Raw genomic sequence first — 144,179 nt, forward strand, 5'->3', positions numbered from 1 at the left:
CAGAATGAACACTGTGAAAACAAACAAAAGTCACACCAAAATACATTTCTTATCACACGGGACATTTTCATTGTGGTGCTTCTGAAGCTGTGCTCTCTCTCTATGGGTCTGTACAGATGGAGCCTGTTCGCTCCAAGCAGAGACCCAGTTTATTTTTTACTGATCAGGGACAGTGAAGCAGCTGCCCTCTAGTGGCAATCCTCTTGCCCTGCTGCTGAGGATTGTGGGTAAATTCCCCTCCAATTCGCGCCCACACAGACCAGCAGCCACTTCAGCTGCTTTATTGAATATCACAAGCTTTTAAGGCGCTCATCTTACAATGGAAGAATTGGACACACAATCAAACGAATTAGGGACAGATGAAGGAGATTCAGCCTCTTGAGCCGGTTACCCATGGCTGACCTGATTATTCCACATTCTTGCCTCACTCTGATAGATTTTTGATCAGCAATGGCTATCTACTTCTTCACTACAAACATTCAGTGGTTTCATTTCTATGTTTGACGAAGAGTTCCAAAGATCTATGACTTTATGCAAGAAGAAAACAACCCTGCTTATCTTGGTCTTAAATGAGTGAATTTGTTTTAGTTTTATATTCTCCCTGAAAAGGAAGCATTCTTTTCACATCCACGCTGTATTCTATGTTCATGTTGATATGGCATCTGCTTTAATCAGCTGCTCTCTCATGAGAACAGCTGCCTATTCTTCCAACTTCAGTGACTGATGCTCATAAACATCCAGGTCCTACTGCCCCTTCACCCACCCATACTTGTACCCTTTAGCTTGTTTTGTCTCTCCACGTTTTCCTTCCAAAATGATTCAGTGACATCTCTTTCCATTAAATTGTATCTGCAAACATCTGCTCATTCCATTAACTTACCAACATGCTTTTTGAAGTTCGACACTAACTTCTTCATGAGCCATAATACATCCAAGCTTCATATCATCAGCAAATTTTGAAATTATGCCTCGTGCACTCAGGTTAACATAGATTTAACTATTTTAGATATTTTAAAAAAATAAACAATTTTATAAATTATTTTAAATCAAGCCTAAAATTTATTGCCCAACTCTAGTTGCTCGGGCTGAGTTCTGAGCCAGATGATGGGGCCCTGAAGAATGTATCATGTCACTGTGGGACTGGAGTCACAGACCGGGTGATGACTGGGTTCCCTTGTCCAAACTACATTCATGAACATGACATTGAGTTTCATGGGGTTTTTTTTGTTCAGATCCCAGCGCCTTCCTTCCCAGATATTACATGGCTCACCACCGCCCTCTCCAGGACAATTACGGATGGGCAACAAATAACAGCCACTTTTGTGCCCGTCCATCCCAGGAGAAATCAAAATAATTGAGATACACTTCAAATGATCAAACGGGAGAAGCTTGAATTCATCTCTTTGAAAGACTGGAGGCTTGGCTAGAAGTAGAGCCATGACATGGGTGAACCTGGTTTGTCAGACTGAAAGGTGGAGTGTCCTTCGGATTGTCACTCGGACCAGGTACAAAATGAATTCCACTCAAAGACCGAACAAACGGTTATCAAACTGCAGAGAACAGTAATTTATCCAGGGGAACTCAACAGGCATCAGTGGGTGTAAGAGCATTAGGCAGGCAAGTGTCAGATATTGTTGAATGCACCAGAAACACAGTCACACATTAGGAGAAACTATTGGGATAGAGCATGGAAACGGGAATAATTGAAATCTCTGCTGAGAGATGGAAGGGGTTTTCTCGGTTGCAACGCCTCTGAGAACGAGAAAGCTTGAAGGGCCGTTTATATTATAGACAACATTGCAGCGCGGTGAACTGCTGCCTTCCTGAACCCGCTGCAGCCATGTGCTGTAGGTAGATCCAGAATGCCCTGAGGGAGAGAATTCCTGATTTTAACACAGTGACAGTGAAGAAACAGGGATTTATATCTAAGTCATAATGATGAATGGTTTGTGAGAAATCTTGCAGATGGAAGTGTTCCCATGTGTGTACTATTTTAAAAGGGGTTTAATAACCTGAAAAAGAGGAATAATAAAGGGAAAGTAATGCTAGAAAGCATTCAACTGGATGTTGATGGATTAATTATTTCGGTGGCCTTTTTGGGCAGAGTTGGCTGTTCTTGTCCAGCAGCAACATTCTCCATGGTAACGCTTCATTGTGTTCCAAAAGAATACGTTTAAAATTCAAAGCTCTGACCTGAAACAAAGACAGTGTTAATTATTGACAGGTTTTACGACTTTTTAAAAAGTTTCAGCCTTGGCTAAGTTGGTAGAACTCCTTCCATGGAATCAGAAAGGTTTGGGTTCAGTCCACTCTAAGGTGGGTCAACAACGATCTCACCCATCAGTGACAGAACTGCTGGGGAGCTCCTTCTGGTTCATGGGGAGGGCCCCAGTTCGAAACGAGCAGAGCAATGCTTGTTGGAGGCAGGGCTCTCACTGGAGACCTTGGCTTATTATGGAATCCCAGACCAAATGCAACTAAAGGCAGGTGTGGGTCATGGGAGAGGTGACAGTTTAACATGAGGACACCATCTGAAGCAAGGTCCCTTGATTGGACACATTGTGGGAAAGCCAAGCTGATTTAATCCCTGAGCTGCCATTAAATCAGGATAGTTTCAGGAATTTAGGGGATAATTTACTCATCAGTCTAGTTGATATCGTCTGATGGTGGCTGGGAATTCCAGTTCACTACTTCTGTCCTAATATTCATTGGGAGAACTTTTAGCTGCATTGGGGATATTGAAATGGTCTACTTGAGCGATTAAATGTGCCTGGAGTCATGTTTCCAACTGTATTAAATCTAGCTTAAAGCGTAAACATCAAACCTGATGTTTCATTTGCAAAACTGAGAGAAGATGTGCAGGTGAGGTGGTTGGCTGTGCTAAATTACTCTTTATGTCCAGAGGATGTGCAGGATAGCAAATGGAAAATGCATAGTTACAGGGAGAGGGTAGGGGAGGTGTGGGTCCGGGTGGAATGGTCTTCAAAGTGTCGATGTGGACTTGATTTGCTGAATGGCCTCCTTCCACACTGAGGAAAACCCTCGATTCTATGATTCTATGAAGGCCAGAACAGGACCTCGACAGTCGAGGGAGGGAATTGTGATGTTCAAAAATTCCTAAACAAAGAAACACAGTAACTGTAGATTTACCAGCAAGGCTGACAAACTGAAAGGCAAATTGACACATTCTCCAGTCATATACCAGGTAGAGAAAGGAGATCAGGAAAAATATTTTGATGCAGTTATTGGAATTTAATGATTATAGACTGAGTGCATTGTTCAAAAAAGGACAGAATTACATTTTAGAAGTTCAACAGGTCTGAGGCAAAAGAGCAAATCAGGATCAAATAGTCTGTTCAGAAGACAGAATTTGAGTAAGACAAAACCCTTCTTGTGAAAGCGTTTCATTTTGCCTTGCTTTCTCTCCATGGATGCTGCCTGACCCACTGGGATCTCCAGTCTACATGGCATTTGCCTTTGCTGTGCTATTTCTTTCAGATTGTCCTGATGTGTGCAAGACAGAATTTTTGACAAAATTTCCCTTTTATTAGCAACACTCAAATTCAGATCAGTTTGGAGAGAAAGCAGGGCCATGGAATCATCTTTCCCTGAAGGGAGGGAGGGAGGGAGTGTGGAATCTCCCATGGGCAGGGTTCTCCTGGCTGTCACCACATCAGGAAGGCTGGAGCTTGATGATCGAGCTGAATGGACAGGGCTCACTCTCACAGTCCTCAGAGCCATGGAGCCTCTTGTGATGGGAGCATCTGCTCGGTGTCAGGACTGACAATGACATTGCAGTGGGATTGGAAATGGGACAACCCGACACTGGATGCTGCACAATGGCTGCACTGCTTCTTCCTCTCTGCATGATTCCCTTCAGGAGTGAACGTGGATGTACAGAATGCCTTGAGACCTTGGTATTTGAAGAAGGCATGTGCAATGTAGAACTTTTCTCCAGCTGACACTCACCAGCTTGGTGCTGGTAAAGGTTCCTTTATCCATTGAGCTTAGAGCCTTGCTCCTCACCCAGCAGATTGGTGTTGAATGGAGTTTCAGGAGATAAAGAGAGACAGATAATGGAGTGAATGTGCAAGTGAATAAATCTCCTTCTCAATCTTCCCAGCAACATTTAGAGCTCAGGGTTAAGACATGAAGGAGGAAGGGTGGAGAGTTGAAGATTTTTTTTCTCACAGACAGTGTGCATGATTGGGTACAAAAGAAAGAACATTCAATTGGTTTGAACTTACAAATCAGAGACTGAATTAGGCAATTCCATCATTCAAGACTTCTCTACCTTTCAGTAGGACCATGGCTGATGTGTTTGTGTCTCCAATTCCACGATCCCATCCATAGAGTCATAGAGATGTACAGGATGGAAACAGACCCTTTGGTACAACCTGTCCACGCTGAGCAGATATCCCAACCCAATCTACTCCCACCTGCCAGCAATTGGCACATATCCCTCCAAGCCCTTCCTATTCATATACCCATCCAAATGCCTCCTAAATATTGTAATTGTACCAGCCTCCACCACTTCCTCTGGCAGCTCATTCCATACACATACCACACTTTGCATGAAAAGGTTGCCCCTTAGGTCTCTTTTATATCATTACCATCTCACCCTAAACCTATGCCCTCCAGTATGGACTCCCCGAAACCCAAGCAAAAAACTTTGTCTATTTATCCTATCCATGCCCCTCATAATTTTGTAAACCTCTATAAGGTTACCCCTCAGCCTCCGAAACTCCAGGAAAAACAGCCCCAGCCTGTTCAGCCTCTCCCTATAGCTCAAATCCTCCAACCCTGGCAACATCCTTGTAAATCTTTTCTGAAACCTTTCAAGTTTTACAACATCTTTCTGATGGGAAGGAGACCAGAATTGCATGCAATATTCCAACAGTGGCGTAACCAATGTCCTGTACAGCTGCAAAATGACCTCCCAACTCCTGTACTCGATACTTTGACCAATAAAGAAAAGCATCCCAAATGCCTTCTTCACTATCTTATCTATCAGAGACTCCACGTTCAAGGAGGTATGAACCTGCAACCCAACGTCTCTTTGTTCAGCAACACTCCCTAGGACCTTACCATTAAGTGTATAAGGCCTACTAAAAGTTCATTTCCCAAAATGCAGCACCTCGCATTTATCTGAATTAAACTCCATGTGCCACATCTCAGCACACTGGCCCATCTGGTCCAGATCCTGTTGTAATCTGAGGTAACCCTCTTCACTGTGCACTACACCTCCAATTTTGGTGTCAATTGCAAACTTACGACCTGTACCTCTTATGCTCGCATCCAAATCATTTATGTAAATGACAAAAAGTAGAAGACCCTAGTCAGTCCTTGACTTTCCAAATACATGGACATCCTGTCCCTCAGAATTCCGTCCAACAATTTGCCCACTACTGAGATCAGGCTCACCTGTCTATAGTTCCCTGGCTTGAGTTTATGGCAATTCTTAAACAGTGGCACCACGTTAGTCAACCTCCAGTCTTCTGGCACCTCACCTGTGACTATCGATGATACAAATATCTCAGCAAGAAGCCCAGCAAACACTTCTCTAGCTTTCCGCAGAGTTTTCGGGTACACCTGATCAGATCCTGGGGATTTATCCACGTTTACCCGTTTCAAGACATCCAGCACTTCCTCCTCTGTAATCTGGATATTTTGCAAGATGTCACCATCTATTTCCTTATAGTCTGTATCTTCCATATCCTTTCCCACAGTAAATACTGATGCAAAATATTCATTTAGTATCTCACGCATTTTCTGTGGCTCCACAAAAAGGCTGCCTTGCTGATCTTTAACTCTTGAAATTTTGTGCAATAAAAGTCTGCTACCTCCACTTTTAAAATATTCAAATTGTTGAACTTTTGAACCAGTTCTCTCTGAAGGAAATATCCTTTAGAAAGACTGGCAGCCCAGCAGGAAACAGGATCCTGAGAGAAGCCCTTTCGGGTTGCCTGCATGTGCTTAGTGTATCCCATAGCGCTCAATACTGGGTCCACAGCTGTCAATTTCTCTCACTGGCTTCAGTGAGGGAATAAATGGCATGGGGGCAATACTTACAGAGTGTTCAGAGAAAAGGAGGAAAGCATGTTGTTAAGATGACATGACAGGAGACAGACCAATAGGGCTCGGTTCACTGGGGAGACAGAAATCAAGCAGATGGTGTATAATTTGGGAATATGTGAAGTTGTTCACTTTGACAGGAAGAATCAAAATTTTGTGTATTATTGCAGTGGAGAATGATTGAGGACTTACACACATAGTGATGTATGAGTAATTACTGGACCTTGGTGAGACCAAATCTCAAACACTGTATGCAGTTATGGTCTCCTTCTTGAAAGGAGAATATAAATGTATTGGAGGTGCTTCAGAGGAGTTTTACCCAATTGCTGCCTGGAATGTTTGGGCTGTGTGATGAGGAAAGGGTGGAAAGGCTGGCCTTGTACTCACTGAAGTAGAGAACAGAGAGGGGTTCAAGGTTGGTACATCAGGTGCTGGTTGTCATGGTTGTTGGTGTGTTCGCCGAGCTGGAAAGTTGAATTGCAGACGTTTCATCTCCTGTTTCGGTGATACCTTCAGGGCTTTGGAGCCTCCTTGAAGCGCTGTTGCAAAGACTAGAACAAACAGCCATCCCACAAATCCAACCCAAATTCTGGATGAGATTCTTGGACGACACTTTTATGATAATAAAGAGAACAGATATGGAGAACACACACGGGATTGTCAACACCATGTTCTCAGGGCTCAAATTTACGAAAGAGGAAGAAATAACAACCAAATCCCACTTTTGGAAGTGATGGTAGAAAGAGCACAGAATGGTGAATGCTCAACAAAAAAGTGGAAAGAAAAGCCAGATCCTGAACTACAACAGCAACCACCCAAACACACACAGGAGAAGCTGCATTAGGCCCCTGTTCCTACAGCACACTGCAGCACTCCCGACCTGTGAAGAGAAGAACACTTCGACAAAGACTTTGCCAAGAATGGATAATCCCACAACTTCATCCACAGATGCCTAACAGACAAAAAACGTGATGAGGAGAAGCCCCGACCTAACTCACTGGCCACGCTACCTTATATAAAAACATCACAGAACTGACAGCTAGACTCCTCCAACCACTCATAAACTGCCCAGAAACTGACAGCCACCCTCCAACAACGACTCAAGAGAACAAACGATCCAAACCCACCGTCTGAAAGACAAATGTAATTTACAAGATTCCATGCAATGTTTGCACAAAACACCTCGGACAAACAGGGAGACAACAAGCCATCCACATCCATGAGCACCAATGAGCCGCTAAACCCCATGAGCAGCTGTCCCAAGTAGCTATACACACAGATGACAAGGACCACAGATTCGATTGGACCAACACTATGATCATAGGACAAGCTCAACAGAGGGCAGCCAGAGAATTTCTAGAGGCATGACACTCATCCATGGGCTCCATCAATAAACACATTGACTGAGACCCAATATACCGACCACTGCAACGACCATCAGGAACCAGTAACTGGAAACAGCAGGAATGGAAGCAAATAAATTCCAGAAGACACAGCACATCAGCACTTCACAGGAGGCCCAGTGCACTGAAGATGTCACTTAGACAAGGGACAAAATGTCTGCATATCAACTTCCCAGTTCGGTGAGCATACCCAAGGCTACAGCAAGAGTGAGGCGTTTTCCTGTCCTACAGTGCTCTCCAAATCCTTACCTGCCCTCCTCATTGTCATGCCCCTACCCCTTACTACACATGGAATTGAACTGACCCGTCCTGAGGCTTATAAGTTCCTTCTGGAACACCTCCCTGATGTGACACCAATTATTTCAACTTAGCCTCCAATCCAAAAATCCTGTATGGGATTTGTTGTAGATTTATACATTCACTGCAGGTGTAGTTAACCTGAGTCACTTTAATTTAATTTAATTTAATTGGAATCCTTGTTCCCAAATCACCTCATCAAACCTAAATACAATTGAGAAAAAATAAACCAAACCTATTTCCCAAGGACATATGTCACAACAGGGAAGTGGGGAGCAGACAGTTGCTGTTCGCCTGTCTCTGGGGAGATTCGCTTTACCTGTCTCCTCTTTCTTTGTGGGATATCATTTTAACCATCCTTTCTGTCTGAGAATATTACTGTTCCTGTCCCCACTCTCTTTCGGGAACAGGGTGGGGGTGTCACATCCACCCAGTTTGATAGTTCCATTTACTCTCATGAAATGTGTAATCCCTGCTTCACTATGTGTGTGAACCATGTGTGAAAACCCAGCACAGCTAACTCTTCACTTCAATCAGATCACAGGGTCTGAGGTTGGACCGTACTATCTGGACCCAGACAAAAACACTGACTGACTGGATCACAATCAAGATAACCCAAATCAAGTCCCAATGAGACTGCTATTGACATTCACCATCAAAGCCCACTGAGTAGGTGGTCATTAATCCCAGTGTTGTCATAGATTAAGTTCTCCCAGAGATTCATAATTCATTCTAGATTTTACATAAGTGTGTGATGTTGTCAGGTGACAGCGGGGAAGACATGGAGATAAAATATAAAATGAGAGAGAATTATATATGTGTTATACGTTCCTTGAACTTAGGATGTTTGGAAATGTTTTACAGCCAATGGAATACTTCCAAAGGCCAGACATTATTGTGATGTGAGAGCTGTGACAGCCTGGGCAAGGCAGACCTTTTGGCAGCACACCCCAGAGACTGGAGGCTGCTACTGCAGGCATGCTCCAAACAGCTCTGATGTGAGAGAAGGATATTGGAGCATACAAGGACACGGGAAATAGCAGCAGGAGGAAGCCTCCAACTGCTGTCCATCCTTTCTGAAATTCAGGGACCAAAATTGCACACAATACTCCAAACGCAGCCTCACTAACACCCTCGATAGTTTTAACAGGACTTCTCTACTTTTAAATTCCAACCCCCAACAAGAAAGGTGAAAATTTCTTTCGCCTTCTCAATTACTTGCTGTACCTGCACTAACTTTCTGTGTTTCATGCACAATACGACCTGGATCACTCTGTACTGCACTTTGTTGGAATCTCTCACAAATTAAATAATAGTCGGCCTTTAGAGTATTCTGATCCAAGTGCATGGTCTCACACTTTCTGACATTAAATTCCGTTCACTGTGTATTGGTGTTTCATTTCCAGTTTGGTCTTCTCTTTGTGATTAACCATGTCAATGCATCTGTCTGCAGCATGCCCCATTCCCATTTGTTGATGGCCCTGATACTTGATGATCTAACCCTTTCCTGCTGGTTCCATTCAGTGACAGGCAGGAGGTTGGAAGAACACAGCAAACCAGGCAGCATCAGGAGGTGAAGAAGTTGATGTTTCAGGTGTAGCCCTTCTTCAGGAATGGGGTGGGATGTAGAGGAAGCTGCAGATAAAGGGGGTAGTGGGGACAGGATGATGAAGTGGGGATTGGTGATGACAGGTAGTTGGTACAACCTGGTTGTTCAATGGGAAGAATGAATCTGGGAGGTGGCAGGGAGGAGTGGAAGGGAGGGATAGGACTGGGAAAGGAGTCGAGGGAAGGGAAGAGTGGTTATTTGAAATTGGAGAACTTAATGTTGAGTCATCTGGGCTGTAGGCTACCCAGACAGAAGATTAGATATTGTTCCTCCAATTTGTGGTTTGGTTCATTGTGGCAATGGAGGAGTCTGATGATGGTCATGCCGGAAAGGGAATGGGAATGGGAATTGAAATGGGTGGGGACTGAGAGGTCTGGTCGGCCCCTGCAGGCCTGGCTGAGATGCTCGGTGAAACGTTCCCTCAATTTATATTTGGTCTTCCCAATGTTGAGAAGACCACATCGCAGGCACGTGATGCAGTGAACTAGGTTGGAATGGCGGAAGAGTTGGGGCACAGTGCCTGTATAGTCGCTGAAGAGGGACTGTTCGACATAGCTCAACCGGGTGCCCATGGCCACCCCCTGGACCAGTTTGCCAAGGCGGAGGAACATATTGGTGGAGGGGGACTGGATGGGTCTGTTGCAGAGGAAAAGTTGTCGGGCATGGAGGCCATCCTTGTGGGCTCTGGACATATATAAGGACTGCACATCCATAGTGGAGATAAAGCACTTAGGGCTGAAGAACTGGACGTTACTGAAGAGATGGAGGGCATGGTTGTTGTAACGGATGTAGGTGGGCAGTGCCTGAACAAAGGAGGAGGGTTGAGGTAGGCCGAGATGAGTTCGGTCGGGCAGGGGCATGCTGAGACGATGGATCAGCCGGATAATTGGGCTTGTGAATCTTGGGGAGCAAGTAGAATTAGGCAATGCAGGGCTGGGGACTATGAGATTGAAGACAGTGGAGGGGAGATCACTGGAGGCAATGGGGGCACAGACAGTGCGAGTGATTTTAGCCTGATGGGTCACAACGGGGTTATGAGCAAGTGGGAGTAGAACGTGGTGTCTGAGAGTTGGGGTTCGGCCTCTGTGACATTTAGGTCTGTTCCCCAGACTAACAGCACCCTACCTTTGTCAGTGGGTTTGATGGTGAACAAAGTTTTGGCGCAGAGAGAGTGGAGTGCTCGATCGGAGGGGATGTGGTTGGAGTGGGTGAGGGGAGAAATGGAGGCGGCTGATGGCACATCAACAATCAGCAATGAAGAGGTCTCAGGTGTGTCCGCAGCTGGTGGTGGGGGTGGGGGGGGTGGTGACCAAATGGAGGAGGTAGGTTGGAGGTGGGAGAAGGGGTCCTCAGAGGGAGTTTGGGAGTTTTTGTTAAAGAAGGATACACAGAATAGAGGCAGCGGAAGAAGAGCTCCGCATCGAAACAGGTGCAGGTTTCGTTGAGGTGGGGTCGGGCGGGAATGACTGTGAGCCCTTTCCTGAGGATAGATCTTTTGGCCTCAGAAAGTTCGACGTCAGGGAGGATAGTAAATATGGGGCGAGGCTCAAGGGTGAGGTTTTCGGGGGGGTCCCAAGTTGGATGAAGGAGGGGAGGGGGGAAGGGAGATGGCATGTGGTGAGTGAGGGTTGGTTGTGATGTAGCATGGGGGAATGCGTGTGGGAGAGAAAGGAGATTGGGACGGAGATGGGTTGTGGAGTGAGGTGGGGGAGTGGGAAGATGGGGATGAGGTGAAGAGGGAAAAGTGGAGTGATAGGGTTGCACTGTGGGGGTGGATGGGTGAGGAGGGATGGCAGGTGTGCTGGCTGGCTGCAGGTAGGCAGTTGGACTCAGGGTGACTCTGGGAAATGTAGTCGGAGTCTTGGTTGCAGAGTGGGTGGGGCCAGAAGTCCAGACAGAGGCTAGAGCGAAGTCAAGACCAGTCCGAGAGTTTTGACCCAGGTTCAATTCCAGCCTCAGGCAACTGTATGTGTGGAGTTGGCATATTCTCCAAGTGTCTGCGTAGGTTTCCTCTGGGTGCTCTGGGTTTCCATCCACAGTCTATTTCGTGCGGCTGATGTGAATTGGCTGTGCTAAGTTGCCCATAGTGATCAGGGATGTGTAGGTTAGGTTCATTAGTCAGGGCAAAAGTAGATGTAATGGGATAGGGGATTGGGTCTTGGGTGGGTTACTCTTCCAAGGATCAGTGTGGACCTGTTGGGCCAAATGGCCTGTTTCCTCTCTGTAGGGATTCTATGACAGTCCATTCCAGATTCCCACCACCCGCTGAGTGAAAACAGTCTTCCCCAAATCCCCAAAAAGGTGTCCATGAGGAAACCTTTCAAACCATTCATTTTGTCTAGTGTCGTTTAGCTCTTGAGCTCCTTGTTCAATAAATGTTTTATTCTTTTTGATAAAATATGAGTTCCCTGTCAGGAACAGTTAACTTTGTCCAGTCAGGGAATCCTGGCTGACAGATAAAAAGAGGAGTGTCAAAACGGGTGATACTCTGGGACCTGACTCTGAATAACAACCTCCCAACCAACCTCCCTCCTTCTGTCACCCTCAATCTCCCCATGCTTACTCTTGATGCCCCTTCGATCCAGCCTGTGCTGCCTTTGGGAGAGGTTGACCTTCCCTCCATCACCCAGGAACATGGTCTTCATCCCAGAGCAGTCACACTTTTAACCTGAGGGTCATCACAGCTGAGGCAGGGGGAGAGAAGGTGGCACCTTCATGGTGGTCATACCTGTCATTAATCCACCGCAACCTCTCTTGAGGCTGCAAGAATTCAACCTCCCACCCTCAGACAGCTCCCCTCCCTGTAGGGTAATATTGCTGTACCAAGTTTTGGGTTAATTAAGCACTGAAATATGACTATGGGGAGCCTGCATTGGCTGGGCAGGCAACCACGACTGCTCTGACCCTGGATCCATAAAATCCTCTCGGAATTCGGCAACACATTTGGGAGCACAGTGCCCACTGCCTCTGAAATCCCTCCCTTACTGAGAATATACTCTCAGTATTCACCTTCTTCAGCTGCCCTCTGAATTTACTATAAATTCTGTGTCCAAAGATCCTGCCATTCCAACGACCTGATGAAGGAATAGTGCTCCGAATGCTTTTACTTCCAAATAAACCTGTTGACTATAACCTGGTGTTGTGTGTTTTTTTAACTTTGGCCATCTGAATGAGCTGCCATCTCAGACTGAATCAGCTGAACTGTTTTTCATTCATGATTTGAGAAGATTAAAGCCTCATCTTCAATCCCCAGCACAAAGCCCATTCTCAATCCATCGCTCGGAGACACATACCTCAGGGAGACACCTACAGGCAGCACAGAGTAACACACTCGCACTGATTGTGACAACTCCAGGCAGCACTCAGCAATACACACTGTCTGAGAGACAGGCCACGGTGAGTAACACACTCACACTCCATGCTGCCTGCAGGTGTCTCTGAATGTGGGTGCGTTACTGAGCGCTGCCTGTGAGTGTCTCTCTGAGTAACACGCCCACACTCAGAGAGACACCGACAGGCAGCATTAAGTTGAACACACTTTGTTTAATATTTCAAAATTGAACACACTTTTTTAATTTCAAAATATACTTTATTCATGTAAATAAGTCTCTGGTACTTGTACAATTTTCCATGTTGTTCATAGTTATATACATTGCATGTCTTCACATTACAAAGAACAAATTGAATTAATCGAATTTACAGTTATCCAATTAACAGTTTCCCTTATTAACTATCCAGTCTCTTGGTATTTGGCTGTGGCTTCAGAGGAACCCACCTAATGAGTGGGTGCCCTGTTATATGAAAGCATATGAAACTTCATTAACCCCCAGTTTATGGGGTTATCATTGTCCATTTGATTTTTGATTGTCCTGTCTCTGGGGTAGCTTGTCTACATCCCCATGGTAAGCACGAACTGCTGGACCTTCGCTGGGCTGAGGTAGCTATCCAGCTCCTCACTGGGGTCATTTACCCGCTCTGGTGTCATTGAGCCAAGGCAAGGGTCCTCACTGTCCAGTTCTGTGTCTGACAATGGGACTGTCAGAGGATCACAGCTCTCGGTTGCCTTTAGTTGTGGGGCAGTGGGTACCCCCTGGTTCTCAATGGGTGGAGGGTGGACTTCAGGGGATCCGTTGTTTCCTGGTTGGGAGGAAATGCCCTCCTCTTTACCGACGGCGCTCTGTCTCTTCTTCTGGTGGTGATGGCCTTCTGTGCGTCCATCTTCCCCCTCCGAAGAGCTGGCCGGTCCTCCCTCGTGCAGCTGTCTTTTCCCCCTTTGCTGGGAGGCTTTGGGTGCCTGGCAAGATTTCCTCTTCCTGTTTTTAACAGGTATCCACTCCTCCGCCTGCTTGATTACCTCCTCCTCCAATTCTTCCATCTGCCCGGCGAGAACTAGGATCAGCTGATTTGTCTCCCCGTTGGCTGCCGCCTCCTCCACTCCAGCCTGTTCTCCTTTCTGGGTGCCACCAGACTCTGTTTCCTTGCTCTCCGGGTGGACCTTACTGGTCTTTGGGGGTCCACGGCTCACATTGCCACCTCCAGCCATCTGTGCGTAAGTGGGGCCCCCACGTCTTGGGCAGGCCTTGTACGTGTGGCCCGTCTCTCCGCACAGGTTGCAGCTCTTTTCTTCCTGGCAGTCCTTCGTCAAGTGACCCTCCTGTTTGCAGTTCCTGCAGATGGTCCCTTTGCAATGCGCCGCCACGTGTCCCGACTTCCCGCAGGTTCGGCATACTTTCGGCTGCCCTGCATATGTCACGTAGCCTCTGCTCCCTCCAGCTGCGAAGCTCGAGGGTGGGTGGAGGATGTTCCCACTATCATCCGCCCTCAGAGTTACCCTGACCTGCCGCTTACTGGTCCAGATCCCAAAGGGGTCGATCACATCAGTGGCTTCTCCCTCAACTTGGACGCACCTTCCCAGGAAGGTCAGGACATCAGCCGCTGGAAGGTAGGGGTTGGACATATGGATTGTAACAACCCGATTCCTCTGTGCAGGAAGCACACACAATGGGGTCACCGACAAGATGGAAAACAGCAGCTCCCCTTCCTCCTCCTTGAAAACCTTCAGGAGCTGTTTGCACTGCTTCACGCTTCTGAAGGTCACATCAAAGTAGCCTGCCCCAGGGAAATCGGCAGGCAGTACACGTCCGCTGCAACAAACCAACAGCATCCCAACATTCCCTTCTTAATAAACAAGGTGCGGTCGAGTGGTGTACGATCCTCAACCTTCTTCACAGTCACCCTGACTGTGTTTCGAACCCCCTGCCCAGGGCTGCGGGCAGCTGTTGAGGCCATAGCTCTGAGGTTGGCTGGTCCCTGAATTGGCGTTAGGCCGAAGCCAGCATGAAGATCCACCAAGAGCAGGTCAGCACAACCAAACGATCCTCCAACGTCCAATTATGATCCAGTGATGATCTCTTCACTAGCTCTGATGACTCGCAACCTGTTCTGATAAGAACAGATACTTGATCCTAACCTCGTCCTGGGAGAACCACCTTGGTGATCATGGTATCTCCCCAGATGGTATTGTTGGGATGCTGTGGGGTTGCTGCTGCGGATGTGTACTGCCTGCAGGATTTCCCTGGGGCAGGCTACTTTAATGTGACCTTCAGAAGCATGAAGCAGTGCAAATAGCTCCTGGAGGTCTTCAGGGAGAAGGAAGGGGAGCCGCTGTTTTCCATCTTGTCAGCGACCCCATTGTGTGTGCTTCCTGCACAGAGGAATCGGGTTGTTACAATCCATATGTACAACCCCATTGTTCCAGCGGCTGATGTCCTGACCTTCCTGGGTAGGTACGTCCAAGTTAAGGGAGAAGCCACTGATGTGATCGACCCCTTTGGGATCTGGACCAGTAAGCGGCAGGTCAGGGTAACTCTCAGGGCCGATGATAGTGGGAACATCCTCCACCCTCCCTCGATGTTCGCAATTGGAGGGAGCAGAGGCTACCTGACATATGCAGGGCAGCCGAAAGTGTGCCGAACCTGCGGGAAGTCGGGACACGTGGCGGCGGATTGCAACGTGACCATCTGCAGGACCTGCAAACAGGAGGGTCACTTGACTAAGGACTGTCAGGAAGAAAAGAGCTGCAACCTGTGCAGAGAGGCGGGCCATATGTATAAGACCTGCCCAAGACGGGGGGGGGGGGGGTGGGCACTTACGCACAGATGGCTGGAGGTGGCAATGTGAGCCGTGGACCCCCAAAGACCAGTAAGGTCCACCCGGACAGCAGGGAAACGGAGTCTGGTGACACCCAGAAAGAAGAACAGGCTGGAGTGGAGGAGGCGGCAGCCAGCAGAGAGACACAGCAGCTGATCCTAGCTCTAGCCACGCAGATGGAAGAAATGGAGGAGGACGAGTTAATCAAGCAGGCAGAGGAGTGGATACGTGTTAAAAACAGGAAGAGGAAATCTTGCCAAGCCCCCAAAGCCTCCCAGCAAAAGGGGAAAAGACAGCTGCACGAGGGAGGGACGGCCAGCTCTTCGGAGGGGGAAGATGGACGCAAAGAAGGCCATCACCACCAGAAGACAGTCATATGGACAATGGTAACCCCATAAACTGGGGGTTAAAGAAGTTTCATTTGCAGGGCACCCACTCAGTAGGTGGGTTCCGCTGAAGCCACAGGCAAATACCAAGAGACTGTGTCGTTAATAAAGGTAACTGTTAATAGGATAACTGTGAATTCGATTAATTCAATTTGTTCTTTGTAATGTTAAGACATGCAATGTATATAACTATGAACAACATGGAAAATTGTACAAGTACCTGAGATTTATTTACATGAATAAAATATATTTTGAAAAAAAATCCTTCTTAATGAACAGGGTGCGGTCGAGTCGTGTATGATCCTCAATCTTCTTCACAGTCACCCTGACTGTGTTTCGAACCCCCTGCCAGGACTGCGGGGAGCTGTCGAGGCCATAGCTCTGAGGTTGGCTGGTCCCTGAATTGGCGTTCGGCCGAAGCCAGCATGAAGATCCACCAAGAGCAGGTCAGCACAACCAAACAATCCTCCAACGTCCAATCACGATCCAGCGATGATCTCTTCACGAGCTCTGATGACTCGCAACTCGACACCTGTCCTGATAAGAACAGACACTTGATCTTAGCCAAAAGGCCGAGAAGCGATCTGGTCCGCAGCAGCAAACCCACAGCATCCCAATGTCACACCTCAGAACATATAAATATTTCAAAATTGAACACACACTGAGAGAGGCACAGCCAGCAATGTCTGCAAATGGCTAATGATTGTTTCAGGGGCTGTCTGACATACAGCAGAGATTGCACAGTTCGATCCCATCAGCTGGGCCTGGACCGAAAGTGTGAAGAGGGAATACATCAGATTGTTCTTACTGAGTCCTAACAGCTTTCAGTTTCTGTTCTTTTTGGAATCTTGTAACCTACATAAATTCCTGATCAAAGTGATCATTTGAAAATGATTGATGTTTGAAATTGATTGACAGGCCAAGTAACCAATTGTGACAATGATCTGCTGAAATGCAACCAATAAACTGAGGGGTTGGGTGGAGGTCAGTTATTTCCAAAGCACACTGAGACAGAGACTGAATCATCACCTTTATTCCCTTTTCAACATTCACATTGACAGAAAAAGAAACAACTGGAATTAACAGCCCAGACAGAGGAAGCTGCTCAAATTCACAGCCACAATGGAGCTTGAGGAAAACACTTAGAGAGATTTTCTCAATAACATGAGAATCCTGTCCCTTTAAACAGTGGCAAAACCTTAACTTGGAACTGGTGGCTGAGCAGGAAGAAGATCTCGTTCACTGAAGCAGAGACTTCTGAGGTTTACGTTGTTTTGTGCAGCTGACATCACTGACACTGACATCACGTCCCCATCAAACACTCCCAGGATAGAATGAGGTTTGACACAGTGTAAAGCTCTATCACCACTCTCCCAATGACAAGCTTTAACATCCAAACCTCAGATGTTTCTCTGAGCAATCCTGAGAAGGAAGAGAGTTGAAATTCAGTGCTGACAATGACCTTTGTCCTGCCAGCTCAGCCCTGTTCTGTTTAAAGTTGTGTCTCCTCTGTGGACTGTCTCAAACACTCTACACACATTCAGATCTCCTGATGCTCTTGCTGAGGGGAGAGGGGAGGTTCACGTGGGTGAGGCCACAGGAGAAGCGAGCGTTGGTCTCCCAGTCAGTCTCAGAGAGGGTCAGCAGGCTGCTGACACTGTAGGTGCTGTCCGAAGCTCGCAGGTAGTTGCTGGTCTGAACCCCGTCCGAAATGACTGCACCATCCTTCTTCCACTGCACCTCCAGCTCATCGGGATAGAAGTGATTGGCAAGGCACACCAGTGTGGCAGTGCCCTTGGCACTGACCTGCTCCGGGGAGGGAGGCAGCAGGGTCAGCTTGGGCTGAGAGTTTTGACCACCTGAAAGACAAGAAACAATTTTAATTCCTGCCACTTGAAAGGAATTCAAACCTCCCAATATTCACTGGCCATTCAATCTTTTTGAATATTTGTAGTCAATACAGAACAAACCCAACAAAAAAACAGGCATTGTTCAAATTGCTTCTTGGGATGTGAGTGTGATTGGCAGTGCCAGAACTTATGACCCATCCATAATTGCCCCTGACAAGGTGATTGTGAAGCAGCAGAGAGAGAAGGGACAGTTTTGGACAATTGTTTATAGAATAAATGTGGGCAGCTGGAAAGGATATCAATGGGGGAGCATTTCAATGACAGTGATCAGAACTCAGTGAGATTGAGAGTAGGGATGGAAATGGAGAACCATGGAGCAAGTGTGCAAGTTTTCATTTTACTCAACTGTGTGGTGCTTTGGTAAAAGTGGATTGGAACCAACGATACGATTGGAAATCAGTGTCAAGGCAGTGGGAGCCCTCGAAGGACGAGACAGAGATCATTCAGAATCTGTTCCCACAAAGAGTAAGGGTGGGTCTCCCAGATCTAGACCAAATGAACAAGAGGATTGGGGGTCATGTACTGACATGGATTGGGAACTGGCTGGCAGACAGGACAGAAAGAGTGAGTTTTTTTTCTGAATGACCGGTAATTAGAACTTAGGGTACCACATGTGTCAGTCCTTGGTACTCAGTTATTCATAATATAATATAATAGAGTCATAGAGTCAGAGAGACCCAAAGACCGATTGTGTCCATACTGGTCAAAAAACCACAACTCAATAATTCTCATCCATTTTACCAGCATCAGGGAATTAGTTGCAGGATGTGTTCAATAAAGAATTAGATATAGTTGTTCGGATTAAAGGAATCAAAGAATGTGGGGAGAAAGCAGGAACAGGGGACTGTGTTGGATGATCAACCATGATCATATTGAATGGTGGAACATGCTTGATGGGCCGAATGGCTTACTGCTGCTATAGGTTTGGATGTTTCTATCTGTTTCTCAGATAATGAAGAAATGTCTCTCATCAGTTTGAAGCTGGAAGTCAAATGTGTGTGGAGGTGGAAGATGTGGCCAAGTTGATTAATGCAGGTCAGCAAGGTGGTAAGTTTAGAGTCAACCACATTGCTGTGGGTTTGAAGTCACATGATACGGATGGCAGTTTCTTTACCGAAAGGACATTAGGGAATCAGATGGCTTTTCCCTGACAATCAACAATGGTTTCATGGTCATCATTAGACACTAAGTTGCACATCTTTTTGATTGAATTTGAATGCCACCATCCGCTGGATTCTAACCCTGGTCCTGAGAACATTATCTGGATCTCTGGGTTCACAGTTCAGCAATAACACCATTAGACCATCACCTCCCTTATCTCATTATTGTTTGACTGTGAAAGAAAGGAGTTTGTTTATTCTGGAACTGTATAAAACACCAGTTCGAGCACAGTGAGAGAACAGTGTACGGTTTTGGTCACCACATTACAGGAAGGAGGTGATCCCATTAGAGACGGGGACAGAGGAGGAGTTTGTCAGGAATGGGGAGTTTTAACTTTGAGGAATGATTGGTTTGGCTGGGAGAGTTTTCTTTGGAACAGAGGCGGCTGAGGGGAGATTTGATTGTGGTGTGTAAAATGATGAGGGGCCTGGACAGAGAGGGTAGGAAGGACTGATTTCCACCAGCACAGAGGGCAATAACCATGGGGAGAGATTGAAATCAGTTGGGGGCAGGTTAGAGGGGAGTTGAGGGTATTTGTTTTCACCCAGAGGCTGGTGGGATGTGGGAGTCACTGTCTGAGAGGGTGGGAGAGGCAGAAGCCCTCATCATATTGAAAAAAAACACTTGGATATTCATTTGAAACAGTGAAACCTCCAGAGTTATGGAGCAAGAGCTGAAAAGTGGGATGGAACTTGATCCCTCTTTAACACACCTCCGATCACCCATAGATCAGGAGAACTTTATCCAAGATCATTGGAGCAGACTTGGATCCAAACATTTCAGGAAGGAGTCACATTGGGGTGTCTGTTTAGAAGGTTCCAGATTACATTTCAAACCTTACTGTACACTGCTGGATTGAGGGTCAAGGGTGAGACTGCAAAGAGTCTCAATGTCCTGGGGTCAGACAGGGTCACTGCTCCTAATGACCCCATGACCCCTGGAAGGTGAGAGTGCGCAGTCAATCGATGAGGACCCGGATCAGGGGACGCCAACCTTAAAGAAAAACTTGCATTTGTGTAGTACCTGTCCCCAACTCAGGATGTCCCAATGGCTCTTTCCAGCAGACTGTTCACAGTGAGATCCCAAACACAGTATAATAATTAGCAGTGAAATAGATTTTTAGTGATTTTGATTGGGGGATAAATATTGACCAGGGACACCAGGGGGAACTGCCTGCACTTCATCCAATAGTGCCATGGAATGGCATCTTTCACAACTGAAAGACTACCAGTTCATCCAAAAAAAACGAAGAAAAGTCCCCTGAAATTGGAGTTGCAGGTCGGTAGGTAGGTGACGATGTCATTTGGTATGCTTTCCTTTATTGGTCAGTGCATTGTATATTGGAGTTGGAAGCTGTTGCGTCTGTACAGGACGTTGGTTAGGGCACTTTTGGAATACAGTGTGCAATTCTGGTCTCCCTGCTGTAGGAAAAATGTTGTAAATCTTAAAATGGTTCAGAAAAGATTTACAAGGATGTTGCCAAGTTTGGATGGTTTGCACAAAAGGGTGAGGCTGAATATGCTGAGGCTATTTTCCCTGGATCATTGCAGGTTGATGAGTGACCGTATAGAGGTTGATAAAATCATGAGAGGCATAGATAGGGTGAATAGAGAAGATCTTGTCTCCAGAGTGGGGGAGTCCAGAACTGGAGGGCATAGGTTGAAGGTGACAGGGGAAAGATTTAAAAGGGACTGTTTTCATTCAGAGGGTGTTAAATGTATAGAATGAGCTGCCAGAGGAGGTGGTGAAGGCTGGTACAATTACAACATTTAAAAGGCATGCAGACGTAAATAGGAAGAGTTTAGAGGGATATGGGCATCAATCCAGCCCTTAACATTTTAGGCTCTTCCAAAGACATTTACAGACAGTTTTGTTTGACAAGCAGTCACTGTTGCAATGTCAGGAACGTGGCAGCCAGTTTCTACACAGCAAGATCCAGGAAGAAGCACTGAGATGAAAGAGCATTAATGATGATGGATTAATGATAAATATTGGCCTGATTAGATACCCTACAGTGTGGAAACAGGCAGTTCAGCCTGACAGGTCCACAGCAACCCTCCGAAAAGCAGCCCACCCAGAAACGTTCCATACATTTACTCCTGACTATTTCACCTAACACAATAGGCAATTTAGAACGGCCAATTCACCTGACCTGCACGTCTTTGGTCAGTGGGAGTAAACCAGAGCACCTGTGGGAAACCCACACAGACACAGGGAGAATGTGCAAACACCACACAGACAGTTTCCCAAGGACAGGAATTGAACCCAGGTCCTTGATGCTGTGAGGTAACAGTGCTCACCACTGAGCCACCATGCTTGAAGGTAACCCAAAGCGAAAGTCATTTGGTTCAGTTTGATGGAAAATGAGAAACCGAAGGTGAAGAAGAAGGTACGATTGTGGATTAGTGATGGGATTGATTGTTACCAGAAAATAAAAGGTAGTGATGGAAATTTCAAAATCAAAGGAACCAGAGAAGTGCCGGGAAAATCAATAATAGATCAAACTTAAAGAGTTTGTAACGAAATGCACGAAGCATTCCGAGTAAGATAGACAAAGTGATGCCACAAATCCAGGTAAATTGAGTTTCCAAGGAATTTAAACGAGTTAACGTGGAGGAGTGCTCAGGGGAGATTATTTAAGTTTCTAGAAGATGTAAAAAGACAGAGAGTGTAGAAAGGATAAGGAGTCGAACGTAAAGCCCAGCAGATAAGAGAACAATGATGAGAAGGAGGGCAGTCAATGCAGGGCTGAGGGTGTTGTACTTAAATGCACACAGTATACACAATGGGCTTGTAGTGCAGATTGAAACTGGCAGGTACAATGTTGTGGGTATCACAGAGACATGGCTGTAAGGGGATCCGGGCTGGGAGCTTAATATCCAAGGGTACATGTCCTATCAAAAGGACTGGCAGATGGGCAGAGGGGAAAGAGTTGCCTTGTTCGTAAGAAATAAAATTTAATCAATAGCAAGAAGTGATAGAGAGTCAGTAGGTGTAGAATCTGGGTGGGTAGAGTTGAGGAACCGCAAGAAATAAAGAATCTGATGCAGGTTATGTCCAGATCTCCAAGGGTGTGGGGAAGGAAATCAATCAGGTGACAGAAAAGCCATATCCAAAATGTTATGGCAGACCTCAATGGATAGGTGGACTGGGTAGCACATCTCAAGGAAAGAATTTCATGGAATGTCTATGAGATGGTTTTTGGAGCAGCTTGTGGTTGAGCCACTATGGAACAGGCAGGTCTGGATTCAGTGATGTCTCATGAGGCAAACATGATTAGTGAGTTTAAGGTGAAAGTATCCCTGTGGATAAATGACCATAATATGATAGAAATCCCCCCGTAGTTTGAAAGGGAGAAGCTGCAATCAGATGGAACAGTATTTCAGTTGAGTCAAGGTAACCGCAAAGGCATGAGGAAGGAGCTGGCCAGAGTTAATTGGAAGTGGAGCCGAACATGTAAGATGGTGGGGCAGCAAACAGCAGATTTTCTGGGGTTAATTCAGGAAGCAGAGCAGGAACTCATCCCAAAAAAGAAGAAACATACTAAAGGGAGAACAAGGCAACCATGGCTGATGGGAGAGGTCAAGGACAGCATAAAAGCATAAGAAAAGGTATACAATATGGTGGAGAATAGTGGGAATCCAGAAGGTTAGGTAGCCTTTAAAAACCTGGAGAGGACAACGGAAAAAGCATTAAGGATGGGGAAGGTGAAATGTGGGGGTAAGCACGCCAGTAATACAAAGAAAATTGTAATAGTTTTCTCAGATATATAAAAAGCAAGGGGGAGGCAAAAATAGACATTGGATCACTGGAAAATGAGGCTGGAGAAAGAATAATAGAAATAGCAAAGGAATTAAATAGATATTTTGCATCAGTCTGCCCCATGGAAAACACCAGCAGCATACCAGTACTTCAAGACTGTCAGGGGGCAGAGGGGAGTGTAGTGGCCATCACTAAGGAGGAGGTACTGGGGAAGCTGGAAGGTTTGAATGTGGATAACTCACCCATATTGGATGAACTTCATCACTGTGTTCTGAAGGTGATCGCTGAGGAGATTGTGGAGGCATTGGTGATGATCTTTCAGGAATCAATGGAGTCGGGGTTGTCGGTGGGGTGGGGAGAAATTTGGTGGGGGCAAGGGAATAGAAAATGGCTCCCATAACAGCCCTGTTTAAAAAGGGAGGGAGTTGGAAGATGGGAAATTATAGGTCAATTATCCTGGACTTTTGTTGGTAAGGTTTTAGACTTCAATTTAAGGATGAAATTGCAGAACTTGGAAGTGCAATGGAAAAATAGGTCTGATTCAACATGGCTGTATCAAGGGGACGTCATGCCTGGCAAATCTGTTAGAATTCTTTGAGGAGGCAATGAGCCAGTCAGCCAAAGGAGAATCTGAGGAAGTGATCTATTTGGATTCTCCAGAACGCCTTTGACATAAGTTAAGAGACAATCGTGTTAGCGGCAATGTACTGGCATGGACTGAGGACAGACAGGTTGGCATAAAGCAGAGAATGAGGAAAAATGGCCGCTGTTGACCAGTAGAGTTCTGCATGTGTCAATGTTGGGAACATAACTATTCACGTCATACATGAAGAAAGTGAAGAAATTGTTGCTAAGTTTGCAGACGACATGAGGTGGAGGGACAGGTAGTGTCGAGGAAGTGGGAAGGCTGAAAAACGTCCTGGATAGGCTGGGAGAGGGGGCAAAGAAGTGGGAGATAGAATGCAATGTGTTACAGTGTGAGGTTATGCACTTGGGGAGGAAGATGAAACACAACGAATGTTTGCTAAATGAGGAAAGCCTTTGGAAATCTAAAGCACAAACCTCATTCAGGTTTCTCTTCAGGTTAACTGGCAGGTCCAGTTTGTGACGGGAAGGTAAATGAAATGATAGCATTCATTTCAATAGTGCCAGAATATCAGGGCAAAGATGTATTGCTGAGGCTGAGTAAGGGTCTGATCAGACTGTATTTGGAATATTGTGAGCAGTTTGGGATCCATATTCTAAGAAACGATGCGCTGGCATTGGAGGGGTTTACACGAATGATCCTGAGGATGAAGGGCTTGTCATGTGAGGCGTGGTTGAGGACTCTGGGTCTGTACTCGATGGAGTTTAGAAGGATGAGGAGGGATCTTATTGAAATTTGCTGAATACTGATCAACCTGGATAGAGTGGTTGTGGAAAAGATATTTCCAAAAACAGGAGAGACTAGCTAACCAAGGCACAGCCACAGAATGAAGGGCCAACACTTTTGAGCTGAGATGAGGAGGAATTTCTTCAGCCAGAGGGTGGTGAATCTGTGGAACTCATTGTTACAGAGGGCAGTGGAGGCCCAGTCACTGAGTGTATTTAAGACAGAGATAGATAGGTTCGTGATTGTTAAGGGGATTGAACGTTCCTGTGGAGTAGGCAGGAGAATGGGGGTGAGAAGCATATATGCCAAGAACACTGAACCCACTGGACTGTGAGCCCTGCTGTAACTGTTTATTATCAGAACTTTGCCAAGAGATGACCAAAGGGTGAAGAGAGTGTGGGAACTTCAGAATGTTTCCTAGCTTCTGGAATACCAGAGTACAGGAAGTGTTTTCAGTGACAGCAGTTGGAGCTCCGGGTTTCGGTGCTTGAGTAGCAGCTAGTGTCAGTGCGGAGAGTCCGTGAGGCTGAGAGCTCCGTCGAGAGCATGTTTCTAGATGTGGTCACTCTGCAGCTTCAGAGTATGCAGGGAAAGAGGGAATGGGGGAGAAGCAGACAGACCAAAAGGACAAGGCAGCTAGAAGAGGAATCCCCCGAGTGCATCCCACTCTCCAACCGGGATTCAGTTTAGAATCCTGATGAGAATGATGGTTCATCTCTGAAGTACAGCCAGAGCCAAGTCCCTGGCACCAAGGTGGCGGGTTCAGCTGGACAGGGGGCACAAGTAAGACTGGAAGAACGATAGTGAGAGGAGATTCGAGAGTGAGGACATTCGATGGGTGTGTCTGCAGCTGCAGATGGGAATCCAGGGTGGTGTGTTGTCTCCCTGGTGCCAGGGTCAAGGATGTCTCTGAGCGGCTGCAGAGCACCCTGAGTGGAGAGGAGGAACAGTCAGCAGTCGTGGTCCACATCGGACCCAGTGACAGCGGGAGAAAAGGGATGTGGTCCTGCAGTCAGACTTTTGGGGGCTCTGGAGGGAATTCGCACTGGGAGCTCAACAGTAGGAATATCCAGATTGCTCCCAGTGCCCCACCCAAGTGGAAATAGGAACAGGAGGATAACACAGGTAAATGCGAAGCTGGAAAAAGTATCCAGGTTGGAGGACTTTTAGATTCTTGGGACATTGGGACTGGGTCTGGGGGAGATGGGACCTGAACAGACCAGACAGCGTTGTTCCTGAACAGAGCTGGGACTGATTTCCTTTGGGATGATTTACTCGTGCTGTTGGAGAGGGTTTAAGCTAACTTCGCAGGGCTGTGGGACGCAGGAGGGAATAACAGAGAGGAACACCAAGGACCACAGAATCTTCCGTGCAGTCAATAAGTTTCCACCCAGTGGGAAGGATGCAGAGGAAAACAAATGCAAGGAATTTACAGATACCTGCAAACGTGATAGAGTCATTATAAATGGCTCTTTAATTTTTGAATATAGACTGGGGTAGTAGCAGTGTAACAGGCAGGGAGGGGCCAGAGTTGTGAGAGTCTGTTCAGATGAATTTTCAGGTGGCATTGTGTCCAGTGAAGAAGGCTGTCTAAGAGTACAATGGGCTCTTGACCAACTGGGCCAGTGGGCTGAGGAATAGCAGATGGAGCTTAATTCAGATAAATGTGAGTGCTGTACTTTGCAAAGCCAAACCAGGGCAGTACTTTACGGTTAATGGTAGGGCCCTGCGGAGTGTTGCTGAACAGAGACCTAGGGGTGAACGTGCAGGTGAAGGTGCATTATTCCTTTACAGTGGAGTCACAGGTAGACAGGGAGATGAAGAAGGTGTTGGGTATGCTTGCTTTTATTGGTCACTGCATTGAGTACAGGAGTTGGGACATCATTTTGCAGCTGTACAGCAGTTGCTGAGGCCAGGCATTTGGGAATAATGTGAACAATTCTGATCATCCTGAGATAGGAAGGATGTTGTTAAACTTAAAAGGCAGCGGAAAAGATTTACAAGGAGGTGGCCAGGAATTGGGGGGTTTCAGCTGTTGGGAGAGGCTGAAGAAATGGGCCTATTTTTCCTGCAGCATCTAAGGCCTCGGGGTGACCTTAGAGATGTGCATAAAATCATGAGGGGTATGGACAGGGTGTATATCCAAGCTCTTTTCCTTGGTAAGGGGAGTCCAAAACAAGATGGCATAGGTTTAAGGTGAGAGGCAAAAGAGTCAAAAGGGACCTGAGCGGTAACTTGTCACGCAGAGGGTGGTGTGTGTCTGGATCGAGCTGCCAGAGAAAGTGTTGGAGGCGGATAAAATTACAACATTTAAAAAACATTGGGACGGGAACATAGATAGGAAGGGTTTAGAGGGATGTAAGGCAAATGCTGGCAAATGGGATGAAGTCATTTAGGATATCTGGTTAACACGGGCAAGTTGGACTGAAATGTCTGTTTCCAGGTGTATGACTCCATGACTATGAGCAGCTGGAAAAGCTAAGACCTTTTCCCTTTCCTTCCCCTTCCATGATCAGTCTCTGAATCAGGCTGTTTGACTGGGATAAAGGTCAGAGCATCACACAGTTACAACAGAAAGGAACTGACGCCACACCCACCATGTGTTCATGACGCACCGGACTCTCCAACAGAGTCCACTAAACATGAAATTCAGTTCAGAAGGCTGCTCGACAGAGAGACATGGCCCTCCTTCCCAACTGAAGTTCCCAGAAGAGACCAGTAAACATGGGCTCCTTCCTGCTGGAACCTCCAATCGAGACCAGTAAACATTGGCCTACTTCTGATTTGATCCTCCAAGAGAGATCAGTAAACATGGGCCTCCTATTCATTGGACTTTCCAATTCAGACAAGTAGATGAGTGAGTTTTTGAAAAAGTAATCACGAAGATAGATAACGGTAGAGCAGTACAATCTGTCTACTTGGACTTTAGCATGGCCTTAGACAAGGTTCCTCATGGTAGATTGCTCAGTAAGATTATATCACACAGGATCCAAGGAGAGCTCGCCAATTGGATATAAAATTGGCCTGATGATAGGAGGCAGAGGCTGGTGAGAGACGGTTGTTCTTCATACTGGAGGCCAGAGACCAGCCATCTGCAACAAGAATCGTTCCTGTATCCACTGTTGTTCGTCAGTTTTCTGAACAATTTGGAGAGGAAGTAACAGGAATGGTCTGGAAGTTTGTGGCTGACATTAATATTGTTGGCATCGTGGACAGGGCAGAAGGTTATCCAAGAGTGCAATTTTATCTTGATCAACTGGGCCTGTGGGTCAACAAATCCAGATGGAAATGTTGATAAATGCAAGGAGTTACATTTTGGTAAGACAAACCAGGGCAGGAATTACACGATTAATGGTAGAGCCATGGGGAGTGTTGTTGAACAGAGAGACCGAGGGGTGCAGGTACGTAGTTCCTTGAAAATGGTGTCACAGGTAGACAGGGTGAAGAAGGTATTTGGCACGCTCACCTTCACTGGTCAAAGCAGGGAGTACAGGAGCTAGGACATCATGTTACAGCTGTACAAGGCATTGGGAAGGCCACATTTCGTCACTGTGTACATTTCTGCTCACCCTGCTATAGGAAGGAAGTTATTACACTGGTTTGAATAAATGAAAGATTAACAGGGATGTTACCAAGATTGGAGGGCTTGAATTATAAAGCGAGGATGGATATGCAAAATGTTTTTCCAGGGAATGCAGGTGATTGAGGGGTGAGCTTATAGAAGTTTATAGAATCATGAGGTTCATAGATAAGGTGAATAGCCAAAGTCTTTTGCCCAGGGTAAGAGAGTCCAGTACTTGAAGGAATAGGTTTAAGTTGAGGGGGGGAAGAATTAGAAGGGACCGAAGAGGCAACCTTTTCACACAGAGGTTGGTGTGGATGTGTAATGAGCTGCCAGAGGAAGTGGAAGAGGGGAGTACAGTTACTACATTTCAAGGAGGTCTTTACAGCAACATGGATCGGAAGGATTCAGAGAGATTTGGGCCAAACACAGGCAAATAGGATTAGTTCAGTTTTGGAAACTTGGTCAGCATGGATGAGTTGAACTGAAGGGTTTGATGCCATGCTGTAAACATCTATGACTCTCTGCTGATGTATACATGGGCCATCTTCCCATAGGACTTGTCAGCATGGACCTCCTTCCCACTGGACTGTCCAGTACCTGAGCTGCAAACCCCACATCCTCTCGATCATGTAGGTCTCTTATTTCAATTTCAACAACACTGTCTGTCTCTGCACTACCTCAGCCCCTTGACCACAGAAACCCGAAATCCGCTCGTCCCACCTCCAAACTACATGATTCCAATGTCCTTTCCCAGCTTCCTAAAGCCATATTCCATAAACCCCAACTTGTCTGATATAGAGTGGCTCATTCCCTCTCTTACACCTAGTGTCGATCCAGAATGACCCCTGACCTCACTGCCAGCCAATTGCCTCCATGGCCTCCCTCCTCCATCACTCTGTGTCCTGCTGCAGACTCACAGTCCCTCCCTCCCCCTTCCATCTTCTCTCTCTGGTCTCCTGCCCATTGTTGCTTCCTCTATCCCACCATTGACAACAGAACCATCAGATGCCTCGAGCATACTCTCTGACCACCTGCCCTTCATCGCTTCCCCCCTTGATGATACTGCTATTGAACATACTGTTCAGACTCATTACTTTTGCTTCGTTGTTCCTTGCCATTGCATGGCCGACTTATATCAGTAAATCTCTTCTGGCCTGTTTGCTGAGTTGGTTCAAGAGCGTTTTGCTTGAGAAAAAACTCTTTTGTAAACTGGGTTGTCTGTTTCTCCCAGTCTTTGTGTAAAGGTGAGACTAAGTGTGTGTAAGCTTTTATACAGCACAGACAGAGGTCACTGGGCCAATTGTGACTGTTAGTCAAATGAGTCCAATAAGTCCCATTTACCCAGCCCTTCCTGTATAACCCTGCAATTGTTTCCTTTTCATCTATTTCTCCAAATGCCCTTTTGAAAGTTGCAGTTGAATTCAGTTCCACTCACCTTGCAGAGAGTCATCATGAACTCGCTGGATAAAAATGTTCCTATTTTCTCTCTTGTCCTTCAGACCTTTTCTGAAATGTGTGCCGTCTGGTTACTGACCCTCCTGCCTGTAGAAATAATTTGTCCTGTATTTACTGCATCCAAACTCTCTAATCGTGAACCCCTCATTGAGTGAGACCTATTTCCAGCACAGGGGGAGAACATTCAGCCTGTCAGGGAAATGCTGTCATTTCATGGAGCAATCCAGTCAGTCCCACCCCCTCCCCTACTCGACCCCCAGGGCCTTGCAGGTTTATTTCCATCAAGAGCCCATCCAATCTGTCATTGTAATCACTGAGTCTCTTCACCTGCCTCACCTGAATGGGCACTAATTTCAAAGTCATTACCAATTGCTGCTAAAAACAAAGTTCTTCCTGACATCCCGTATCTCTTACCCAACAAAATGTAAGGTAATCCCAATGTGAAGTTGAGATTTTGTCTCCACACGGACTGTGCGGTGGTCACTCTTACTGATACTGTCATGGACAGATAAACCAGCAGCAGGCAGATTGGTGAGGGTGATAGTGAGTATGCTTTTCCCTCTTGTTGGTTCCCTCACCACCTGCCCCAGGTCCAGTCTCGCATCTAAATCAGGTGGAACATGACTTGCTTGCTCAGCAGTGATGCTTCTGAGCAGCTCTTGATGGTGGACTTTGAAGTCCCTTACTCAGGGTATATCCTGCATCCTTCCCACCCTCAGTGCTCCCTCCAAGTGTTGTTCAACATGGAGGAGGACTGACTGCTCAGTTGAGGTTGCAGGGGAGGCCGGTTCTATGTGGTAATCAGCAGGAGGTTTCCTTCCCCATGTTTGACCTGCTGTCATGAGGCTTCATGGGTTCCATAGTTAATGGTGAGGTCTCCCAGGGCAACTCCCTTCCGACTGTACACACCACAGTGTGGCCACCCCTGCTTTGTCTATCCTGCCAGTTAAAAACTGAATGAGGGAACAATTCTGTGCAGGTTTCACAGCTTGGAGACAGAGCTGCTGCTACATTCTGTTTCTGATCTCCAAGTGCAGGCGTGTGTGTTTGTGAGAGAGTGACTGACACTTTTTCCATCACTGTGCTGTTTCTGCAAAACAAATCCCAGAACCAACCTCCTGTGCTGTCAGATTCCAGGGATTGCAGACGGTTCACAGTATTCTCCCGTCTCAGTAACAAACATCCAACTGCTTCGAGCTCCTTCTTTCACTTCCTCTTTTGGTCAAGTTTCAACTTTGCCATCTGTCAGTCTTTGCAGTTATTTTTTACCCTGGGGCTTTTTGCTGTGGTCAGAATCTCTAATAATAAGTGTTCAATCAGTGACAATCACAGCAGCTAAGAGCAGTCAGGACTGAGGAGCCTGGACTCACTGTGAAACATGTTGGGAAGATCAAAGCCATACTCTTCATTTCCTGGTACAAACTCCATCTCTCTCCCTGGGGGTCTGCTGAACAACCAGACACTTTACAAACATGGCCACATTTCTGAGAATGATCTGAGCCCAATATTCTTCATATTAAACAGACCAGCCACTGAAAATCTCAGTCATGCCGGTGGGACTCTAAACATGACCATTCCAATGTTGTTCTGGCACACATCACACCAATCGCCCTCTGTAATCTTCAGTTCATCCCAAATTCTGCTGCCTGTATCCAAACTTGCATCAAGTCCTCTTCCCCCAAATCCCGCACCCTGTGTCTACATCGGCTCCTCTCCAGCAACACCTTGATTTTCAAGTTCTCATCCTTTTTCGCAAATCCCTCTCTACCCTAGACCCTCCCTCTGTCTGTAACCTCCTCCAAGCTGCCTCAGTCAGTGTGATCAGCCATTTTGGATGTATGGCTCTCTGCTTCAGCATCCAAGTCATTGAGAAAAATGATAAAAAGCTGAAATAGTGAAACAGAGAGATCTTGGAGTTCAGGTATACAGTTCTCTGGAAGTTGAGTCACTGTTCGAAAGGGCAGTGAGGAAGGATTTTGACACACTGGCCTTCATCAGTCAGGGCATTGACTATAGAAGTTGGGAAGTTATGTTACAATTGTACAGAACGTTGGTGAGGTCGCACTCGGAGTATTTGGTCACCTTGTTATAGGATGGACATTATTAAACTGGAACGAGTTCAGAGGAAATGTACAAGCATGTTGCCAGGACTCGACAATCTGAGTTTTTGTGAGAGGTTGGACAAGCTAGGATTTTTTCTGAGAGTGTAGGAGACTTAGGGTTTTTTTTTTAGCAGTGTATAAGACCTTGAGAGACATGGATAGGGTGAGTGCCTTAAAGTCTCTTTCCCAGGGTTGGGGAATTGAGGATGAGAGGGCATCAGTTTTAGGATAGAGGGGAAAGAATAAAACGGAACCTGAGGGGCAACTTGTTTACACAGAGGGTGGCACACATATGGAGTTAGCGGTGAGTGGAAGTGATTGAGGCGGGTATATTAACAACTTTTAAAAAGGCATGTGGACAAATATATGGATAGGAACGGCTCCGAAGGATATGGGCCAAATGCAGGGAAATGGGGTTAGCATGGATGGACATTTTGGTCAGCATGGACCAACGTGGACCAAAAAGCTTGTCTCTGTGCTGCAGTACTCAATGACTCTTTGACTCTATAATTCCATAGGTTTCCATGTTTATGGACATTCACTCAAACACAGAAACAAAGGAACTAGGAGCAGGAGTAGGCCATTCAGCCCTTCGAGTGGGTTCTGCCATTCAATATGACTAAGGCTGATCATCCAACTTAGTCCCCTGTTCCCACTTTTTCCCCATAACCTTAATCCCTTTCGTCCTAAGTCCCTTTAGACCTATCTCCTTCTTGAAAACTTTTAATGTTTTGGTCTCAACCGCTTTCTGCGATAGAATATTCCACAAGCTTCCCCCTCTCCGACTAAAGAAATGTCTCCTCATCTCAGTCTTAAATAACCTTTCCCTTTTCTTAAAAATGTAATTCCTGGTTGTGGATTCGCCAGTGATCAGGAACATACTTCCTGTGTTTTTCCGGTCTTGTCCTGTTAGGATTTTAAAGATTCCAATGTGATTCCTCTCAACCTTCTTATCTCCAGTGAATATAATCCTAAATGATCCAGTTTCTCATCAGTGCTGTCATCTCTAAGTGCTGTTATCCCAGGAATCAGTTGGTAAACCTTCACTGCCCTCCCCACACAGCCAGAAAATCCTTCCTCAGATAAGGAGACTAAAACTGCACTTAATACAATCATAAAATCACCCAGTACAGAAGAGGCCCTTCAGCCCATTAACTGTGTACCAGCCAAACCACACTAAACTTACACCAATCCCACTTTCCAACATGAGGCCCATTGCTTGAATGTTCTGACATTTCAACTGCTCACCCAAGTCGTTTTTAAAGTTTGTAAGTTTCCCACGTCAACTACCCTCCCAGGCTGTGCGTTCCAGACCCCCACCACCCTCTGGGTAAAAAACACTTTCCTCAAAGCATCTTGAAACCTCCTATCTTTCACATGGAATGTGAGCCAATTTGTTATTGACCCTCCCACGAAGGAGAACAGCTGCTTTCTCTCCACCCTGTCCATTCCCCTCATAACCTTATACACCTCGATCATGTCCCCCCTCCACCTTCACTGCTCTGAAGAAAACAACCCGAGCTGATCCAATTTCTCTTCATCACTGAGAGGTTCCATCCCACACAACATCCTGGTGATTCCCCTCTGCACCCCATCCAGTGCAATCACATCCTTCCTACAGTTTGGTGACCTGAACTGCACACAGTACTCCAGCTGTGGCCTAACCAATGTTCTGCTTAACTGCAACATATCCTCCTGCTTTTATAACCAATACCTGAAATGACAAAGGCAAGTGTCCCCTGTACCTTCCTATCTGGTCTGTTAACCTGTCTTGCCACATTCAGGGATCAGTGGACAAGTACCCCAAGAATACTCTGTTCCTTTGAGCTTTCTCAGGTCCAAGAACAAGGGACAAAGAAAATTACAAAACAGGAACAGGCCCTTCGGCCCTCCAAGCCTGCCCTGATCCACACCTTCTATCTAGACCTATCATCAATTTTCCAACGATCTGTATCCCTCGGCTCCCTGCCCATTCATGCATCTATCTTGATTCATCTTTAATGATGCCATCATGCCCACCTCTACCACTTCCGCTACCAACCACTCTCTGCAGAAAGAACTTTCCACACATATCTCCCTTAAACCTTTCTCCTCTCACCTTGAAACCATGGTCCCTTGTAATTGACCCTCTCAGTCTGGGAAAAATCCTCTTGCTATCCACCCTGTTTATAGCTCTCATGATTTTGTAGACCTCTAGAAGGTCCTCCCTCAATCTTCAACTTTCTATTGAATATAATGCTAATCTACTTAACCTCTCTTCAGAGCTCATGCCCTCCATATGAGACAATTCTGGTTAACCTCGTCTGCACCTTCTCCAAGTATCTACATCCTTCTGGTAATGTCGTGACCAGAATTGCATGCAGCATTCCAAATGTGGCCAAGCCAAAGTCCGATTCAATTCTAACATGACCTGCCTACTCTTGTACCCCAACCGATGAAGGAAAGCATGCCATCTGCCTTCTTGACCACTCTATCAACCTGCATTACCACCTTCAGGGTACAATGGACTCGAACATCCAGATCTCTCTGTGCATCAATTTTCCCCAGGGCTTTCCATTCACCGTATAATTTACTCCAGAATTGGATCTTCCAAAATTCGTCAGATCACATTTGCTCAGATTGAACTCCATCTGTCCGTTTCTATGCCCAGCTCTCCAATCTATCTATATTCTGCTACGTTCTCTGATAGTCCCCTGCTACTCCACCAATCTTAGTGTCATCTGCAAACTTGTTAATCAGACCACCTATACATTCTTCCTGATCATTTATATATATATCATAAATAAGAGTGGTCTCAGCATGGATTCCTATTCTTCATTTTGAGAAACTCCATTCCACTACTACTCTCTGTCTCCTGTTGCCCAGCCTGTTCTCTATCCATCTAGCTAGTCCACCCTGGACCTCATGCGACTTTAATTTCTCCATCAGGCTACATGGGGAACGTTATCAAACACCTTACTGAAGTCCATGTGTATGACATCTACAGCTCTTCCCTCATCTATCAACTTTGTCACTTCTTCAAAAACTTCTATGAAGTAGGTAAGTCATGACAATCCCTGCACAAAATCATGCTTCCGATCACGGATACATCCATTTTCTTCCAAATCAGTATCTGTTCCAGCAGCTTCCCTTCCACTGACGTCAGGCTACCGCTTGATAATTACCTGGATTATCCTTGCTACTCTTCTTATACAAGGAGACAACATTAGCTATTCACCAGTCCTCTGGGACCTCACCCATGTTCAAGATTGCTATTAAGATAGCTCTTAAGGCCCCAGCTCTCTCCTCTCTTGCTTCCCACAGTACCCGGGGATAGATTCCATCCTGACCTGGGGATTTGTCCACCTTAATGCCTTTTAGAATACTCAACACTTTCTCCCTCCTTAAACCAACTTGACCAAGAGTGATCAAACATCTATCCCCAACTTCAACATCCATCTTTTCCCTCTCCTTGGTGAATACCAAAGCAAACCACTCATTAAGAATCTCTCCCATTTTCCCTGACTCCATCCATAACTTTCCTCTGTCCTTGAGTGGGCCAACCCTTTCTCCAGTCACCCTCTTGCTCCTTATATATGAATGAAAGGCTTTGGGATTTTCCTTAACCTATTTTACTAATGAATGTTTTTTGACCCCTTTTAGCCCTTTTAATTCCTCATTTCAGATCGGTCCTAGTTTCCCAATATTCTTCCAAAGCTTTGCCTGTTGTCAGCCACCTAGACCTTATGTATGCTTCCTTTTTCCTCTTAGCTAGTCTCACAATTTCACCTGTCATCTAGGGTTCCCTAATCTTGCCACTTCAATCCCTCATTTTTACAGGGACATGTCTGTCCTGCATTCTAAACAACCTCTCTTTAAAACCCTCCCACATATCAAATGTGGATTTACCCTCAAACAGCTGCTCCCAATCCACTTTCCCCAGCTTCTGCCGAATTTTGCTATAGCTGGCCTTCCCCCACATTAGCGCATTTCCTTTCGGACCACTGTCATCTTTGTCCATTAGCATTCTAAAAACTTACGGAATTGTGATCACCGTTCCCAAAGTAATCCCCGACTGAGATTTCAACCACCTGGCTGAGCTTATTCCCCAACACCAGGTCCAGTATGGCCCCTTCCCAGGTTGAACTATTTACATACTATGTAAAATCCTACTGGGTGCTCCTTAAAAATTCTGATCTGTCTAAACCTGTAACTTTAAGTTAATCTCCTTCAATGTTGGGAAAATTAAAATCTCCCATCACCACCACCCTGTTGCTCCTACATCTTCCATAATCTGTTCACATATTTGACCTGTATCTCGCGCTCGCTGTTGGGATGCCTGTAGTACAGCCCCAGCATTGTTGCTGTACCCTTCCTGTTTCTGAGCTCTGCCCAAATTGCCCCACTGCTCAAGTCCTCCATTGTTCCTCCATTCAATACAGCTGTGATGTCCCTTCTGACCAGTAACGCCACTCCTCTACCCCTTTTACCTCCCTCTCAAACCCATCCGATACATCTGTATCCTGGGATATTTAGTTTCCAATCTTGCCTTTCCCTCAACCAAGTCTCAGTAATAGCAATAACATCATACGACCAGGTACAAATCCAAGCCCTGAATTCCTCTGCCTTACCTACTACACTTTCTGCATTAAAACAAATGCACCTCAGACCACCTGTCACTTTGCGTTCATCATCTATCTATTCTTACCCTTCGTCACACTGATTTCATTACCTAGTTCCTTACATGCTTTATTTACTACCTCCTTACTGTCCACTAATCTCCTCATTTGGTTCCCATCCCTCTACTACATTATTTTGAACCGTCCCCAAGAACGTGAGCAAAAGTAGCCTGGAGGACATTGGTTCCAGTCCTGTCCAGGTGCAGACTGTCTGATTTGTAATAGTCACACCTCCCCCAGAACCAGTCCCAATGTCCCAAAAATCTGAACCCCCACCCCTCACCCCCACTGTGCCATCTCTCAAGCCACTCCTTCATCCTGCCTATTCTTCCATGTCTATTCTGTCTAGTACGTGACACTGTTTGCAATCCTGAGATTACTACTTCTGAGGCCCTTATTTTTAATGTGGCTCCTAACTCCCTAAAATCTGCATGTTGTCCCTCATCCCGTTTATTACGTATATCATTGCGGCCTACATGCACCATCACAGCTAGCTGTTCACCCTCCCCCTTCAGAGGTATTCGGGAGTCTCGTTTTTGACCACAGAACCACCGATCTATACCACTTACAAAGTCCAAATAAACCACATCCGCTGGCTCCCCCTTATCAAATCCACTCACTACATCCTCAAACAATTCCAGTCAATTTGTTAAGCATGATTTTTCTTTTGACAATCCATGCTGACTCTGTTCGATTCTGTCACAGTTTTCTCACTGCGAAGCTATAAAATATTTTATAATGAATTTGAGCTTTTTCTCCACTGCTGATGTCTGACTAATTGGTCTAAAATTCCCTAAAGTAAATGCCTCAATGTTTCCCTTCATGGGAAAGTAAGGGCTACACAGAAAACCACTGAGTGACCACTAGGACAGGATCCGGAACACAGGAGGATCAGAAAGCTGAACTGTATCGATTTTAATGTGAGGAGCTTGATCAGTAATGTGGTTGATCTGAGAGCATTGAGCAGCACGTGGGGATATAGTCATCGAGATATAGAGATGTACAGCATGGAAACAAACCCTTTGGTCAAACCTGTCCATGCCAACCAGATGTCCCAACCCAATCTAGTCTCACCTGCCAGCACCCGGCCCAGATCCCTCCAAACCCTTTTTGTTCATGTGTGCATCCAAATGCCTTTTAAATGTTGCAAATGTACCAGCCTCCACCACTTCCTTTGGCAGCTCATTCCATATACGTACCACTCTTTGAGTAAAAAAGTTGCCCCTTACGTCTCTTATATATCTTACCCCTCTCATCCTAAACCTATGCCCTCTAGTTCTGGACTACCCGTCCCCAGGGAAAATACTTTGTCTATTTATCCTGTCTATGCCCCTCATAATTTTGTAAACCTCTCTCTATAAGGTCACCCCTCAGCCTCCGACACTTCAGGGAAACAGCCCCAGCCTTTTCAGCCTCTCCCTTTACCTCAAATCCTCCAACCCTGGCAACATCCTAGTAAATCTTTTTTGAACACTTTCAATTTTCACAACATCTTTCCGATAGAAAGGAGACCAGAATATTTCAACAGTGGCCTAACCAATGTCATATACAGCCGCAATATGACCTCCCAACTCCTGTTCTCGATACTCTGACCAATAATGGAAAGCATAGCAAACACCTTCTTCACTATCCTATCTACCTGTGACTCCACTTTCAAGGAGCGATGAACCTGCACTCCAAGGTCTCTTTGTTCAGCAACACTCTCGAGGACCTTATCATTTAGTGTAAAAGTCCGAGTAACGTTTGTTTTCCCAACATGCAGCACCTCGCATTTATCTGAACAAAACTCCATCTGCCACTTCTCAGCCCATTGGCCCATCTGATCAAGGTCCTGTTGTAATCTTAGGTAACTTTCTTTGCTTAAAATAAATCCCTGAAGAAGGCCTTATGCCCGAAACGTCGATTCTCCTGCTCCTTTGATGCTACCTGACCTACTGCGCTTTTCCAGCAACACATTTTTAAGCTCTGATCTCCAGCATCTGCAGTCGTCACTTTCTCCTAACCTTTTTTGCTGTCCACTACGCCTGTAGTTTTGGTGTAATCTGCAAACTTACTAACCATACCTCTGATGCTATTTCATTTGTTGTTACGTTTTCTTTTTGGAATATCATATTGTTGCAATTGCTGAGACATGATTGAACAAAGATAGGACTGGCCGCTCAACATTCCAGGTTAGAAAAGTCTCAGGTGGGATAGACAGGGTGCAAGCGAGGTGGGTGTGTCGCATTATTGATAAAAGAAACCATGACTGCAGTATTGCTCCTGAAGGAGCATTTCTTGGAAGGGTCTTCACACGATGCCGTCTGGGTAGAGCTAGACAAAAGGACAATCACTTTGCTGGGATTATACTACAGGCTCCCCAATAGTCAGATAGAGAGAGAAAGGAGCAGATATGTCGGCAAATCACAGAGAGGTGTGAGAGGAATACGGTTATATTAGCAAGGAATTTCAACTTCTCTAACATGAACTTTATGTTTGACTTCATGGGAATGGAATTTATAACGTCCATCCAGGAGAGCTTTTGGTGCCAGTACGTAGATAGTCCCACTAGACATGGGCAGTGCTAGGCTCAGTCTGATGTAATGTTAAACTGTTGAAGAGTCAATGGGTGAGCATTTTGGAGATAGTGAACATAACTCCGTACGTTTCCTAATTATTATGGAAAGGAATAAGGGTAGCGCAGAAGTTGTGTCTAAAGTGAGGCAAGGCCAATTTCAATTTCATTCGACAGAATATGGCAAATACAGACTGGGAGCAATTACTTGGAGGGCAGTCGATATTTGAATGTGGGGATCTTTTTCATGTAGTTCAGGGCCAGCTCAGAAAGAAAGGCAAGGACAGCAGCTCCTGGGATCCTGGATGTCAAAGGACATGGATAGTTCGAGAAAGACAAAGGAATAAGCATATGCCAAGTGCAGAGCATCAAAAAGAGGGGAGGCCCTTAAGGAGGAGAGAAAGTGTGGGGAGGTGCTTAAAAAATAGGAGGACAAAGAAGAGCCAGAAAATATCTTTGGCAGCCTGATCCCCTCACCCCAGAATACTTAGGAAAGTGGTACTAGAAAGAATAGATGCACTCGTCGTCATCTTTCAGAATTCTAGACTCTGGAGCAGTTTCTATGGATTGGAGAGTGGTTAACATAACCCCACTATTTAAGAAGGGAGACAGAGAGAACACAGTGGGTTTTGAAGACCGGTTAGCGTGACATCAGTAGTGCGGGAAATACTGGAGTCCATTATAAAAGATGGGCAGCAAAGTTTGTTGTAACCTATACATTGTGAACCGGCACTCTTGACAAACCGGCAAAAGTTATATCCCTCAAATGCTGCAAAGTTTAATTTATCATTCTGTCCAATTATTATACATTCATTATTTATTAACTTCAGTGTAAATATACTTGTTTTTCAACTGAATGGCCACATGAAATACCAACAGTTGATTCACTTTCGAGTCAATTTCTCCTCAAACACAGTGACCTGCCGCGATGACCGGGTAATCAGTTGAGAGTGTGAGTGAGAAGGATATCGGGAGAAAGTGGGCTATTCTAGATACAAAGCATTGCTGACCACAATCATCATCCAGTGGCCTGCTGGGTGTAGCTTGTCAGGAGCTGAACAAGAAAGAAAGAGTCATTAAGCTGAACAAGAAAGTTTGCAATTAAAGATGCCCAAGTTAAGGACATAAGTCACATACTGAGAGTAAAAGGATTTGCCTGGATTCTGGAAAGGTCGGAGCGGTCGCAGTGATGTGGTGACTGACAGATGTGAAAACAGTGGAAGGGTTTGTTGGATTCATCAAATATGAAGTGCCAATTTCTTATTAGAGTGACTGTCATGATGCTAGCCAACTATTCCCATCCCAACTGCTGGTATTATTGGACAACACAGATCTCAGACTGCAACACAAACAGAAACTGCTGAAGAAATGCAGTTGGTCTGCAGCATCTATGGAGCATTATAACGCAATGCTGATGATTTAGATTGAATAATAAGACCTCAGTACACAAAAGAAATGAAGATAAAATAAAACATACTGACAGAAAACACAATTTCAGTAGATTTCAAAACACGGCTAAATAAAATCATTTCTATTCTAACATTATTGCTTTATTGTACTTAAATAACAGGGAGAAGGGGTTCATTTCTCTCACGCGTCTTTAGGTTTAACTTAACTGTATTTTTCATTTCATTGTATTGGAAGTTTGATTGCCTTTCCCTTGATTAATACTTCACTGGCCACAGGTGAGGTGTCAGACTGGGGGATTGTCAATGTGGTTCCTTTGTTCAAGAGGGCAGCAGGGATAGGCCAGGCAATTCCAGACCAGATAGTCCGATGTCAGTGTCAGGGAACCTATTAGAAAAAATCCTGAAGTACAGAATTAAGCAATACTTGGAGAGGTAGGGATGCCAGTGTTGATTTGTTTGACAAAGGCCTCACATGGAAGGCTGGTCCAGATGGTCAGAGCCCATGGTATCCAAGGCAAGTTGACAATTGATGGTGAAGGGTTGTCTTAGTAATTGGAAGCCTGTGACCAGTGGTGTATGACAGGAATTGGGGCTGCGTCCTTTCTGTTTGTAATGTACCTTAATGAATTGACTGTGATTGTACAATTAGAAAGTTTTCAGATGCCACATAAAGTGGTGTTGTTGTTGTTAATGGTTTTATTTTTATTTTATTGTTACATGGACTCAAGTACAAAAGTATTGGAGTACAGTGAAAAGTATGTGATGTCACCTTGTAAGGAGCCATCTTAGGTACAAGGACCAAGGTTCAGAATCTTAAGAAGAAGTTAGAAAGAAAGACTAAATTAAAAAGTTACACGTTACAGACTTCTTGACCTTTTTAGTTTTTGGAAGAAAATAAAGAAATAAATCTGGAAGTTCATTCATTACAGTCTTTCTTAAGTGCTTATCTACCGTGGGATCATATTTCGAATCATCACTTCGAGACCGGAAGGCAAACTGAGGCTGTGCTGGGCTGAAAGACCACATTATACAGCAAAAGACCACCCTGCGGGTCTAGAGACAACCACGCTGGGCCACTGAGAGAGCACCATGCTAGGCCGAGAGTCCATCATGCTGGAATGATAATTGAACATACTGAGCCGAGAGGCCACCACATTAAACTGAGAGCTCAACACGTCAGACCGAGAGTCTGTCTCACCGAGCTGGGAAGTCTCTCTGCCAGATCAGGACTCTGGAAAACCAAGTCAAGAGGCCGCAACACTGGGACTGCACTGGTCAGAGGCCTAGCAAGTGAGGCTGGGAGTCGGTGGCAGGGAGAGAAAAGAAGAGAGAACGACAAAAGAAAAACACAAAAGAAAATAAAAGCCAGTGGAAGAAAAAGCAGAAAAGGAAACAGACGGAGCAGATGAATTCAATCTGAAGAGTCTGAATCTGCTGCCATCTTGGATTACTGGGTCTCAGGCTACAGTCTAATGTTGATCAGCTGGTAATTGTGCAGAACAATTGCAGATAGAATTTAATCCTGACAAGTGTAATGTGATCCGATTTGGGAGGTCTAATAAGGGAAGGATATACACAATGAAAGTTATGTGCCTTGGGTGTCCTTGTGCATGAATCACAGAGGGTTGGTCTGCAGGTACAACAAGCAATTCGGAAGGGAAATGGAATTTTACACTTCATTGCTGAAGGGATTGAGGTTAAAAAGCAGAGAGGTTATGTTGCATCTGTGCAGGGTGCTCGTGAGGCCACACCTGGAATACTTTGTGCAGTTTTGGTCTCCTTACTTGAGAAAGGATGTACTGGCAATGGAAGGGGTGCAGAGTAGGTTAATTCCAGGGTTGAAGGGGTTGGCTTATGAGGAGAGACTGAGTAGATTGGGATATTTTTATTGGAACCTAGAAGAAGGAGGGGATCTTATAGAAACATATAAAATTATGAAGAGAATAGATAAAAAAGAAGTAGAGAGAATATTTCCACTGGCAGGTGAAACTTGGACAAGAGGGCATCGCCTCAAAATTAAGGAGAGCAGATTTAGGATTGAATTGAGAAGGAACTTCTTCACCCAGAGGGTCGTAAATCTATGAAAGTCCTTGCTGACTGAAGTAGTTGACGCTACTTCAATAAACATTTTTAAACATTTAAAGCAATTAAGAGATAAGATGAGAGCGCCGGTAAGTGGAGCTGAGTCCGGGAAAAGATCAGCCATGCTCTTATTGCACAGTGGAGCAGGTTCGAACGGCCAGACAGCCTACTCCTGCTCCTAGTTCTTATGTTCTTATGTTCCTTAGGAGTAGTGAGGAACAAAGGGACCTTGGTGTTCAACTCCATCAATCCTGGAAGGTATCAGCACAGCCAGACAGGGTGGTGAAGAAGACACATGGGATGCTTGCCATCGCTAGCCAGGGTGTAGAATATTGGAGTAAGGAAGTCTCGTTGTTAATTTACAGAGCATTGGTTCGGCCGTTTCATGAACACTGGACAGTTCTGGTCATAACACTGTTGGAAGAACATGATTGGACTGGAGAGGGTGTAGAGGAGATTCGCCAGGATGTTGCTTGGGATGAAAAGTATTAGTTATGAAGAGAGAGACTGGATAGACTGGGTTTGTTTCCTCTGGAGCAGAGGAAGCATGGCGGGGGTGGGGGCGGGGGGGGGGGTGGGGTGGGGGGGAGGTGGGGGGGGTGGTGAATCTGATTAAGGTATACAAAATTCTGACAGACATAGACAAAGTCAATCGTGATCATCTTTTCCCCACGGCAGACATGTCTATGACCGGAGGGAATAAGCTTAATGTGATGAAAAGGTGGTTTAGAGGGGAATTGAGGATTGTTTTCTTTCCCCAGAGGGTGGTAGAAATATAGAATGTGCTGCCTGAGAAGGTGGTGGAGGCAGCTCCTCTCACAATATTTCAGACACATCCAAATGAGCATAAAATGCCAGGGCATGGAAGGCTATGGACCAAGTGCAGGTAAATGGGATTAGTGCAGTTTGGTGTTTACTGATCGGCATTGACATGGTGGGCAGAACGGCCTGTTTGTTTGCTGTATGATTCTGTGACTATGAAGAGAAGGAGGCATTTTTCATGTCTTTTGAGAAGATATTTAAACAAGTGAGGTGAGGAAAAACAATGGACCTTGCCCATGCAAAATGAACTTGGGAAGCACAAGAAGTTTCTATATCGCTGCGAGAGGAACATTCTCAGGATCACGAGGAAGTTAAATGGTGAAAAGCACATATGGATTGATCCCAGAAACATACAGACAGATGTTTCAGAACTTACAGAAACAGTCTCCACAAACTTCGACTGAGTTTGAGAGAATTCAGCAAAATAATGTTGACAGGTGGAAAAGAGCATTAAAGGCTGAGAACATTTACAATGTTGTTGGAGAAATTATTCTCTGAGAAGGATTTAAAACTACTTTCCCTTCTAGAATCAGAATTCATGAAGGGGAACAACAGCATGACAAGCAGCGAGAATGGCTAATGATTATAGACTTCATTAAAGCCAAAATCCTGCAGATGCTGGAATCCAAAGCAGACAAACAGGAGGCTGGAAGAGCACAACAAGCCAAGCAGCATCAGGAGGTGGAGAAGTCACATGATGGGAGATCAATCCAGAAACCTTATTCCCATCAGGCCCAAAATGGCAGAAAAATAAAAATTGGGAGAGTGTGTGGAAGGCAGGTAGCCAGAGGAGAGAATGGACAGTAGGGAACAGCCCGAGAACTACTCTTCAGATTGAGAAATTGCTGTGGGTGGAAGTGATGATCAGAAGTTTAAATGATTCTCTTGGAATAAGGTGAGCCATGTGCGTATGGAATGTTGCAAGCTGTGAGGTAGACCCAGGAGATTTATAGGAGTTTTTAAAAATGAGTCAAAGGAGGGAATGCAAACAGATAATCCCATGGAGCAGGTTGTAGCTGTAACTATAACAAAAAGGCTGGAGGTGAATTCTGTCATTAGTAAAGTAAGTTGGAAGGTAGATGAGAGGTGGACAGGACTTTTATCAAAAGGAATGGTGACTCCTTTTTCTTCAGCTAAACCCAGAATCAAACTGAGAGATACAGGGGCAACACAATCACTTTTACTGGAGAAAGAATTGATTTTCCCTCCAGAGAGCTCGATGGATTCTAAGGTGTTCATCAATGGGATTGGTGGAGAATATATTCCACTTCCACTTGAAAAGTACAACTGGAATGTGATTTGTTATCAGGAGACGTAATTGTCAGAGTGGGGAAAACATTCCCTGTTGAGGGAGTTGATTTCCTTCTGGGGAATGTTTTGTCAGGATTAAAGGCAGTATCTTCCCCGATGATTGCAGAATGTCCAAAGGAGGGCCAAGAAACAGATTAATGATAGGAACAGGTTCCTGTTCTCTCTCCTTCGTGTGAGGTAACCAGGGCAATGGTTAAACAAAATCCATCAATAAGGGCTAATGTGACATCACAGCAAGTAAAACGATCGCTGAAACTTTCCGAAAGGGTGAAGATAATCCAGGTGGAGTGTTTGCTATGATGTCCCAAATTACAGCAGATCCAAAAAGCAGATCCCGAATGAAATAAATGAGCACTGTAAGTTCATACTGAGGTCGAGGCTGGAGGGGTTTCAGAATGCTATTATCTTCAGAATGGAGCACTGATGAGAAAGTGGAGACACCCCCGCGCCCCGCCCCCTCCATGGACCCCCAGATGAAGAATAGTTGGTTAGACATTGGCTAGTGGTACCACCCAGCTATCATAAGGAGATATTGTGAGGAGCACACCAGAGTTCCATGACAGGACCATAGGGATTTGGAAATTGTCCAACTGTCCACAGGCATCCAGAATCAGGTGTTTTATAGACCAAAAATTATATAAAGATGTGGCGCAGTTTTATAAATGTATCATACTTGAACTCATCTTTACCAATCTGCCAGCTACAGATGCATCTGTCCACGAAAGTATCAGTTCGGGTGACCACCGAACAGTCCTTGTGAAGACCAACACCCATCTTCACATTGAGAATAGCCTCCATCGTGTTGTGTGGCACTATCACCGTACTAACTGGGACAGACTTACAACCGATCTCACAACTCATGACTGAGCATCCATGAGGTACTGTGGGGCATCAGCAGCAGCAGAATTGTGCCCATCCCGACTCGACCATTATCATCAAACCAGGGGATCAACACTAGTTCAATGGAGAATTCAGGAGGGCATACCAGGAGCAGCACCAGTCATTCACCAAGATGAGGTATTCCTGTATTCCTGATGAAGGGTTTTTGCCCATAATTTCGATTTTACTGCTCCTCGGATGCTGCCTGAACTGCTGTGCTTTTCCAGCACCACTCTAATCTCGACTCTGGTTTCCAGCATCTGCAGTCATTGTTTTTACCAAGATGAGGTATTTACCTGGTGGAACCACCAAACAGGACTACTTGCATGCCAAGCAGCACAAGCAGCAATTGACAAACAGTATTAGACAACCCATAACCAATGGATCAGTTCTAAGCTCTGCAGTCCTGTCACGTCCAGTCATGAGTGCTGGTGGATGATTAAACATCTCACTGGATGAGCAGGCTCCACAAATATCCCCATCCTCAATGATGGAAGAGTCCAACACATCAGGGCAAAAGATAAGGCTGAAACTTTTGCAGAAATCGTCAGCCAGACGTTCTGAGTGGATGATCCATCTTGGCCTCTTCCAGTGATCATCAGCATTAAAGACAACCGACTTCAGTCATTTCAATTCACTCCACATGTTATCAAGAAATGGTGGGGGCACTGGGTACAGCAAAGGCTATGGGCCCTGACAACATTCTGGTAATAATACTGAAGAGTTGTGCTCCAGAACTTGCCACTTCCCTCGCCAAGCTGTTCCAGGAAAGCTATAACACTGGCATCTGCCCAACAATGTGGAAAATTGCCCAACTATGTCCTGTACATAAAAAGCAGGACAAATCCAAGCCAGCCAGTTACCGCCCCATCAGTCTCCTTTCGATCATCAGGAAAGTGATGGAATGTGTCATCAACAGTGCTATCAATCAGCACCTGCTCAGCAATAACCTGCTCAAGTGATTCCCAGTTTGGATTCCACCAGGGTCACTCAGCTCCTGGCTTCATTACAGATTGGTTCATACATGGACAAAAGAGTTGAATTAGGGATGAGAAATGAATGCTGGCCTTGGGCAACTGGGGATAAGCAACAAATGGCAGTGATGCTCACATTACTCAAAATGAATAAATTTTTTAAAGCACTTGTCAAGTTAAATGTAAACCTCAACATGTGATTGAAACAACATCCTTAATTCCTCTCCCAGTTTTTGAGTAACCATTCAGTCATGTCCAGATGTGTCAGGTAGTGAGTATAATGGAGGAGGGGATGAGAAAAAGCATGAGATCCAAAGACAATTGGACAATTTCCAAAGTGAACTTCCTTCTATGAGGTGAACAAATTCAGGGATATTAGAGAATTCAAAAACTGTATTTTTGCATTTGGAGGAAGATCAACAGAGGGACAGAGTGAGATTGCTCAGAGAATACAAAGAAGTTTGTGTGAGGAGTGGTTGGAGCCTGTATTCGGTCTGTACTCGATGGAGTTTGGAAGGATGAGGGGAAATCTCAGTGAAACATACAGTATACTGAGAGGCCTGGATAGAGTAGACATGGAGAAGATGTTTCCACTTGGCAGAGAGACTGAGACCTGAGGGCACAGCCTCAGAGTGAAGGGACCATCCTTTGGAACCGAGATGAGGAAGAGATTTTACATCCAGAGAGTGGTTAATCTGTGGATTAATCATTGCCGCAGAATGCTGTGGAGGCCAAGTCGTTGAGTATGTTTAAGACAGAGACAGATGGATTCTTAATTGGTAAAGGGATCAAGGGAAATGCAGAGAAGGCAGGAGAATGGGGTTGACAAACAAATCAATTATGATCGAATGGCAGAGCAGACATGATGGGCTGAATGGCCTAACTCTGCACTGATACATGGTCTTAAAAAGATACACTTAGGTGTGCCAGATTAAATCGAACATGATGTGGATGTAGGTTATTCAGACCCAATAAAATAAAACCCATTTTGATTAAAACCAGAGAAACAAGTCAAAGTAACAAATGAAGCTCAAGACTTGTTGGAGAATCAATTGATTGAACTGTCAGAGTAATTGGAGTTCTCTTGTGTTGGATTGAGCAAAAGTCACTATCATCAAAAACCCGATTTTTTGTAAAAAATGGCTGCCTGGAACTATTGTTCTGCCTGGAATTCCAATTCACACCTCAACTCTGAAAGGGACACCAACCAGAACACATTCTCTTGGCTGAAACTAAATTTTACAACTTGGACTACTAACACACACAACCAACAAGCAGCTTTAGAACCAAGAAACACAGAGGCCGAACACAGAAGCTGAATCCAGACACCAAACCAAGAGCATCATTGTAACAAATGACACCCGAGAGCGGGAACACAAACCAAACGCTCTCTGAACAAGACCTTCCAGACACAGGCTTGTTCTGAGCCAAGAGAACCGACGGTGAGAACCTCAGCAAAAGGACACATTTTAAACCTGTACTTTCCTCAGTGGTGAGCTGAAAATTCTGAGACCCGAAGGTTTCCCTCTGAGCTCGCAGGGAGGGGATGGTGGGTGGTGACAGTGCATTCGGACCCCAAGGGTAGGAAGCCTGATTAAAATTTCTGTGATCAAAACTGTTTCGCTTATAATTGTAGAAAGTGAGGACTGCACATGCTGGAGATCAGAGTTGGAAAGTGTGGCACTGGAAAAGGTCCGACAAACAGGAGAAATGACATTGTGGGCATAAGCCCTTCATCAGGAATGTGGTGAGGGGGACAGTGGAGGACACACAGAATGTTTCAGGGAACATCTCTGGGACACACGCACTAAATAACCCCACTACCCTGTGACCGGCCACTTCAACTCCCACTCTCACTCTGCCAAAGACATGCAAAGACATGCTGGACCTCCTCCACTGCCAAATCCAAGCTATCCAATGACTGGAGGAAGAATGACTTATCTTTTGCCTTGGGAACCTTTAATCATATGGCATCAACATCGACCTCACCAGTCTCCTCATCTCACCTTCGTACACCTCAACCCACATCCAACCCTCCAATCAGCCTTCCCACCTATCCACTCCACCCTCCCCTCTATAACTATCACCTCTCACCTGTATCTGCCTATCACCTTCCAAGCTACCTTCCCTCCATCCCGACCCCCACCCTCCTATTTGTCTCTCAGCCCCCATCCCACAGCCTCAACATTCCTGATGAAGGGCTTATGCCCAAAACATCAATTCTTGTTTTCCTCAAATGCTGCCTGACCTGCTGTGCTTTTCCAGCACCACACTTTTTAACTCAAACTTCTAACAGTATTTAACCAGTGTTTAATTTTATCCTGCATTTAATTACTGTCCTGTGCGTAAATTAGTAACACTTCTACAAGTGTTTACTTTGACAGTGTATTTCATTATTGTCGTCAGTATCATTGATCGTTTTAATTTCACTGTTTATTACATTGGCATTTGTTCTTGTATTATACTTATCTTTTGTATTGAATAAATGAACCTGGCTACTGCCTTTATTTCACATTTTAAAATAAGTCTATTTGCAGAACTCGGGATGTGGGGATGATTCATACCACCTAAAAATCAGCAAATTACTGATCACAAACGAGAGAGGGTCCCCTGATTGAATTGTAAGAGTAATTGGAGTTTTCCTGTTTGGTTCCTCAGCCAGATGTTTCAATTCGATTCTGTGTACACTATAGGAAAGTGAATGTAGTCACAAAGATGGATTTGTATCCTATTGCCAGGTCAGAAGATTGCATTGAAATGGTGGGTGGTGCGTCGTTCCTATCGAAAATTGATTTGATGAAAGTATATTGACAAGTACCGCTGACAAAAACCAAGGAAATTTCTGCCTTTACTGCATTCTGGATCTTTGTACACAATGGAAAACTCAAATACATTTGAAACATGTCGGGAAGACAGGGTATAGACTGAGAGCAGAAGTGAAGAAAATTAGTTGTATTCGGGAAATGGTTTTGGAAAATTTATGGGATTAAAGTTTGATAAATCCGCAGGGACCAATAACCTACATTTCAGATTATTTTAGGAATTGCCCAAAAAGTTTGGAACCATTGATGTTCAAGATTATATAGATTCTGGAACAGTTCCCAGTGACTTGCGAATGTAACATCACTGTTTAAATTGGGAGGGAGAGAGAAAACTGGGCATCTTAGACCCGTCAGCCTGACATTGGTATTTTGAAAATACTCAAGTCCGTTGTGAAAGATTTAATCACTGAGCACATGGAAAATGGTGACAGGATTAGACAGAGTCAACATGGTTTTTGAAATGGAAATCATGCTTGAGAAATTGACTGGAATTGTTTGAGGATGAATTGAGCGGATTTGACAAGGGGGAGCCAATGGATGTGGTTTATCTGGAACATTCAGAAGGTTTTATTAAGTCCCACAGTAGAAACTAGCGTATGAAAGTAAGACTCATGGGACTAGGGGCAGTGTGCTGAGATGGATAGAGAATTGGTTGGCAGGCAACAAACAAAGAGTAAAAGAAAAACAGGCCTTTTTCTGAAAGGGTACCACAGGCCTGGATCCAGCTAGTCACAACATTTGTTCATGGTTTAGTTGAAGGAGCGTAAGAGTAATATCTCCAAATTTGCAGATGACACAAAGCTGGGTGGGAGGGGGAGCTGTGAAGAAGATGCAGAGATGCCTGTGTCCGTGTATACCAGTCACTGAAAGTCAGCGTGCAGGTACAGCAGGCAGTGCAGAAGGTAAATGATATGTTACCTTTACAGTGAGAGGATTTGAGTACAGGATCAGGGATGTCTTGGTGTAATTGTATGGGCCTTAGTGAGACCACACCTGAAATATTCAAAACAAAACTGGTTCAGTGACAGGAGACAGTGGGTGGAGGCAGAAAGTTGTTTGTGTGACTGGGCCCAGTGTGCAGTGGGATACCACAGGGATCAGTGCTGGGTCCCTTATTGTTCAGGATGTATTGAAACAAGAAAAAAGAGATTGTGAGAGGTGAGGGGTGGGGGTGAGTGGATGATGACTGAGTTTGTAGATGATACGAGGTTTGGCAGATGGTTGACAGTGAGGAAGAAGGTCTTAGGTTACAGGAGGATCTAACTGGATTGGTCAGATGGGCAGATCAGAGTCAGATGGAACTAACCCCTGATAAATGTGAGGTGATGAACTTTGGAAGATGTAACAGGTAAATAAAGTATTTATGAAGGTAGACAGAACACTTGCCTATATCATTTCAGGCACAGATGAGAAGACCAGGTCAGATATGTTGGAGCTATACAGAACTTTGGTTAGGCCACAGCTGGAGTACTGTGTGCAGTTCTGGTAACCACGCGATCAGAAGGATAGGATTGTACTGGAAGGGTTGCAGAGGATATTCACAAGGATGTTGCTTGGGATGAAGCATTTCAGTGATGAAGAGAGGTTGGATAAACTTGGGTTGTTTTCCTTGAAGCAGAGAAAGTTGAAGGGGACCTGATAGAGGTATGAGGGAAATGGACAGAGTGAATAGAAAGCAGTTGTTCCCCTTACTCAGAGTTGGCACACATTCAATGTGAAAGACAGGAGCTTCAGCGGGGATTTGAAGAGGAGATTTTCACACAGAGGGTGATGGGGGTCTGGTATGCATTGTCTGGGCTGGTAGTTGAGGTGACGTTTAAAAAGTACTTGGATGAACCCTTGAAATATCATAACGTTTAAAGCTATGGGCCTTGTGTTGGAAAGTTGGATGATTGCAGGTTTAGTGTGGTTTGACTGGTACAGGTACAATGGGCCGAAGGGCCTGTTCTGTGCTGTGTGATTTTATGATTGTATTGTGTGCAGTTTTGGTCTCCTTATCTGAGGAATGATGTTCTGGCTGTGGGGGCTGGGCCGTGAAGGTTTATCAGACTGATTCCTGGGAAGACAGCACTTAGATCTGATGAGAAACTGGATCAGTTCGGATTATATTCACTGGAGGTTAGAAGATTGAGGGGAGTCACACTGAAAACTCGAAAATCCTAACAGGACAAGTCAGGATGTTCCTGATGACGAGGGAGTCCAGAATCAAGTATTCAAGTTTATGGATACGGGAAAGGACATTTAGGGCTGATATGGAGAGAAATGTTTTCATTCTACAGGAAGCCTGGAGGAGTTTCTGTCACTGAAAGTAGTTCAGCTCAAATCACAGAATGTTTTCCAGAAAGGGCACGATACAGTTCTTAGAATGAAAGGGATCAAAGGTTATGGGGAGGAAGCAGGAACAGGCAACTGATTTGGATACTCAGCCATGATCATATTGAATGGCAGAACAGGCTCGAAGGGCTGAATGGCCTATTCCTGCTCCGACTTTCACTGTTTGAGAGACTGTTCATCAACGGGGAAACATATTGAATTAGAGAAAAACATTTGCCTTGAGTTAGGAATTAGATTGGAGATAGGAGACAGAGTGAGGGAATAATGTGTGTGTCTTCCAATGAGCAAGAGGTGAATAACGGTGTGCCCAGGGATCCATCCTGGGACTTTAGCATTTCACAATATTTCTCAATGACTTGGATGAAGGAACAGAGAGCCATATATCCAAGATTGCTGACCACACTGAGAGAGACAGCTAGGAGGAGGTTACAGAGATGGGGAGGGTGGATGGACAAGGAGGGACTTCAGAACAAGGACGAGAATTTGAAAATCGAGGTGTTGTTGGACCGGGAGCCAGTGTAGGTCAGTGAGGACAGTGGGGGATAGAGATGGGATTTGTTGCGAGCTCGGATACGACCAGCACAGTTTGGGATGAGCTGACGTTTACAGAGGGCAGTGGCCGTGATGTGGCCCAGGACATTAGTATGATCACGTTTGGAGTCCCAAAGAAATGACCAAGATTTCAGTGAGTGATCTCTGTGATGGGGAGGATTTGGGGCTCAGATCAACCTCAAAGATGAGGCCAAGATTGTAAGGAATCTGGTACTTTAATAAAAGCTGAAAAAGCTGCAGATGCTGCAAATGAGGAACAAAAACAGAAATTGCAGGAAAAGCTCAGCAGGTCTGGCACCATCTGTGGAGAGAAAGCAGAGTTAACATTTTGGGACAAGTGAATCTTCTCAGAACTGTTCTGAAGAAGGGTCATTTGACCCAAAAGGTTAACTCTGATTTCTTACCCCATATGCGACCGGATCTGCTGAGGTTTTCTGTTTTTGTAAAGAATCTGGTTGAGCAGCAGACAGTGCTCAGGGAGAGGGATGGAGTTTTTACCGGGAGCTGAAGAGGATGGCTCTAATCTTCCCAATGTGTTTCCCAGTGAGCCTGGCTCCTCAGTCCTGACTGCTCTGAGCTGCTGTGATTGTCACTGATTGGACACTTATTCTTAGAGATTCTGACCACAGCAGAAAGCCCCAGTGTAAAAAATAACTGCAAAGACTGTGAGATCGCAAGGTTGAAACTTCACCAAAAGAGGAAGTGAAAGAAGGAGCTCGGAGCAGCTGAACATTTGTTACTGAGATGGGGAAAAACTGTGAACTGTCTGCACTCCCTGGAATCTGACAGCACATAAGAACATTAAAACTAGGAGCGGGAGCAGGCTCTCCGGCCTCTCGGTCTGCTCTGCCATTCAGTAAGATCATGGCTGATCTTTTCATGGCCTCAGCTCCCCCTTACCCACCTTTTCACCAAAACCCTTGATTCGTTTACTGTTCAAAAAATTACCTGCCTTCGCTTGAAAATCATTTAATGAGGAAACCTCAACCACTTCACTGGGCGGGTAACTCCATCGATTCACAACCCTCTGGGTGAAGAAGTTCCTTCTCTATTCAGTCCTAAATCTGCTCCCCCTCGCACACGAGGAGGCCATTCAGCCCATCGTGTCTGTGAGTGATCCAATTATTCCCACTGCCACCCTCTCTCCCAATAACACAGCAAATCTTTCCTTTTCAGCTCGATCTCCAGCTGCCCCTTGTAGACCTGGGTCCACAGTAGAGACTGCCCCTAACCTGGGCTCCAAACTGGCACCTCATTCATTCACTGGGAGGCAAACTGCCTGGTCTGGGAAATGGCGCTCAGGACCCTGAACATTCTCTCTCACCTCCTGAGGGACATCTGATGCTGAGGTTTAGTTCTGTGGAGCTGTACAATATATTCCTACCATACACACGTCTCCATTCTGTGTGCAAAAGGCTCGAGCCTGCCAGCAGGATATTCAACTGCAGGAGCCGTCATCAATTTGACCAATTCTGACCACATCCACTCTCCGTAAACTTTCAACTAATTACTAATATCAAATCTGTCCATCTCCTCCTTGGTGTGAGACAGGGAAGGGGCCACTTCATTTCACACAATTTGGATTTTATGGAGCACAGATGGAGTAAGCTGAGAGAGGACATCAGAATGATGGAGTTTGGAGGTGGGATGAGCAGGAATAAGATTTTCTGTGGTCTAGTGGCTGATGCAGAGCAGAGAAGGACAATGTTGTGGAGTTTGAAATAAGAGACCTATGTGATGGAGAGTATTTGGGATTTGAAGCTCCAATACTGAAGGGTCCAGTGGGAAAGAGGCCCAGGCTTATTGATGTCCATTGGACATTCCAGTGGGATGGAAGCACATCTTTCCTGATCTCTGTTAGAGGTTCCAATTGAGTCCCATGGAATTGGAATGTTGGCATTTCTTGCAGCAATTGGAATCTTGGTATTTAATATAAAAGGACTGGATTACAGAAATAAAGAAATATTGTTACAATTCTATGAGGCATTGGTGAGACCACATCTGAAGCATTGTGTCCAGTTGTGGTCTCCTTCCTTGGTGAAGGAAATGGTGGCACTGGATGAAGTTCAGAGGATGTTCACCAGACTGATCCCTGGCATGAAAGGGCTGTCATATGAGGAATAGTTGAAGAGCTAGATTTTGTACTCGCTGGAATTCAGTCGTATGAAGGGAGAATCTGAGTGAAGTATGTAAGATGCAAAATGGATTGATTGGGCAGGCATGGAACAGATGTTCCCTCTTGTGGGCCAGTCTTGAACAATAGGTCACAGATATAGAGTGAGAGGAGGTATGTTTAAAACTGGGGTGAAGTGGTGCTGTGGTTAGCACTGCTGCCTTATAGTGCCAGGGATGCAGGTTCGATTCCACCCTCGGGCGACTGCATGGAGTTTGTGCATTCTCCCCCTGTCTGTGAAAGTTTTATCTGCGTGCTCCGATTTCCTCCCACAGTCGAATGATGTCCACATTCGGAGGATTGGCCCTGCTAATTTAGCCACAGTGTCCAGGAAAGTGCAGGTTAGATTCATTAGTCATGGGAAATGTGGGTTACAGGGAAAGGGTTCCGGATTGGCTCTGGGTGGAATCCTCTTTGAAGGTTCAGTGTGGACTTGTTGGGTTGAATGGCCTGGTTCCAGACTGTATGGAATCTGTTCCATTCCAACTACTTCTCTCAGAGGGTTGCGAATCTGTTGAAGTCAGTGCGCAACACCCGCCCCCCAGCTCTCCTATCCCCCTCCCCACTCCCCCTCTTCCTCAAGTACAGTAGAGGCAGAATCAATCAACAGATTTAAGAAAGAAACAGATATTGTTCTGATGAAAAGCAGGCTAGAGGGCAATTGGGAGCAGTCTGGAAAGTGGAGAGGAGGTTAAGATCAGCCATGATCATGTGAAAGAGCAAACGGGCTTGAAGTGCTGAATTACCTATTCCTGCTCCTCATTCCGAAGTTCAATCTTGCTAAGGCAATGATATCCTCCTTGTTTACTGGTCTGTATTGGAGGATCCAGTTACAAAGAGTCACATGTTTACTGGTCTGTATTGGAGGGTCCAATTTGAAGCTGGTCCATATTTACTGATCTGGACTGGAGAGTTAAAGAAATGGAGGCCTTTCTCTCCTGGTTTCTATTGGAGGGCCCAGCAGGAACAAGGTCTATGTTAACTAGTCTCTTCTGGAGTATTCAGTGGGAAATAGACCGATTTTTGCTGGTCTCCATTGGAGGCTCCAGTGGCAAAGAGGCCGATGTTTACTGGTCTCTACTGGAGAGATCAGTGGGAATAAATTCCATGCTTACTGGTCTCCACTGGACAATCCAGTGGGACATGAATACCGTAGTGAGTGTGAGGCCCATTTCCTTTCTATAGTAAATGTGTGAAAGTCCAATCCTAATACCAGTAAAACTGGAGCTTAACAATGGAAGGGGAAGGTGAGCGGAAAGGATTGGAATGTGTTGTGAATGGACAGGATGGGTCAATGGGTCAGAACCTGTCCTATCCCTCCAGCTCACACTGATGGCCTGAGGATGTCCTGTCTCTGCTGGGCTTTCATGGAATGAGGTTTGTGTACAAACCAGTCACCAGTAAGAATAGGCCAACAGCACAGAATTGCCCTTCATTTCACAAGAATCTGAACATCTTCCTGAGAGAGGCCAAACCCTGGTCAATGTGGGAAATGGGGCTTTATTCTCGGAGTAGACATACTCCTGGTGTCAAGGGTTAACATCCATTCGTGAGGTAGAGCTGGAGCAATACAGAGAGAGGGAGACAGAGTGAGTGAGAGGGGGAGAGAGAGAGATTGTTGGCGAGAGTGACATAGAAGGACAGGGTGTGAAAGTGAGAGAGAGCGGGATAAAGAGTCTCAGGCAGTGTAAGATGAGTAAAAGGGGGAGAGAGAGTGGTAGAGAGAGGCAGAGATGGTGGGGTTGAAGAATAGAGATAGAGCAAGATAGAGTATGAGACAGTGAGACTCAGAGAGTTCGAACAGAGAGAGAGAGACAGAGAGAGAGACAGAGTAGGTGTGAGACAAAGAGTAAAGGCAATCCAGTGAAAGAGATAGATAGACATGCAGACAGGTCCTGGTCACCAAATTATGAGAAGGATATGACTGTACTCAAGAGGGTGCAAAGATTTCCCAGGAGGGTGTGAGCTATGAGGAAGGATTGGAAAGGCCAGGATTCTTTTTCTTGGAGCAGTGAAGGTTGAGAGGGAACCTGCTGAAGGGCAAAAAGATTATGAGGGGCAGGGATAGAGTGGACAGGAAGGCAACTTTTTCCATGAATAGAGGGATCAATATCCAGGGGCAGAGATTAGAGATTACACAGACATACAGAGATAGAAACAGAGAGCAGGAGTAGGGTTAGGGTTAGGGTTAGGGATTGGCCCTGAGAGTCTGCTCTGTTATTCAATATGACCATGGCTGATCCTCTCCCTCAACGCCAAGCTGGGATTGATGTTGCTGGAGCATTGATGACCAGTACAGACTTATTAAATGCTATCACGTCATTGGACTTCTGATTGAGAGAGAAACAGAAGAAAAATGAGAGAGAGAGAGAGAGAGAGAGAGAGAGAGAGAGAGAGAGAGAGAGGGAGAGAGAGAGAGAGAGAGAGAGAGAGCGCGCAAGTGTACATTGTGAGATTGAGTGAGAGAGGGCGAGGCATTTGATTGCTGCCCCAGGACTCACTGTTCCATTTTCCTGGAATAACGCCTGTTATAGAGATCAGTTATAGAGCGACCGGAGGGAGGGAGACAGACAAAGATAGAGTGAGGCAATTAGAGTTTGAGGGTATAAGGAGAGCATGAGTGAGGAAATAGTTAGTAATATAAGTGAAGGGGAAAAATGAATGATACGAAAGAGAGAGAGAGAGACCAACCAACACAGAAGGAAAGGGAGATAAACAGAGTGTCAAACATACATGGAAAAAGGGAAAGATATAAATGGTTATATAATTGGGAGAGGACAGAGACGGAGACGGAAATAGAAAGAGAGGGAGAAAGTAAACGAATAACATGAATACATACAACAGAAAGATGAGAAAGAGAAAAAAGGGAAAAGGAAGAAAGGAATTATGAAAAGGAAGGATGAGAGAGAGAGAGAGAGAGAGAGAGAGAGAGAGAGAAGAGGAAGTGTGAGGGGCTGACGTGGCTCTCTCTGCCTGATGCCATTTACATACTGAGGAGCACCCAGTCAGACTCTCACAGGCTGCAGCTTTATAAAGCAGCGCCCAGTGAAGGGAGACTTTATCAGGAACCAGGCACAGGGACAGGAGCACACACCATGATTTCACACATCCAGCTGATCTGGCCCCTGGCATTCTGTGTCGCAGGTACAAAACTCTCTCCTTATACTTGAGTCTTTAGCTGCTCTTCATTTCACTCCAATTCCACTGACTTGTGATTGAAGGGAAAATATTGAAACAAGAGCAATGCTCAGTGTCTCCGACAATCTCTCATTTGACAGCCTCTTTCTGTGTCAGTTCTGACTTCACTGTGTTTCTCTCTGACCCCTCAGGTATCAATGGGGACTTCACCATGACCCAGTCTCCCCCGGTGCTGTCAGTGGGACTGGGCCAGACTGCAACCATCACCTGTACGGCCAGTCAAAGTATTAGCAACTACCTTGCTTGGTACCAGCAGCGAGAAGGTCAGAAACCCTCTCTCCTGATCTATTATGCAACAAATCGATTCACAGGAGTCTCTGATCGATTCACCGGCAGTGGATCAGGGACCAGTTTCACCCTGACAATCAGCAACGTTCAGAATGAGGATGTCGCTGACTATTATTGTCAGAACCACTACTATAGCAGCTCCATTCTACACAGTGATACAAAGCCATACAAAAACCTCAAGACACACAGCACCACCTCGTGCCCTGACACATGAATCAGTTATATAAAATGTATAATAATGGGCACACAGTCTGAACTGACACGTCCACAATTAGATATAAATGAAACTGAACAAATTACCCCATGCTGAGATTGTCACTGTCCACGACACACTCCAGTCCCTGTGCTGTCCACCACTCACTTGAAGGCCTCAAGTTTCCCTCTTACACTCTATGGCCACGCGTGAAGATTTAATATCGAAAAATAAATTTCATAAAGCTCCCAAGCCCAGCTGGACACAGAGAGAGACAGAGACAGAAAGACACATGAATGAGAGAGAGACAGAGAGGGGCAGAAAGAATTTGAGAGTGAACGAGAGACTGGGAGACAGGGAGAGGTTGAGAGTGACGGGGGGAAGCAGAGAAGAGAGATTTTTGTACAGCCTCTGCACTGGGAGCTCTCACTGTGGTTCACATTCGGTAAAGGAACCAAGCTCAGACTGAGTAAGTAAATCTCAATCCTCCGTTATTAACACTGACAATACTGAAACACACTTTCTAAAATACAGTTGCTGAATTGTTGAAGGTGTTAGTGGGGAGCTGCAGTGAATGAAATGGTTAATTGAGGAGCACTGTGTCTAACAGGGTGTCCAGTTGTATTTCTTTAGTTCCATTACCCCCTTTAAACAGCAAGATATAAGTCAGTCAGTTTTACTCACCGTGTGGAGGAGATCTGTCCATTTGCAGCCTGTGGTCCCATTCCTGCAGCATGGAGTGAAATCAGTGAGTATCCTCCTGTCAGTCTCAGTGTGACAGACACGGGCAGAGTTTGATGTGAGCTCTGGCTCCCTGTCCCAGTCTCTGATCTCACTGACCTCAGCAGCAGCAGCAGCAGCAGCAGCAGCACAGTGAGACACCGAGCTCCCACCTCCCCCAGCGTTAACTCTGCTCAATCACACAATCGCAGAATTGTTACTGTGCACAAGGAGGCCATTCCACCCATCCTGTCTGTACTGATTCGCTGAATGAGCAATTTACAGAGTGTCATTCTCCTGCCTTCTCCCTGTCACCCTGGACATTGTTCCTTTTCAAATAACAGTCTCATTCCCTTCGGAATGTTTCAATTGAAGCTGCCTCCACCCCACTGTCAGGCAGTGCATTCCACACCTTAACCAACTCACTGGCTGAACATGTTGTTCCCCATCTCACTTTTGTTACTTTCACTAATTACTTTCAATCTGTGGTCTCTCAGTCACAATCCTTTCTCAATTGGAAACATTTTCTCCCTATTTACTCTGTCCAGGCCCCTCCTGGTTTTAATTCCTCAAACAAATCTCCTCTCAGCCTCCTCCTAAGAAGACAGTCCCAAATTCTCCAATCAATCTGTATAACTGATGTTCCTCATCCCTGGAATGATCTTCAGGAATTTTTTTGCCATTTCTACAAAACTTCACCTCCTTCCTGAATTATTCACATTTGCTATGGCCCTCATGATTTTATAAACATCTTTAAGTTCACTTCTCAGACTCTTATGCGTCAGAATACAAAGTCTCAACTTTTCCAGCCTCTCATAGTCATGGAGTCAACAGACCTTTCAGTTCAACTTGTCCATGATAACCAGATATCCTAAACTGACCTCATCGTATTAACCAGCATTTGGCTTCCATCCCTCAAAACCCTCCCTATTCATGTACCCATCCCAATGCGTTTTAAATGCTGTAATAGTATCTGCCTCCAAGACTTTCTCTGGCAGCTCGATCCAGACACACACCACCCTCTGTGTGACAAGTTGCCCCTCAGGTCCCTTTTGAATATTTTGCCTCTCACCTTAAATCTATGCCATCTTGTTTGGACTCCCTTTCCCAAGGAAAACTCCTTGGATATAACCCTGTCCATGCCCCTCATGATTGTATAAACATCTATAAGGTCACCCCTAGGCCTTAGATGCTGCATGAAAAATAGGCCCAGTTTCTTCAGCCTTTCCCTATAGCTCAAACCCTCCAATTCCTGGCCATGTTCTTGGAAGTATTTTCTGTAGCTTTTTAAGTTTAACAGCATCCTTACTCTTGCGAGGTGATCATGATTGTTCATACTATTTCCAAAGTGGCATCACTAATCTCCTGTATAGCTGCAACATGATATCCCAACTCCTATACTCAAAGCAGTGACCAATAAAGGCAAGTGTACACATCAACTTCTTTATCACCCTGTCTACCTGTGACCACACTTTCAAGTAATAACGCACTTGCATCTTCACTCTGAGGTCTCTTTGTTCAGCAACACCCGGCCCTACCACTGTATACGTTCTGCCCTGGGTTGCCTTTCCAAAATGCAACATCCTACAGTTATCTAAACTGAACTCCATTTGGCACACCTCTGCCCATTGCCCCATCTGATGAAGGTCCCGCTGTACCCTGAGATGAATTTCTTTCCTATCCACTATCTCACCAATTTTGATATCATCTACAAATTTACTGTAACTCCTATATTCACATCCAAATCATTTCTTTAAATGATAAAAGTAGTGACCCCAGCACCAATATTAGTGGCACACAACTATTCACAGATCTCCAGTCTGAAAAGCAACCTTTTCCCACCACTCTCTGTGTCCTCTCTTCAATCTAATTTTTCTTTTATCCCAACGGCTCACTCCCCCTGGATCCCATGTGGTCTAACCTTACTAACCAGTCTATCATGTGGAACCTTGTCAAAAACTTTACTGAAGTCCATACAGACTATTTCGACTGTTCTGTCTTTATCAATCTTCGTTGTCACCTCCTCAATCAAATTCAGGAGACATGATTTCCTCTGCATAAAACCACATAGATTATCCAAAGAATGTAAATCCTATCCCACAGAATCCACTCCAACATCTTACCCAGCATTGACATCAGGCTCACTGGTCTATAGTTCCCCTGGCTTTTCCTTACCATCTTTCTTAAAAAATGGCATAACATTAGCCAACCTCTCTGGTTCTCCAGCACCTTACCCATGGTTGTCAGTGATACACATTTCTCAGCAAGGGGCCCAGCAGTCTCTTCCCCAGTTTCCCACAATGTTCTGGGATACACATGATCAGGTCCTAGGGTTTATCTACTACCTTTATGTGTTTTCAGATCTTGACCGTCTCCTCTTTTGTGTGTGATCTCTTTTCAAGACATCACTATTTTTCCAAATTCCCCAGCTTTCTCCACAACAAATACTGACCTGAAATATTTGTTTGGGATCTCAGCCATCTCTTGTGTCTTACCAAAATACAACACTCACATTTATCTGAATTAACCACCATTTGCCATTCCTCAGCCCACTGGTCCAGTTGGTCAAGATTCCATTGTATTCTTAGACAGCCTTCTTCACTGCCAATAATTAGATTAGAGTCTCTACAGTGTGGAAACAGGCCCTTCGGCCCAACAAGTCCACACCGATCCTCCGAAGAGTAACCCACCCAGACCCATTTCCCTGTCAGTAATGCATCTAACACTATGGGCAATTTAGCATGGCTAATTCACCTGACCTGCACATCTTTGGACTGTGGGAGGAAACCAGAACACCCAAAGGAAACCCATGCAGATACAGGGAGAATGTGAAAACTCCACACAGACAATCATCCAAGGCTGGAATCGAACCTATGACCCTAGCACTGTGAGGCTGCAGTACAAACCACTGAGCCACCGTGCTGCCCCACCTGAGCCACCACTGAGCCACCGATACCACCTGAAAATTCACCTGAACACACTCTCACAATTCTGGGCTCTCCCTGCCCATTACACTGCTACTATCCCAGTCTATATTCAGAAACTAAAGACCACCCCTCGCCCATTTATAACAACTCTATCATATTTGCAGGTCTCTGGAAAGTCATGCATTTGTATTCCTCCACATCCTTCCCACTGGGAGGTGCCTTATTGACTGCACTGAGGATTCTGTGTTCTTTTGTGGTCCTCTCTGACATTCCCTCCTGGCTCCCACAGCTCTGCCAAGTTAGTTTAAACCCTCTCTAACAGCACTAGTAAACCACCTCACAAGAGTCTAATGCAGTCCCTCAGGGATCCTCTTTCCAGCCTCACAGTCACCTGTGTTCACCTCCTGATTCTATTCTCACCTGCGTGCGGCACTGGGAGTAATCCGGAGATTCCTACTTTTGAGTTCCTGCTGCTTATTCCCTCCAGAGCTCCCGAACTTCTGACTGCAGGTCCATGTTCCTTTTTTTCCATCCACCACTGGGACCAATGTGGTCTACGACTGCTGCCTGTTCCCCGTCTCCCCTCAGGGTGCTCTGCAGCCGCTCAGTGACATCCTTGACCCTGGCACCAGGGAGACAACACACCATCCTGGATTCCCATCTGCAGCTGCATAAACACCTATCGATTGTCCTCACTCTCGAATTTCATCTCAGTATCGCTCTTCCAGGCCGACCTGTGCCCCCCTGTACAGCTGAACCCCCCACCGTGGTGCCAGGGACTTGGCTCTGGCTGCACTCCCTGGATGAACCATCATTCTCATCAGGAGTTTGAACTGAATCCTGGTTGGAGAGTGGGATGCACTGAGGGGATTCCTGTACTAGCTACCTGGTCCTTTTGGACTGTCTGCTGCTCCCCCATTCCCGATTTCCCTGCATACTCTGAAGCTGCAGAGTGACCACATCTAGAAACGTTCTCTCCACGGAGCTCTCAGCCTCACGGACTCTCCGCACTGACACCAGCTGCTGCTCAAGCTCCAGAACCCGGAGCTCCAACTGCTGTCACTGAACATACTTCCTGCTCTCATCGCATTCTAGGAGCTGGGAAGCATTCTGAATTTCCCACCTAAATGCACACTCTCTCCACTCTTTGGTTATCTGTTGACAATGTTCTGATAGGAAACAGCTACAGCAGGGCTCACAGTCCAGTGGGTTCAGTGTTCAAGGGTTTTGGGGAAACTCTCCAGAAGACTTTAAGAAATAGGAGCAGAAAACAGCAATTCAGCCCATTGAATCTGCTCTGCCATTTGATCTTGGCAGATATGCTTCTCACCCCCATTCTTCTGCCTGCTCCACAGGAACTTTCCATCCCCTTAACAATCACGAACCTATCTCTCTCTGTCTTAAATACACTCAGTGACTTGGCCTCCACTGCCCTCTGTAACAATGAGTTCCACAGATTCGCCACCCTCTGGCTGAAGAAATTCCTCCTCATCTCAGCTCTAAAGAGTCGGCCCTTCATTCTGCGGCTGTGCCTTGGTTACCGAGTCTCTCCTGTTTTTGGAAACATCTTCTCCCCATCCACTCTATCCAGGCCTATCAGAATTCAGTAAATTTCAATAAGATCCCTCTTCATCCTTCTAAAGTCCATTGAGTACAGACCCAGAGTCCTCAAACACGCCTCATATGACAAGCCCTTCATCCCCAGGATCATTCTTGTAAACCCCTCCAATGCCAGCACATTGTTTCTTAGAACATGTGTCCGAAAATGCCCACAGTATTGCAAATGCAGTCTGACCAGAACCTTACACAACCTCAGCAGTGCATCTCTGTTCTTGTATTCTAGTCCTATTGAAATGAATGCTAGCATTTCATTTGCCTTCCCAAGCACAAACTGGACCTGCCTGTTAACCTCAAGAGAAACCTGAATGAGGTTTCTGCTTTAGATTTCCAAAGGCTTTCCGCATTTAGCAAACAGTCTTTGCATCTCTTCTTCCTTCCACAGTGCATACCCTTACACTGTAACACATTGTATTCTATCTTCCCCTTCTTTGCCAGCTCCCAGAGCCTCTCCAGGACCTTTTTCAGCCTTCCCACTTCCTCAACACTACCTGTCCCTCCACCTATCTCATGTCACCTGCAAACTTAGCAACAATGTCTTCACTTCCTTCATCCAGATTGTTAATGTATAACGTGAATAGTTATGTTCCCAACATTGATGCATGCAGAACTCTACTCGTCACCAGCTGCCATCTTTCCTTACTCTCTGCTTTATACCAACCTGCCAGTCCCAGTCCTCAGTCCATGCCAGTACATTGCCCCTAACACTATGGGTGCTTATCCCACGTGAAATGCCTTCTGGAAATCCAAGAACATTACTTCCTCGGACTCTCCTTTATCTGACTGGCTCATTGCCTCCTCAAAGAATTCTAACAGATTTGCCAGGCATGACCTCCCCTTGATGAAAACGTGTTGTCTCAGCCCTATTTTAACATTGCACTTCCAAGTCCTCTGCAATTTTATCCCGAAATTGAATTCTAAAATCTTACCAACAACTGAGTCCAGGCTAAGTGGCCTATAATGTACCATCTTCTACCTCCCACCCTTCTTAAACAGGGTTGGTATGTGAGCCATTTTCTTATCCCTTACCCCCACCAAATCTCCACCTCCACACCCTGAAACCATTGATTCCTTAAAGATCATCACCAATGCCTCCACACTCTCCTCAGTGATCTCCTTCAGAACACACGGGTGTAGTTCATCCAGTCTGGGTGAGTTATCATATTCAGACCTTTCAGCTTCCCCAGTACCTCCTCCTTAGTGATGGACACTACACTCCCCTCTGCCCCCTGACAATCTTGAAGTACTGGAATGCTGCTGGTGTTTTTCATGGTGCAGACTGATGCAAAGTACCGATTCAATTCCTCGGCTATTCCATCATTTCCTACTATTCTTTCTCCAACCTCACTTTCCAGTGATCCAATGTCTATTTTTGCCTCACTCTTCCTTTTTATATATCTGCTAAAATTCTTGCAATCTTCTTTTGTATTACTGGCGAGCATACACCCACATTTCACCTTCTCCACCCTTAATGCTTTTTTCGTTATCCTCTATCGGTTTTTAAAGACTTCCTATTTCTCTGACTTCCCACTATTCTCCACCACATTGGATGCCTTTTCTTTTGCTTTTATGCTGTCCTAGACCTCCCTCATCAGCCGTGATTGCCTTGTCCTCCCCTGAGTATGTCTTTTTTTTCTTTTTTGGGATGAATTCCTACTCCACTTCCTGAATGACTCCCAGAAACTCTGCTGTTTGCTGCCCCACCATCTTACCTGCTCGGCTCCCCTTCCAATCAACCCTGGCCAGCTCCTTCCTCATGTCTTTGTAGTTCCCTTTACTCAACTGAAATACTGTTCAATCTGATTGTCGCTTCTCCCTCTCAAGCGACAGGGGGAATTCCATCATATTATGGTCCCTTATCTTCAGAAATACTTTCACCTTAAACTCACTACCCAAGTTTACCTCATTAAACATCACTGAATCCAGACCTGCCTGTTCCATAGTGGCTCAACCACAAGATGCTCCAAAAACAATCTCGTAGATATTCCTTGAAATCCTTTTCTTTAGACGCACTACCCAGTCCACCCATCCATTGAGGTCTACCCTGACATTTAGTTCATGACTTTTCTCTATCCTGATTGATTTTATTCCCCACACCCTGATTACTGTTTGCAGAACTGGACATAACCTGCATCAGATTCTTTATTGCGGTTCCTGAACTCGACGCACACAGATTCTATACCTTCTGACTCTCTATCACTTCTTGCTATTGATTGAATTTTATTTCACACTAACAAGGCAATTCTTCCCCCTCTGACCACCTACCTGTCCTTTTAATAGGACATGTATCCTTGGATATTTGGTGCCCAGCCGGGTTCCCCTTACAGCTATGTCTCTGTGATACCCACAGCATCGTTCCTGCCAGTTTCAATCTGCACTACCAGCTCATTGTGTATACTGTGTGTATTTAAGTACAACACCCTCAGTCCTGCATTGACTGCCCTCCTTCTCATTATTGTCCTCTTATCTGCTGGGCTTGATGTTCGATTCTTGTTCCTTTCTGTACTCTCTGTCCTCGTACGTCTTCTAGAAACTTGAATAACCTCTCCTGAGCCCTTTTCCACTTTAACTAGTTTAAATTCCTTGGACACTCAATTTACCTCGATTTATGGCATAACTTTGTCTACCTTATTCAGAATGTTTTGTGCATTTAGTTGCAAAATCTTTAAGTTTGTTCTGTTATTGATTTTCTCTGCACTTCTTTACTTCCTTTGATATTGAAAAAATCCGTCCCTATCTTTTATTTTCTGGTAACAATCAATCCCATCGCTAACCAGCAATCGTACTTTCTCCTTCACCTTCTGTTTTCTCATTTTCTATCCAAGTGAACCAAATTACTTTATCGTTGGGTTGACTTCAGGCATGGTGGCTCAGTGGGTAGCACTGCTACCTCATAGCACCAAGGACCCGGGTTTAATTCCTGTCCTTGGGAAACTGTCTGTATGGTGTTTGCACATTCTCCCTGTGTCTGTGTGGGTTTCCCCCATGTGCTCTGGTTTACTCCCACTGTCCAAAGATGTGCAGGTCAGGTGAATTGGCCGTTCTAAGTTCCCTATAGTGTTAGGTGAAATAGTCAGGAGTAAATGTACGGAAGGTTTCTCATTGGGCTGCTGTTCGGAGGGTTGATGTGGATTGTCAGGCTGAACTACTATTTCCACACTGTAGGGAATCTAATCAGGCCAATATTTATCATTAATCCAACATCATTAATGCTTTTTGATCTCCTTGCTTCCAGTTGGATCTTACTGTGTAGAAACTGGCTGCCACGTTCCTGACGTTGCAACTGTGACTGCTTGTCAAACAAAACTGTCTGTAAATGTCTTTGGAAGACCCTGAAATGTTAAGGGCTGGATTGATGCCCATATCCCTCTAAACTCTTCCTATTAATATACCCATGCCTTTTAAATGTTGTAATTGTACCAGCCTTCACCACTTCTTCTGGCAGCTCATTCCACACATTTAACACCCTCTGAATGAAAACGTTGCCCCTTAGGTCCCTTTTAAATCTTTGCCCTGTCACCTTCAGCTTATGCCCTCCAGTTCTGGACTCCCCCACTCTGGAGAAAAGATCTTCTCTATTCACCCTATCTGTACCCCTCATGATTTTATAAACCTCTATACGGTCACCCATCAACCTGCAATGATCCAGGGAAAACAGCGTCAGCATATTCAGCCTCTCCCGATAGCTCAAACCCTCCAACCTTGGCAGCATCCTTGTAAATCTTTTCTGAACCATTTTAAGTTTCACAAGATTTTCCCTACAGCAGGGAGACCAGAATTGCACACAGAATTTTTGCAAAAGTGCCCTCACCAACGTCCTGTACAGCCGCAACAGCTCCCAACTCCAATACTAATGGACTGACCAATAAAGGAAAGCAAACTAAATGACTTTGTCACTACCCCCCACCTCCCCCACCCCCCTCCTCCCCCCACCGATCTGCAACTTCACTTTCAGTGAACTATTCTTTTTTTTTGGATGAACTGGCAGTCTTTCAGTTGTGAAAGATGCCATTCCATGGCACTGTTGGATGAAGAGCAGGCAGATCCCCCTGGTGTCCCTGATCAATATTTATCCCCCAATCAAAATCACTGAAAATCTATTTCTCTGCTATTTATCATACTGTGTTTGGGATCTCGCTGTGCACAGTCTGCTGGAAAGATCCATTGGGACATCTTGAGTTGGGGACAGGTGCGACACAAATACAAGTCTTTATTTAAGGTTGAAGTCTCCTGATCCGGATATTCACCCATTGTCTGTGCACTCTCACCTTCCGGGGGCATGGGGTCATGAGGAGCAGTGACCCAAAGGACACTGGGACTCTTTGCAGTCTCACCCTTGCCCTCAGCCCAGCACTGGGCAGTAAGGTTTGAAATGTAATCTGGAACATAGAACATAGAACATAGAAAAATACAGCGCAGTACAGGCCCTTCGGCCCTCGATGTTGCGCCGACCGAAGCCTACCTAACCTACACTAGCCCAATAACCTCCATATGCTTGTCCAATGCCCGCTTAAATGACCATAAAGAGGGAGAGTCCACCACTGCTACTGGCAGCGCATTCCATAAACTCACAAACCCCTGAGTAAAAAATCTACCCCTAACATCTGTCCTATACCTACCACCCCTTAATTTAAAGCTGTGTCCCCTAGTAACAGCTGATTCCATACGAGGAAAAAGGTTCTCATTGTCAACCCTATCTAAACCTCTAACCATCTTGTACACCTCTATCAAATCTCCCCTAAACCATCTTTTTTCCAATGAGAAAAGTCCCAAGTGCCTCAGCCTTTCCTCATACGATCTTCCTACCATGCCAGGCAACAGTATGGTAAACCTCCTCTGCACTCGTTCCAATGCCTCCACATCCTTCCTGTAGTATGGCGACCAAAACTGCACACAATACTCCAGATGAGGCTGCACCAGAGTCCTATACAACTGCAACATGACCTCAGGACTCCGGAACTCATTTCCCCTACCAATAAAGCCCAGTACACCATATGCCTTCTTCACAGCACTATTTACCTAGGTGGCAACGTTCAAAGATCTGTGTACATGGACACCAAGATCCTTCTGCTCATCCACACTACCAAGTAGTCTACCATTAGCCCAGTAATCCATCTTCTTGTTACTCCTACCAAAGTGAATGACTTCACACTTAGCTACATTGAATTCCATTTGCCACCTTACTGCCCAGCTCTGCAACTTATCTATATTGCGCTGTAACCTGCCACATCCTTCTTCGCTGTCCACAACTCCACCGACTTTCGTGTCATCCGCAAACTTGCTCACCCAGCCTTCAAGCCCCTCCTCCAGGTCATTTATAAAAATGACAAACAGCAATGCTCCCAAAACAGATCCTTGTGGAACACCGCTCGTAACTGCGCTATGCCATCAACTACTAGCCTCTGTCTCCTTCCAGCCAGCCAATTCCTAATCCAAACCTCTAATGCACCCTCAATGCCATATATCCGTAGTTTTTGCATGAGCCTGCCATGGGGTACCATATCGAACACCTTGCTAAAATCCATATACACCACATGTACTGCTTTACCCTCGTCCACTTCCTTGGTCACCTTCTCAACGAATTCAATAAGGTTTGTGAGGCACGACCTGCCCTTCACAAAACCATGCTGACTATCCTTGATCACATTATTCGTATCCAGATGTTTATAAATCCTATCCCTTACAATTCTCTCTAAGACTTCGCCCACAACAGAATTGAAACTCACTGGCCTATAGTTACTCGGGCGATCCCTGCTCCCCTTCTTGAACAAGGGGACCACATTCGCTATCCTCCAGTCTTCTGGCACTATTCCCATAGACAACGACGACATAAAAATCATGGCCAATGGCTCCGCTATCTCCTCCCTAGCTTCCCGGAGGATCCTAGGATAAATGCCATCAGGCCCAGGGGACTTATCTATTTTCATCGTTTCCAGTATTCCCCAGACGTCTTCCCTACGTACCTCAAGGCCATCCATTCTAATCACTTGTGACTCAATATTCACATCAGCAACAGTGTCCTGTTCCTGAGTGAATACTGACGAAAAGTATTGATTTAGTGTTTCTCCAATCTCCTCCACCTCCACACACAACTTCCCACTACTATACTTGACTGGACCGATACCTACCCTAGTCATCCTTTTATTCCTGACATACCGCTAGAAAGCCTTTGGGTTTTCCCTAATCCTACCAACCAAGGACTTTTCACGTCCCCTTCTCGCTGACATTCTACACAGAAACCCCAATGTGACTCGTTCCCGAAGTGTGTGGATCCGATTCTGCTCCAATGTTCTCAGATAAAGCTCTCCTGATCTGTGGGTGATCGGATGTTTGTTAAAGAGGTATCGAGCTCCATCCCACTTTCCAGCTCTTGCTCCATAACTCCTGAGGTTTCACTGTTTGAAGTGAATATCCAGGTGTTTTCTCAATGTGATGAGTGTTTCTGCCTCTCCCACCCTTTCAGGCAGTGAGTCCCACATCCCACCGGCCTCTGGGTGAAAACAAATACCCTCAACTCCCCTCTAATCCTGCCCCCAACTGATTTCAATCTCTCCCCATGGTCATTGCCCTCTGTGCTGGTGGAAATCAGTCCTTCCCACCCACTCTGTCCAGGCCCCTCATCATTTTACACACTACAATCAAATCTCCCGTCAGCCTCCTCTGTTCCAAAGAAAACACTCCCAGCCAAACCAATCATTCCTCAAAGCTCAAAGTCCCCATTCCAGACAAACTCCTCATTTGTCCCCATCTCTAATGGAATCCCATCCTTCCTGTAATGTGGTGACCAGAACCATACACTGTTCTCTCACTGTGCTCTAACTGGGCTTTTCTACAGTTCCAGAATAAACAAACTCCTTGCTTTCGCTGTCAACCAATAATGAGATAAGGGAGGTGATGGCCTAATGGTATTATCGCTGAACTGTTAATCCAGAGATCCAGATAATGTTCTGGGGACCAGGGTTAGAATCCAGCAGATGGTGGCATTGAAATTCAATCAAAAAAGTCTGCAATTTAGAGTGTAATGGCGACCATGAAACCATCGTTGATTGTCAGGAAAAAGCCATCTGATTCCCTGATGTCCTTTAGGGAAGGAAAATGCCATCGTTACCATGTGACCCCAGACCCACAGTAATGTGGTTGACTCTAAACTGCCCTCTGGGTGATTAGGGATGGGCAATAAATGCTGCCAATCCAGCAATGCCCTCAATCCATCAAGCGAAAATGAAGAACAGTTTATCCCATGTGTCTTCTTACCACCTTACTGACCCGCATTAATCACCATGGCCACATCTTCCACCTCCCCAAACATTTGACTTGCAGCTTCAAATTGACAAGAGACATTCCTTCATTATCTGAGAAAGAGATAGAAACATCCAAACCAGGAGCAGCAGTCGGCCATTCGGGCCCCAAACCTGCTCCACCATTCAATATGATCATGGCTGATCATCCAACACTGTCCCCTTTTCCTGCTTTCTCCCCAAATTCTTTGATCCCTTTAATCCGAAGAACTATATCAAATTCTTTATTGTACACATACTGCATCTAATTCCCTGATGCTAGTAAAATGGATGAGAATTATTGGGTTGTTGTTTTATGACCAGTATGGACACAATGGGCTGATGGGCCTTTTGGGTCTCTCTGGCTCGATGATTGTATTATTATAATTTATGAATAACTGAGTATCAAAGACTGACCCCTGTGGCACCCTAAGTTGTAATTACCTGTCATTCAGATAAACACTGACTCTTTCTGTCCTGTCTGCCAACCAGTTCCCAATCCATGTCAGTACATGACTCCCAATCCTCTTGTTCATTTGGTCTAGATCTGGAAGTCCCACCCTTACTCTTTGTGGGAACAGATTCTGAACAATCTCTGTCTCGTCCTTCGAGGACTCCCATTGTCTTGACACTGATTTCCCACAATGCCGCTTGTTCCGATCCACTTTTACCAAAACACCACACAGTTGAGTAAAATGAAAAGGTTTACACTTGCTCCATGTTTCTCCATTTGCATCCCTACTCTCAATCTCACTGAGTTCTGATCACTGTCACGAAAATGCTCCCCCATTGACAGCCCTTCCACCTGTCCACATTGATTTTAGAAACAATGGTCCAAAACTGTCCCTTCTCTCTCTGCTGCTTCACCATCACTTTCTCTGGAGCAGTTAGGGATGGGTAATAAATACTGGCCCTGCCAGTGACACTCACATCCCAAAAAGCAATTTGAACAATGCCTGGTCGTTTGTTGGGTTTATTCTGTATTGACGACAAATGTTCAAAAAGATTGTATGGACAGTGAAGGGTTGAATTCCCTTCCAGTGGCAGGGATTAAATTTGTTTCTCTTGTCTTTCAGGCCGTGACAACTCTCAGCCCAAGCTGACCCTGCTGCCCCCCTCCCCGGAGCAGGTCAATGCCAAGGGCACTGCCACCCTGGTGTGCCTTGCCAATCACTTCTATCCCGATGAGCTGGAGGTGCAGTGGAAGAAGGACGGTGCAGTCATTTCGGACGGGGTTCAGACCAGCAACTACCTGCGAGCTTCGGACAGCACCTACAGTGTCAGCAGCCTGCTGACCCTCACTGGGTCTGACTGGGAGTCCAACGCTCGCTTCTCCTGTGCCCTCACCCACGTGACCCTCCCCTCTCCCCTCAGCAAGAGCATCAGGAGATCAGAATGTGTGTAGAGTTTTGAGACAGTCCACAGAGGAGACACAACTTTAAACAGAACAGGGCTGAGCTGGCAGGACAAAGGTCATTGTCAACACTGAATTTCAACTCTCTTCCTTCTTGGGACTGGCTCAGAGACACTTCTGAGGTTTGGATGTTAAAGCAGATCATTGGGGTAGCGGCAAGAGAGCTTTACACTGTGTCAGACCTCATACCGTCCTTGTCCTGGGAGTTTTAGTTGGGGACAGGATTGCCTTTTGATGTCAGCTGTACAAAACAACGTGAACCTCAGAAGTCTCTGCTTCAGTAAACCAGATCTCCTTCCTGCTCAGCTGCCAGTTCCAATTTAAGGTTTTATCACTGATTAAAGGGACAGGATTCTCTTGTTATTGAGAAAATCTCTCCAAGTGTTTTCCTCAAGGTCCATTGTGGCTGTGAATTTGAGCAGCTTCCTCTTTCTGGACTGTTAATTGCAGTTGTTTCTTTCTGTCAATGTGAATGTGGAAAAGGGAATAAAAGTGAAGGTTCAGTCTCTGTCTCTGCGTGCTTTGAAAATAACTGACCTCCTCCTCCCCCCCCGCACCTCTGAGTTGATTGGCTATATTTCAGCAGGTCATTGTCACAATTGGTTACTTGGCCTGTCAATCAATTTCAATTCTCAAGCATCAGTCATTTTCAAATGATCCCTTTAATCAGGAATTTATGTAGATTCCAAAAAGAACAGAAACTGAAAATTGTTAGGACTCAATAAGTACAATCTGATGTATTTCCTCTTCACTCTGATGGTCGAGGACCAGCTGATGGGATCGAACTGTGCAATCTCTGCTTCTGTCGGATAGCCCCTGAAACAATCTTCAGCCAATCACAGACATTGTTGGCTGAGTGTGTCTCTCTGAGTGTGAGTGTTTAACCTCATACTGCCTGTAGATGTCTCTCTGAGTGTGGGTGTGTTATGCAGAGAGACACCCACAGACAGCATTCAGTAATACACCCACATTTGGGGAGACACCTATCCGTCGCATGGAGTGTGAGTGTGTTACTCAGTGAACATAGAACATAGAACATAGAAAAATACAGCGCAGTACAGGCCCTTCGGCCCTTGATGTTGCACCGACCGAAGCCGACCTAACCTACACTAACCTCCATATGCTTGTCCAATGCCCGCTTAAATGACTATCAAGAGGGAGAGTCCACCACTGCTACTGGCAGGGCATTCCATGAACTCACAACCCGCTGAGTAAAAAATCTACCCCTAACATCTGTCCTATACCTACCACCCCTTAATTTAAAGCTGTGTCCCCTAGTAACAGCTGATTCCATGCGCGGAAAAAGGTTCTCACTGTCAACCCTATCTAAACCTCTAATCATCTTGTACACCTCGATCAAATCTCCCCTAAACCTTTTTTTCTCCAATGAGAAAAGTCCCAAGTGCCTCAGCCTTTCCTCATACGATCTTCCTACCATACCAGGCAACATCCTGGTAAACCTCCTCTGCACTCGTTCCAATGCCTCTACATCCTTCCTATAGTATGGCGAATAAAACTGCACACAATACTCCGGATGAGGCCGCACAAGAGTCTTATGCAACTGCAACATGACCTCAGGACTCCGGAACTCAATTCCTCTACCAATAAAGCCCAGTACAACATATGCCTTCTTCACAGCACTATTTACCTGGTAGGCAACTTTCAAAGATCTGTGTACATGGACACCAAGATCCCTCTGCTCATCCACACTACCAAGTAGTCTACCATTAGCCCAGTAATCCATCTTCTTGTTAATCCTACCAAAGTGAATGACTTCACACTTAGCTACATTGAATTCCATTTGCCATCTTTCTGCCCTGCAACTTATCTATATTGCGCTGTAACCTGCCACATCCTTCTTCGCTGTCCACAACTCCACCGACTTTCGTGTCATCCGCAAACTTGCTCACCAAGCCTTCAAGCCCCTCCTCCAGGTCATTTATAAAAATGACAAACAGCAATGCTCCCAAAACAGATCCTTGTGGAACACAGCCAGTAACTGCGCTCCAAGATGAACCTATGCCATCAACTACTAGCCTCTGTCTCCTTCCAGCCAGCCAATTCCTAATCCAAACCTCTAATGCACCCTCAATGCCATACCTCCGTAGTTTTTGCATTAGCCTGCCATGGGGTACCTTATCGAACGCCTTGCTAAAATCCATGTACACCACCACTACTGCTTTACCCTCGTCCACTTCCTTGGTCACCTTCTCAAAGAATTCAATAAGGTTTGTGAGGCACGACCTGCCCTTCACAAAACCTTGCTGACTATCCTTGATCACATTATTCCTGTGCTGCCTGTCTCACAGAGTGCATGTGATGCTTAGTGCTACCTGGAGGTGTCTCTCTCAGTTTGAGTGTGTTACTCAGTTAAAAATCACACAACACCAGGTTATAGTCCAACAGGTTTAATTGGAAGCACACTAGCTTTCAGAGCTCTGCTCCTTGATCGGGTGACAGTTGAGGGTTCGATTGTAACACAGATTTTGTCATGATTTGTGTTACGATCATAATTCTGTATTACGATCGAGCCCTCCACTATCACCTGATGAAGGAGCGTTGCTCTGAAAGCTAGTGTGCTTCCAATTAAACCTGTTGGGCTAAAACCTGGTGTTGTGTGATTTTTAACTTTGTGCACCCCAGTCCAACACCGGCATCTCCAAATCCTGTCTCACAGAGTGCGTGTGTTACTCTGTGCTGCCTTCAGGTGTCTTCTCTCAGTGTGAGTGTGTTACTTAGTGCAGCCTGTAGGTGTCTCTCTCAGTGTGTTTGTTACTCTGTGCTGCCTGTAGGTGTCTCTCTCAGTGTGCGTGTGTTACTCTGTGCCGACTGTAGGTGTCTCTCTCAGTGTGCATGTGTTACTCTGTGCTGCCTGTAGGTGTCTCTCTCAGTGTGCGTGTGTTACTCTGTGCTGCCTGTTGGTGTCTCTCTCAGTGTGTGTGTTACTCTGTGCTGCCTGTAGGTGTCTCTCTCAGTGTGAGTGTGTTACTCTGTGCTGTGCTGCCCGTAGGTGTCTCTCTCAGTGCGAGTGTGTTACTCTGCGCTGCCTGTAGGTTTCTCTCTGAGGTATGTGTCTCCGAGCGATGGATTGGGAACGGGCATTGTGCTGGGGATTGAAGATTTGGTTTTAATCTTCTCAAATCATGAATGAAAAACAGTTCAGCTGATTCAGTCTGAGATGACAGTTCATTCAGATGGCCAAAGGTAAAAATCACACAACACCAGGTTATAGTCAAACGGGGTTTATTTGGAAGTAGAAGCTTTCAGGGCGCTGCTCCTTCATTCGGTACCTGGAGGGCAGGATTATTGGACACAGAATTTGCAGTGAAATTGAGATGGCAGTTGAAAAAGGTGAATATTGAGAGTGTATTCTCAGTAAGGGAGGGATTTCAGAGGCAGTGGGCACTGTGCTCCCCAATGTGTTGCTCAATTACAAGTGGATTTTCTGAATCCAGAGTCAGAGCAGTCATGACTGCCTGCCCAGCCAATGCTGGCTCCCCATAGTCATATTTCAGTGGTTTATTAACCCAAACCTAGGTGCAGCAATATTACCTTCCAGGGAGGGGAGCTGTCTGAGTGAGGGAGGGAAGTTGAATTCTTGAAACCCCGAGAATTCTCTCCCCCTGCCCCAGCTGTGATGACCATGTGGGACTATGCTCCTCTGGGATGATGACCACGTTCCTGGGTGATGGAGGGCAGGTCAACTCCTCCCAAAGGCAGCATAAGCTGGATCAAAGGGGCATCAAGAGTAAGCATGGGGAGATTGAGGGTGACAAAAGGAGGGGGTTGGTTGGCAGGTTCAGGTACCAGATTAGTCAGAGTCAGGTACCCGATTATCAGTTCTTCTGACACTCCCCTGTTTATCTGTCAGTTAGGGCTCCCTGATTGGACAAAGTTAACTGTCCCTGTCAGAGAAGTCATATTTTATCAAAAAGAATAAAACATTTATTGAACAAGGAACACAAGAGCTCAACGACACTAGACAAAGTGAATGGTTTGAAAGATTTCATTTGGACATCGCAAACGAGATTTGAAAAAGGGCTTTTTCACTCAGTGGGTCGTGGGAATCTGGAATGGACTGTCATAGAATCCCTACAGTGAGGAAACAGGCCATTTGGCCCAACAAGTCCACACTGATCCTTCGAAGAGTTACCAACCCAAGACGTTTTATCGTATTACTCTACTTTCCCCCTGATTAATGAAACTAACCTAACTCATCAGGCCAAAATAAATTGTGGGCAGCACGGTGGCACAGGGGTTAGAACTGCTGCCTCACAGCGCCAGAGACCTGGGGTTCAATTCCCGCCTCAGGCGACTCTCTGTGTGGAGTTTGCAAATTTTCCCCGAGTCTGTGTGGGTTTCGTCCGGGTGCTCTGGTTTCCTTCCACAATCCAAAGCACAGGTTAGATGAATTGGTCTGGCTAAATTGCCCGTAGTGTGAGGTGAATGGGTAAATGTAGGGGAATGGGTCTGGGTGGGTGGCGGGTCTGCGTGGACTTGTTGGGCCGAAGGGCCTGTTTTCACACTGTAAGTAATCTAATCTACAAATCCCTGATCACTGTGGGCAATTTAGCAAAGGCCAATTCATCTAACCTGCATGTCTTTAGAATGTGGGAGGAAAACAGAATACCCAGAGGAAATCCACGCAGACATGGGTAGGACATGCTCACTCCACACAGACAGTTGCCTGAAGCTGGAATCGAACCTGGGTCAAAACACTTGGATTAGCCTTGACTTCACTCCAGCCTCTGCCTCCACTTCTGGCCCCACCCACTTTGCAAGCAAAACTCAGACTACATTTCCCAGAGTCACTCTGAGTCCAACTGCCGACCTGCAGCCAGCCAGCACACTCGCTCTCCTTCCTCATCCATCCACCCCCACAGTGCACCCTATCCCTCCACTTTTCCCTCTTCACCTCATCCCCACCTTCCCACTCCCCCACCTCACTCCACAACCCATCTACGCCCCAATCTCCTTTCTGTTCCACACCCATTCCCTGTGCTATACCACACCACATGTCATCAACCTACCCTCCTCCCCTCCTTCAACCAACTTGGGCCCACCCGAAAACCTCACACCTGAGCCTTGCCCCATATTTACTGTCTCGCCCCGAACTCGAACTCTCTGAGGCCAAAATGTCCATCCTCAGTAAAGGGCTCACAGTCATTCCCGCCCGAACCCACCTCAACGAAACCTGCAACCGCCACGAAGCGGAGCTCTTCTTCCGCCGCCTCTACCCCCATGTCTTCTTCTTTAACAAAAACTCCCAACCTCCCTCTGAGGACCCCTCCTCCCACCTCCAACCTTCCTCCTCCCCTTGGTCACCCCTCCAGATGTGTACACATACTTTGACCTCTTCATTGCTGACCAGCCACCTCAATTTCTCCACCCTTCCCCCCCACGCCCCACCCTCTCCAAACACATCCCCGCTGAAGGTGCAGTGCTCCACTCTCTCTGCACCAAACCCTGGTTCACCATCAAACCCGCTGACAAAGGCAGAGCGGTGGTAGTCTGGAGAATGGACCTCGATGTGCCTGTGGTGAATCACCAACTCTCCAACACCACGTCCTACCTCCTCCTTGCCCATGACCCCATCGCGTCCCATCAGGCCAACATCACTCGCACTGTCAGTGCCCTCATTAACTCCAGTGATCTCCCCTCCACTGCCTCTAATCTCATAGTCCCCCAGCCCCGCAATGCCCAGTTCTACCAGCTCCCCAAGATCCACAAACCCAACTACCCCGGCTGACCGATCATCCCAGCATGCTCCTGCCCCACCGACCTCCTCTCATCCTACCTGGACTCCACCTTCTCCACCTTGGTTCAGGCACTTCCCACCTACATCCGCTACACCAACCACACCCTCCATCTCTTCAGTAACCTTCAGTTTTCTGGCTCCGAGTGCTTTATCTTCACGATGGATGTGCAGACCTTATATATGTCCATACCCAATAAGGATGGCCTCCAGGCCTTCCACCTCTTCCTCTCCAACAGACCCATCCAGTCCACCTCCACCAATACTCTTCTCTGCCTCGCTGAACTGGTACTCACTATCAATAACGTTCCCTTTAAGTCTTCTACCTTCCTCCAAATCCAGGGAGTGGCCATGTGCACCCGCCCGCCTCTTTATCAGCTATGTCGAACAGTCTCTCTTTAGTGCCTACACAGGCACAGTGCCCCAACTCTTCTGCCATTACATTGATGACTGCATGATGGAGTGACCTGCACCCAGGCTGAACTGGAGCAGTTCATCGACTTCGCTCACAACTTTCACCCCACCCTCAAATTGACTTGGTCCATCTCGGACATCTTCCTTCCCTTTCTTGACCTCTCCATTCCCATCTCTGGTGACAGTGTTCAGAAAGACATTTGCTGCAAACCAACAGAGTCCCATTACCACCTGGACTCCACCTCTGCCCACCGAGTATCCTGCAAGAACTTCATCCCATTCTCCCAATTCCTCTGCTTCTGCCCAATCTGCTCGGATGAGGAGACATTCCAGTGATCACAGACGTCCACCTATTTTGAACAACGTCCTTTCCTCCTTCTGTCATCCACTGCACCATTGCCATTTCCCATTCCATTGCTCTCAAACCACCACCTCCAAACACAATAAAGCCAGAGTCCCCATTGTCCTCACCTATCAACCCACCAATCTCCGTATCCAACGCATCATCCTTAAACACTTCTGCTAATTCCAACTAGACAACACCACCAAGTATATCTTTCTCTCCCCACCCCTGGCTGCCTTCCACAAGGACCATTCCGTTTGACAATTTTTGGTTTGTGTCACTCTCCCACCAACCCTTCTGAATCCCGAGATACCTTTCCCTGCAACTCAAAAAGAAGTAAAGCCTGCTGGTACATCAACACCTCACCTCCATCCAGTACCCAAAACAGTTCTTCCAGGTGAGACAGAGGTTCACCTGCCTCTCCTCCAATCTAGTTTACTGCATTAGGAGCTCCTGATGGGGTCTTCTCTCCATCTGGAATACCAAACGTAAACTTAGGGAATGGTTCATCAAGCATCTTAGCTGGGAATGCAGGGGCTGACCAGACCTCCCAGTCACCACCCATTTTAGTTCCCCTTCCCATTCCCTTTCTGACATGACCATCCTTGGCCTCCTCCATTGCCACAACGAACCAAACCGCAATTTGGAGAAAGAACACCCCATCTTCCACCTGGGCGCCCGACAGCCCGGAGGGCTCAACATTGACATCTCCAATTTCATATAACCACCCTTCCCATCCCATGTCTCCCTTCCCAACCCCTCTCCCTCCATTTCACTCCTTCCTGCCACCTACTAGATTCATTCCTCCCATTGACCAACCAGGTCATAACCTCTACCTGTCACCACCAATCACCACTTCATCATCCGATCCCTGCCACCCCCTTTATCTTCAGCTCCCCCTACACCCACCTCCATTCCTGAAAAGGGGTTACACCCGAAACATCAACTAGGGTGGCACGGTGGCTCAGTGGTTATCACTGCTGCCTCACAGCACCAGGGACCTGGGTTCAATTCCCGCCGCCTGTGTGAAGTTTGCACATTCTCCCATGTCAGCTTGGGTTTCCTCCAGGTGCTCTGGTTTCCTCCCATAATCCAAAAATGTGCAGGTCAGGTGAATTGGCTGTGCTAAATTGCCCATAGTTTTAGGTGTGTTAGTCAGGGGTAAATATCGGGTAGAGAAATAGGTTTGTGTGGGTTATGCTTCAGAGGGGTTGTGTGCGGACTTGTTGGGCTTAAGGGCCTGTTTCCACACTGTAGAGAAGGGGCAGCATGGTGGCTCAGTGGTTAGCACTGCTGCCTCAGAGTGCCAGGGCCCCAGTTTGATTCCATCCTCAGACGACTGAGTGTGTGGAGTTTGCACGTTTTCCCCGTGTCTGTATGGGTTTCCCCCGCGTGCTCCGGTTTCCTCCCACAGTCCAAAAATGTGCCAATCAGGTGAATTGGCCATACTGAATTTCCCATAGTGTTAGGTGCATTAGTCAGAGGGGAAATGGGTCTGGGTGGATTACTCTTTGGGGTCGGTGTGGACTGGTTGGGCCGAAGGGACTGTTTCCACACTGAAGGGAATCTAATCTAATCTACTCCGATGCCTGGCTTGCTGTTTTCTTCCAGCCTCCTGTCTGTCTACATTGAATGGAAACAGCAGGAAATGGTTGGACAATCAAGTATCAGGGCCATTGACAAATGGGATATGCAACAGATAGATGCATTGAGATGGTCATTCACAAAGAGAAAACCAAACTGGAAATTAAACATTCAGACACAATGGACTGAATTTAACATCAGAAAGTGTGAAACCATGCATTTCGGTCAAAATAATCTAAAGGCCGACTCGGATTTAAATTGTGAGAGATTCCAACAAAGTGCAGTACAGAGTGATCTGGGACGTGGGACACTGAAAGTAAGTGCAGGTGCAGCAAGTAATTGAGAAGTTGAATGGAATTTCCAACTTTATTGCTGGGGGTTGGAATTTAAAAGTAGCGAAAGCCTGTTCAAACTGTACAGTGTGTTACTGAGCCTGCATTTGGATTATTGTGTGCAATTTTCGTCCCTGTTTTTAAGAAAGAATGGACAGCTATTGGATTCTCTCTCCTGCTCCTATTTCCCATGTCCTTGTGTGCTCCAGTGTCCTTCCCAACAGTGGAGCTGGTTGGAGCCTACCTGCAGTAACAGCCTCCAGTCTCTGGGTGGTTCTGCCAAAACATCTGCCTTGCTGTCACAGTTCCCACATTACAACAATGTCTGGACTTCAGAAGTATTCCATTGGCTGTAAAACATTTCCAAACATCCTAAGTTAAAGGATGGTATAAGAGAAATATAATTCTCTCTCTTTTCATATTTTATCTCGATGCCTTCCCACCTATTACTGAACAACATTCCACACTTGTGTAAAGTCTGGAATGAATCATGAATCTCTGGGAGAACTTAATGTATGACAACACTTGGATTAATGACCACCTCCTCAGTGGGCTTTGAGGGTGAAGGTCAATAGCAGTCTCCTTGTGACTTGATCTGAGTTGGTCTGAGTCAGTCAGTGTTATTGTTCTGGGTAGAGACAGTACTGACCAACCTCAGACCCTGTGATCTGATTGAGATGAAGGGTTAGCTGTGCAGGGCTTTCACACATGGCTCATAAACATAGTGAAGCAGGGGTTCCCCATTTTGCGAGAGTAAATTGAACTAACAAACTGGGTGGGCGTGACACCCGCACACTATCCCCAAGTGAGTGGGGATAGGAACAATAATATTCTCAGACAGAAAGGATGGTAGAAATGGTACCCCACAGAGAGAGAGAGAGAGAGAGAGAGAGAGAGAGGACAGGAAGCATGACACTCCCCAGAGACAGGCGAAGAGTAGCTGTCTGCTCCCCACTTTCGTGTTGTGACATATATCCTTGGGAAATGGGTTTGGTTTCTATTTTCTCAATTGTATTTAGGTTTGATGATGTGATTCGGGAACAAGGATTCCAATTCCATATTTTGTGTGGCAGCAGATCCACTGAAGGTCATGCTTTCATTTGGAGTTTGCCCAGGATTCTGTCCAGGCTGATACAGCATGGTCTACCAGTGCTGCTCCTATTGGGCTAATCCATCACAAATGAGGGAATCTGACAGAGGGAATCTCCCTGTGCTAGCAAAGGGAAATTTGTTTACACTGTAATTGCCGCCAAAGAAGTTAGTCAGTGGATGTAATTCCAGCTGAATATAATGTTCTGATGTCCATGATGGGATTAACCTTGACAGCTCCCACTTGCCTTTACACCAACAGTGGGGCAGGAAGTCACCACGCAGTGGTCCCCTGGCTCACACTGAGAAATCAAGTTGATGGTACAACTGCAGAGAGCAAGTCAATGGCTTGGACTCACTGAACGACCAGAGACTTCAGCCAACAACTGGGTCACAGGCAAATGGCGTGTTGTGCAAACTCTCAGTATCTCAGGGAACAAACACAACTACTGAGCTATAAAATTGTACAGAATTTTTTAAGAAAATTGGGATTCCAAAAATAAAATCCAAACACAATATGTATAAAAACTGAGTACAATCTCATTACAAAGACGACAGCATTCCCTTTGAAAGCTGGACGATAATGAGATGAGAATTCTAACAACTACCCACTCTATCCCATGGTGTTCTCATCATAACACGTTTGCAAGCCTCTTAAAAACACGGAAGGAGAGAGAAACATTATAAACGATAGTACCACGAGTGAGGACCCATCAAAAACTAGGACAATGATGTTATATGCTCCCAGCCAGAAATAACACAGATGCATTCACATCATTAGTTTGTTAAATGATGTTAAAAAGTCTGCCAACCACTTTCATGAAGACGGAGTATTTAAATCTCAAGACACGTTGATGACTAATTTCCAGTATCACAGCAAGGAAGCAGCAGCTGACATGTGAACTCTAACAAACTAATGATAACAGGCACTGAATACAGAGCAGGCTCCTGAGAGAGAGAAAAAAATCAACAGCCGAGGTCTGTCCAGTGCTGGGAGAATTTTAGACAAGACACCTCGTTGCCAGCAAGTTACTGCAGCTTAAAAATTCCAGTATGATCAGAAAGAGAAAAAAGGACAATGTGCAGATTGTTGAACAGGCCCCTACACCTGGGCCTGAGGCAGGAGCCCAAGCTCCAACACACTGGCCTCACTTCACACCAACCTTCACACAGTGTGGGGTCATGAACTCCGGCCATCAATTCCTCTGGGACTGGGACGGAGTGAGGGAACAGGGACAATTGTAGCAGAGTCAATAAGGAGTAAAGCAAGATGGAGAGGGTGTTTTGGAAAGCGGTTAGAAGAGGAAATATACTTTGTGTCACTCAGTACCGACATCATCTACGTGTATCACAGAATGAACATAACAGCACACTGTGAAGACAAGCAAAAGTCACACTGAAGTACTTTTCTTATCATGGTGACATTTTCATTGTGGTGTGATAACTACCCTACTTCTGTTACTGTGCTCTCTCTCTATGGGTCTGTACAGATTGAGCCTGTTAGCTCCAAGCAGTGTCCCAGTTTATGTTTTACTGATCAGGGACAGTGAAGCAGCTGCCCTCTAGTGGCGAGAGAGCGCTTGCATGGCTGCTGAGGATTATGGGTAAAGTCCCCTTCAATTCACGCCCACGCAAACCAGCAGCAACTTCAGTTGATTTATTGAAAACCACAAGCTTTAAGGCGCTGATCCTTCAACGGTGGAACTGGCCACACGATCATACGAATTAGGGGCAGAGGAAGGAGATTCATCCTCTTGAGCCTGCTCCCCATGGCTGACCTGATTATTCCACATTCTTGCCTAATGCCGATAGATTCTTGATAAGCAATGACTATCTACTTCTTCACTACAAACATTCAGAGGTTTCATTTCTATGTTTGAAGAAGAGTTCCAAAGGTCTATGACCTTATGCAAGAAAAAAAAACTCTGCTTATCTCGGTCTTAAATGAGGGAACTTGTTTTACTTTTATATTCTCCCTGAAAAGGAAGCATTCTTTTCACATCCACGCTGTATTCTATGTTCATGTTGATATGGCATCTGCTTGAATCAGCTGCTCTCCCGTGAGAACAGCTGCCTATCCTGCTTCCTTCTATGGCTGATGCACATAAATATCCAGGTCCTACTGCCCCTACACCCAACCATACTTGTATCCTTTGGTTTGTTTTATCTTTCCACGTTTTCCTACCAAAATGAATCAGTGACGTCTCTTTCCATTAAATTCTATCTGCGACCATCTGCTGATTCCATGAACTTACCTGTATCTTTTTTGAAGTTCGACACGATCTTCTTCATGAGCCATAATACATCCAAGTTTCATACCATCAGCAAATTTTAAAACTATGCCTTGTACACTCAGGTTAACATACATTTAAATATTTTAAATAATTTTTAAAAGAAACAATTTTATAAACTATTGTAAATCAAGCCGCCAATTTCTTACCTATCTCTAGTTTCTCGGACTGAGTTCTGAGCCAGATTATGGGGCTGTTAAGTTTGAAACGCGTCACTGTGGGACTGGAGTCACAGACCGGATGATGACTGCGTTCCCTTGTCCAAACTACATTCATGAACATTGCATTGAGCTTCATAGGTTTTTTTGTTCAGATCCCAGCGCCTTCTTTCCCAGATATTACATGGCTCACCACCGCCCTCTCCAGGACAATTAGGGTAGAGCCACTTTTGTGCCCGCCCATCCCAGGAGAAATCAAAATAAATGATACATTTCAAATGATCAAACTGGTGAGGCTTGAATTCATCTCTTTGAAAGACTGGAGCCTAGCCTAGCCTAGAAATAGAGCCATGACATGGGTGAACCTGGGTTTGTCAGACTGAAAGGTGGAGTGTCCTTCGGATTAACACTGGGATCAGGCACAAAATGAATTACACTCAAAGATCGAACAAACGGCTATCAAAGCGGGTCACCAAACTGCAAAGAGCAGCAATTTATCTGGGAGAACTCAACAAGTATCAGTGGGTGTAAGAGCATGAGGCAGGCAAGTGTCAGATATTGTTGAACACACCAGAAACACAGTCACACAGAAAGGGAAGCTATTGGGATAGAGCAGGGAAACGGGAATGACTGAATTTCTCCACTGAGAGCTGGAAGGGGTTTTCTCAATAGTAACTCCTCTGAGAATGATAAAGGTTGAAGGACTGTTTATATTATAAACAACACTGCAGCGCTCAAGAAAGGATGCCGAGTGACAGATCTCCTTTCAATTGGAAACAATATCAGAAATAAAGGTCAATATGATTTTGGATTGAATATTGAGAGTGAGGAGATGGAGGGGAGAATGACCATGGCAGCTGCCCTGAAGAATGGTTCATTCACGTCTAGAATATGGTGTACAGTTAGGGGCTGCTTTGAGGGACAATACAGAATGGGGCAGTGACAGGGGATCAAGGGTCACAAGAAATGTGCAGGATAGCAAATGGAAAATGCCATGGAAAATGCAGGGTTACAGGGATAAGGTAGGGGATGCGTGGGTCTGGGTGGGGTGACCTTCAAAGGGTCAATAGGAGCTTGCTGGGCTGTGTGGCCTGCTTCCACCCTGTAGGGATTCCTCGATTCGATGATTCTGTGAAGGCCAGAACAGAATCTCAACATTGGAGGGAGGGAATTCTGATGTTCAAAAATTCTTAAACAAATAATAACAGTAAATGTAGATTTACTGTCAGTGCAGACAAACTGAAAGGAAAAATGACTGATTCTGCAGTCATATACCAGGTACAGAAAAGAGATCAGGAAAAATATTTTGATGCAGTCATTGGAACTTAATGATGAATGATGATAAACATAGTGCTCCAGTAAAAAAAAGACAGAATGACTTTTTAGAATTTCAAAATCCCTGAAGCAAAAGAGGAAATCAGGATCAAATAGTCATTTGAGAATATAGTACTTGAGTGGGACAAGATCCTTCTAGTGAAAACATTTCATTTTGCCTTGCTTTCTCTCCATGGATACTGCCTGACCCGCTGGGATCTCCAGAGTTTTGCTGTGCTATTTCTTACAAATTGTCTTGTTGTGTGCAAGACAAAAGTTTTGACAAAATGTCTCTTTTTTTTCAGCAACTCTTGAAATTGGATCAGTTTGGAGAGAAAGCAGGGCCATGGAATCATCTGTCCGTGCAGGGAGGGAGGGAGTGTGTGTGGAATCTCCCATGGCCAGGGTTCTCCTGGCTGTCACCACATCAGGAAGGCTGGAGCTTGATGATCGAGCTGAATGGACAGGGCTCACTCTCACATTCCTCAGGGCCATGGAGCCTCTTGTGATGGGAGCATCTGCTTGGTGTCAGGGCAGACAATGACATTGCAGTGGGATTGCAAATGGGACAACTCGACAATGGATGCTGCACAATGGCTGCACTGACTCTTCCTCTCTGCCTGATCCCTCCCCACACACAGGAGAAGCTGCATTAGGAGCCTGTTCTAAAGGGCTACAACACACTGCAGCACTCCCGACCTCCAAAGAGAAGAACATTTCTACAAAGACTTTGCCAAGAACGGATATTCCAGCAACTTCATCCACAGATGCCTAACAGACAAACAACGTGATGAGGACATGCCATGACCTAACTCACTAGCCATGCTACCTGAGGTAAAAACATCACAGAATTGACAGCGAGACTTCTCCAACCACTCATAAACTGCCCAAAAACTGACAGCCATACACAGACAACAACTCATGAGAACAAAAGCCCAATACTCACCGTTTGAAAGACAGATGTAATTTACAAGATTCCATGCAACGTTTACACAAAACACCTCGGACACACAGCCAGACAACTCGCCATCTACATCCATGAGCACCAACGAGCCACTAAACCCCATGAGCAGCTGTCCCGAGTAGCTACACACACAGATGACAAGGACCACAAATTTGATTGTGCCAACACTATGATCATAGGACAAGCTCAACAGAGGGCAGCCAGAGAATTCCGAGAGGCGTGATTCTTTTCCATGGGCTCCATCAATAAACACATTGACCGAGACCCAGTATATCGACCACTGCAACGAACATCAGGAACCAGTAACTGGAAACAGCAGGAATGGAACCAAATAAATTCCAGAAGATACAGTACAACAGCGCTTCACAGGATGCTCCAAAGCTCTGAAGATGTCACTTAGACGGGGGGCAAAATGTCTACAAGTCAACGTCCCAGCTCGGCGAGCATACCCACAACTACAGCAAAAGTGAGGCGTTTTCCTGTCCTACAGTGCTCTCCAAATCCTTACCTGCCATCTTCATTGTCATACCCTCCTGCCCCTTCCTACATATGGAATTGGACTGCCTGGACCTGAGGCTTATAAGTTCCTTCTGGAACAAAGTCTCCAGGTATCTCTGCACCTCCCTGATGTGTCACCAATACTTTCAACTCAACCTCCAATCCAAACACCCTGTGTGGGGGTTGTTGTAGATTTATCCATTCACTACAGTTGTGTTTCGTCTGACTCACTTTAACTCAATAAAGACATGTTGATCCCGTTTACAAATGAAAGATATCCATCTCTGTATTAAACCAGTAATTGTCTTCAGTATCTGAATTAAAGTTTTCGTGCTTTCCATTTATTGATCCTCCCGAATGGGGGTGTCCCGAAGCTGTACAAGTCGACACGAGGATATAGATGGGCTGGAGGGTCAGATGGGCTGATCAGTAACAAGTGGAATTCATTCAGATAAATGTGAGTCAGTGGACTGAGCTCTCCCTGACCATGCGAGTGAGGTGAGGGCAGAGTGACAGCTCTTGACATCAAGGCCTCTTTGATGGTGTGTAGCATCAAGGAGCCCGAGCAATGCAGCAGTTTTTCACCTGCTATTCCAGGGAAAGGATCAACATCGGGATCCCTCTGTGCAACTCCTGGGAGTTCTGTCATCCCAAAGGGACACATCGTCCTCCTCAGTTCATACAAATCGCAGCTTTATAAGCACACACTGTCCAAACTGCTTGGGGGAGCTGACCTGAACTCTCTCAGCCCTTGTGCCATGCTCTGCTGGAAGATGGAGGAACTATTGGGGAAGCCTTGAGGCAGACAGCTCCATCAATATTGTTGGTCCTTAAACGTGAAGGTGAACTTGTCCTGGTCCTCAGCCCTCCCTGACCCGATATGGACCAGAACACATTCAAAATGACCAACTGTGTAATGACCCACTGTCAGTCCATCAGCAATGATCCAATCTGCTCTGAACACTCCCTGAGTGAGCTCACTCCATTATGTTCAGATACACTTCCATTGAGTGCCCAGCGAGCCCACCCTTACACTCCAGGGTTTGGATAGCCCTCCCATCACAGAGTTCCCCCTGTGAACCCCTTCAGTTCGTTCTCCACTGGAGAGGGCTGGTCCAAGTGGGTTTGATGGACGAATGAGATATAACGGGGTCTACTTGATATGTTCTCTGTTCCCCACCCACACACGTGTGGACACAGGCTCTTCCCCATTCATCGTACACCATCAGGCACAAGTATTCAGGATGGGTACTGCCCCTTCAGAGCACCACCATGGTGGATGGGGGCTAATGGAATGAAAGGTACCCTCCCCACTCTGGGTTTGGTCCTTTCCAATCTCCACTCTGAGTTCAGCTCACTCTCGGCATCGTTCTTCAATCTTTCTGAACTCCAACAGATCTTTCTTCTTTTCCCCATTTATTGGGGATGATTTTCTCAGACCCTGCAATCTTGCTGAAAGTGCTCCTTCTGGCCCTAACTGTAGTATTGCCCTCCTGCTCCCGGGACCCCATTGCCCTCTCTATTCTCCCCCTCATGTTCCGTGCCTTGAGGGTGGAGGGTTTCACTTCACACACCCTTTCCCTGATGCTTCAGCTTGGGCCATTCCCAAAGTACACACAAGACAGAGACTTAAACTGCTTCATGTTTATTCCCTTTTCCAGATTGACATTGACAGAAAACAGACTGCAATTAACAGCCCAGACAGAGGAAGCTGCACAAATTCACAGCCACAATGGAGCTTGAGGAAAACACTTGTGGAGATTTTCTCAATAACCTGAGAATCCTGTCTCTTTAAACAGTGGCAAAACCTTAAGGTGGAACTGGTGGCTGAGCAGGAAGGAGATCTGGTTTACAGAAGCAGAGACTTCTGAGGTTCACATGGTTTTTATACAGCTGACAGTTTTCAGTATCTTTGAAAGATTATGCTTGGTCTTACAAGCCAGCACCATCGCCAACAAACAGTCCCCCTGGGCAGGGACAGAATAGGGTTAGATACAGAGTATCGCCTTTTCCATATTGTTCACACGAAAGACACCCATGACAGGGACAGGATAAGATACGGCTGAGGAACGGCTGAGGATACTGGGATTGTATTCGTTGGAGTTTAGAAGATTAAGGGGAGACTTAATAGAGACGTACAAAATAATACATGGCTTGGAAAAGGTGGATGCTAGGAAATTGTTTCCGTTAGACGAGGAGACTAGGACATGTGGACACAGCCTTAGAATTAGAGGGGGTCATTTCAGAACAGAAATGCGGAGACATTTCTTCAGCCAGAGAGTGGTGGGCCTGTGGAATTCATTGCCACGGAGTCCAGTGGAAGCCGGGACACTAACTGTCTTCAAAGCCGAGGTTGATAGATTCTTGTTGTCTAGAGGAATTAAGGGCTACGGGGAGAACGCTGGCAAGTGGAGCTGAAATGCGCATCAGCCATGATTGAATGGCGGAGTGGACCCGATGGGCCGAATGGCCTTACTTCCACTCCTACGTCTTTTGATTTTATGGTCTTATATAGAATAAAGCTGTCTCCACACGGTCCTCTTCAAAATCCCCCAGGACAGGGACAGCACGAGTTTGGGTACAGAGTGAAGCTCTCTCTACAGTGTCACAGTAACCTGCCTTAACCCCTGACCTCAGAAGTGTCCCCGAGGCCAGTTCTGACAATGACCTCTGTCCTGCCAGCTCAGCCCTGTTCTCTTTGAACTTATGTCTCCTCTGTGGACTGACTCAAACACTCTACACACATTCTGATCTCCTGATGCTCTTGCTGAGGGGAGAGGGGAGGGTCACGTGGGTGAGGGCACAGGGGAAGCGAACGTTGGACTCCCAGTCAGACCCAGAGAGGGTCAGCAGGCTGCTGACACTGTAGGTGCTGTCTGAAGCTCGCAGGTAGTTGCTGGTCTGAACCTCGTCCGAATTAACTGCACCGTCCTTCTTCCACTGCACCTCCAGCTCATCGGGATAGAAGTGATTGGCAAGGCACACCAGGGTGGCAGTGCCCTTGGCATTGACCTTCTCATGGGAGGGGGCAGCAGGGTCAGCTTGGGCTGAGAGTTCTCACGGCCTGAAAGACAAGAGAAATAATTCTAATCCCTACCATTTGAAGGGATTTCAACTCTTCAGACATTAACTGGCAAAAGCATCATTTTGAACTTTTGTATCCAATTCCTAGTAAACCCAACAAAAGACTGGACATTTATTAAAATTCATTTTTAATGGTGGACATTGAAGTCCACCATCCAGAGTACATTCTGTGCCCTCACCACCCTAAGAGCTTCCTCCAATGCTGTTCAACATGGAGGAGAGACTGATTCATCAGCCGAGGGAGGACAGTATGTGGTCATCAGGCAGAGGTTTCACAGAATCAGAGAATCATACAGTGTAGAAGAGGTCCCTCATCTGATCATGTCTGACCCACCAAGGCAAAACTAAATCTATTCTCCATCCACTTTCCAGAACTGGGCCCCAAGCATTGAATGTTCAGATATTTCAGGTGCTCATCCAGGTATTTTTTAAACGGTTGTGAGGTTTCCGTCCTCAACTACCCTCCCAAGCAGTACATTCCAGACTCCCACATTCTGGGGGAAAAAGGTTTTCCTCAACTCCTCTCTAAAGCTCCTGTCTTTCACATTGAATGTGACCCAACTCATTATTGACCCTCCAACTAAGGGGAGCAGCTCCTTTCCATTCCCCCTGTCCATCCCCCACATTACCTTATACACCTCTGTCAGAGCCCCACTCAACCTTCTCTGTTCCAAAGAAAATAACCTGATCCTCTCTTCACATTTGAGATGGTCCATCCCAGGCAACTTGCTCTGCACCCCGTCCAGTGTCATCACATCCTTCCTATAGTGTGGGGACTGGAACTGCACACAGTACCCCAGCTGTGGCCTAACCAGTTTTGCCCAGCTCCAACATATCCTCCTTGATCCTGAAATTCGCGCGTGAAATGATAAAGACTGCACCACCACCTCTGCTGGGTCTGTCCTGCTGATATGCCCAGGACATATCCTGGGATGGTGATGGTGGTGTCAGGGCCATTGTCTGTAAGGTATGGTTCTCTGAGTGTGACTGTGTCAGGCTGTTGCTTGACTAGTCTCTGAGACAGCTGTCCTGAATTTGGCACCAGCCCCCAGATGTTAGTAAGGAGGATGGAGCAGGGTAGACAGGGCTGTGTTTGATGTTGTTTCCGGTGCCAAGGTCGATGCCAGGTGGCCTATCAGGTTTCATTCTGTTTCTGAGACTTCCCAGCGATTGTTAGAATTGAGGCCTTGCTCGGCCATTACATATGGTGGTTAACACTTAACCTCATTGCTGTGGGTCTGGAGTCACGTGTAGACCAGACAAGGTAAGGACAGCAGATTTTCTTCCCGAAAGGACATCAGTCCTTTATCTCAATATCTCTTAAACAAACCCCCAATCACTCACAGATCGGGAGAACTTCATCCGAGAATATTGTAGCAGACTGGGATCAACACACTCCTGGAAGGAATCATGTTGAGTGTCCATGTAGAAGGTTCCACTGGGCTGAGATCAAGGGTGAGGCTGCTACTCATGACCCTATGACCCCTGGAAGATGGCAGTGCTCTGACAATGGGCGATGGTCAGGATCTGTAGACTGCAATCTAAAAGAAGGACTTGCATTTGTGTCGCACCTGTTGCTACCTTAGAATGACTAATGCCCCTCACTTCTGATTGTACACAGCAAGATCCCAGCATGCAGCCTGACAATGAGTCGAGAATCAGGTTTTCACTGATGCTGATTGGGAGATAAATTTAGACCAGGACACCAGGGGGATGTGCCCTGCTCGTCTAAAATTCAGTGGCATATTCCACTGCCCTCGAGAGGGCAGACATCAGAACATCCCATCTGAAGACGGTCCCTCAGTGCTGAACCTCTGACAATGCTACACTTCCTCTGTATTGACACACCAACAGTGCAACACCCCTCAGTATGAACTGTCTGCTAGTGCAGCACTCCCTTCGTACTGAACCGTCTGATAGTCCTGCACTCCCTCAGTGCTGAGACTCAGATTGTGCTGCACTCCCTCAGTACTGACCCCCTGACAGTGTGGCACTCCCTCAGTACTGACCCCCTGACAGTGCGGCAGTCTCTCAGCTCTGACCATCTGACAATGTTGCACTCCCTCAGTACTGACCCCCTGACAGTGCTGCACTCCCTCAGCACTGCACTGCACTCTCGGCCTGGATAATTTGCTTCAGTGATAGAATCATGTAATGATGGAATCTGAACAATGTCTTAGCAGGCCATTCACCCCAATGAGTTCACACCAATACTCCGAAGAGCATCCCACCCAGATCCAAACCATGACTCTATCCCTGTAACCCTGCATTTTCCAATGGCTCATCCACCCAATCTGCTACATTGTGAGTGTGAGGGGAGATGCTCCCCACTGAGACCAGGCTGACACCTCCCGGTCCAATAGCCTGCCTTGCTTCCCCATCCAAGCTCACAATTGGAGGAACAAGACGACTTGGGGAGGCTGGAGGTGTTTCCCAACCAGAGACAGTGCCTTCGGGAGAGAGATGGTGAACAGATGATGATTGTGTGTGTGTGTGTGTGTGTGTGTGTGTGTGTGTGTGTGTGTGTGTGTGTGTGTGTGTGTGTGTGTGTGTGTGTGTGTGTGTGTGTGTGTGTGTATTGGGTGTGGGGGTGGGTTGGGGTGTGGGACATTGAAGCAGGCGATGGCAGGTCCTGAGCCCTTTCCCCAGCAGAGTTTGTAAGTCGATGGGTGAAAGTGGGAGGGGCACTAGAGTAACACCTTTGTTGCTGCTGAAACCCTTGCTGTCTGCTCAGTCACGTCTGAGAGACACACAGACACATCAGACACACCGGAGGCAGCTTTCTGTGGATGTTCTCCTGAGGCAGGCCTCATCAATCACGGAGCTATGGTCAGTAACGGTGTAAGCTGTACGATTAAGAGGTGGGCACTGTGGAGTGTGGAGTGTTTTATTTCCCCCCCAACTCTATTTTGATTCACTCCCTGCCCTCCCCTTCACCTTTTGATCACGTAGCATTGACTTTTGATGTGAAGGACACTGCTTGTCACTGGCCACTCAGGTATTCCCTTTCTTCCTGGAGGTGGAAAATGAATAAAGAACGTAGAACATGGAAAAGTACAGCGCAGTACAGGCCCTTCGGCCCTCGATGTTGCGCCGATTGAAGCCTACCTAACCTACAGTCGCCCAATAACCTCCATATGCTTGTCCAATGCCCGCTTTAATGACATTAAAGAGGGAGAGTCCACCACTGCTACTGGCAGGGCGTTCCATGAACTCACAACCCGATGAGTAAAAAATCTACCCCTAACATCTGTCTTATACCTACCACTCCTTAATTTACAGCTGTGTCCCCTGGTAACAGCTGACTTCATTAGCGGAAAAAGGTTCTCACTGTCAACCCTATCTAAACCCCTAATCATCTTGTACACCTCTATCAAATCTCCCCTAAACCTTCTTTTCTCCAATGAGAAAAGCCCCACGTGCCTCTGCATTTCCGCATACGATCTTCCTACCATGCCAGGCAACATCCTGGTAAACCTCCTCTGCACTCGTACCAATGCCTCCACAACCTTCCTATAATATGGCGACCAAAACTGCACACAATACTCCAGATGAGGCCGCACCAGAGTCTTACACAACTGCAACATGACCTCAGGACTCCGGAACTCAATTCCTCTACCAATAAAGCCCAGTACACCATGTGCCTTCTTCACAGCACTATTTACCTGGGTGGCAACGTTCAAAGATCTGTGTACATGGACACCAAGATCCTTCTGCTCATCCACACTACCAAGTAGTCTACCATTAGCCCAGTAATCCATCTTCTTGTTACTCCTACGAAAGTAAATGATTTCACACTTAGCTACATTGAATTCCATTTGCCACCTTACTGCCCAGCTCTGCAACTTATCTATATCCCGCTGTAACCTGCCACATCCTTCTTCGCTGTCCACAACTCCATCGACTTTCGTGTCATCCGCAAACTTGCTCACCAGCCTTCAAGCCCCTCCACCAGGTCATTTATAAAAATGACAAACAGCAATGGTTCAAAAATAGATCCTTGTGGAACACCGCTAGTAATTGCGCTCCAAGTTGAACCTATACCATCAACTACTACCCTCTGTCTCCTTCCAGCCAGCCAATTCCTAATCCAAATCTCTAATGCACCCTCAATGCCATACCTCCGTAGTTTTTGCATTAGCCTGCCATGGGGTACCTTATCGAACGCCTTGCTAAAATCCATATACACCACATCTACTGCTTTACCCTCGTCCACTTCCTTGGTTACCTTCTCAAAGAATTCAATAAGGTTTGTGAGGCACGGCCTGCCCTTCACAAATCCATGCTGACTATCCTTGATCACATTATTCCTATCCAGATGTTCATAAATCCTATCCCTTACAATTCTCTCTAAGACTTTGCCCACAACAGAAGTGAGACTCACTGGCCTTTAGTTACTCGGGCTATCCCTGCTCCCCTTCTTGAAGAAGGGGACCACTTTCGCTATCCTCCAGTCTTCTGGCACTATTCCCGTAGACGACGACGACATAAAATTCAAGGACAATGGCTCCGCTATCTCCTCCCTAGCTTCCCAGAGGATCCTAGGATAAATGCCATCAGGCCCAGGGGACTTATCTATTTTCATCCTTTCCAGAATTTCCAACACCTCTTCCCTACATACCTCAAAGCCGTCCATTCTAATTAATTGTGACTCAGTATTCACATCGGCAGCAATGTCCTGTTCCTGAGTGAATACTGACTAAAAGTATTGATTTAGTGTCTCACTGATCTCCTCCGCCTCCACACACAACTTCCCACTACTATCCTTGTCTGGACCGACACCTACCCTAGTCATCCCTTTCTTCCTGACATACCTATAGAAAGCCTTTGGGTTTTCCCCATGCCTACCAACTAAGGACTTCTCATGTCCCCTTCTCGCTGCTCTTAGCTCTCTCTTTAGATTCTTCCTGGCTACCTTATAACTCTCAATCACCCCAACTGAACCTTCACGCCTCATCTTTACATAGGCTGCCCTCTTCCCTTTCACAAGGGATTCCAATTCCTTGTTAAACCACGGCTCCCTCACAAGACCCTTTACTCCCTGCCTGACTGGTACATGCTTATCAAGGACACCCATTATCTGTTCCTTGAACAATCTCCACATATCATTTGTGTTCTTCCCTTGAAGCCTGTTTTTCCAATCCACGCGTCCTAAGTCATGCCTCACCGCATCATAATTTCCCTGCCCCCAGCTATAACTGTTGCCCTGCAGTGCACACTTATCCCTCTCCATCACTGGAGTAAAATTCACCGAGTGGTGGTCAATGTCCCCGAAGTGCTCACCTACCTCCAATTCTAACACCTGGCCTGGGTCATTACCTGGAACCAAATCCAGTATAGCCTCACCTCTTTTTGGCCTGTCTACATATTGTGTCAGGAAACCCTCCTGCACACATTGGACAAACACAGACCCATCTAACGAACTCGAGCTATAGCTTTCCCAGTCAATATCTGGGAAGTTAAAGTCCCCCATAACAACCACCCTGCTACTTTCACTCTTCTCCTGAATCATCCTCGCAATACTTTCCTCTAATTCTCTCGGACTATTAGGAGGCCTGTAGAAAACACCTAACAGGGTGACCTCACCTTTCCTATTTATAACCTCCGCCCAAACTACCTCAGATGGCAAGTCTTCCTCCATCACCCTTTCTACTGCTGTAACACTATCCTTGACAAGCAATGCCATACCTCCCCCTTTTTTACCCCCATCTCTGACCCTACTAAAACATTTAAACCCTGGAACCTGCAACAGCCATTCCTGTCCCTGTTCTGCCCACGTCTCTGTAATGGCCACAACATCGAAGTCCCAAGTACCAACCCATGCTGCAAGCTCACCTACCTTATTTCTTATACTTCTGGCATTGAAGTATACACATTTCAAGCCACCTTCCTGTTTGCAGGCACCCTCCTTCGAGATCGATGCCATGTTCCTAACCTCCCTACACTCAAGGTCCTGTACCCTAAAGCTACACTCCAGGTTCCCATGCCCCTGCAGAGTTAGTTTAAACCCTCCTAAAGAGTACTAGCAAACCTGCCCCCAAGGATACTGGTGCCCCTCAGGTTCAGGTGTAGACCATCCTGTTTATAGAGGTCCCACCTTCCCCAGAAAGAACCCCAGTTATCCAAATATCGGAATCCCTCCCTCCTGCACCACCCTGTAGCCACGCATTTAACTCCTCTCTATCCCTATTCCTTGACTCTCTATCACGTGGCACGGGTAACAAACCAGAGACAACAAGTCTGTTCGTTCTAGCTCTGAGCTTCCAACCTACCTCCATGAAAGCCTGTCTAACATCCTTACCACTCTTCCTGCCTATGTCGTTGGTGCCAACGTGGACCACGACCTGGGGCTGCTCCCCCTCCCCCTTAAGGACCCGGAAAACACGATCAGAGACATCACGTACCCTTGCACCTGGGAGGCAACATACCAATCGTGAGTCTCTGTCGCCCCCGCAAAACCGCCTATCTGTGCCCCTCACTATTGAGTCTCCAATAATATTCGCTCTACCTTTCTCCACCCTTCCCTTCTGAGCAACGGGGACAGGCTCCGTGCCAGAGGCCTGAACCTCGTTGCTTACCCCTGGTAAGTCATCCCCCCCACAAGTATCCAAAACGGTATACTTGTTCTTGAGAGGAATGACCGCAGGGGTCCCTGCACTGGCTGCTTCCTCCCACTCCCCCTCACTGTCACCCATCTCTCTATAACTTTCGGAGTAACTACTTCCCTAACGCTCTGATCTATGACCACCTCTGCCTCCCGAATGATCCGCAGTTCATCCAACTTCAGCTCCAGTTCCCTAACACGGTCTTGGAGGAGCTGGAGATGGGTGCACTTCTTGCAAGTGTAATCAGGAGGGACGCTAATGGCTTCTCTCACCTCAGACATGTTGCAAGATGAACATTGCACTGCCTTCGCTGCCATCCCTCTAAAAGTTAAACTTTAAAAACTAGATCTAAAGAAACAAACAAGCAAAATGCAGCACTTACCTGCTTATCACAACGGGTCGTATTGTTAGGTGAGAGGATGAGGGTGGGTGGGAGGCTCTACCCCTGTAGTGCCTCGGGTTCCTCGCCTGCGCGCTTTTCTAAGAAAAAAAACCTTCCCAGGTAAGATAGCGCGACACCAGTTTCTGGGTCCGCTAGGCGCTTAAAAACAACTTTAAATTTTAGCCGTTAAAAAAACAATAACTGGACTATACCGTGACTTAAAAAAAAAACACCTCCAGACAGCCGTTACCTGCTCCGCTGAGAGAGTGAGCTCTGCGCTTGTAATTTTTCACTGTGTCTCACACCTGCACACACACAATGTGGGTGCTGGGGAAAAACTATGCACCACCATTGTTAGGCAGCTTTGTGGGGGTTATAGAAAAGAAGAAAAAAATAAAAACTGCTTCCCTGAAAGCCTGAGTCTGCATCTCAGCTCGGAAGGATATCAGCTCATTCATAAAAATTGGTCCTGCCCCTCCGCAGCCTAGCCAGGCTGCCTGTGCCTTTCCATCTTCCCAGGTTTTCCCTTGTGTCACAGCTCATTCTCCTGAGAGTTGGCTGTACTCAGGCCCAGCAGCACATGATCTTGTCCCACTGTCAGATCCTTTTCGATAAACTCATGGCTCACCACTGCCATCTCCTGGGCAATTGGAGAAAGGTAATAAATAGCAGACAGGTCAATACATTCCCCATCCCAAGAGAAATCAAAATAAATGATGTAGAATTCATATGATCAAACTGGTGGAAGATGGAGTGGATCAGCTCCGTGATTACATTTCACCTGATAATTGCTGTATTAAGTTCAAGGTGAACTTAAGGTGGTCTCTGCTAAATTCAGATCAATTTTCATGGTTAACTTTCTCTCCAAACTGATTCTAATTTGAGTGTTGCTGAAAAACAAAACATTTTATTGGAGCTTTTTGTCTTGCACGCATCAGGACAATTTGCAAGAAATGCCACAGCGAAGGGAAACAATATTTAAACTAGTGTGTTCGTGCTGACCTGTCAGCACTTTCCTCTCATGCAATATAAATGTTGTGATTTTCTCTTTCGATTGGTGGTTTTGCAATTGCCCTGATGAGGGAAAACCCAAAAGCTTCCACAATACTCTCAAATAACTATTTGATCATAATTTACTCTTTTGCTTCAGACCTGTTCAATTTCCAAGGAGTAATTCTGTCCCATTTTGGATGGTGGACTCAGTTTATCAGCACACACTAAATTCCAATCTCTGCATCAAAATATTTTCCTGATCTCCTTCCTGTCCCTGGTGTTTGACCACAGACTGTGTCATTTTGCCTTTCTGTTTGCCATCATTGACAGAAAATCGACATTTACTGTGTTGATTTCATTAAGGAAGTTTGAATATCAGAATTCCCTCCCTCCATCCTCGAGATCCTGTTCTGGTGTTTCCTTGTAACCTCGATCCCCTATCCCTGCACCATTCTGCATTGCCCCTCATAGAAGCCCCTAACTGTCCACCATATTCCAGATGTGACTTAACCATTCTTCAGTACAGCTGTCCTGGCCACTCTCTCCTCCATCTCCTCACTCTCAATATTCATTCCAAACTCCCAGTGGCCTTTCCCATGTCTTATTCTGAAAATTTTCCCAACTTTAAGCATTTATGTCACTCGCCATCCTTTCTTACCCGCTGCAGTACATTGTTTGAGCTGCACTTCATCATTTATCGTTATGAGTCATTACAAGCAGGAACGCTTCTTGCCAACTCTCAGTAGAGAAACTCAATTGATCCCATTGCCCTGCTCTATCCCAATCGCTTTAAATTGTATTTCTGGTGTATTCAACAACATCTGCATTACAGTCTTACGCCCACTAATGGCTTTCTGTTGTCTCTTGAGTTCTTCATGATAAACTGTTTTTTTTTTGCAGTTTGGTGACATTGTTTTTGTAACCGTTTGTTAGACCTTTGCAATTCATATTGTGCCTGATCCCATGTGCCAATCGTTGGGGCACTCCAACTTGTAATCTGAAAAAGCAGGCTCCAGTCTTTCAAAGAGATTAATTCAAGCCTCCCCCAGGTCAATCATTTGAATTGCCCCTCATTTATTTTGATTTCTCCTGGGATGGGGCAAGCGTTGATGTGTCTGCGATTGGTTGCCTTTCCCTAATTGTCCTGGAGAGGGCGGTGGTGAGCAATTTAATATCTGGGAAGGACGGCGCAGGGATATGTCCAAACAAAAACCATGAAACTCAATGTCATTTTATGTATGTTCTTTAGGCAAGGGAATCCAGTCATCACCCAGACTGTGACTCCAGTCCCACAGTGACATGATTCATCCTTAACGGCCCCATGATCTGGCTCAGCAAAGAACACAGTCCGAACTGCTGGAGATGGGCCATAAATATGAGGCTTTCCAATGACATTAACACCCTGAGAAGGAATAATGCTGCTCTTTGCTGTCTGCCTTTTAGCTTCTGAGCCACCACACTCTCACTGTCAAGGGTCTCTAATCCTCTCACATTAATATATTAAATGATGGCAATACGTGAAGAGCTTTTATTTTGAATTGTTAGTTCTCTTTTCCCATGCCTCTCTCCTCTTCGGGGGGAGGGAGGGAAAACAGCTTTTGAACTAGGATGCTTATCACACCCCAATGACATGTCACCTGTGATATGATTATCTTCACACTGTGTTGTTTTGTTCATTCTGTAATACACGTAGACAATGTCAGTATGAAGTGGGACAAAGTATATTTCCTCCTTGAACCCCTTTCCAACACACCTTCTCCATCTTGCTTTACTCCTTATTGACTCATATACAATTGTCCCTGTTCCCTCACTCCGTCCCAGTCCCAGAGGGATTGATGGCTGGAGTTCATGACCCCGCACTGTGTGAAGGTTGGTGTGAAGTGAGGCCAGTGTGTTGGAGCTTGGGCTCCTGCCTCAGGCCCAGGTGTAGGGGCCTGTTCAACAATCTGCACATTGTCCTTTTTCTCTTTCTGAATGAACTGGATCAAGTTGCAGTAACGACCTAGCAACAAGGTGTCTTGTCTAAAATGTTCCCTGCACTGGGCACAGAGCTTCATTCACCTAGACCCCATAGTTTCTGTTTTTGAACAGTCTGCCATGGGATCTCTCGTCAAATCCAAGTAATTCACATGCAGTTACAGGTTAGTGCCTCAGACCGACAGTCAGATTAATTACACACGATCTTCCTTGACCAAATCCAGACCGACTGTCCTGGAGTCCCTGGGACTTCCTCAGTGACCGTTTATTCACTCTCAGAGTTCCAGCCTCGACCTATTCACTCAGTCCCTTGCTCCACAGTAAACAAAGTTGCAGTATTAGCCATTTTCCTGTCCTCCGGCAGCATTGCTGCATCCAGTGAGGATTGGATAATGTAGGTAAATATAAGGCTGGAGATTTTCCCCGGCTCCTTTTAACAGTCTGGAACATTGTGTTACCCCTTCTTTGAGGATTTTAATCTCCTGTATAATTCTCCCAATATTTCATCCCTGTTTTGATTCAGACAGACAGAGGCCTAAACCATCTTATGATATGGTCAAGTATCATTTTCATCTGGTTTCATGGAGGGTTACTCTCCACCAGGTGAAGTGCATTTTCTCATGATACGATCCCTAATCAGCCTCATTAACTACTCTCCCTGCCCGCGTGGTCTTCCTCTCATCTGATACTAACACAATGATTTTTCCCCTTCGTCATAACAGCTGCCCTCTGACTGGATATCCCAGAATGCACCGGCCTCCCTGTTTCCAGGAGCCATGTTTAAAAAGTCATTTTACTCTTGAATTGTGAATCCGAATCTGGCCTGGACATGGCAGAGGGGGTAAAACTGGGGCTCCCCATTGTGGACAAGCCCCTGGTCCTGGTGTATGACATGATGCATGAGAGGGACATTATCTTCCTCCAGGGCTGGCAGGGGAAGCTATGACACCAGACCCTTCCAGCTTGGTCCGAGGCTGACCCCTGGGTCAGTGTGATTCCAGCCTTCTGGGTGAATGCCCAGCAGTGTAGGAAGGAGGTCAGTGACCTTTTCCCCTCTACCAGGGTAAGTGGCATCATCTCCACTTCTCCCACCCTCAGTGAATGCAGCACCTTCTCTCAGTCTCTCTCTAATCTCTTCTCTGCCCCTCTGCCCACTCTGCCTGGTGTCTGTGCTGCCAACTCCCTCACTCAGGGCACTTCGACAACTTTCCCCCAACTGTCCCAGCACTAACAGCTGTACCAACCACTGCCATTTCACTAATCCTCCTTGGTGATTCTCACATTCCTTAAGGAACTATCCCACACCAGGGCACAAAGAGCTAAGAGGGATATGGGGCAGCCTAACATTCATCTCCTCACCCCCTCACAGGAGAAGGATCCTGACTCCACCAACCATGAGAGGCTGACAGACCATGTCCAAGCTCCCGAACTGGGATCTGAGGCTCCCCCTGACTCCCTGTGCTGGGCACAGTAACTGACTGTGGACAATGATGTCAAGCTTCCTGGTTTTTATCTCTGCTAAACACCAAGACAATACAGCAGACAGGTGAGCCTGGTAGCTCTGGCTGAGGGGAAACGCTGCTAAAGGCAGGGTAAGGCAAGGCAATAATTTTGTGAGCATTGAAGTCAGTTCAAAGTGAGTGTATACAAACACGGAGTGAGCAGCCCAGAGGGACAGCCCATGAGCTGGGTGTGGGTCCCTGCGCACAGTGTCCTTGGAGCAGCATTACAATGTGAGTTGTCAGTGCAGCCTGAGCTGCAGCATTGAAGTAGAGAAGCGTGGTGTCAGTGGGTCAGAGATGTGCTGGGATGGCATGGTGAGGCTGGCATGTGTCAGATGCCAGCATTGGTGGGTGTGAAGTACATGCAGCTTCTGTCAGTGCAGTTTCCCCCGAGACGTTGGTATCCAAGTTAGAATGACGCAGGAGCGAGGGTCAAGATGGCGTCACCAGGTACCAGCTCAGACATTCATATCAAATTCTCAATATTGAGTTTCCCCACGGTGGGGAAGGATATGAAGCTACACGTTGATGAGGGGAGGGATCCACAATAATATGGCTGTTGGTAATCAGTAATCATTCAGTGAGCTTCTCGCCACCCCCGGGCTCACATCTTGACATAAAGAACGGTCCAGCTCAGGAACAGGCCCTTCAGCCCAGCAGGCCCGCACTGACACATGATGCCCTTCTAAAGTTAAATCAAAAGTTTTTGCTCCAATTGCTTCTATGTCATTCTATTCCCTACTTACTCATACTTGTGCCAAGATCCCTCTTAAACCTTGCTAAATTAGCTTCTTCCCCTCTATCCGTGGATTCCAGGCACTTTCACATTCTGTCTAGAACAGCAAAAGAAATACCTATCACATCTCCTGAACTTTCTCCCTTTTACCTAAAACCTACGGTCCTGAGTAGTTGATATTTCTACTCTGGGGGGGGCGGAAACTGTCCTTCTATCTATACCTCTGATAATTTTGTTAATCTCTATCAGGTAGCCCCATAGCCAATGATGCCCAGGTGCACACGAACCATGTTTGTTCAATTTCTCCTTCTGGCTAATAGACTCCAAATCAGACAGCATGCTGGTAAAACTTTTCCATACCCTCTCCAATACTTCAAAATCGTTCTGCTGGTGTGGCAACCAGTACTGTACACAGTATTCTAAATGTGCCCGAACTAAGTTTCTCTACAGCTGCAATATGACCTGCTAATTTTCATACTGCATGCTCTGATGCCTGCCTGCAAATTTGCCGTCAGTCTTCTTGATCACCCTATCCACCCATGTTAACACTTTCAGGGAACTGTCGAGCTGTACAACTAGATCCCTTCAGATGTTGATGCAATCAGTAGTTTTCCCATCCACTTTATACTTCTCTCCTGCATTACACCTTCTAAAACACATCACATTGCAACTGCCCAGATAAAATTACATCTGTATTTTCTCAGTCCAAGTCTGCAGCTGACAGTGGGAGGTGTGTCGGTCGGTGATGGTAACTGGACAGTGGGAGGTATATCGGGATGTGATGGTTACTGTACAGTGGGAGGTATGTCAGACCGTGATGGTTACTGTACAGAGGGAGGTATGTCAGACCGTGATGGTTACTGTACAGTGGGAGGTATGTCGGACCGTGATGGTTACTGTACAGTGGGAGGTATGTCGGACCGTGATGGTTACTGTACAGTGGGAGGTATGTCGGACCGTGATGGTTACTGTACAGTGGGAGGTATGTCGGACCGTGATGGTTACTGTACAGTGGGTGGTATGTCGGGCCGTGATGGTTACTGTACAGTGGGAGGTATGTCGGGGTGTGATGGTTACTGTACAGTGGGAGGTATGTCGGGCCGTGATGGTTACTGTACAGTGGGAGGTATGTCGGGGTGTGATGGTTACTGTACAGTGGGAGGTATGTCGGGGTGTGTTGGTTACTGTACAGTGGGAGGTATGTCGGGGTGTGATGGTTACTGTACAGTGGGAGGTATGTCGGACCGTGATGGTTACTGGACAGTGGGTGGTATGTCGGGGTGTGATGGTTACTGTACAGTGGGAGGTATGTCGGACCGTGATGGTTACTGTACAGTGGGAGGTATGTCGGTCTGTGATGGTTACTGTACAGTGGGAGGTATGTCGGAGTGTGATGGTTACTGTACAGTGGGAGGTATGTCGGGGTGTGATGGTTACTGTACAGTTGGAGGTATGTCGGGGTGTGGTGGTTACTGTACAGTTGGAGGTATGTCGGGGTGTGATGGTTACTGTACAGTTGGAGGTATGTCGGGGTGTGGTGGTTACTGTACCGTGGGATGAATGTCGGGCCGTGATGGTTACTGCACAGTGGGCGTGAAGTTCCAGACTGTATGCGCTGTCCGGGGTATGATTCTGCTGCTGCTGATGGCCCTCTGCCCCTCATGGCCACATCATCGTTAATTATTCAATCTGTTTAAATTCTGTCCCATTCAGTCCTCAAGGGGCGGCATATCATGGTGAGGAGGGTCTGCCAAATGTGAAGGTAGCCCTTGCTCCCCATTGTGCAGTGAACGTTCTTACTGATATTTGAGATGGAGAGGTGTATCCTCAGCAGGCAGATCGGTGATGATGTGATCAATTATATGTTTCCACCATAACCTGCTGCAGAGCAGTCTAGCAACCACAGGATCCAGCACTATCACTGGATTTGATCCCTTTCAGGATGGGAACAGGCCTTTCAGCTCAACCAGTCCACACCTACCTTCCAAAGAGCAACGCACACATCTCTGACTAATGCACTGAACATTATGGGCAGTTTAACATGACCAATTCAACTGGGGTGCATATCTTTGGACTGTGGGAGGAAGCCCACGCAGACAGAGGGAGAAATTGCAAACACCACACAGGCATTTGCCCGAGGCTGGAATCGAACCTGGGACCCTGATGGTGTGAGCCACTGAGCCACCACGCCACCCTATATTGAGTATATACCAATGAGCAGTCCCCCCTTTGCCTGGCTGTCTCCTGTCAGTGGGACAGAACCTACCAGAGAGGGTGGTGATGTTGTCTGGGACATAGTCCTGTTCACAGAATCCAGCTTTACAGACAATATCTGACTGTTGCTTGATTAGTCCTTGGGAAATATATACCTGGTCTCTTTCACATTTTTCTGTAATGAAGAGTTAATATCACTTTATTTCTTATATATTTTAAAATAAACCAACCTTCATTGTTTTTGAGTTGAAAACAATTGAAGTGAACAATAATTGAATTACCAGAGCGCACACCTAACTATTACACAATTCAGTAACTATAGTAAACAGCCGATTCATGTACAGATCAGTGAACACACATCTTGCAGGCAGCAAAGCTGTTGAAATGTCTTTGATGAAAAGCCTGAATTCAGATACAGTGTTATTGGGTCTCAACAGGACCTCCAAAACACTGGCCATCTCTAAAATCTGACAAAGAGCGTCCAAACTGGAGCTGGGCAGTTGCACACACACTCCCTCAGAATAGACTGGTTAGAGGTACACCTGAACAACAGGGAGATGTGTGTGGTTCAGACTGGTCAATGGACTAGCACATGGCACTGGTCCAGATGCAGTTCAATATTTATAACAATGACCTGTAAACAGCCATGTCTTGCAAGTATATCTCTTCTTGCTTGCCACCTAAACTCTGTAATTCTGCACCTTGGACCCGATCCTGAATGAATGTGTTGTAAAGGTGATGGGCTCCTGCAGCACATGGAATCTTACATTGAATCCCTCATAAACCATATCCAGTGTATGTTAGCCCTACAATGTCAGTGTCTAAACAGAATTATGCAGTCCCATTGATGGCCAGCGTGAGGCTTAAGGAGGGGAGTCAGCAGGAGGTTTCTGTGTCAGTGTTTGATCTGACACCGTAAGGCTGAGGGAGGGGGAGTCAGCAGGAGGTTTCCGTGTCAGTGTTTGATCCGACACCGTGAGGCTGAGGGATGGGGTTCAGCAGGAGGTTTCCGTGTCAGTGTTTGATCTGATACCGTGAGGCTGAGGGAGGGGGAGTCAGCAGGAGTTTTCTGTGTCAGTGTTTGATCTGACATAACGAGCTTCAAACCTCCTCCATACCTACCCCCTTCGCTATCTCTCTTTCCTTCCCCAAACCCTACGTTCCTCTCTATCTCTATAACCTCCTCCAAACCTTCCACCCATCCCATCTATATAACTTCCTCCAGCCCCTACTGTCTTTGCTATCTCTATAACTCCCTTCATGTACTGTACCCCTTTTATATCTCTCTAACTTCCTTCAATCACGACACCCCTCCCTATCTCCTTAACCCTTTCCAAATACTGCACCCTTTCCTAGCTCTCTAAACTCCTCCAATCACTACTCCCTTCCCTATCTCTTCAACCCACTCTAGCCCCTGCACCACACTCTGTCTCCTTAACCCATTCTAAACCCTGCTCTCCTCCCTATATTTCTGAACCCTCTAAACCCTATACTTCTCCCGACTTCCTCAACCCCACAAAAACCTTTCCCTATCTATCTAATCACATCCAATCCCTACACCTTACCCTATCTCACTAACCTGTTCCAAACCCTATGCTACTCCGTATCTCTCTCAACCCCTGCACGCCTCCCTATCTCTCTAACCCCTCCAAACCTATACATTTCCCTATCCGTCTAACCCCCTCCAATCCGTAACCCTTCTCTATCTCTCTAACCTCCTTCAAACCCTATACTACTCCATAACTCTCTGAAACCCTGCACGCCTCCTTATCCCTCTAATCCACTCCAAACCCTACACCCCTCCCTATATCTCTAAGCCCTTCCCAATCATATACTACTCCCTATCTCTCTCAACCCGCTCATACTACCGCTAATGTTTTATCACGCCTCATATTTACGCTTCTACTTCCGTTTTAAGTTTAGCCTTACACATATGGTAGTTGCCTCCATTGACCTTCTCAATTTGTACCTGCTTTAAGCTTCTCTTTCCGATTTAATCCCCTTCTTACTGCAGCAACTGACTCCATAATGACTAATAATGCATCACCACCTCCTCCTTTACCCCTCTCCTGTGCTGCCGATAGTTCTTGCACCGCAGAATATTGAGTTGTCAGCCCTGACCTCCCTCAAGCACATCTCTGTAATGGCAAAAATGTCACAATTCCACGTGTCACCGCGTTCCCTTATCACATCTGTCTGTCCGATAACATACCCAACATTAAGGGAAAGCACATCCAGCCTGGAATATATCACCTAGAATACTTTGTACTTCAGCGTTCTTCAGTCATTGACTGCTCGTTATCAAGCTGCCTAATTCATGAACCAAAACTGTAACTCTGGGACTGAATGAATATTTGCTGAATAGTAATTTCGTTTTCAGTAAATGTATTCATCAAATGCAACTTTCCAGAACTGAACGGTCAGCTCTAAATACAGCGAGTTTCTGCTGATTAATTGCTTGCTTAGTGTGCAGAGGGGACAGCCCTTTGTAATGAAGGAAGTGAGACCTGGAGACGCTGGTGATCAGAGTCGAAAAGTGTGGCGCTGGAAAAGCACAACCAGTCAGGCAACATTTGAGGAGCAGGAGAGTCAAAGCTTTGGGCATCAGCCTTTCATCAAGGAAGGCATTGGTGCCTTCCCATGTTTTCCATTCCATGATTAACAGGTTATGAGCGACCATATGTGTTCAGGAAAGCAGCACTGTATAGAGCCCTGAAATGGAAAGCAGTCAATCAGATAGTTGGACAGTGAGGAGACATGGTGAGGTGAAGTACAGACTGATTGAAATACAAACATAGGGATAGATAAATCTCCTAGGCGAGACAGGATCCACCCTGGCATACTACAGGAAGAGAGCGAAGAGATTACTGCACCTTTGGAGATGATCTTTGCGTCCTCACTCTCTAGTGGAGTCGTGCCAGATGATTTGAGGGAGCAAGTGTTACTCCCTTGTTCAGGAAATGGGATAGGGAGAATCCTGAGAATTACAGACCAGTCAGTTTACATCAGCATTGGGCAAATTTTTGCAGAGAATTTTGAGAGACAGAATTTATGATTACTTGCAAATCATAGTTTGATTAGAAATAGTCAGCATGGCTTTGTGAGGGGCAGGTCATGCCTCACAAACCTTACTGAATTCTTTGAGGATTGGATCAAACACATTGAAGAAGGGAGAGTCGTGGATGTGGAGTACATGGTTTTTAACCAGGCGTTTGGTAAATTTCCCCATGGTAGGTTCACTCAGAATGTTAGGACGCATCGGATACAGGGAAACCGGTCTGTCTGGATGCAGAATTGACTGGCCCATAGAAGACAGAGTGGGATGGTAAATAGTAAGTATTTAGTCTGGAGCTCGGTGTTCATTGGTGTTCCATTGGGATTGGTTCTGGGACCTCTGGTGTTTGTGATATTTATAAATGACTTCGATGAGGAAGAGGGTAGGTGGATTAGTAAGTTTTTTTTTTCAATTTAATAAAGCATGGTGGAATTGTGGGTAGTGTGGAGGGCTATTGCAGTTTGCACAGGACATTGACAGGATGCTGAACTGGGCTGATAAGGGACAGTTAGAGTCCAACGTGGAAAATTGTGAAGCGATTCAGTTTGCAAGGTCAAATTTGAATGCATAATACATGGTTAAATGTAGGATTCATACATTGTGGAGTTACAGTGGGATCTGATGGTCCATGTCATAGCTCCCACAAAGTTGCCACCCAGGTTGATAAGGTTCTTAAGAAGCCGGATGGTGTTTTCATTAGCAGGAGATTGAGTTTAAGTGTGAGGTTATGCTGCAGCTCTATGAAACCCTGGTGAGATCACACTTAGAATGCTGTGTTCTGTACTGGTCGCCTCATTATATGAAAGATGTGGAAGCATTGGTGAGTGTACTGAGGAAATTTATTAGGACGCTGCTTGGACTGGAGGGCAGGTCTTGCAAAGAAAAGTCAGGGAACTAGGTTTTTTTCTCATTGGAACGGAAAAGAATGGAACATGACTTGGTAGAGGTGGACAAGATGATCAGAGGCATAGACAGAGTAGATAGCCAGAAACCTTCACCCAGGACGGAAATGGCTATGATGAGGGGGCACGAATTTAAGGTAATTGGAGGAATATTTATGAGAGATGTCCGAGATAGGTTCTTTACACAAAGTGTGGGTGTGTGGATAGGCACATGAATGATCGTATAATGAAAGGTATGTCGGTTAGTCTGATCTTAGAACAGGATAGAATGTCGGCAGGACGTCAAGGGCTGAAGGGCCTGCACTATGATACCTGTTTCACCAAGCTTGTAGATTCTCATCAATTCTTGAGTGTGTGAGGGAGTGATGTGTGTGAGATGAGGAAGCTTTGACGAGGTGTTAGGTCAAAACTTACATTTACGTTGTGCATTGGTACAGTCACCTGAGTGCCAGTACAATATGTTTATGTCACCACACACCAAACAGAATCCGGCAAGTTCAGTTATTAACGTGCTTCTTGGCCTGCCGTTTGCTGCTGTTTTCTTCAGATATATTCTGTTTGGTGAACCATGTATTAATCTCTGGTCATCCACAGAGATGTAAAATTTCATTTTGATTCTTGTGATAGTGAAGGTGACACTTATTGTGTATGGTTTCAGAGTTTTCTTTGTCAGAATCAAGATAGTGCATCAGACTGTCAACTTTTTAACGTCTTTTCCCAGCATCCGGTCCAGGGTGCAGATGTATGGAGTCTGGGAGGCAGGCCAGGTGTCAGCACCATCAGTACGTTGTGCGGTGTGATTCTGACACTGCATGTCGACACATCTGCCCACTTGGCCAGGCTCTGACTGAAGATGATTTTTTAAAAATATGGTTGCTGGTCAGCCATTGATATCTAATTTGGACATTATTTGTAGCTACACTGAGACCAATGATAGTCTGTTAGCGAGCTCCCACCTTTCCCAGGGTGGATTCCAAATTATTTGTTGTGAAGAAATGTTTGACTGACTGCCCTGACCCAGGTTAGAAACTCTTAGCACAGATTTAGGAGCAGGTCAGTGGGTCACTCAGCATCACAGGCAACTGTGAATTCCAGTAACACTGTAAATGATTCCAAATCTTCTGGAAGCCATTTTTAGCGTAGCTCATTGCAAGGTGTTGAGTTTACTGACCCGAACAATAATCAGCTGTGAGCTATGTTTCGTGAATTGGGCAAAAATGAGATATGAAGTATGATTATTCAAATGATCTATAATCTCTGAAAACAATTAGGTCGATTCTATATTTATGGGAGTAAAGTATAAGCTCCTATCGATTTTTTCTAACACAAAAATAAAGAATGCACATTTTATTTTACATCGAATAAAGAACATAGTACCTAACTGTTGTGATCAGAATTATATATTCAATGTCAGGATTCAAAACAATGCATTGCCACTCCAACATTTTGAAAATGGTCGGCTTCTGAATGATCACATGTTCAGAGTGAGTAAACGATTGGATAATCAAATAGAATTAGCATTCTTATACATTTATATATAATCAATCAGTTAAATGTCTCAGTGAAATGTACGAGCTTCAGCTAATAGCCAACAATTTAGAAATGGCAATAATTCAACATGCACTGTGAATGATTTATGTTATCACATTTTAGCGAAGAATAATTTGAAAACTGCCGATTTTTAGAAAGAATGATACTTAATATGAAATGTGGACAGTGAAAAAAAAGGACATATTATGGTGTGAGGGGAAAGTCAGAGCTTTTCAAAGAGATTTGTGCCAAAACAATGATATATTTGTTTTTGTTATCAGAACATAACATTTAAAATATTCATGTTCTGCGTAATAAATAGACTACATAATGAGACTGACCTTGCAATATTTGCATTTTAAATGTTTATCCTGCACCAAATAATCAGATACTTGCGAGCACTTAAAACGGGAAATAATCCAATACTGATTTTTATTTGCATCAGACACATGATAGAGTACAAGCCTTTAAAGTACAGGAGGAGGCCATTGGCCACTGTGTGTGCACTCGCTCCAGTAATGTTTCCCAAACACCTTCCATTTGCCAGCCCTATCTCTGTAGCCCATTAAATTCATAATTTCCATTTATATATGTCCAATTCTTTATTGAATCGTCATCTACAACTCTCCCAGGCAGTCTAATCCGAATGCTAACAACTCTCTCAATGAAGAAATATTTATGTATCTCAGTCCCAGCTCTTTTGCTGACCAATTTGAAATGCTGTCATCATTGATCATTGTCATCAGGAATCATTGATGCTGTAATGCCAACAAACGGAAACAGAGTTTTCCTGTTTTACTCTGCAACATTTTTTCATACTTTTGAGCACCGTGATAAGTTTACATCTTTGTCTGTTCTGCTCCAGGAAGAATAAGCCTTGCAAGTACTGTAACAAACACTGCATCGGAAAAACAGGCAGAAAACTAGCCACCTGGATGCATGAACAACAACTAGCCAGAAAAAAAGACATCACCCATGATCACTAGATCCTTACATATGGATGAGGAAGTATATCATTTTGACTGGGTCAGCACATCCATCTAGGACAAGCCAAACAGAGACACGCACGAGAATTCCTAGAAGCATGGCAATCCAACCGGAACTCTATCAACAAAACATCGATTTTGATTCCATCTAACACTCTCTGAGGAAACGGAGCAGGCATGAAATCACTAATACTGGAAATTACATCACTGAATCAAGGAAACCTAAACACTTAAATAGAAAGTGGGACATAAACTAGCATTTCACCGGAGTCTCACTGATAATGTTCACTAGGGTAGTTTTGAACCATCGGAAAATGAACTCTCCAACTCAGCGAGCAAACTGACATCCAGAAGAAATATAATTTCTCTCGTCCTTTCTTTAACTAAATCCTTCATTCCAGTTAACATTCTGACGATTTATAAGGTTATTGGTATTCTTCTGCAAAGTATTGCAGTGTCGGTCTGATTGTGTGTGTGTGTGTGTGTGTGTGCGTGTGTGAGAGAGAGAGACAGGACAATCCTCTGTAATCTCTGAATTACTCCCCGTGCCATATGGAAAAGAGGTAAGGATTAGGACGGCGGTATAGCTTAACATGTTGTAAAAATCTAGTTCAGGGTTGCTGGTTTCAGATTTTTGGATTATTGGGATTTCTTCCAGGACAGGTGGGACCTGTACAAAAAAGACAGATTGCATCTTAACTGGAGGAGCAGCAAAATCCTTTTGGGGAGCTTTGCTAGTGCATGTCGAATGGATTTAAACTAATAAACCAGGAGTTTGGTAACAAAGCAGCGGGTCAGAAACTGAGTAGAAGGTCGAGATGAATAGCACATCAGGCATGGCCAGTCTAATGACCATGCTGAGGGAAGGAATCATATCAGTTCACATTGTGAGATGGAAGTTGGAATAAATGATAGAGATGAGGCTCAGGTTTATCAGCGATTCACAAATGAGGATGGAGAGTGTGGGGGATGTGAGGGATTGAGGTGTGAGAGATCAGGAAGACAGTGCACAAGAAAATATTAAAGGGTAATTGTTGAAGGGGTGGAGTGGAGTGGGGAATTCTGTGATAAATAACTGGCAGCAAAACACAGGAAAACGTGCTGTTCGTCAAAGTGAATATCTGGGAAGTGATTTATTATGCTTCAGAGAAATAGCACCCTCATAGCTAGAAGTCTGCATTATAGTGAAGGAAAATCTGTGTCCATGACATTGCTGTGGCTATAGTAATGGTGGTAAACAGATGGAAAATGCTCGTGCTATTGTTAGACAATGCTTGCACTGAGCATGTGAATTACCCTGGATGTTCCCAGAGATGGCTTGGATGCTGAAACTCCATGAGATGATTCTGGTTTGTAATCTCGCCACTTACTGAGTCCAGTCAAAGGAACAAACCAGCAACTGCCATTGCTTATTGCTTCAGAATATATCAGAGCATTCATGGCTGCCAACGCATAGAATCATGAAACGAATTAAAGGCCTATCACATCTGTGCCAGCAATGCACATCCAAAGGTTTTTTAAACGTTTGTGAGGTTACCTCCCTCAAGGACCCTCCGAGACAATGCATTCCAGATTCATACCACCCTCTCAGTGCGAAACACATTGCATAAATCCTCTCTCAAATTCCTGCCTTTCATTTTAAAAATGCGTTCCTTTGTTTTGACCCTTTCACTTAAGTGAAACACCTTCTGTTTATTCATCTTCTCCATACCCCTATACTCCAGTATACCTGCAACAGGTTCCCTCCTCAACTTTCCCTGCTGCAAAGAAAAAAACTAGCAAATTTAGACCTCCCCATTCATAGTTTGAGTACTCACTTGCCTTATTACTTCAGACATGCATCATCCCACATTTATTAGTCTTACATTTCATCAGCCATTGATCTGGCTATCTGAATAATCTATTTATATTCTCCTGATTGTGAGCCACTCAGCTCAGCTTTGTGTCATCCACAACATTGGTCAGCATTCCACTGCCCCCACCCCCCATTTTCCACATGCTCACCATCGTCATTTATGAATATCACAAACAAACCGTGATTTCCTTCCTGTTTCCAAGATGTTATTCAGAGGAAGATTTGAGAATTCCAGTCTCTGTTTTTTCTTATTTTGATCAATTTACAAAGTGATTTTGTTAACATCTTTTATGAGGAAGCCAGAAATAACAGTTTTGTCACAGAGTTGAATTCATCTTTTACACTTTGCATGTTTTATTCATAAAGCTTGTAAATAATTTAGGATGAACTAGGGTTTGGCATCTTGCGCTGGAACATTAACCTTTTGGAGGCACTGCAATAGCCAGAGCTGGAGACATTTTTCATCTGCAGGATGGACACAGACTAAGTCATTGTTTGTTTAAATCAGCTGGTGTGATGAGGATAAATACTCAATTAAATTCTATGTTTTGGCTAAACTGAAGGAGATCAAATCATATTCTCCTCTCTACCTTGAATTGGAAGCAAATACATACTGTAAAGAAAAATCAAAAATATTGAAACACCACACAAGACAAGAAAAAAAATCCTCTGCACTTGATACAGAAAGATAGAGTACATGTATCATCTTAACAAGAATCTCTTAACAAGAATTTCTTAATTTTGAATGGAAACCTGATCTCGATTTTCCTGAACATTTATGTTTTCGCACCCAATCCTGCTTCCCCAAAAACAAGTTTTTCCTTGAGACTAAAACTTCATCCGTCATTCGTCCTCCTTCATCCTACTCTTTCCTCACACTCCTACTCCCCTTGCACTACCCCTTCCGCTGCTACATGCTCTTCCACTGATGATTTCCCTTTACATCCTCCTTCTGTCACTCCCACTGTAAGGTACACCAATTCCCTAATTACTCCTACTTCATCTGACCATCGCATTCCCTTTTTGCTTTCCAACTGGGATGATGGGAGCCACTGGCTTCTGTTCTGCTATTGATCATCAGTGAATGATGAGATTGGGATGATCAATGTCCAATCGGATCAGACAGTAGCGTGTGTCTGTCACTGTCTGATGAACCGTGAACAGGATGGTTTTGTTCCCCATGGTCCAGAGTGGAGTATCTTTCTGTCTCTGTGTCACAGTGCACAACCAAACAGCCTCATCACAAATAGGATGAACCTTTCCTCAAAATCAGAAGTCCATGCATCAGTTTTCCATGAAACATTGTGAGTACAGTGAGCACATTGTTCAAACAAGCCGTGTTTTACACTTTTGCTTTTCATTATATTAACGGTTTACCTCTTTTGAGGTGAGATCAGAGTAACTTCCCTTGCATCAAAGTAGTATTTGATTCATGTGGCATCACGGACCCTGAGTAAACAGCGGTCAATGGGAATCGGAGGAAATTCTGTCCTGGTAATTTCCTCACTGAACGATGACACCTTCCCCAGAGATTTTGAGAATGACAAATAAACTCTGCCCTTCCTAATACCTGCCAAAACCATGGATGACTTTGTCCTGTTGATAACATCAACATTTATTATGTTTTCACAGTTTTGTCTAAAATCTCAGAAAAGTAAGACTTTGCTGTTTGAGTGTCACTCCAATGAAATCAGGGCATTACAATAAGATTACGTTCATTTTCATTCAGTTACTTCCTGAGGACTGATCATGTGATTGCAGTGCCAGTGATATCAACATTTTATCTGTGCAAAAGCATCACATCTCATTGACTCAAGGCTGCACCACTCCCCAATTCTATTTCTTTCTCCGCTCATTCGCCATGCTCATCAGATGTATGAGGCGCACAAGATGCAAGAACACAGAGATGTCTATTACCCCTTAGAACCTGCCTCCCCAGCCGTGGCCTACACTCTGACTGCATCCCCTCCCCCAAATGCACCTCCTGTCGTACCTTCACCCTCCCTCCTACCCTTCCACACTCTGATGTTGAATGTTCTGTACTTAACAATGGTCTCAGCGTTATCCCGCTGTGCCCCGACTTTAATTAATTTCGGGGACGGCATGACGTTGAACTATTCTCCCACCATCTTCTCCTCAGTGCCCATTTCTTTGGGCAAAGATTCTGTTCCCTGTTCCACAGACTCTTCGCCGAGCTCCAATACTCTTCCTCCACCTGGACCTCTCACTCTGCTATTTGCTTGAACTCAATCTGTTCATTGAGAATGTTCGATGTGACATTGGTTGTCTAAATTTCTCTGCATCCCCTCACCCAATCCAACAAATCACCCTCTGAACAGGCTGTACGCCGTGTGCTTTGATCCAAACCTGACTTTGTTATTCAGCCTGTTTTGGTAAGGGTGATGCTGCTGTAGTCTGGTGGACTGACCTCTACATTGCAGAGACTAAGGGCCAGCTCTCAGTTATCTACTCATATCACCTGCTGGACCCGACCATGACCCGACCATGGCACATCAGGCCATTGTGTCAACAATGATAATTGACCACATTTCATCTGGTCATTCACACCTTATTTGCCCCCACCTAACGGTCCCCAAGCTGATGGTCCTCTGATAGCAGAGCTCACTTCTATCTCCTCCTGAAAATCCACAAACAGAACAGCCCGGGCAGACCCATTGCTTCAGCCTACTCCTGGCACACAGAGGGGGTGCATGGATACACACGTGGGCTCCAGTCATACCTGTTTCTTCAAGGGGTACATAGACAATTCCCTGTTCCACTTCTATTCCAGACCCATCCACAACTCTTTCTCCAATGCATAGATTATATCACCGATTCTGCTTCTCTCTCTTGTCCAGTATTTGAAAAGAAACATCGATCTCACTTCCAATTTGCATCCCTCCCTCCCTTTCACCTCGTCTTTCTCTAACTCATCACTTCCTTACCTCGGCATCTCTGTTTCCATTTCTGGGGATCGACAGGCCACTAATATCCAATATTAACTAACCGACTGCAACTGCTACCTGGAGTATACACCCTCACAACCTGTTTCTTGCTAATACTCCATTCCATTCCACCAATTTTTCTGTCTCCACCGCATTGCTTCTGATGATGTCAATTTCCAAAATGTCCATCTTCTTCCTCAATTGAGAATTTCCCAGCACTGTTCTCGAGAGGGCCCTCAACCAGGTCTGACCCAACTCTTGCATTTCTATTCTCACCGTCTCTCTACCCTCCTGCAACAGCGAGAGAATTCCTCTTGTCCTGGCCCACCATCCCACCAGCATTCACATGAAGTGGATCATCAGCCGCCATTTCCTCCACATCCTGCAAGATGCCATCACCAGATACATATTTTCCTCCTCAAAATTTTCCGCATTCTGGAGGGACCAGGACACCCTGGTTCACTCTTTATTCACTCCCATTACCCCGCCATCACCCCCACCACAGGCCCACTTCACTTGCCCCTGCCGAAAGTGTAACATGTTCGCACTCCTGTCCTCCTTTCTCACAATCCAAGGGCCCAACCACAGCGTACCGATGAAGCAGCACCTTTCCGAAATTTCCCACAATTAGTCTACTGGATTCGCTTAACATAATGTGGCCTCCTCTGCATTGGGGAAACTAACGGTAGCCTGGATGACCGTTTCACTGAACATCCAAGGTGTACCTATACAAATGACCCTTAACTTCCAGTTGCCTGCCAGTTTAATACCGCACCCTGTTCCCTGGCTAAAACCTCTGTGTTAGGCTTGCTGCTGTGTTCCAGGAAAAGTCTATGCAAACTGGAAGAACAACGCCTCATTTACCATGTGAGGACCCGACAGCCCTTCAGACTCAAAATCATGCTGAATAAGTTTCGGCCCTGAACTCCCCAATGTCCTCGCCCCCAACCAATAATACACCAGGCCTCGTGCTCACATCGCCTTTCATTACACAACATTTATGATTAGCCACTAACAATCTCCATTAACAGCTGTCCAGCCCCTTCTGCATATCAACCAACATTTTTCTAGCTCCCATCAGTTCTGATGAAGCGTCACTGAACCTGAAACGTTAAATGTGATTTCTTTTCACAGATGCTGCCAGACCTACTGAGCTTTAGAAGCAAATTCTGTTTTTGTTTCAACATTTTCATGTCACGTTTTCACAATCCAATACGTCATCAATATTTAGAGCCTTGTCAAACATAGGAACTTTGTAATTTTTCATTTAATGTCCATAACAAATTACTCGAGATCTAAGTGAGACAGGGGCTTTGCTGTTATCGTTCAGATCAGACAATTTGTCACAGTTCAGAAAGAAAAAGAAATCGAAACAGCTGGAGTAAAACTCAACAAATCTGGCAGAATTTGAGCAGAGATGCATAGCATTAACCTTTGACTTTTCAGAAATGTCACATCATAATCAATATGTTAACTCTGTTTCTATCTGCAGATACTTCTTCACGTTTTTATTTCGGTTCTCCACCATTTTCAGTTTGTATCTCATGTTTGCATATCATTATATCTCATGTTTCTTGACAGGTCCATACGCTGACCTTGGTTATATTTGAACACTGTGGTCCTATTACAGTTGGTGTCTGTGACACGTGTATTAAGGCCGAAATCTGTTTCTTCCATAAGATTCAAAGAGAAAAAAAAACATGTTTCTGAATATCCTGTAAATCTCAGAAAACCACTTTGTTTTAAAACACTTTTCACTGCAACTGAACTTCATGACATAATAAGAATCGATTTTTGTTGATGGAACAGTCTGTGTCCTTTATTGAACAAGCTTGTCTCCCCTCCTCCATAGGCTTTCAATATATATCACAGAATTATTACAGCAAAGGTTGAGGAAACTCAACCCATTGTCTCTTCCAGCTCAGAATGAGCTGTATCTCTTACTGTTATTGTGTATACTGGCAACTGAAAGCATTCTATTCGTGTGACATGGTAACTGCTCTGCCCAGGACCATAAGGAACTACAGACGGTTGTGTGCACAGCCCAGACCATCACGGAAGGCAACCTTCCACCATTTATACTTCTTATTGTCACCGAAAGGCTGATAACATAAAAAAAATCTCTCCCAAACGGGTAATGTTCTCCGACAACCTCTTCCAACAGGAAGAAGATAGTGAGGCTTGAAAACATGGACCAGCATACTCAGGAACACTTTCTTCCCTACCGTAATTAGACTGACGAATTGACATCACTAAGGGGTTTAGATTAGGGGTTTGACCCTAATCTGTCATCGAATGTGGAGCACCTTTCCAATAACAGAAAAAGTCTAAAATATTCACTATTAGGAACATTGTTTTCCTGTTCGTGTTCAAATCGGATAGTCTGTCTCATCGAGATGCTCAACTTGAAAGTATTTGTTTAAAAAAAATATTTTTTGGATGTGGGCATCACTGGACGGGCCCAGCATTTCTTGACCGTCCCGAGTTGCCCTTGAGAAGGTGGTGGTGAGCTACCTTCTCGAACTGGTGCAATCTACGTGCTGTGTGTTGACCCACTAGTGATTAAGAAGGGAATTCTAGTGTTTTGAACCAGCAACAGGGAAGGAACAGGGATATATTTCCAAATCAGGATGTTGACTTGTTTGGAGGGGAATTTGAAGTTGGTGGTGTTCTCAAAAGTCTACTGCCCTTGTCATTCTACATGACACTGTTCGTGAGATTGGAAGGAGTTCTCTGAGGATCTTTGTGGAATTTCTGCATTGTGTCTCGTAGATAGTACGCACTGCTGTTCCTGAACGACCGTGGTGAAGGGAGTGAATGCTTGTGGATGTGATGCAAATCAAATGGGCTGCTTTGTCCTGAATGGTGTCAAGCTTCTTTAGTGTTATCAGGGCTGCACTCAGTCAGGCAAGTGAGGATTATTACATCTCATTCCTAACTTGTGCCTTGTAAATGTTGGACAGGTTTTGGAAAGTCAGAAGGTGAGTTAATTGCGCAGTATTCCTCGTCTCTGATCTGCTCTTATCTGTGGTGAGTCCAGTTGAGTTTATGGTCAATAATACCCCCCAGGATTTTGATCGTGCGGAAATTTAGTTATGATAATGCTGCTGAATAACAAGTGGTTATATTGTTTCTTATTCGTGATGGTCATTGTCTGGATTTGTGTGGCACGAATGTTACTTGCAACTTGTCAGCCCAAGCCTGGATAATCCCCACTCCCGACCTTATGATGGAAGGAAGGTCATTGTTGAAGCTGCTGAAGATGTTTGGACATAGAACATTATCCTAAGGGACTACTGCAGAGATGTTCTGGAGCTGAGATGACTGACCTCCAACAACAATGACCATCTTCCTATCTGTCAGGTATGACTCCAATAATGCAGTGTTGTCCGAAGATACCGTTTTTGTTTGGGGTCCTTGATGTCACGTTTGGCAGAATGCAGTCTTGATATCAAGGGCTGGAATTCAGTTCCTTCTTCTATGTTTGAACCAAAGCTGTGATGAGGTCAGGAGCTGAGTGACCCTGGTGGAACACAAAATGGGCGTCCCTGAGCACGTGCTGCTTGATAACACTGTTGATGACACCTTCCATCACTTTACCGATGATGGAGAGTAGACTGAGGAGGCGGTATTGGGTCGGGTTGAATTTGTCCTGCGTTTTATGTACAGAACATACTTGAGCAGTTTTCCCCATTGTCTGTTTGTAACCGTATTGGAACAGCTTGTCGAGGGAAGTGGGAAGTTCTGGAGTACAAGTCTTCAGGACGATTGTCGGCATGTTATCAGGGCCCATAGCCTTTGCAGTATCCACTATCTTTAACCGTTTCTTGATATCAGTCGATCGAATCTGCTGAAGACTGCTATCTGTAATGATGGGGACCACGGGAGGAGGCCGAAATGGATCATCTACTCAAAACTTCTGACTGAAAGCTTCAGCCTTAACTTTTGCACTGATGTTCAGGGATCTTCCATCATTGAGGATGGGGATATTTGTGGAGACTCCTACTCCAGTGAGTTGTTTGATCATCCACCACCATCCATGATCAGATTAGGAGGACTGAAGAGCTAAAATCTGATGCATTCGTTGTGGGATAGCTCAGTTCTGTCTGTCCCTTGCTGTTTATATTATTTGGCATGCAAGTATTTCTGTTTGGAAGCTTCAGCAGATTAACATTTTATCTTTGTATATTCCTGGTTCTGCTCGTGGCATGCCCTCCTGCACTCTCCATTGAACCAGAGTTGATCCTCTGCCTTGATGGTAATGGTTGAGTGGGGGAATATGATGGGTCGTGACATTACAGTTTGTGCTTTTGGACCCGACCAGCGTGATCAATAGTACTGCTGCCAATCCATTCTTGGTGGTCGACTTTGAAATGTCCCAGCCAGAATACGCTTTGTGCCCTTGCCTCAGTCAGTGCTTTCTCCAAGTGTTGTTTAACAGAGAGGAGATCTGATTCAGATGAGGAATGACTTTACATGGTAATCAGTAAGAGAATTCTTTGTCCAAGTTTAATCTGAAGCCATGGGACATCATTAGGTCTGGAGTCAATTCTGGAGACTCCCAGAGCAACTACCTACCGACTATATCTCACTGAACTGCCCCCTCTGCTGGATCGGTCCTGCCTTTGGGGCAGGACATATCCAGGGATGGTGATGGTGGTGGCTAGGTTATTTTTGTAAGGTATGATTCCGTGAGTATGACTATGTCAGGCTGTTGCTTGAATAGACTGTAAGGCAGTTGTCCCAGTTTTGACACTACCCCTTAGATGATAGTAAGGAAGACTTTGGAGCTTCTACAGTGATGTTTCTAATGTTGACTTTTCCAGTGCACAGTTTGATGCCAGGTGGTCCAGCCGGTTTCATTTCTTTGAGACTTTGTAACCATTGGTACAAGTGAATGACTCACTGGACCATATCAGGGAGCGATTGGGAGTCAATGACGTTGCTTTGGGTCTGGATTTGCATGTCATCCAGACCAGGTGAGGATAGAAGATTCCTTCATTGAAGGATATTAATGATCCAGATGGATTTTTCTAAAAATCGGCAATGATTTTATTCTCATAGATAGATTCATAATTCCAGGGATATTTTAAAATTATTGAATGTAATTTCCACCATCTGCAGTGGCGGGATTCGAACCTGGGTCCAAAGAACCGGAGCTGATTGTCTGGATTGATAATCTATCGGTAACACCATGAGGCCTATTTGGAACCACATGTTGTACTCAGCTGCTATTTCTTGTGTTGCCCTGTTTTACATTCATTGATTATGTTATTCTGGGATTTCATCCATTATTAAATCCTGATTGAAATACACAGTCATGAACGTCGTCTCGACTGCTTGAATTTCATTCAATCTGTTTGGTTTGAACAGACATTTCAAGGCAGCTGCACATCAGAAAAGAACAGGAAGTAAGAATGGCTGACTGTGCACTGTACCTGTCACCGGACCAGCATGTCTGGGTATGTCAGTTAGTCTGATCTTCGAGTAGGATAAAAGATTGTCAGGACGTCAAGGGTTGAAGGGTCTGCAATGTGCTGTACTGTTCTGTGTTTTACGTTTCACCCAGCCTGTGGATTCTTATCAATTGTTGAATGTGTGAGAGAGTGATATGTTAAGATCAGGAAGCTGGGGAGGGGCGTTAGCCCAAAACTTCCAGTTATGTTGTTCACTGTTCCATTCACCTGAATGCCAGTATGTGTGGTGTCCTACACCAGGCAGGCTCCGCCAAGTTCAGTTATTAACATGATTATTGACTTGTCATTTGTTGCTCTTTTCTTCAGATACAATCTGTTGGGTGACCCATGCATTAATCAGATGTTTGTTAAGTTGAGTGAATTAGGCAAAAATAAGACATCAACTATGAATATTCAACTGAACTATAATCTCTGAAAAGAATTAGGTTGATTCTATATTTATGGATCAAAAATAAAAACTCCTGTCAAGATTTTCTAACACAGAAATAAAGAATGTACATTTTATTTTATATCGAACAAACAACATGGATGTAACTCCTGCCCCTGAGAAACCCATGTCTCTGTTATCGCCACAACATCATAGCACCAGGTACTGATCCAGGCTCGAAGTTCATCACTTTTATTCCTGATACTCATTGCGTTAAAACAAACATACTTTAACTGATCCCTGGTCCCTTCCCAGGAAAATGCTTCCCACTAGCTGGTCTACCTCTTGCTATTACCTCATCTGCATCACCTCTCTCCTCAGGTATACAGCTCAGGTTCCCACCCCCCTGCCATACTAGTTTAAATCCTCTCAAACTACTTGAGCAAACCTTCCACTCAGGACATTGGTCCCCTTGCAGTTCAGATGCAACCGTCCTTCTTGTACAGGTCCCAACTTCCCCTGAAGGTATCCCAATTCTCTACATATCTGAAGCCCTCGCTCCTACACCAGCTGCACAGCCACATGATAAGCTGCACCCGCTCCCTGCTCCTTGCCTCGCTATCTCGTGGCACCGGTAGTAAACTAGAGAACACTACTTTATTCGTCCTGCTTTGCAGCTTCCATCCTAACTCCCTGAAATCACTTTTTATACCCTCAATCCTTTTTCAGGAATATCGTTAGTGCCAATATGTAACACGATTTCTGGCTGTACGTCCTCCCCTTTTAGAACCTTCTACACCCGATCAGAGACGTCCCGGACCCTGGCACCAGGGAGGCAACATACCTTCAGGGAATCCCGATCCTGACCACAAAATCCCCTGTCGATTCCCCTAACTATCGAGTCCCCTACCACGAGTACTTTTCTATTCTGGCCCCTTCCCTTCTTTGCCACAGTGTCAGGATCAGTGCCAGAGACTGACTGCTATGGCTTTCCTCTGGAAGGTCATCCCCTCCAGGGAGTATCCAAAATGGTATACTTATTGCTGAGGGGAATGTCCACAGGGGATCTCTGAACTGTCTGTTCCCTTTCCATCCCCCTAACTGTACCCCATCTATCGTTGTCCTAAGCCTGAGGAGTGACCAACTCCCGGTAACTCCTCTTAATTGCCCCCTCAGCCTCCCGAATGATCTGTAGTTAATCCAGCTCCAGCTCCAATTCACTAACAATTCAATAATAAATTCATTTTAACATTTATTAACATGAATTCCCTGCCTTGTTTGCTATACCCCGTGTGAATGCTTTTTTTGATGTTTCCCAGACAAACATTTAGGCGACTAAATGGATGATGTAGCTCTTTGATTTGGAACCATAAGCAACCCCTTATCAAGTTAACCAAATTACAACGACCCCACAATTTGTGGGGAGTAGATCTCCCGGATATTAAAAGCTATCAATTAAGCTCTTTGTCACCCGATGTTAGTGAGGCCTCAGCGTCAATATGGTTAGATATTGAAGCCTCTCAGGCAAAGTGCTCTCTTATTAGATTCCTATTCATAGACAAAATGAGGACAGTTACGAAGTATTGTCATTTCGCAATAAGTATCAATAATTTTAAAGTAGGGAGGGCAATATGTCCGAGCGAGTACAATATAGTCAAACCTCTTACACTTAAACGTGGTGTACCGTGTTTCTGACGGGGATACTGGATTCCATGTTTAAACTGTGCGCGACTCGTGGGTGTATCTTGCTTTTATGATTTATCTGAGGGAGAAACAAGGATGTCCTTTGATCAAATAAGTCGTAACTATAGACTACCAAGTAGAGATCTCTTCTGTTTTCTTTTTATAAGATCAGAGATGTTATTCAAAAAAGAACCATTCTTATAATAGACCCGCACAGATCCGATACAGAGAGGAGGGTGCTTAGTGCTAAGAACACACTCTCTGTCAGTACCCTTTATCATTTGTTGGAGTGTGGCCCCTCAGACGAGACGTTGTGCCTTTCTGAGGTCTGCAAAGAGAGTTGGGGTTTGGGATCTCTTCGCACAAAGGGGAGGATATTTGTGAAAATGCAAGAAGTATTTCGATCTGTAAGAAGACTCTTGCCATGTAGTTGAAGATTCTTCATAGAGTCTATCTGGCCCTAGATCCTCTCTCAAAATTCAAGATGGGAGTATGTCTTAAATACAGAATGACTATGGGAACTCTTACTCACTGCTTGTTGGCCTTCCACCGGCGTTATAGGAGCGGTGTGTTTGTTGGGATGGAGAGGATCTTGCGGACCGAATTGGAGATGGATCAGGTTTCCATTTTCCTGGGCCTTCCCAGTCTACCTTAGTCAAATGTGCATAGGAAAACCACTTTAATACCCTCACACTCTGGGTTCAGAAAAAAAAAGTTCTGTTGTGTTGGGTGTCTGAAAACCCCCTGGGTCTGTTCGGTTGTCGTAACCTCGTCATGGAGCATAGAACTTTGGACTTTTTTAAAGGTATGTTGCACCAGAAAATAGAGGATTTTTATAAGACATGGCAGCCCTTTTTGAATTACCAAGGTACAGGCTGTCTGCCACTCTAATAAGGACTTGTATATAGCTATGAAGAACTTGACCAATGAATCTAATGTCCAGAGAGGAAGAATTATGAACAAATGAACGTTTATTAGTTAATGCTTTTGAAGTTTGAGAGCTATAGTTTTGTTACACTGAGTTCTACTATTCGTTTTTAATTTTTTTTTGTTTTTCTTCGGTCCGTTGATTTACCTTGTCTTTCTTTATGTACATCCACATGGGTGTAATTGTGTTCAATTTGCATTGCTTTTTGAGTTGGGTACTTATTGGTTCATTGAAGCATTAAAAAGATTTTCTCTGAATAAAAAATATTTTTGAAAAAATTAAAATGTTAACATGGATAGAATAGAGTCCCAAAAAACCACTTTCTCATTAGTGAGACCACAAATTATGGTTTATCATAAGGGTCATCACACCTCGGGTGATAGGAGGATGTTGAGAGAGCTTCCCCTTCATGGCAACCTCTGTATGTGTGGTGAATTGAACATGCGCTGTTGGCTTTCCTCTGTATCACAAACCAGCCATCCAGCCAACAGATTGCGAGACTGTGTAACTGCTATCGACAGAAATAGCCAAAGTCAAAGTAAAATATAAACTTTGATAAGAAGGAAAAAAGGTACAATTCAGATAACGGTCAAGATAATAGCTGAGGAAAAAAAATACTTCGCTGGAAATTGTATTTTATAGCGAGACAGTTGATTGGATGCTATCTTTGTATGAATAAGTTGACCAAGTGAAATAACCAGAATTACTAATTGTGATTAGATGTCGATAACTATAAAATATGAGTACATTTTTGATTGGTCTGTGTGAGGCATGCTAACCATTGTCGGAAAGTAAAAAGCTGATGGAATATATTTTTTGAGGGTTGGTCCCCATGGGAAATGCCTCCCGAACACATGCTTGAAGAAACCCAAGGTAGGAAGTGGGTGGGTGTTGACTGGTCAGTGACAGGGAACCAGAGGCTGAAAATGATTGAAAGTTCCTGCAACGTGAAGCTCAGGAGACATTCAGATCACCCTCGATCTTATGAAATGGTACAGCACATTTGAAGGGCTGAATGGGCTCATGATGCATTTTAGTTGCATGTGATTTAAAAAGGAACACTCTGTTCCTTCACCTAATGTTTTACATACTGGGGCACTACCATTTTCCTGTAACTGGGAATTATTTGGAATATTATTTGGAATATTACATAATCAGCATTCACCAGAGAATTCTACCATCTGTTGGGATATTACAAAGGCAAGAGACACAGAGAGAGAGGGGTGGCTGCTGCATGCAGGAGTGAGAGTGGTGGAGCATGAGCCTTGTTCGGGTGTCGGTGCTGGAACAGACATACATTTAGCATGAGGGACCAGACAGCATACAATGACCTTATCCTCGCAGAGTGGGGAATGTTATCGATGTTTGTCCTGTATTGCTGGACATTGCTACAGATCGCAGGTACTGCACTGAGCTGGGTGGTGAGCTCAAATAATGCTCGGTGCGTCTGGTGTTGTGGCCCACTCTGTGAAGAGATGTACTAACCCATCCACCAGGATATCTGTGACCCAGTTGACAAACCGTGGCGTAATTGATTCTTATCTGCTATGGTCTGGGTAAACTGTACATGGCAGCTCCAAACTGAGGGAAGCTCAATCGAGTGCCCATTGTCCTTTTAAAGGTGGCACCAGTGCAAGGGATAATGGAATATCCAGGGGCATCTGGGCGATGCTGGATACCTCCAGCCAGGATGGGTGGGAGAATGGTGCTAGCATTGAATGAGAGGGACACAATGGGGTAGGAAGGGTAGTTAATGAGGTGAGTTCGATATGATAGCATCAGGAAACTAGCTCGGCCTCGTGCAGACAATCCCCCTGTCACATTCAATGAAAATCACTCCAAGATAAATTATTGTTAGATTCAGCCCGACGAGTGTTGAAGACTCTGCTGACCCCATCCACAGTTACAGAGCTGTAGAACAAGTCCTCATCCACAACACTCCATCATCTGAACTCATTGCTATATTCCATTCACCATCACCCCTAGTAATACTGGCTTATTTTGCCGGATGTTATTGAAATGTCGATATGTCAGCATTCTGAAACCTGTGAACATATCCTTCCAGGACATTGTTGCTCACTTTCACACTCTATGTCTATACCCAAAACCACTTTCATTTACAGTCATGCACAGAGACAGGCCATTCAGCCAAAACTGCCAACCAAAATGTCTGTCCGCATTGAAAACATTTCCCTGCACTTGGCCCATATCTTTCTCTGCCTTTCAATTCATATATTGTTCGAACAAAGTGCAGCGGGGTTTTGTGATGTCAAGAAAGGCCTCAGGAAAGATCTCACAGAATCTAACATTCATTTCACCCCAGCAATAAGATTACACAGACACAATTTGACTGGAGGTTATAAACAAGAAGTATCAGCAAACACTGGTGGGAGATGTGTATGGAAGTCAATACTGCAGGGAAAAATGCGTACGTTCTAAACAGGAAATTAGATATACAAGCGTTTGCAGGCAAAACTTAACGGGTCTGGTACCATTTGAAGGAATAAAGTCGAAAGTGTGGCCCTTAAAGAGTTTATCGGGTCAGGGCGCATCTATGGAGCAGGAAAATCTATGTTTTGGTCATAAGCCCTTCATCAGGAATTCATTTCAGAATTCACTTTTTCCTATTCCTCTGTAGGAAGACAGTGAGTCAAATTTTTTAATTTGGGAATTCTTCATCAGAATAGCTTTTCTTTTCGATCTCCAGTATATGCAGCTCTTTGTTTTATTTTAGATCAGCAATTATCTTGCATGCTGCAGTATTAATGGACAACTTGGAAGAAGGGGAAGGGGTGAGGACAGAAGAGCAGGAAATGTGTCAGTCACAGCTTAAGGCCCTGTCCACCACCACGTGAATCCTGAGGTGAAGGTAAAGTAGGGCTTGTCAAAAGCACCGCACTGGAATTGGACATCATTTGAACAGATGTGACAGATCCAGAGAAAGTGGGAGGATGCAGTTTCTCTCGCAGCTGGTCATTGAGTGGCACAGTGGCTAGCAATACTGGTTTACAGCACCAATGACCTGGGTTCGATTCCACCCTTTGGTGATACTCTGTGCGGTGTTTGTACCTTCTCCCTGTGTGTGCGTGAGTTTCCTCTGGGTGCTTGGTTTTCCTCTCACAGCCAAAAATGTCCAGATTAGATTCAGTGACCTCACTAAATTACTTCGCAGTATCCAGGAATGTGCAGGTTCACTGGATTGTCGATGGTAAATGTAGAGTTACCGGGGTAACCGTTGGGTTTATTGGTCAAGATGTTATCTGGAGGGTCAGTGTGGACTCGGTGGGCCAAATGGCCTGGTTCTACACTGCAGGGCTTCTATAATTTCTATGTAGCTGTCTGTTTGAAAACACTTCCCAGGAGCCTAACTATAAGCGCTAATACAATTTGCCTCAACAAAATGTTACATCTTCCGGTTGTCTGACATGAACTCCATCCGCCACTCTTCGGCCCTTTAGCCTATCTGGTCAGCGTCCCGTTTTACTCTGAGTTAACCATCTGCACTGTCCACTACCTCACCAATTTTGGTTTTATCTGCAAACTCACAATTCCTACTGTATTCACATCCAAATTATTTATATGAAATGACAAAATCCATTCGATCCTTGTTGTCCACTGCTGGTCACAGAACTCTAGTCCAAAACTATATAACGGTTCACAAATATTTCCTTCGTCTACTATACTTCGAGTCAATTACCTCCAACTCTCCCTGTATTCCATGTGATCTCACTATGCTAACCAGTTTACCACGCAGAATCCTTTTGAATGCCTTACTATAGTCTATATTCTATTCCATAGTTCTAATTCTGTGCCTTTGTCAATCTTTTTCGTCACTTCTTCAAAACGATAAATCAAATTAGTGGGACACGATTTCCCACACACAAAGTCATTTTGATATCGCTAATCGGAATTTGCATTTCTAAACACAAGAAAATCCTGTCCCTCAGAATCCCCTCCAACAACTTACCCACCAATGACATCAGTCCCACTTGTCTACAGTTTCCTGCCTCTTCCGTACCAACTGTTCCTGAACAATGGTGCAACCTTACCTGTGACTGTCCATGATACACATATCTCAGCCAGAGACCGAACAATTACTTCTCTAGCTTCACAACAGATCTGGGGTACATCTGATCAGTTCATGGATCATAGAACAGTACAGCACAGTACAGGCCCTTGAGCTGCTGATGTTGTGCCGGCAGTTTATCCGACTCTCAGATCAGACCGACCTTCATGTCCATCATTGTACTAAAATCCACATGCCTAACCAACAGTCACTGAAAAGGTCAGAGGGGATTATCCACCTTAATGCATTTTAAAATATCCAGCTCCTCATCTTCTGTAATATAGACAATATTCAAGATATCACTATTCATTTCCCCAAGTTCTCTACCTTCCATATCCTACTCCACAGTAAATACTGATGCAAAATATTTATTTAGTATCTCACCGATCTCCAATAGTTCCATACATAGATCAACATTGCTGATCTTCAAGGGGTCCTGTTCTCTCCCTAGTTATTCTTTTGACCTTAATGTAGTTGTAGAATCTCTTTGGAATGTCCCTTACCCTATTTTCGAAAGATATCTTAAGTCCCCATTTTGCCCTCGTGGTTTCCCTCTTGAGCATTAGCCCACATCCCTGGTACACCACGCTGGAGTCACTCGATCCCTACTGTCTGTACCAATCACATACTTCCGCCTTTCCTTGAACAGAGCCTCAATTCTGCTCGCCATTCAACATTCTCTACACCTACCTGGCTTACCCTGCTCATAGACAGGAACATGCTGTCGCTCGACTCTGTAACTCATTTGTGAAGGCCTCCCACTTTCCCGCCAACAGCTTCTCCAAAGCAGCTTTTCAAAGTGTCAAAATAAAACGTTCAAAGTTGGCCTGAGTCAACTTACAACATTAAAATTTATATTAGGAGTATTTTTCTCCGTAAGTATTTTACAACTGATAGTTACTGCATAACAGGCTCAAGAAGCAGAATGGCCTCCTCCTGTCCCTCTGTAACAGACCTGAGATGCTAAGTGGCCTCCCCCTGTCCCTTTGTAACAGGGGCATGGGGACAGAATTACTTCCTCCTGTCCCTGCGCAGCAGTCTCGATGCTCTGAATAATGTCCTAAGGTTATGGAAGAATTTGACAACAGTGCACATAAAACCAAGAGCAACATTACACATAGTAAATGGACAATAAATATATGCACTGGTTTATTGGCTCTGGAAATTACCCCACCAGTCACCTTATGCAGCGGGTCTGTTACTTTTTCACTCTCGCCGTATATAAACAGTATGTAATATACACAGTCCTGCAGTGTTCTGGCACTACTCCCACATGCACGGAAGAAACAATAAGAATATTGAAAGATTTATGGTCCAACCCTAAGCAACGCCCATCCATTCCACCCGCACCGAATAAATGTTCACTTTTATTGGGATATGAAAAGTGATGTCAGGCAGGGGTTAACTGGACCTGTTTGTTCAGTGACTATGAATAATGTTAGTCTCCATGGGTTGCAATTTTCCAGTGGACGGTTTCCATCTTTTAATGATAAGTGGGTTCCGTTCAATGTGTTATCCCACAGTATGGTGAGAGCATCACCAACAGTGTTAACAGGAATGAGCAGCTCCAGAGAGACAGGGGGGAGAGATCAGAGTCTGAGCACAAGATTCTGGAATCTTTCAACAATGAATATGAATCTGAGAACATTAGACTGGAATGTTACAGCAATGGATCACAATCTGCGAACATTCGTCTGGAATGTCACAAGAATGGACAGGAGTTTATACAGGGATGTTTGGCTTCTTTCTACATATTATGATCGAAGGTCATTATCGTGGCGGATCAAATATGCACTTTACATTATACAATATTTTTATTATCCAATCCTGGCTTCCGTTGGTGTACCTGGTAAGTCTCACTGTTCAGTTATTAATTCAATAAATCATGTTTGACAATAATACTGTTCTTTCATTCACTCTACCCTCCTTGCCACTGTTATCGTTCCTGCTAAGACTCTAAATCCACATATTCACTTGACAAACCACTACTAAATTGTGAATTCACTCTCTCCCTCCTTGCTGATCTGTAATGCTATTGGGTCTGGCAATGCCTTTATTTAATATTCTCAAGAACGTCATTAACAGCTGCCCATGAACTATCTCTCTCTGTCCATTATACCAAGCCCTTACAGTTGTTCACATTTAAACTGATTTCCTCCATGTATGCCCTCTCTTAGACAATAATTTTCACATCTAACACTGCCCCAGAACTTATACACATACGCACACATAAAACCCCTTGTCTTGAACTGATGCATGAAGGTACAGAGACATTAATTTGTGGGAGCCCATTTACTGTTACTCGCAGTATGGGCGGCAAATTGCCCCGTGTTCATCAGTTACGCAGTGCAAATGTAGCAGCAATATACCGGCAAAGTATTGCAATACTGCCATGCTGGGCAGATAGTCCACCTTACTGAGCAATACACTAACATAGTCTGCACAGCTCCCCACGCTGGCCAGATAGTCCACCTTACCGAGCAACACACTAGCATAGTCTGCACAAATCCCCATGCTGGGCAGATAGTCCACCTTAAAGAGCAATACACTAGCAGAGTCTGTACAGTTCCCCATGTGGCCAGATATTCCACCTTACCGAGCAATACACTAGCACAGTCTGCCCAGCTCCCCATGCTGGGCAGATAGACCAGTTTACTGAGCAATATACTGGCACAGTCTGCATAGCTCTCCACGCTGGGTTGTCTACTTGTCCCAGTGTATAGTTTCTGCGTTTGTTCTGTGAGGCAAATTCAGAATTTCGTGGAACAAATTTGGTCAGCTGATCTGGCAATGCCTTTATTCAATGCTCTCATTCTTGTGACCTGACCCACCAAGGTCTCACTGCTCCAGATCGACCCACTCCCTTGTTTTTTTCACATATTTCAACAACATTCTCTGGTTTTGTCTTAATTACCCGTTTCTATCTTGAACGTGAATGTCTCTGTCCTTCTGTATCTTACTCTGGCCTTGGTTCTTGGTTGTATATTGTATCGAATGCTGGCACCATGAAGTTCAGAAATAATGTAATGTTGTGTGTCAGGGAAGTGTGTTCACTTCCCGTTGTGTCCCATGTGTTACTCCATGGACAGGGGAGTGTCTACTGGGCTGTTGTTCACTTCCTGGTGTGTCCCTTGAGTTGCTTCATGAAGAGGTGCGTGTGTGTGCAGGGCAGCCGTTCACTTCCCGGTGTGTCCCACGTTGTCCTCCATGTTGGAGAGCGGTGTGTGTGCTGGGCTGTTGTTTACTTGCTGGTGTGTCCCACGTGGTGCTCCATGGGGGTTGCGTTTCGGGTTATTGCTCACTTCCCAGTGTGTCCCAAGTTGTGCTTCATGTTGGACAGGGAGTTTCAGCATCTTTGACTCATGTCTTTAAATCTTGGTCGGTGCCTGTCTACTGAACGCCTGTGTTTGTCCCTCTTAGCTGATCACGTGGTAAGAAACACGAGGAGGACCCTGAAGTATACTTATAAAGGAGTAGATATCTCACTTTTAGTGGAGGGAAGTCGGATTGTCTCCTGTTATTGAAAAGTTAGTGGAGGGGCTGGGGATCATTTGCTGGAGGTTGTGCTGTGAGCTACCTCAGACATTCAGGGAGACCAGAGGATTTAGTGACCCAACTCTGGATGGAGAATGGGGACTGTAGTTACAGCATCAGTATCTGTAACATGAGCAACAAATGGAGCAGAGGCTGCAGAGCATGGAAGCTCTGAAACCACGGACTGGGTGTGTGTGGGGAAAGGGATCTGCCAAATCTGTCTGTATCGTAACGTGAGCACAGACTCTCACTCTCATCCTTAAACACACACACACACACACCCTCTTTCGCTCACACACATGGAAACAAACATACACATCCTCTCTTTCTCACTCGCACGCCACCCTCTCCCCCAAACACACACACACTCCGCATCTCTCGCACAGACGCACCTATAAATCTGGGGGGCTAATTTGCGTTTGCAGATTTATATTTGTGGACAGATTTTATTTTGTTCAAAACAACATTCAATTTGTACGCAGCCAATCACAGTGGCATTTTATAAATTCCTGCTTTGGAAATAAAACCAGTCTGACTGCAGGGTAAAACAAGTCGGACTCCCACAAGACCTTCCCTGGTTTGTGCAGGGAAGGTCACATCTTAGCAAACATAATAGCATTCTTTGAAGAATGACAAAGTTGATAGTGCGGAAAGGGATGTAGATGTCATATACATGGACTTCAGTAAAGCGTTTGATGAGATAGACTGATGGAGAAGGTGAAGTCGCAGGGGTCCATGGTGTACTAGTTAGATGGCTTCGAGAACTGGCTGGGCAACAGGAGACAGAAAGTAGTAATGGAAGGGAGTTTCTCAAAATGGACAATTGTTCTGTGTGGTGTTTCACAGGGATCCGTGCTGTGACCACTGTTTGTTGTGATATACTTACATGATCTGAAGGAAGATATAGGTGGTCTTATTAGCAAGTTTGCAGATGAAACTAAGATTGGTAGAGTAGCAGAAAGTTGAGGAGACTGTCAGAGAACACAGCTGAATGTAGATAGATTGGAGAGTTAGGTTGAGAAAGGGCAGATGTGAGGTGATGCATTTTGGAAGATCCAATTCGAGAACGAATTATTCATTAACTGGAAAAATCCCTGGGGAAAACTGATGTACAGAGAGATCTTGGTGTTCAGGTCCATTGTTCGCTGAAAGTGGCAGGTGGGTAAAATGATGAAGAAGGCATACAGCATAGTTCCTTCATGCATTCTAACAATTTAAGAAGTGGAGAACCACAGACCAGTTAACTCGTCACCAACAGGAGGGGATCTGTCGGAATCTACTGCGTACAAGAGTAGGCAGGCCATATTACAGTTGTATCGGACTTTGGTTCGGTCACATTCAGAATACTGCGGACAGTTCTGGTTGCCACATTACTGAAAGGATATGGATGTTTTGGAAAGAGGGCAGAGGATTTTCAACAGAATGTTGCCTAGTATGGAGAGAACGACACATAAAGAGAGGTTTGGTAAATTAGGATTAATTTCATTAGAAAGATGGAGGTTGAGGAAGGACTTGATTGTTGTCTACAAAATCTTGCGAGATGTAAACAGGGTGGATAGCAAGCAGCTTATTCCCAGAGTGGGGGACTCAGTTACTGGGGGTCAAGAATTCAAGATGAAAGCGGAAAAGTTTATTGGAGATATGCTCGAAAAGTTCTTTGCGCAGAGGGTGGTGGGTGGCTGAAATGCGTTGCCAGCTGAGGTAGCAGAGGCGGTGACGATAGCGTCATTTAATATGAGGATGCAGAGGGATACAGATCCTTAGAAAATAGACGACAGGTTTAGATAGAGGATCTGGATAGACACAGGCTTGGAGGGCTGAAGGGCTGGTTCCTGTGCTGTGATTTTCTTTGTTAATTGTAAATACTGGCGAAAAGCGTCTGTTGATACTTGAAAGGAAAATTAAATCAAGATCAAATGTGACAAGGAAACGAAACAGTTACATTTCATCTGTCTTCAAAGAGGAAGATTTAGAAAATCTCCCAGAAATACCAAGTCACCACTGGACCTTTGTAACTAAAGACTAAAATAATTCGTATACAGTTATGAGGTAGTATTTGGAAACAGAACTTGGATGAGGATTGATCAGTCTGACAGACCGGAGAGAATTCAAACTGAAATTTTCAGAGAAAACACCAATACACATGTTGATTGCCAAAGGGGCCACTGTATTTCTCTGTATTCACTTCGGAAGGTTTTGAATGCATTCAAATGATTTACGAAGGGAAGAAGTAGGAGAGTGGAGGACTACAGGCCAGTTAGTTGTTATCCACAGTAGGGAATCTGTTGCAACCTATTGGAACGAAGATCTTATTGGACACTGAGAAAGTAATAGCAAATTTCAAGTGAATTGTTCTGCATTTATGAAAGGGAAGTTATAATTTACAAAATTTTTCTTGAAGATATCTCTTGTATTTGTAAATAATGGCGAATCAGTGAATACGGTACAGTCAGATATTCAAGAGGAGTTTTAATCAGCAAACACAGTAAGTTAGCAGAAAATATTAAAGCAAAGTGTATTGGGAGGATCATATGCAAACGGTGGAAGGTAAGCTTTAGAGAAACTATTGGAGAACATAGGTGGTGGTAGAAGGCTGTTTGTGTGACTGCAGCCCGGTGTACGTTGGTTTGCCACAGGTGTCAGTGCTGTGTCCCTTTAAACGCTTTCATTTAAACGGAACCAGAATACAGGCAACGAAGAATCAACTAGACTCAAAGTGTTAGCTTGCTGTCTCTTTACGGATGCTGTCTGACTCACTGTGATCTCGAGCATGTGTTGGTTTCAGTGCAGATTCTGCATCTGCAGTGATTTGCTCCTATTAGAAGTAAAGAAATTCTGCACGAGTAAAACAGAGAGTTGGGGAGACTGTACCTCTGCAATTTCGATGACGTGATCTCAGTAAAATATACTGATCACATATACTGAATGGGCTTTCTCCAGATAAATTCCTCAGATGGCACAATGGTCTGCTGAGGAGACTTGGTCTAGGATCAAGGCGGAAATTTGTGCGCGAAACTGAAGATGCTGATTTATTGTTATATGAGAACTTCACTTCTGTTTTACTTTGGAAAAGGAGGAGGCGGTTACAGAATTCAAGAAGATGTACTGGGAAGCTCTTTTACAGATTGATATAAGATGTGAGCATGGATTGATGTATTGGCTGGTATAAAGTTGGACCAATGCCCATGTCCAGATCAGTTACATCTCAGGCTGCAGTTGGAGACAAGGGATGAAAGGCGCTGATGCAAATGTTTACATAGAATCTGGTCAGAGGTGTGGTGTCCGAGGACGGAGAACACCCTTTATAGGAAGGGTTGTAGTGAAACAGCAGGGAACTATACACCAATGTGTTTCAGATCAGAGTTAAAGAAAATTTTGCACAAATTAGGTGGTGGTAGAAGGCTGTTTGTGTGACTGGAGACCGGTGTCCCCTGGAATACCACAGTGATCAGTGCTGTGTCCCTTATTAAATGTGGTATTCATAAATGGTGCAGGTGTGAATGTAAAGGGGGATTGGGAATGTGATAGTAAGTCTGTGTTTGATACAAAGATTGACCAGGTGGTTGGCAGTGAGGAGAAAGGTCTTATCTTACAGTAAGATACAGATGGAATGGTCAGATGGGTGGATCAATGGCAGATGGAATGTAACCCTGACAACTGAGGTGATGCACTTTGGAAGAAGGAACAAAATGGGGAATACACAATGAATTGTAGCACACAAGAAAGCTCACAGGGAGCTTTTTCACACATTCTTGAATGTGATGCAGGAGGATAAAAGGTGACGTAAGAAGTCAATGGAAGCAGTAGGTATAACCTTTACACATCGAGGCATAGATTACAAGATCTATGTCGCACTTTGGTGAGGCCAATATGGAATACTGTGTGGAGTTCTGGGAGCCACATTACAGGAAGTATGTGATTATTCTGGAGGGGGTACAGAGATTCACCTGGATGTTTCCAATGATGGAGCATATCAGCGATGGAGAGAGGCTGGATAAGCTCGGATTGTTTAGTTTGAATGAGAGAAGGCTGAGGAGGACGTGATTCAGAAGGATAAGATTACGAGGGACATGGACAGGGTAGATAGACAGCAGCTGTTCCTTTTAGTCAAAGGGCCAAGAACAGGGGAGCACACTTTTACAGGGAAGGATTTGAGGTTTAGAGATGAATCAGGGATTGTTTTTCACCCAGGGGGTCATGGGATAGGGAATGCACTTCCTAAGGGGGGCATTTATCACGGGTCACCTCACACCATTCATGGCTACGGGAGTGATGAAGGAAATTTGGAATAATATCGATCGTGCTGTATTTTTGATGGTACAGAGTCTATGCTTCCGTGATTGTATGGCTGTGGAAGGTCAATCATTGAACAGCTTAAGACAGGAACTAATGGGTTTTGGAAGAATATATTAACGAGCATGAAATGTAAAATCTTCTCAACGTACAATATACCAAGGTGACATGTTGGAGAAGATATTTGTAGCTTCCTTACAGTCCAAAACCAACGAATGGAGAACAGGAAAATGGCAGACTATGAAGCATCTACTTCAGTTCTGCCTTTATGATAGGATTAAAAAAAATGCTTCCAATCAATTCTAAGTCTACTGAGAAAGAAAAGAAATACAATCAAATTACTAAATAAGCAATTTTGGAGAAATTATTTGCACTGAAGTCTGATAAATCCCCATGGAATGATAATCTATATCTCTGATTCTGAAAGGATGTGGCCATGGGAATAATGGATACTTTGCTTGCCGTGTTCCAAATTCCAGATGATTGAATTGACAGATTTGAGAGCAGCAAATGTAACACCAATATTTCTAAAAGAGGCAGGGAGACACAGAGAATTACAGTCTGCTTAGCACCAGAGAAGCAGTCAGGACAACACAGGAGTGCATTAGACTGAATGCTTTGCCAGGGAACTTTGAGAATTATGTTAATTTGAAAGTAATGAACAGGGATCAAGTTAATATCAAATTATTAAAGAATCCGACTGCGAAATCAATTATGGCGAATCAATATATGCAGTGAATTTGAATATTCAGAAACATTTTTGATGACATCCCAAGTGTAGTGTTGTGACAATGCTACTCCGTTAACAAGGTTATGCTGTCCTTGTTTTTCTTTCATAGCAGTCTGAAAAGCAGCGAATCCAAAGAGTCTGGTTTTGACGACTTGGGAGTGCTTTCAAGTCGAAAATTAAAACACATAAAATGAGGAGTGAGCTATGCTAGAACTGGTCCTGTGTAATGAGACAGGAATAATTAATGACCTCATAGTTAGGAATCAACTTGGTAGGAATGGTTGAATTTAAAACACAGATGGAGAGTCAAGATACAATTCAATACCAGGGTCCTGTGCTTTAACGAAGGAGACTACAACATAAAGGAGGAAGGACTTGGCAAAAGTCAACTGGAAATAAATACTTTATGGTGAGAGTTGATGAGCAGTGGAGGATTTTCAAAGTAGTTTTTCAAAGTCCTCAGCAAACGTATATTCAGTGAAAAGGAAAGACTGTAAGAAAAGGGGATTTCTGCTGTGGGTGTCTAAGCAAATACGCAAGGCTATCAAATTGAAAGAGATGGAATGCAAAGTGGCCAAGAACAGCAGGAACCTAGAAGATTGGGAAAAGATTAAAGGTCAACAGAAAGCCACGAAAAGTGCTATAAAGAAAAGTAGGATAGAACATGAGAAAAAAAAATCTAGCACAGTATATGAAGACAGATAGCAGATGATTCCCTAAATATATAAAATGAAAATGAGTGGCTAACTTAAATGTTGGTCCTTGAGAGGATAAGAAGGAGCATTTAGTTACAGGATATGATGAAATGGCTGAGGCATTGAACAGGTATTTTATATCAGTCTTCATAGTGAACGACACTAATAACGTGCCAGTGATCGACGAAGAGATGAACATTCTAGATTAGAGTCGTGTTGCTAAAGCACAGCAGTTCAGGCAGCATCTGAGGAGCAGGATCATCGACGTTTCAAGCAAAAGCCTATCATGAGGAATGCTCTGAACTGTTGTGCTTTACCAGCTCCACTCTAGAATCTGGTTTCCAGCATCTGCAGTCCTTGCTATTTCCAAAGAGATGAAGGAAGGTGAGGATTGTGGAGGTAGCGTTGGGCAAGCTAATGGAGTAATGGAGCTTAGGTTAGACGAATCCCCTGGCCCTGGTGTAATGTATCCCAGGGTACTAAAAAGATAGCAGGAGAAATAACAAGTGCACTTGTGGTAATTTTCTACAATTTGCTGAACTCTGGGGCAGTCCCAGCAGATTGAAAAACAGCAATAGGGGTGCCATTGTTTAAAAAGGCAGGTAGATAAAAATTGGGGAATTATAAACCAGTTAACTTAATCTGTGTAGTGGGGAAGATGCTTTGACTGTATTATCAAGGAAGAAATAGCGAGGCATTTTGATAGAAAACGGCCCATTGCACAGATGCAGCGAGGATGCTTGAAGGGCAGATCATGCTTCACAAGACTTTTGGAAATCTACGAAGGCAAAACGAGCAAGATAGACAACGAGGCCGCAGTGGATGTGGTGTATCTAGGTTTCAAAAATGCTTTGACAGGGTGCCACATAGTATGCTGCTGCATAAGATAAAGATGGATGGCGTTACGGCTGAAGTATTGGCATGGATAAAAGATTGGTTGACTAACGGGAAGCAAAGAGTGGGTACAAACGAGTGCTATCCTGTCTGGCAATCAGTGCTGAGTGGTGTGCCTCCGGAGTCAGTGTTGGGGTTGGAATTATTCACAATTTATATGGATGATGTGGAGTTGGGAGCATGCGTAGTTTATCAAAAGTTTGCAGATGGCACGAAGATGAGCGGTAGACCAAAGTGTGCAGAGTACTGTGAAAATTTGCAGAGGAAAATAGGTACATTGCATGAGTAGGTAAAGGTCTGGCAGATGGAATACAATGTTGATAAATATGAAGTTTTTTTTTGTTAGGAGTACCAGTAAAAGGGATTATGACTTGAATTGCAAAAAGATGCAGCATGCTGCTGTGCAGAGGGACCTGGGTGTCCATGTGCATGAATCACAGAGGGTTGATCTGCAGGTGCATCAAATAATTAGGAAGGTAAATGGTATTTTGTTCTTCATTGCAAAAGGGGTGGAATTTAAAAGCAGGAAGGTTATGTTACAGCTGTACAAGGTGCTGGTGAGGTCATACCTGGAGTATTGTGAGCAGTTTTGGCCTCCTTCCTTGCAAAGCGATATACTGGCAGTGGAGGTGGTGCAGGGGAGATTCACTCTGGTGAATCTGGAGTTGAGGGGGTTGTCTTATGAGCAGAGACAGAGTAGATCAGCATTATATTCATTGGAATTTTTAAGAATGAGTGGAGGATCTTATAGAAACATAAAAAAAATTATGAAGGGAAGAGGTAAGAAAAAAGTAGAGAGGATGGTTCCACTGGCAGATGAAGCTAGGACAAGATGGAATAACCTCAATATTACAGGGTCCAGATTTAGGATTGAATTGAGAAAGAACCTTTCCACCCAGAGGCTTGTAGTTCTATCGAATTCCCTGTCCAGTGAAGTGGTTGACGCCACTTCAGTAAATGTTTTTCGAGCTGAGATAGATATGTTTTGAACAATGAAGTAAATTACAGATACAGTGAGAGTGCGGGTAAGTGGATATGAGTCCACGAGTCGATCAGCTTTGATCTTACAGAATGGCTGAGCAGGTTAGAAGGACCAGGTGGACTACTCCAGCTCCTAGACCTTCTGTTCTTATGAAAGGGGAGTGGCCAGTTCTCCCAGCGCAGATCCTCTGCTTTGATTTGTTTGGACTGATCTTTCACAGACTGGCTGTTTACTGAAAGCAGTAGGCCAGTTGTGAAGCTATCAGGCCAAAGAAGAAGGTCCATGCTGATTCCCCCCCGGCCCTCCCTCTCTCTGATATCTCTCCTGGAAGAACCTGGGTTTGATGTTTCCTTTCGAATTTTCCATGGGGTGTTTATGGGGATTGTTTCAAGTACGTCGAACAACACCTTAGATTATTTCGATACAGATTACTTAGAGTGTGGATGCAGGCCCTTTGGCCCAACAAGTACACACCAACCCCCCAAAGATCAACCCATCCAGATCCATTTGCCTACATTTACCCCTTCACCTAACACTACGTGCAATTTAGCATGGCCAATTCAGCTAACCTGCATGTCTTTAGATTGTGAGAGGAAACCAGATCAACCAGAGGAAACCCATGCAGACACGGGGAAAATGTACAAATTTCACACAGACAGTTGCCTGAGGCTGGAATCAAACCCAGGGCAAAACAGTCGGACTAGTCTTGACTTCGCTGCAGCCTCTGCCTCTACTTCTGTCCCTGCCCACTCACCGGCGCATTTTTGGACTGTGCAAGGAAACCGGAGCACCTGGAGGAAACCCACACAGACACGGGGAGAATGTGCAAACTCCACACAGACAGTTGCCTCTGGCAGTAATTGAACCCGGGTCCCTGGCGCTGTGAGGCAGCAGTGCTAACCACTGTGCCATGGTACCACCCAAGGGCTTCCAACCATTTTCAGATTCTCAGTTGAGATGTGGAGTGCAACTGAAGACCAGAAAGCTTCACCTGGAAGATTAGTTGAGTAGCCAACTTTTAATATTTTTAAATATTTATTTACAAAACTTTAAAACGACAAAAGCTTGGAATAGTCACTTTAGTTCTACTTACTGTGGAACTAGTAGCATGCATATGGCTTCTAATTGGCTGCCTCTTGATATTGTCATCCCTAATCATGTTACACAGTAATGCCCTACATTTTTGTCGGCTGGATTGAAAGTCAGTTCTTGGTCTTCCCATGTACCCACTCCTTATAAATTTAATTTGCGAACATCATTAAGTTAGGATAATTTGTTGGGTTTTCGGATAGATTGTTATTCTGCATGCTATTCTCTTCTGTTTGTGTTTCATTCTGTATCCTTGAAAATAAATTCTGTTTTTTTTAAAACTAAGTGGCTTGACCAGCTGCGTCACTCCTGGAATATCTGCCTTACACCTGCTTAAGGCAACAAGCAAGGTTTGAGTCTGCACTACTTACTTGAAATGACTCGAGGTGGTCTGTCCTGGCCCATAACAGTGTGCCACAGTGAGATCTAATATACTGGCATGGGTTGAGAATGGTAGAGAGCTGAAAGAAAAAGTGAGTCAGAATAAACCCCTCCTCTTTTGGGATGGAAAGCAATTACGAACAGGATGATCCTGGAATTGATGTTTGGCACCCATCTATTCAGGAAGCAAATTAAACATCTGTGCGAGGGTACTAAAAGTAATCTTTCAAAATCTGCTGATGGCACCAAACTGAGAATTGATTGGGTGAGGCGGATGTAAAGAAGTTCAAGGTAATTGAGACACGTGGAGGGAATGGGCAAATACGTGGCAGATGAACAGCAATTTGGATGGACGTAACGCTGAACATTTTGGTTGGAAAAATATAATATCAGGCCAGTATTTCAAAAGGAATTGATGTGAAAATGTTGATCTGTGAAGATATTAACGTGCATACTTTTGTTGACTTCTTCACCGAACTCTGAGTCCATTCACGGCAGTGAATTCTGAAACCAGACGTCAATACTGGGATTGGAAGTGGCACGCTGCCCAGTGTACATAGACCCACCAAGTGAGTATATGTAATATTGAAAAGGATCTGGATCTTCCTGTACACTAGTCACTCAAAGCATTATTGGAGCAACTGAAAGCAGTTTTGAAGGTTAATGATGTGTTGACCTTCATTTCCGGGGAATTTGAGTCCAGGCATAAGGGTATCTTATTACAGCTCTACTTGACCTTGGTGAGACCCCATCTCAAACATTGTGCAGTATTGTGTGAAGTTTTGTCTCCTTACCTAATAAAGGACAAACCTGACATTGAGGGAGAGCAGCAAAGAATGACCAGACTGATCTCTAGGAAGACAAACTTGTTGTGGGGGCAGAGTTTGGGGCGACTGAGTCTGTATTCCATGTGGTTTAGGAAAATGAGTGGAGATCTCAGTGAGATATATAATACTCTGACAGGGCGAGATGTATTGGAAACAGGGATGATAATTCACCTGGCTGGGACGTCTAAAACAAGCGGCCACGGTATTAGGAACAGTCAGGGCACTCTGCATTGAGATGAGAATAAATGTCTGAACTCACAGAATGGTGAATCTGGGAATTCTATGCTACACAAGCCTGTGGAAGCCAAGGCACTGAATTTCGTTAAGTATTTCTTGACACTAAAGGGACGAGGTTGCAGCAGAGGTTTGGTGTGGGGAGAAAGGATCAACCACCGTTATATTGAATGGGAAAGCAAAATTGATGGACTGAAGTTCCTAATTCATATTGTTCCAATAATTAATCACTTCAAAGGATATCCAGTATGCAGTGTTTGTGAAAAAAAAAATGAAGATATGTTAGACCAAAAACTAGAATGGGGGAGGCTCAATGTGTTGAATGACCTACTCCTTTCCTACTGTTTCTGTGCAGTCTGTGGGAAAACTCTGGATTTGTGTCACAAGCTCTCAGCTGTTAGGAAGGAGACATCTGCTGGATCAACAGGACTGTGTTTCCCATTCCCTTTTCTGATACCGAGACTGGTGCTGGGTGTTCTGTCCAATTTTATTCATGAAGGGCTCGGAACAGTTTGATACAATAGAATGTCTTGCTTGGCATTTTAGAGACCGTTGAAGAGTTTGCTACATGTCTGTCATCTGGAGGCACTTTTCGGCCAGAACAGGAAAGCAGGGGAGATTCACTCCCTGAAAGTACATTGGGAAGGCAATTGGTGTTTGCAATCGACATTGGCTTCAAGGTAACTGTTACTGACAGCAGATTTTAGATTTCGATATCTTATTAGTTGATGTTAACTTCCACCCGCTGCCAGACCATGAGCCTGGTCGGGATTGGTAATCCAGTGACATTTCCACAACAGCACCATCTCCACATGGGGACCAATCGGAAACCACACTGAGCAGATAATTTCTGTGCTGCTTGACAGCTCTGTCAAAAATAACTCACACCATTTTGTCTATCGTGATGGGACTGAGGGGGTGGTAAATGGTCAGATTGTAATTTTATTCTCTTAAGGGACTGGACATAGATGAGGAATTTTCCACGTTGTCAGGGAGATGTCAGAGTTGGAGCTAGAATGAAACAGTTTCCCCAGGGACACGTCTTGTTGTGCAGCAGAAGTCTACAGTCCTATTGCAGGAATGGTGTCAGAGCCCATTGCCTTTTTCGTACCTACTGTGTTTCTTCATGTGAGGTGCAGCGAATTGAATTGGTTGGAGACTGGCATCTGTGATTCTGTGGGCATCATCTAAAGAACACTTCTGGCTGAGGATGGTGCAGACATTGCATACTGTCTTTTACACTGATGTGCAGCAAAGTTCCATTCTTTCGGGGAATGGCAAAGTAATAACCGAGTGGTATTGAGCTGTTAGTCTCGCGACCCAGGCAATGCTCATGTGACCTGAGTTCAAATACTGCCACAGCAAAATGGTGGAATTGAAATCCAATAAATATTTGGAAGTAAGAGTCTAATGATGATCATGAAACAGTTGCTGATTGTGTGGGAAACCCATCTTGTTCGCAGATGCCCTTTCGGGAAAGAAACTGCCGTTCATTCCTGCTCTGGCCTACTTGTACCTCCAGACCCACAGCAATGTGTTTGACTCTTAACTACCCACTTGGCAATAAATGATGATCTACCCAGCGACACAATCCGCTTCTTTCGTCAGTTGTTTCATAGTTCAACTCCATTTCTAACTGGCTGTGGCAGGACTGCAGAGCTTCGATATGATCTGTTTGCTTTGTAATCATTTCGTCCTCTCTATCAGATGTTAGTCCTGCTGTTTGCAATGTCTGTGCGTCGTCAAGTGTGGTAGCTTTAAATGGGTTGTCATCAGTTTTAGGTCCACACGGCTCTGACCCTGGTATGTTCACCTACACTCGTGACTGAAACATCATTCAGTTTAATGGGAATAATGGACTGAGGAATTATCCTGGGCAAAAATTTACAGATTATAACTCAGTACAATTCTCCTTCTGTCCAACTGTGATCTACACTATTACATGAATTCCCGGGTTTGAGCTGCAGTTTCTGCAATGCAATTCTGCTGTCTGTCGCCCAATTCATTCCGAGACCCATTGACCCGTACCCCGTGAGCTACTCTGGTTTCTGATCTGGTAGCACTTCCATTTTCACATTCTCATTCCTCTGAGCGTTTGTTTATGGTGTCACACCTCTTACTTGTCATGTTTTTCAAAACTCCAAACATATTCCGTGAGGTATCACCATGGCTCAGTGTTTAGTGCTGCTGCCTCATAGCGCTAGGGACCCAGGTTCGATTCCATCCTCTAGCGACTGTCTTTATGGAGCTGGCACTTTCTCCCTGTGGGTTTCTTCTGAGTGCTTTGGTTCCCTCCCACAAACCAAAAATTTCCAGGTTAGGTGCATTAGTCCGGGGTAAATATAGGATAAGAAAATGGGTATGCTTGGTTTACTCTTCACAGGATCGGTGTGGACTTGTTGGGCTGAAGGACCTGTTCCACAGTGTAGCGATTCTAATTGTAACATTCATCTGAATGTTTTCCCTTGCAGTTATGCCACTTTCGGTGTTTAAATTGAATGTGCTTCACTCTGCTTCTCTCCATGACTTTCATTAAGAACTCTGTATTGTCAATGATTCCAGTCGTATGTAGTTTCAGAACCAAGTTATTTGTGCATCTTTTGTTATTTTACACTTCCCAGTGTACGGCAATCAAAGTGGGTCAGGACATTTGAGCAGCTTTGACATATACCTTTGAACATGTTCAAAACCACAAATTTCAGGAGAAACTCAGCAGGTCTGGCAGCAACTGTGCAGACAGAGAAACAGAGATAGCGTTTCAAGTCCAGCGTGGCCCTTGTTCAGACCTGAAAATGGCTGCTTAATGCCTTGGCAAAAGTGGATGAGGGATGATAGGAAACAGAGCATGTGGAGACGCAATGGCACAGAGGAATGGGCTTTTAATTGTGCTGAAAAAGAAACAGATATAAAATTGGTGTAAATTAAAGTGTAGATGGCAGACATGGGTTGTCTCTATTGAGTGCAGGATAAACAAGACACAGATGGGATCATTGGGAGGCCAGGAAATAGAATACATGAAAAATGGAGGACAGCCATAATG

The 144,179-nt window shown here is 45.1% G+C and overlaps 1 gene segment (V, D, J or C); it reads left to right on the top strand.

Annotated features, from left to right (window-relative positions):
• Nucleotides 1–56,896: 56,896 nt before the first annotated feature.
• Nucleotides 56,897–98,190, top strand: LOC140479512 (Ig kappa chain V-V region MOPC 149-like). The segment is given in 5 exon segments: nucleotides 56,897–56,961; nucleotides 57,147–57,446; nucleotides 57,933–57,965; nucleotides 71,114–71,232; nucleotides 98,158–98,190. Coding segments are annotated over 5 exon segments (534 nt in total).
• Nucleotides 98,191–144,179: the final 45,989 nt, after the last annotated feature.

Source organism: Chiloscyllium punctatum, chromosome 7 (assembly GCF_047496795.1).
Source record: "Chiloscyllium punctatum isolate Juve2018m chromosome 7, sChiPun1.3, whole genome shotgun sequence".
NCBI lineage: Eukaryota > Metazoa > Chordata > Chondrichthyes > Orectolobiformes > Hemiscylliidae > Chiloscyllium > Chiloscyllium punctatum.